Raw genomic sequence first — 144,179 nt, 5'->3', positions numbered from 1 at the left:
CCTTGACTACATGGACACGCAGTCACCTATGATCGCACACAAAAATGTGTCCCCCAAAATAATATTTCCCTACCTACCCTATTTTCAAATGCCATGTAATCGGAAGCAGAACAATTCTTTTGGCCTTAGATAAAATAGTCCTCAAAATGTTATTCTTATAAAAATTTGGAGGAAATATTAGTACTGAGGCTAAGCAGGAGGTGGTATTTGTATTAATATTGGGCTTTTGCTTTTCGGTAAAACAATTTTCCAAGGTTCCTGCGGACTGGAATTTTGTTTTTTTCAATTTCCAGACCTGGAAAAGTCATAGAAACTTGTAAAAATGACAAAGGTCTTGGAAAAGCCACTGAATTATGTGAGGACAAGTTTATTTAATTTTTCTTAACTTTTTATACTCATAATTTGTATCAGAATCCTGACTATTATACCCGACAGAAACAAATTTCGCTGATACAAGCATTTTCATACTTTGGTCATGGAAATGTCATGGAAAAGGTGTGGGAATGCTGATATTCCTTTTCATAGATTCTTACAAGAACTTTCATCTCTACGACAGTTACACAGTTCTTGATTTGATTTTCAAGAAGAGTGAATCAAATGCGTATTAATGAACTTACGATTTTATAAATAAACTTTACACATACATTGTAATTTTATGTTAACATTGTTATTTATAAGCTTACTTTATCACTTATTCATGTAATTAGTCTTCTGTTGAATAAAGGAACAGGATTTTACCCTGTGACCTTCAGACAAATTGCACATATCCAGTGTTGTAGGACTCAAGTCCATGACTCGAACTTGAGTCGGACTCGAGTCACATTTTTCGTGACTCGGACTCGACTCGAGTCACATTGGAAAATGACTCGGACTCAGACTCGACCATGATGACTCGGACTCGAGCTTGGTGACTCATGACTCGAGTCCGTACTTTCATTAAAAGAAAAATCACAATGTTACGTATCTGTGCAACGAACGTAGCATTCTTTTTTACTCCATAGACAAAACCGTAAAAAAAAATGTGATTAGTTTGGTGAACAACTAAGAACAAGTGACTCGAGACTCGGACTCGAGGCTTGTGACTCGGGACTCGGACTCGACGTTGGTGATTCGACTACAACACTGCACATATCCAAAAGCACACTCAGAAAAATAATTTAAAAACTGAAAAAGAATAAAAACCACTGTATTTCCTGATTGGCACTTACTGATGTCGCCCGTGTTGACGGTCACTTTCAGTTCATGACAGATATTCTCACATTCCGGTAACGGGAGAAGGGTCCAGGTCTTCTTGCCGGAAAGCTGGGCTTGCCAGGATGGTTTGGCTACATTGTCTAACTGTCGGTAACAACATGATACATTCAACATCAGTTACTCTTCAAGCTTTTTTTTTTCTGCAAGGAATCTTCCGCAAAGTCTATCACTGTGCACGAACCAAAACAATGGTACATTCTTTGTACATGTATATGGGTTGTTCTATAAATTAGGGGTCCAAAGTGGTCAGATATTTTTTGTTTCTCAACTTTGCTGTCTAGTTTTCTTATCCTTTTATTTAAAGCTATAGTCCATCATTTGTAATTTGTGCATTTTGTTCGTTTGAAGCAACAAAAGAGTTCAAAATCTAATGAAGAATACTGAACAACTAACCTGATGAAGTTTCAGCTAAGCTTCAGCTGTACATTCCGAGAAAAACAGCATTCTAAGATCTCAATTTCAAATCAAAAGTTACTGAATCATGTTTTGAATTGCAGCTATACGCGACGTCGCGCACTGATCCGACGAATTCTAACAACAGCACGCGCGTGTGCGTCGTTCCAATACTTGTGCGCGCTGCGCTGAATAACAAAACGAACTACTAATTTAAATTTTCCTACGGTGCTTCTTAAGAATCACTGTTGGAAATGCCTTCTTTCGTTGATTACTTCAAAATGACAGCTTCCCAGAAAGAATAATTTCACAGGGAGTTTAGTTCCCTTACTATCTTTCAACCAAGTATGTTTTTCAACAATAATTACGCCAGTTACTTTTCGGATGGCTGCAAATGATGGACTATAGCTTTAATGGACAGAATGTTTTAAATACCAAGGAAAAGTAGATTATGTGACCATGAAAGACTTTTTACACACATTGGTTTCACATTTAACTGGGACACAGGGGACACCAAATGTTACGCGTAAAACCATAATATTGGGGAGCGCCATATCACATCTTCACACATTTATTTCCTTAAAAATTGTATCTCGTGTTGAAATTGAGTTAGTACCGGTGCATCCATCATGTTGACCTTAAATATGGCATAATTAACCTTTTAAGGTGGCAAACATTTTAATATTTTTAGACTGTACTTTTTTGTCCCACTTTTTATCAAAAAATATGAGAATTTTCGGCTTATTTTTAACCAAAACAGGAACTAAATGGGATCAAGATAACAGATTAGTAGGTTTTATCAATGCAACTTTTATTGGAGTTTGTTACACATGAAGTATCATTAACTACACGGAAACAAAGGAATGTCCACATAGCGTTATGTAAAACCAAACATGCCTGTGTGGGTGTTTGTGTATGTGTAGCCTGGTTTTTGTTTGGACTGGCGGAAACATAGCTGAACACACATTCCTTGGTTATGTAAACATCACACACAAATCTTTTAATGCTGTAGTCCATCATATGCGGCCATCCGAATAGTAACTGGCATAATTATTGTTGAAAAACATACTTGGTTGAAAGATAGTAAGGGGACTAAACTCCCTGTGAAATTATTCTTTCTGGCAAGCTGTCATTTAGAAGTAATCAACGAAAGAAGGCTTTTCCAATGGTTCGTCTTAAGACGCACCGTAGGAAAATTTAAATTAGTAGTTCGTTTTGTTATTCGGGGAAGCGCGCGCAAGCATTGGCACGACGCACACGCGCGCACGGTGGCTATAATTCGTCGGATCAGTGCGCCACATCGCGTATAGCTATAGCTGCAATCGGCTCAGTGAGAACGCGTCTCGGACGCTGAATTCAGGCCCAATTCAAAACATGATCCAGGAACTTTTGATTTGAAATTGAGATCCTAGAATGCTATTTTTCTCGGAATATACAGCTGAAGCTGAGCTGAAACTTCATCAGGTTAGTTGTTCGGTATCCTTCATTAGATTTTGAACACTTTTGTTGCTTCAAACGAACAAAATGCACAAATTACAAATGATGGACTATATCTTTAAAGTTGACCAAAACTCAGCTGGAATTTCGGACAATCCCTACCAGTACCTGGACACGGTCACTAGTGCTTCTTTAATATAGAGCTGCAAAGCAGACAATTTTGTAAAACAAATGTTATGTTCTAAATATAAATTTAAAAAACCTGTTTGCTTTAGGCCAATCAACATTGATTTTAGGTTTCTATCACCGCCCACCTCGATTTTCACTCCCGCCCCGATTTTTTTATATTTTATATTTTTTTCTGAAAGTGTGTTTTTCCTCAAAAAAGTGTATTTTCCAGACAAAGTTCTCACCAAAGGCGAACACATTTTACAGTTGAAATCACAACTAGCACGAACAGCCCGACTTTTTGGGGTCGCAAAAGTGGACCCCGAAAGTCATTCTCGCATGAAACAACACAAAAACGCCCAATTTTTAAAGGATGGTTGTGTGGATGTTTATATCTTACTGTTGAATGTTCTTTCCGATTAACATCATTTCGTTCAAAATACGTTTGTAGCCCAATTGGGCACTTTCCAGGACCTAGTGTCCCTTTAATATTAAGTAGTTTTCATGTTTGTTGTGTCTTTTAGGTTTATCTGACGTTGTCCCCTCAATTCACTTTGAATGTGAAGAAGTGGAATTTATAAAATATAAATTCCTCTCCCGACTGATTTTTTTTCAATCTTGAGTGATGAAAACCTAAAAATCAGTGTTGATTGACCTTACTCAGACCTATCCTACTAGCCCCATAAATGTGGCCAATTTACTGGACTTACCTCCGTAAATAAAGGCCACACTTCCACCATGTACAAAAACATGTAGAACATTTTGATTTTCACATTTAGGCTTAGTTTGTAGTTTATTTTTGCTTTAGAAGCAAACCCACCCTCTTTATAGGCTAATCAGAAAGTGCTGCCTTTTTCAGATGTCTAATTTTTGTGAAATTTCATGTTGAAATTTTGATACACAAACGTGTGCAAACGAATCTGGAAATTTCACGAAAAATAGACATCTGAAAAAGGCAGCACTTTCTGATTAGCCTATAAAGAGGGCGAGTATGCTTCTAAAGCAAAAAAAACCTACAAACTAAGCCTAAATGTGAAAATCAAAATTTGACAAAGTTCGACATGTTTTTTGTACATGGTGGAAGTGTGGCCTATGTTTACGGAGGGAGTCCAGTATTAAAATTGGCCACATTTATAAGGCTAAGACCTACATGAATTCCGGCTCCTTTTCCCGGTCCTCCCATGAATATCCAATCCAGAGCACTGGACTCGGAGCTCTCTGGCAGAAAGTACGGTCTCTCATAATGCCGACGAAGCTCTTCGGCCACAAGTGGATCACAATTGCTCCTATTACGAATATAAACATTTGCGGGATAAATACAAAAGAAGTATGGCAAGAAACATTCAGTCCTTCTGATTTGAGGCGTGTGATCACACCCCCACACCATCGCACAAAAATAAACGCTTCCCGAGAAGTGTGAATAATTGCATGCCTGAATTTCCCCGGACCACAGATCACACACCTAGAAAACCACACGCCTAGAAAAAACACACACCTAGAAAAATCCAGGTGTGCCTTTTTCCACACGCCTGTGATTTTCAAATCAGAAGGATTGCTACATTATCTGCAGTGAAGAAAATGTCATGCCAAATGTTCACATGAGCTATGAGGTGGGTGCAACTCCTACAGTACATGAAACACTGTATATAACAGGGGTGTGAAATCTCAGCTTTAAAGCTGATTTCAGCTCTTGTTTTTTGTTTTGGATTTCAGCTTTTTTCCCTCACTTCCTGTGTACAAAAGTATAGGAGATTTCCAAAGTTCAGCTTTTTCAGCTGTTTTCAGCTATTTTTATCAGTGGTCACACACACCCCTGATATAATAAAACACTTTTACTTTAAAACCAATTTTTAGCACTAGTTTTGCAGGCTGTCACAGGTTTTTTCCTAACTACTTTCCTTTAATTGAGGACATATTGTTCTGTTACTTCTAGTATTAGTTATAGTCTCAATGAAAACATATCACATTTGTGCACAAACACTTAAAAAAATAAAGATTTTTTTAACTTCTAAATTTGTTTGATTTGGGAATTTTCTTTCATAGATTAATTTGGGTATATCGTAAAAGGATCAACGGAGAATGTGGAAAAAATGTTGCAACCTGACGTCACTTTTTTCTTCATATATCATCTCAATGAAGGTCAGTCATTGCAAAAACGATGATAAGACATGAATCTGGGACTGAGAAACATTTCCAATTTTGTTAGGAAATACTTTAAAAAAAATTCTTGACTCTCCATAGACTTTGTACACAACCGCTGAAGTGGCGTCAGGTTGCAACATTTTCCCCCATGTATAATTTTTTTTTTAAATTGGACTGAGATTTTGAGAATAATGAGAAAACTTGCAAAAAAATTGTCAGAGATATACAAAAAAAATTGATGTCTAAACAGCATGCTCTTTCCCTAGAGTACTTTCAAGGTTTTCACTTGTGCAACTTACCAACCAAAATACCACTTTTTCTCGCCGTCGTTGAGAGCCGCTCTCTCGGGCGACATTTGGAAGGCGTCCTCAAGCGAGATAAACTCCGTGTTGTACGGAAAGAACTGACACTCCTCCTCCACGGCCCGCAAAGCATCGGGATGACTGCCGTACAGCTCCTTGAAGTAATCGAAACTGAACGTCTCCATAGCAGTCCATGTAATCGTAGCCCCTGTCACGAGAGCCGGACGGATGTTGTAAGCGTGTTTTGCCACAAACTCGGCGGGCGTGATGCTCTCGTACACCGGTACCGCGGTCAGGTTGCGGCACAGTTCGCACGAGGCCAATGGCCTGCCCATCTCGGACAGGACAAAGCTGCTGCTGATCAGGCATGGGTCTTCCACGAAGTAAGACCAGATTTCCTGGCGAAAATAGACAATCGAAAATCCCAGTACGATCGGTAAGAACAAAGTCAGCACCAGCGACCGAACTTTAGCTTTGCTGATCAGGCTGCCTTTGCCCGCTGTTCCACGCCTGGGAAGTTTTGACTTGGACTTCGTCAACAGGTCGACAAGTTCTGCACTGGATAGGCCACTCCTGTGAGATTTATCTCTAAGTTTCCTGACTTCTTCGGTAAGTTTTCGGCACAGTTCTTCTCTGTTTATTCCCTTAGATGCATCATGTTTGCCGTTGGAACTCATTTTGAACAATTTAATGAGCAGCAATTAACTTGAAAACTTACAACGTAGCCCACCGCAAACCCGGAAATAATATCATCAAAATAAAACTGCGTTAGGCGCTAGCTGTGCACGCGCACCGCATGTACAAGTGTGGGTGCGTGTAGCGTTATGTGTAAAGCGTTTTCAAAGTTTCGGCTTTGATCCAACTTCGGATTCATGAGTTTTAGGGCACTGGATGCTATAACTCAGGTCTACGTTCTGGTTCTAGCCATGTCTGAGTATATGGAGATCAATGGTTCTAGCACATCGAGTTCCATAATCCGAGTCCAAAGTATAGTACACAATGTTTTTAGTTATACGACTTGGGACAGAACCGCACCGCAGTTTAAACCAAGCCCGTGTTTCAAAATATCACTAGATCGACTACGCAGACTTGAAGGGCGCCCGCACACGATAGCCAAATCCAGTCTTTGGGTGCTTGTGATGCTCGGGTTTGGGTTTTTGACATCGGCTATTTCAGGGATACAGTACGAACCGAAGTCCTTATTACACCCTCGGTTTTGAAATCTGGCTGGAAATTATTTGGGGGATTTTCAAGAATTTCTTAATATGTGTTCCATGCAAAATCTTAATTATCCACCATTGGAAATATTCTACATGGCATAAAATGTCAGGCTCTGGTTTTGTTTCCTGTATGACTGATATTTATGTCATTACTAAAAAAAACCAAAATGTCCCAACTTCCTTTCCTGAATGTCATAAAATATGGCGAACTCTGGTGCTTGCTTTAGCCTTTTTGTCCCTAAATTGAACTCAACACAGCAACTCGTCAACAACCCTTAAAATCTCCTAGATTAGGCATGGATTTTGTTGATTGAACATCTTCAAAGCAAGCTAAAACAATTACAGCTGGTGAAAGGTTTCTTTGTGAAATACTTTAACTGCTTAAACTGATGCAATTTGCATTGAGCTAAACACATAACACAAGTAATGAAAGACACAGACACAACGATTTAAGCCTTTTGCCAATATCTTCCGTTTATTCATGGTTTCGCTCACAATGTGAACCTTCAAGAAACCAGGAGGAATGGGTATATAAATGTCCAACCTCCAAAAAAACAAGAGATCCAAGTTGTACATTTTTTTTCTAAAACCACTCAAGTTTTGCAACAACCATTTCTGGTAAAATTATTTGATCCCTTATCGAAAGGAAGTCTAACATGACTGTTTTTTCATTGCTTGAGCCTTTTGGGAAAATAGTAGTTCGATCGTAAGAGATTCACATAACAATGATGATGATGATGATGGTTTTGTATCTTTTGACAGGTGCCCTAGTTCTTGTATCCTCGGCTGGCACGCTTGCCACGAGCTCTCTCAAACTTCCTGCCCTTGGCACGTACGTAGGGCCTGCGAAAAGAAAAAATATGAATATATTAGATTTTTCAAAACAATAAATGAGCGCTTTACTTATCAGTCATCATCGGAAACAAACTTACGTTATGTCCCCGACAGAGCTTTTAAAAACTCGGTGAATAAACCTGCAAACGTACTTTTCAACTCTTTTAACCCTTACCCAACTGGACCCTCCAACGCATGCCATTATGTGCCTTAAGAAAATCTCCTATGTTGTTTGCATGGCCCTCCAATATCTGCCATGTCATTTCAAGGGTAACTGGACAGGCACTCCAATACATGCCACAGAGAACAATGAGAGTCCTCTGATAACAAAGTGAGTGCCCCCAGCTGGTCAGTATCAGGCACCCTCCAGGGCCTCCAACTCCTGCCAATTGGAGCCTTCACTGTTAAGACAAACTATCTGCCAATAAACTGCAGCTGGAGGGCATTGGCATAACCAACTGACATGCAGTTAACTACCCTCAGAGAGTAAGGGTTAAGAGTCTTTAGGAGTTTACAGACTCCTAAAGGAGTTTTGTATCATTCATCTAATAAATTAATTAGAAATCAGGGTTACTTAATTGGCTCTGTCACGGACAATACACTTCCTTCAATAACGCTGGAATTGCCCTTCAGTATTTTCAACTGGAAAAAGGATGACTTTTCCTTTTCAGATTAACGATTATATAATATTGGATTGCTTTGAGGTGGATACAAGAATATATTGCACGAGCGAGTGCAATTTACTTTTGTATCCCCCGAAAACAGCCATCCAATATTATTATTGTTATTTATATCAGGCTGACTTGATTCGCACGAAATACATTTCAATACACTGTCTCCATTTCTTGTATTTTGTCAAACTTTTTTAAGCTGCCATTGTGATTATTGACATTACTGTGCGTATATCTGGACTGCTGCGCGGGCGTCCGTGTTCGCAAAATATCGCGTGCTATGCTGTGTTGACTTGTTGGCAACTGTGAGTTTCAAAGTTCGTGCGGGAACCAGAAAAAATGCCTAGATGAGGGCGCGCCGGACAATATCAAAAATAATATTGTATGCAATCCGGGTACTTTTAATGATAATATTGCTATCATCCGGGTAAGTTTTACAAAAGCATACAATACGCTGAAATCTTTTTACCGCTGGAAGCCTGATATAAATAATAATAGAGAATATACAAATGGATCTAGAAAGTTTTCATTCTGAGTAAATTTATCTGCTGTGTTATCGCATCTTATATCATTGCAACAAGGTCATAACTCGATTCTGCAACAAGGTCGTATCTCGCATATCGCGACGTCCATTGACTTTGTGTGTACATCCAAGTCATTTTAAGCAAGATACGACCTTTTGACATTGAAAACTCGCGTTTCACGCACACTACGTCACACGCCATTTTAAGAGATACGACCTTGTTGCACGGACAGGACGAAATCATCAAATTTTGGTGAGCTTCGCACAGTTCAAACACTTGACCGGCTTATTTATTTCAAAATGTAATATTTTCTGAGGGGTCAAGCAAAGCAATGTATTAGAATTACTGCACGGGCCAAAATCTACATTGGACAGATAAGACCAAAAAAAGGTCTTCAGTTTCTGGTATGGAGCTTGCCCCAAAAGTGGTGCGGCGACACAGCCTTTTTTTTCTCTTTTTTTTGACTTTTTTTCTTCAAATGTCGGCTGATGACTGCAAATGGTGCCTGACTAAATTGAGTGCAAAAAGTATTGGAGCCCAGAAGGGCCACATAAAGCTTATGCTCCATCGTAACCCCATCTAAAAACACGTTAAAAGTGTGCAGCAGCAGGATTCCAGTCAAACCAGTGAGTTTGGCGGTTTTGAGACATCATCTTACATTGAATTTTTTTTTTTTTATTTTGCCGACGCCCATGTCCACAGCGACGCACGCGCATACCAGAAACCGGAGACTTTGGGGGGGGGGGGGCCTAATGAAAGACGACTTACTTGGTGTGTGAGTGGGGAGTTCCTGGTGCTTTGCCAAAGTGTCTGTACACTTCCCTTGACTTGCGTGGTCCTGTAAGATCGAGTACAGAGTGGATTAGAATTGCTGATGAGTTTCAATTGCTCCTATCACTGAATTCATTCGTCAGGTTGAGACAACACATTTATTACTTTGCATTATTTTACAAGGGCAGCAACTCCAATGGTGCTGAACCTTAACTCCCTACTAGGAACCATACCCATCCTGGCAAATTCCAACACCATATGGGAACCTGCACACGCATATTTCTGACTTTGATTCTGGAGGTGTGCCAACCCAATGTAAAAGACTGTCAGTTTATGGGTACGCACCCATCCTGACAGATCCTAACAAAACCCCGTTTGGGTTTGACGGGCTGAGTTCTGTTAGGGTTAAAGATGCGTTCCTGTAGCTATTTTCCTAGAAATATAAAAGTTATTCACTTTTGAAGGAGACATCTAACGAAACAAAATCCACCGACATTTAGTTTTTATTTTATTATTTCTTCACAAAAATCACATCATTGGCTGCCAGACAATTCAGCTCTTGCAGGGCAGGTTCTTTGTGTGCAAAATGAAATTTGTTTTACAGAGGGTTGCAGACGAACCGTAGTTTTTTCATAAAAACAAATTGAAAATTGAACATCATTGGGAGAATTCTTTTAGAGCATGGGGTGTGCATCTTTAACAGATCTCCATAGGGGCAATTTTGGAGGATTCAGGAAGGTTTTATAAGATGAAATTTGCATCGGGTGCTAACCCACCTCAATCCTCCAAAATCCTATTAGCAGTTTCGGAGGAGTTTTGGAGAATTTTTGAGGATTGAGGATGAATGGTGTTGAAGCACATGAGAATTTTGGAGGATTGAGGATGAATGGTGTTTGAAGATGAGGATTTTGGAGGATTGAGGATGAATGGTGTTTGAAAAGGAGGATTTGGAGGATTGAGGACAAATACATCTTTTTAGGCAGGACTGCCTGACGATTTTGAAGGATTGAGACGCTGGGTATCCTTCATTTGAACATAAGTGGAGGATTTTGCAGGATTGAGGCTGGTTCCAAGCAAAAAGGGCCTAGGGGTTAGGGTTAAGTTTGCCCTTCACCGACGTATAAACACTGTATACCCAGTGTGTAACCTCTCAAGCGAAAGACAAAGTGAAGGTCCAGATACGGTTGCCCTTAACCTACCTTGCAAGAGGACTGTGTTCTGGCCTTTGGGTGCCTTGAGAGCAAGCTGGTCCAGGGTGATAATCTCACCACCGGCCTTGATGATCCTGGCCCTAGCACGGGCTGTCACATGCAGAGCACACAGCTACAAACAAAAACAAAACGAACAAAAAAACATTAATAATAACAGGCATTTACTTTCACGCCGTAACAGGGTATCAAAGCGCTTTACAATTAGTATTACCCCTGTTTCAAAGGGGAAACACTCTTGAAACCTTCTCAACTCCCTGGGGAGCATACATGGCCGGTAGGCAGCCACTTTCATGCTCTTACGAGTAATCAACCTCTCACAGTCACCAACACTATCCTCATAGGTACCCATCTACTCCTGGGTGGAGAGTAGCAATGAGCGACAAAGTGCCTTGCTCAAGGGCACACGCACCATAACCCCGGGCTGGACTCGAACCCACAACCTGCAGAATTATCCGCAGACCACGAATTCAATGCTCCAGATCACTAGGCCACAGCACTCCACTGTAACAATGTATTTTCAGTGTTTGGTTTTGCCCGGCACTAATGCATTCGGGCAATTCCACGGTTACTCACGTTACATTTTTTATGTACTTTTGAGTTTCCTTGGGCTGAACTACCTTACTGAAAAGGTTTAATAACTGTTATCCCCATGGTAGATAGAGTAGACCTAGACCTACCTAAGCACCAAAGATGACATCCAGAAAAATGTGTTATGTATGATAAACAAGACGCACAAAATCGGTTACTCACGTTACATTTTTGTAACGTGAGTAACCGATTTTGTGTTGAATGATTGCCTGGTTTGAACTGCAATGCACCACTAAACAAGTTGAAAATTGTTGTTGGGCAACAGAAGAAAAGTGAAATTCCATAAAATTCACATTAAAATTGGAAGTCAAATAAGTGCAGGCACACTGTGTTTTCCACACAATGGATCTCTCGTGAGTGATCATGAAGCGCCATGTACTCTTTGTGGGGTTTGGAAACTCCAAACCACACAAGACTTTGTACAGTGTTTTTCAATTTGAAATGGCATTCATGAGAAGTAAAAAAACGAGGAAATCAGCGGATCCCAGGAAAAGTTGTACGCTTGTCGCTCATGCATATCCAAGCAAAACCAAGGTATCGCCCTTTAAGATGGCTACAACGCAAGTTAATCCATGGGTGTTTGGGCAGTTGGTGAGCAGCCTGTACATACGCTACGGGACGAGGAAGTGGATAGCTTTTTGACGGTTTGTGACAGTTCTATCAGTAGGAGGGTTCAAGCTTATTCAATTGAACCCTAACCGCCCTGAATCCTTCAAAATGCTCTTTGCCAAAGTGGAGGAATTTGGAGGATGAGGTTACACGGGAAAAGTTCGTAGGATGCACTCTGTCAAGGTCTTGGGCCGGGCCTCGTGTTGTTTTTGCTCAGCCATGCATTAATATAGGCCTGGATTATGCTTCAAATCCTCCGTACTGCTCCAGGATGTCACTGGCCAAGCCTCAACATATTGACAGTCACTGCCCCAGGATTTTGCAGGATTCAGGCAGTGGTCACCCCTCCATGGACCACATTCAAGAACTAATGGAGGAATTTGCAGGACTGAGGCTATATGCTATTTTTCCATGAGGCCAATTGGAGGATTTTGCAGGATTGAGGCTACATCCTAGAAAAAAAGTCCTAGGAAATTAGGGTTAATGGACCCACCTTGACCTTCGGCACAGTGAAGATACGAAGATCATCGGTCACTGTTCCGATCACAACTGCCGTCTTGTCTTCACGGCCTCCCAGTTTCATCTTACGAACCTGTACATCAATTAAATATGTGCCAGGTACATGTCAATGAGAAACCAATATTTCATCATAGATATTAGTTCATTAACCCCAACGTACCTGAATCCATCAAAATCCACACCCCTATTTCGGAGGATTTCGGCGGATTCAGGATTCCTCCATATTGAAAAAGATGGGGGATTTAGATGGATTCAGGACAGTAAGCCTAGCGGGACTGCAGGATTTTGATGGATTCAGGATACTTCCATATTGAGCAGTTGGGGGACTTTGATGGATTCAGGATCTCAACAGATTTATAACTGGCTAACTGGTGGATGTTGATAGACTCACTGGCCACCAACATTTTTTTTTTCATGGCAAAAATGAAGGATTTAGGCGGATTCAGGATAGTTTCTAGTAAAAAATACCAAAGGGGTTAGGGTTAAGAGGAAACTTTCTCTGAGTTAAAGCCACTAAATTACTATCCAGTGGTAGTGAAAGCACATGACTGATGAATAAATCGCTGATCGTAGTCTAGTGGTCAAGTGGGTTTATTTACAAATTGGTTTTGGAGAATTTTCAGGATAAAGAGCCGGATTTGTATTAATTACTTAACATGGAGCTTGAGGGCCACTGAAAGTTCAAGTACTAAATGCACGCCCTTGAATTGTTGGCGCAGTGGTAGATTTTGGAAGATTCAGGCAGGTTCTAGGCAACAATATAGAAGCCCTGGCACTGAAGAAAGTCAGAGAAACTGTGCATCCTCAATCCATCGATTGGCAGGGGAACTACTTTGATGGATTTTGACTGGCTTAGGCCTACAGTTGGAGTAGTGAGGATTAACCCTAACGTACCTGAATCCATCAAAATCCACACCCCTGTTTCGGGGGATTTCGGCGGATTCAGGATACCTCCATATTGCACAAACTGGGGGATTTCGATGGATTCAGGATTGTAAGCCTAGTGGAACTGCAGGATTTTGATGGATTCAGGATACCTCTTTATTGAGCTGTTGGGGGACTTTGGCGGATTCAAGATCTCAACAGATTTACTCCTGCCTAAACTGGTGGACTCTGATGGACTCACTGGCCACCCAAAAAAAATGTTGCATGGCAAAATTGATGGATTTTGGCAGATTCAGGATACTTTCTAGTAAAAGAGCCCAAGGGGTTGGGGTTAATGTCACTTTCATACATACCAGCCTTGCCAGGGACAAGGGCTGACGATTGGCTCTGCTCATGAACAGCCGTCGAAGCACCACTTTATTGAACTTGGAGTTGGTGCGGCGAGCCAGGAATCGGTACAACTGGAAAAACAAAGAGTGTAAGATGGTCACTGAACGACTGACCAGGTAAAAAAAACAACATAAAACACATCATTATCGTTTTATAACATCTTACATAATTCCCTAACCCACCTCAATCCTCCAAAATCCTCATGGTGGTTTTGGAGGATTTTTTCAGATGTCTATTTTTCGTGAAATTTCCAGATTCGTTTTCACACGTTTGCGTATCAACATTTCAACATGAAATTTCACGAAAATTAGACATCTGAAAAAGGCAGCACTTTCTGATTAGCCTATAAAGAGGGTGAGTATGCTTCTAAAGCAAAAATAAACCACCGGTATAAACTAAGCCTAAATGTGAAAATCAAAATTTGACAAAGTTTGACATGTTTTTGTACATGGTGGAAATGTGGCCTTTATTTACGGAGGAAGTCCAGTAAATTTGGCCACATTTATGGGGCTCCAATTTGATTTTAAAACATCCATCACAGAGGGTGGGCTTCTGATCGGGCACTGGATGAGATCCAGTCTGGATCTGAGGAGGCGCGGAGCCGTGGCGTCGCGGAGCCTTGGAGCCCAGGAGTTACGGAGTCGCGGATCCTTGGATGTGGGAATGCCAATGCGCGGACGAGGGTGGGCCTGTGATTGGGCACTGGATCTGTGGAGGTGCAGAGCCGTGGAGCTGTCATGGCTGTGGAGCTGCAGAGTCACCGAGTCGCTGATCTCCAGATGTGGGATGGGAATGCCTTCGATATTGGTAGAGGGCGCAATTCTTGGAGGTAGGTGAGTAGGTCAACTACGCCTCCACACGGCTCCACATGTCCACGCAGCCAAATCGGCGCAGCCAAATCGGCGCGGATATAGACATGATAGAGTGGAGTGGCCCTGTCATGCCTGTATTCTACAGTTGTGCCTAGTAATATTTGTTTTCCCAAAATATAATATACATGTTTAGTGTAGGCCATTAGCATTACATTTAATATTACATTTTTAGTAAAATATTCACTAGTCACTACACACCTTCACAAGAAGTCCGAGATAAATATCCCGACTCTTCGGTTCGGTTCTACGAACCCGCCGTTGTTTGGAGTGGTCCAAATCTATACCCTTTACGCAAAAAAACACACAAAGCAAAACAAGAGAATATATTACTTAATCATCGTACACATTTTTATTAGTTAAATATTGGGGATGGAGAAGATTTTCTACGATCTTTCTGTCGTCTCTTTCACCTTCAACATACCATTTTGATGATCGGCTGCAAAAAGGCCGATGGTGGGAGTGCATTGTGGGTAAAGCACTATAATCCATCCTTTTGTGGGATGTGCTGCAAATTTTACTAAACGTCACATAGTCGTTTTTAGTCCGTTTTTGCCACTGGGGTTGAAAAACGCACGTGCGTTAGTTGGGAATTTAGTTATAGCCACTCGGCACAATAAAAGACTCACACACAAATGAAAGAAGTTTAAATTATGAAACTTAAATACGTTAATACTGCATGTACATGTATGTAAGTCTCAGTCGAGTTCAAAAAATTCCTGAGCTCATGTTGACGAGAATCTCACCAGTAAAAATCATTAATTGATGGTATAGCGACAAAAATATCAAACAGATGTTGGCAAAATGAATCGTTAGAAATGTACCTTCCAAGTAGAAATTTATTCACTTGATATAATTAGTTTGTTTTGACTCAATGTTGACTTGGTGTTGTTCATCATCAAAATGATACAAACTGCTCACTTTAAAACGACCGGTTCGAGTAATATCTCATGCTGGTTATCGCTATCATTCCGTTCCATTAGTTCCAAATCTATGTCTTTACAATTCAATGAGCTGTATTATTTCAATCAGGGCAGTTTGATGAATAATGCATTTCCACTGTTTGTTATTACCTCTTTACATGCACTCTGACCATCATTTGCATATAAGAACCACTGGGAAAATCTATTTAATAACAGAATCGTCGTCAAAAATAGTGTTATTCAACGTCCCACTTTATATTGGAACAGTTTACAATATTCTCAAAAAATCATCACCCTCTTTATCTATACATGTATTTGTTAAAAACCCGGAAGCTCAATTCCTCAATTCTTACTCATATCATTAAGTTATAACATGTGAACTGACTTTTTGTGTCGTAATTCACGATTATGGAGACTGTGTATAACATCTGTTTTGTGTATAACAGCTGTTTTGTTCCCTGTTAACAGGAAACAAAAGATTGTAGAAGTCTCCACAGGGCATGGCAATTAGGGGAATACGTCTCCACAAGGTTACCAGGGTTACCACGAAATAGATACATGTATATGGATTTTACTGAACAAAAAAAGTTATATGAAATAGATATATGGATTTTAATCAAAAACTAGGACTTTCCAAGGTGTGTTTATCCGTCGCAAATTGAAATATTTAAAGGAATATTAGGGCCTAAGTCCAAATTCAAGCCCAGGAAACTAATTTTGGTGAAGATAGGAGCATTTTGAAACTATATTTTCACATTCTAAAGTTTTATAACACGAGAACAAATCAGGCGCGGTTCTAGAGCCAATATTTTTGTTTGGGGGGGGGGGGGGGGCTAGCAGGGTGGATCCAGAATTTTTTTTTAGGCAGGTGTGCTGAAATATAGACCAGTTATTTTCTCCGGATTCTTAGGCCTCCGAAAATCAAAAGGTGGGGTGGGGGGGGGGGGCGGGGGGCTCGTGCCATATTTTTAATGGGGAGCGCTGATAAAATCCTACAATCAGCCACACTATATTAACTAAAAGTGCACAGATGCACCCGGCCTTCTCACGACTATTTATTTAGGGGGAGACTATTTGCATGTACGCCACATTCTTACATTTTGCTATAGTGCATTTTTTTTAATGGAAATTTTTTTTTTTGGGGGGGGGGGGCTAGACAAAATTTTGGGGGGACTAAAGCCCCCCTAGCCCCCCCCCCCCCCCCCCCCCCTAGAACCTTCACTGGAACAAAGAAATGACTCTACAGGGATACATTGTCAGTAAACAAATGTCAATGTGTATTCATTTCGGTTACTCAAGTGTACAAAAAGAATTTCGCTTCCCCTTAGACCTAAATGTTGTCGCAAATTTTGCTCCTTTGGCATTTAAGATCGGGACTTTTTTATCTACAAATGTTTTTTTTTACACAAAACATTGGTAATGACGGCAACATTGAAATAAATGTTCTAAATGATGACATTGTGCATTGATCATCTATACTACAATCATACTACAATCACGAAAATGATTCGGGGGCGCTGCCATTTTCCCGACCGGTCTCCCGTCCCCATCGCGCCCGTTGGCCGCGGGGGATGCGGAACGGGGCCCGGCTATTTCCACCCTATTTCCCATAATTCCCTTCCCCATTGAGCCGGCCGCGCCGGCCATCTTGCGTACGGGCCGGATAATTGACGTGCCACGTCGTATACGTTCGTTATGAGCATGCAGCGTATGGGCCGGATAAGCAGCATGCAGCGTATGGGCCGGATAAGCATGCACCGCATGCAACTTGCTCCACATTTCTTCAGCACAACGTTGTTGACATGGTTGCTCCAGTTTTCTCTTTGAACGGTAAGTCTCATTTATGATATGTATTGTTGTTTGTGAAAAGTGGTATTCTTTCGAACGCCACTGGCAATGAGAAGCATTGTTGTTTGTGAAAAGTGGAGTTTGTGAGTGTCCAATGATGGCGTAGTCTGGTGGTACGGGGAGGGTAGTACGGGGAGGGTTGTACGGGGAGGGTTTTACCATGAGGGGGGAGGCCTCGGACATGTTTGGCCGCGGCCGTGGGTTTACTTAGCTAGGCTTCATGTGGCCAATTTACTGCATGACCTTCGTAACTACAGGCCTCACTTGGAACATGTACCCGAACATGTTTGTAGAAGTTTGTCAACTTTTGATTTCACAACTGGGCTTTGTTTGTAGTTTATTTTTGGATTTTGCTTTAGTTTTTTTTAGGCCTAGGCCTACTACTAGCTAGAAAAAAAATGCTCCATTTGTATGTAGGCCATGAAATGTACATTCATTCCATACAAATGATGCAAACTAAATCTTTGTGGTAATCTTGGAACACGGCAGATCATACTAACAACTTCCTTTAAAGAAATGACTTTCATACTCATAGGCAAAACAAAATTAATTTACTGCAAATTAAAGACCAATAACCAACTTAATAAAAAAAAAGTCAAATCAAAATTAAAGACATGATCAAGTTCAAACCTCGGGCCAAAACCAAAAAAATACAGGCAAAGACTAAAACCTGAAACCAACACAGTATGAATAGTGGATCTTAGAGAATACACTGGCAGAAAATCAAATGACTCGACAACGGACATGAACCCAAGCAGGATAAAGAGGAAACTAATACATTGATGACTGTTCAGTGTCTCTGCTGTTCTGCTGGGATAAAATCATATGTGGGGGGGGGGGGGGGGGGGGGGGGTTCACAAAACTACAACATATAAGACATGTTTCGTTGTTTGGCATGTTTGGTTAGTACTTCAGTAGTGCATTCCGCATAAAGGGGTATTGCAACACCTCTCTAATTTATTTGTAGCTATTGTTAGCCGATGTATTTTTTTTCAAGTTTTCTTCACCTTAGTCGTTATTCTTTTCTTTCTAACTCCTTTACAAAGGACTCCCGATGACACCCACATCACATGACCAGCTCCAACCATGCTCCAAGCTTGCTTCAGTGCATGCTTCAACCAGTTCCCAAAGCAAGAATCTCAACCCAGTCTCAAGACGAAGACGTGACACACCTATTCTTTCCAGTTCAACTGCAAGATTCCTGCTTTTTCTCTTTACCCATTCAAAACACATTTTCCTTCTAGCCATAATTTTATTTTTAGAAGTCATGAAATAGTGCAAAAAAATTCACTCTTTTCTGCTGTTTTATGTCCATCCTTCTTTAAAATCATATCCTTGGCTTAGTTGTACCCAAGAATAATGATGGAATGATTACCCGATAATTACTGGCCAAGCAGACTGTGTCGATCCTGGCAAACTTATTTGATAACAAAACAATGTCTTTGATTACCAAATTACATAATCACTCTTTAAATTTCACAACAAAATATTCAGACTCGCATACCCCTCCATTTCTCATGAGTTTTCACCAACACTCATTAAAAATATGTTGTCCTGTAACTTACAATGCCACTGTCATTATTTATGATTACAGCTTTTAACACAAAAAACTGCAATTGCACAATAACCTTTGGCCGTCTTGCTTGAAAGTCTTTCATGGAATGTTTGTGCCTATGGTAAACAAGCCTGGACCGACGTCCCTTGAGAAAATTGCTCCGAAAACTGACTACAATTATATCCCCTGAGTTTTGTCGAAGTACTACCCTGTACAGTAATGAATGCAAATACATTATTACTAAAAAAAATCGTGTATACCTGATTTCATTTTCACAGTTTTGTAATCAATACATTTAACATGTGGTGATTGACATAATTATGAAGTGCTCCAATATGTCCTTTCTTTTAGTTTTACTCTCTTTTGCAAATAAACGTGTTACAATACTTTGCTGTACAACCCCATCACCATAATAAAAACACCAACTGCTATAATGACATTAACTTCTACCTAATACATAATTAGAAACACCCCCTTCACCATAACAAATATAAATTGTTGCCCACTTCCCCGGAAATATAAGTGACCATTCACAGGTGAAACATAAATAGGCATGGGCGTCGCGAGGGGGGGGGGGCACTTCACCCCCCCCCCCCCCCACCTAAAAGCAAAAAAAAAAAAAAAAGAGGCGCCAAGTCATAGTGGTGTGAATTTAATGGGTTGGGGGGGGCAAAATGTCCCTACCCCCCCCCCTCTAAAACTGATAAATCGAGAATGTGTTGAGAAAAACAGGCATTTTGGGGGCAAAAATATGTTTTGCCCCCCTCTAGAAAAAATCCTGGCGACGCCCACACAATATCCAACCCCCACCCCCACTGGCTGCCCCCTCCTCTCCTCTGTAGTGAGAACGATGGATACGACGTTGTATAGGCCAAGATCAAACCGCGTTTCATCTAAATTACCTAATTGTACAGTTGGTGTTTACGTCCTTAATGGTTTGGCACCTTGAAAAATCAATGTTCAAATTGACTGGACAATATTCTAGCACAACATTATTTATGAGCTTTATATAATGAGACATCGCATGAGACAATCGGTGGGCAATAAATACTTAATTTCATTCAACTGTTGACAGCAAGACCTTCCTAATCGGCGGGCAATTTAAAACAACATTTAAACGGTATGAATCCCAGCACAAACATAAACCTCCACAATATCAGCGATTTCAATATCACCATCTCCCCTCTATAACAAAAACCATTTCTCCCCATCCCTGGAAATATTTCTCCCCATCCCCGGAAATATTGGTGACATCGTTGACGGGTTTCCAACTTGATGGGCGTTCCAACTAGCACCCTTCACCCTAACTAGCCCTTTCCCCTATATTGAAAATATGTCCTGGACCCTCGCACAATCTCCGCAAGAAACGTTATGTGCGCGCACGTTGCTAAACGCAAATACAACTTAGGCGACACTGATGGCAAGTCCAAATAGGCTCGCGTGCAGCAGAGAGTCTGATTCTTTATTTGACCTAACAGTTGTTTGGAGTTATTAGAGTTTAAATAATCGAGATTTCATTGTATACAGTATTACGAAACAGTCAAATCCACCCATCTAGCGGGTGCCGCGCGAAGCGCGGCATCCCGCTAGTCACAATGATTTTCAACCACAATGGATGTTCATGTAGGTTGTTCCTTCCAGTTCCATCGATTGAGCACCCTTTCCATAAACGGCGCCACCAACGGCAGCATCGCAACACATCCCAAGATGACAAAGGCAGTGTCGTAGCTCCCAGTCCGGTCAAACATCCAACCTTAAATTAAAAAAAAAAAAGACGAGGCATAAGTTTTACAGTAAATGGTTATAGTTCTCAAATTCAAAAGCCAAAAACGGTACATGAAATGACGATACGTCTCGAGAAAAGTCGGCATTCACTTTTGCTTGGTAGGCCAGTAAGGCCACTATATAAATGCGATATTAAGGAACTTATATCAAACCGTTATGGCCGTGTAGCGGCAATATTTCCAAATCACGAAAAAGATTGAGAAAGAAAGATAAAGACTTTTCGATATTATTATTCGGATAGTACCGGTTATTTTCCAGTCATGGTTTCGCGACTTTCAATTTGATGCTGCCGATACACACTAGATTTCTTGGTGTCAACATTTGTCTTACCTGGGAAAAATCCTAACGTTTGTTGAAAGGCGGTCGCGACAAGATCCATCAAACTGAAAGCTGAAAGCAAGTCTTCAGCTCCAAGCAATTCGCGGGTGTAAATGTCGATTAGTGACGACAAAGCCCCGTTGAAGCCATTGAAAATAAAGGCATTGGCCACCATCAGCCAGTAGGAGTTCATCCAGGGCAGTACTAGTAAAGCAACCGAGTTTACGATGATCATCACTGACATGCTCAACCGCAACTTGAGCAGACCTCGGTCGACAATGACACCGACCATGATTTTTAAAACAAGGTTTCCGATCCCTCCAGCCATGGTGAACGTCACGGCCTCGTAGCCGGAGAAACCTTTAGCCTCCGTGTAAGCAACGAAGTAGATCAGCCACAGACTGCTTACAAAGAAAGCGCAGCCGTACACGAGCGACACAATCCAGAACTCGACGCGCCAACACATTTGGCATCCTAGTAGGAGATTCCTGTGCGCCCAGATGGCACCCTTTACGTTGCTGAGTTTGAATGCGTTCTTAGTGTCGTGGCTTGCTTTATCAGGAGGTGACTTCTCTTCTTCGCTGGAGATGATTGGTAAGTATTCGTCCTGTGCCTGTGTAGGTGCTATTGGCGATGAAGTGAGTAGGAGGCCACATACGCCAAGGTGAAGGTACAAAGCCCCAAGCAGCACTAAGGCGCCTCTCCATTCGTAGGTGTCAAGTAGCAGTAGAGTTATCGGCGCAATGAGGATCATAGCCACTGCGTGTCCTGAGGTCCCGATACCGTTAGCGCTGGTGTAGTTGGTGGTGAAATAACGTCCCATCGCGGCCCTTGCCAAAACATTGACAATACTTAGACCAGGACCTGCAAATCAAAATACATGTAGGCCTAATTAGAAATTACAATTATAGTCTCGGCGCTTTATTGTTTTCTGAGAGATTGGGACACGGATAAGACCTGTGCGCTCGTGCATCAAGTTAAAGGGGAATCAGGTTGGCGCAGTGGTTCTTCCCTCGTGCACCTTCAACGTTTATACGGCCCATGCACCTTCGAATCCCGCGTAGGTCCACACGGAGGGCTGTATTGGAGTCTGTTTGAATGCGTTAATTCCAAAATGCGCTGGCGCCGAGCAACGCGTGTTCTTGCAACGGGAGACTTTGCTCCTGATTGTTTAGCATACCAGTGATTAAAGATGTGAGCATCATCTGAATAGCAGTGTTGGAGAAAGAAGAGAGAATCATAGACGTTCCAACCAGAAAACCACTGACTGTCACCACAGCACGAGTGCCAAACTTGTCCTCCAGCGGCACCGAAAGGGGAGCTGCATATACAGTGAAAACAAAACACGATTTCAAGTTTTCTACCAATTTCACGTGTCTACAAAGATACTGACCGGCCGGAGCGGGAGTTTAAACAATAGCCAGGCAGATTGGTGCAACATAATGACAGAATTGCTCATTTGATGATAAAGACACGTTGTTATCATTAAAATGATAAAGATAAGTTGGCACACAGTGAAAACATGCCCTATAGAAACCTTTTAGCTATAGGGCCATCGCAGATTTGTACCTTGAAAAGGTAACGGAATATAATAACAAGCAATTTTCAAATTTTTCAAAATGGCTGCCATATATATATATATTTTTTCAAAGGACAAATCTGCGATGGCCCTATGCCATGCTTAGCATCATCCGTATGCTACTACAAGTGCGAGTGCACAATAAGCTTTTGCCGTTTTTGCATGAAAGTCTTGAATAAAATCTATCAAAATGATCCCTGCCAGAGCTTAAAAATGCGACGCCCAAAAAATGCGACGCCGATGGCATATAGCCTATATGGAACAACATACTTCAGATGTAGGGCTACATAATACCTAAATTATAGCGATTTGTGATAAATACCACGTGGTTTTAACATAACTGCACATATTTTGCCTATATTTACTTACTTTTCATAAGCATCTTTCCGAATTGTTACAAACATTTTTTGTTAAGTATTTAATTGATTGTGTTTGCTTTTATTTGAAAATTAAAATTTGGTAGTTACATTTTTGGGGACACTTATGGGGCTTATTTTGGTCAATTTTTAGGGAACAGACAAAATGCAAAATGAACGCTCATGCGCTCAGATCGAAACAAAATCGCTGTTCCGAAAACCGTCAGCAAGAGTGCATTTTATGACCACGGCATGGCATTTGGTCAATTAGTCCATTATTTATGCATGATCAATTTTCGGGGACAGAGACCGATCGACCGACCGGCCACCAAGTGACAAAGAAGCTCATGCCAGACCTGAAAACTGTAACCATCGAAAATTGCCATTTTGGGTGACTGCATGTAAACATAAGTCTGAGAGGGGATATATCATTTGGTAAAGGAGTTGGTACGGGGCCGCCCGATAGTCCGAAGGTTCGGTAGTCCGAATGCACAAAATTTCCATAAGAGGGGGTTCGTTAGTCCGAAATTGAAATAAGGTTCGTTAATCCGAGCATTTGATGTAATAGTCCGAAGGTTCATTAATCCGAAGGTTCGTTAGTCCGAAGGTTCATTTGTCCGAAGGTTCGGTAGTCCGAATTTAGAATAAGGTTAATAAGTCCGAAGGTTCAATAGTTCGAAACGAAAAGACGGTTCAATAGTCCGATTCCGAATTGACAACAAGGTTCGATAGTCCGAAAAGACTATAAGGTCCGATTGTTCGAATCGACAATAAGGTCCGATAGTCCGAATCGGCAATAAAGTCGGATGGTCCGAAACAACAGAAAGGTCCGACAGTCCGAAGTGTCAGACTGACGAACCGTATTGCCCACTCGGACTATCGAACCTTATTCTCAATTCGGACTATCGAACCTTATTGTCACTGAATTCGGACTATCGAATCCTACCGTACATTCGGACTATCGAACCTTATCATCTATTCGGACTATTGAACCTTATTGTCAATTTGGACTATCGAACCCTACCGTAAATTCGGACTAGCGAACCTTATCGTCCATTCGGCCGGACTAACGAACCTTATTGTCGATTCGGACTTTCGAACCCTATCGTCTATTCGGACTATAGGACTGTATATTTCGAGGAAAAACAACATTCCAGGATCTCGATTTCAAATCAAAAGTTGCTGAATCACGTTTTGAATTGTGGGCCTGAATTCAGCGTCCGAGACACGTTCTCACTGAGCCGATTGCAGCTACTCGGGTGGGACTCGAACCCACGACCACCTGCCTTCTAGTGCAGACGTCTTACCACTCGACCACCGAGTTAACGGCATCGGTTGGCTGGTTCGAATCTGATGTACATAGCAGCGGGTACCGCATTAACTATTCATAAAATTGAATTTTGCGTCGGGGTGATGTAAATCAAATTAGGTTTTGCCCTTCACCGACGTATAAACAATGTATAATTATACTCAGTGTGTTACCTCCCGAGTGAAAGAACTAGAAGGCAGGAGGTCGTGGGTTCGAGTCCCCGGCACCCGAGTGATTTTCCGGGCAAAAGTTGCCGTGTGCAAAAACTTGACGCCCTGTGATGTGGGTCATTTGCATAATAAATTCCAGCATGGAGAACACGTGAAAAGTCTAGAACCTGAACGACTGTTTTGCTGAACACGCAGTATCTGTTTATTGGCTTGTTTTGTAATGGATCGACAATGTACATTTGATCGCCGACATCGACGCGTGGCACACGTAGACCTACGTACGCGGTCGATCACGAGTAAAGTCCAATAATGGCGGATCGTGCAGCAGAGCCAGAGGCTCCGTTGGTGGTCGCATTCAGCCAAACAAATGTCGCTGTTGAGTAATTTGTAACCGAGAGTTAGTCACCTGTAAGAGATACTCTACATTAAGTATTTTAGCCAAGAAGAACCCACTATTTTCACCCCCCGTCCCCCCCCCCAAAAAAAAACTACACCTGCCAGTTGTCACTCTAGGATTTTTGTGTGTGTGGACACAAGGATTATACTATAGTACGGAAGCAGTAAAGGGACATAATACAAACCCAAAAAAAATGAATAACAAGTCATAGTGATGACTTATATCTTATAATAATGACTTAGTGTTAGGTCATGATTATGATAAATATCTCATAATTTCGACTCAGTAATTGTTAAATCATAATTTGACTTATATCTCATATTTATGACTTATTATTAAGTCATAGTTATGATTTATATCTTACTAATGACATATATTAAGTCATAATTATGAGTTATGACCTATATCTGATAATTACGACTTAGTATTAAGTCGTAAGTATGACTTAGGATATCTCATAATTATGACTTCTATATGAGTCATTATTATAAGATATAAATCAGAACTATGACTTAAAAATAAGTCATAAATATAAGATATAAGTCATAATTATATAATAAATAATAATAGTTTGCAAACAATTATTTGTAAATAAATATGTTGCCCAAAAAACTATATAGAAATAATTAAAATTTGCAAAGAAATATTTATAAATAATAATGATGTTGCAAATAAAGTATACATTAATAATTAAAGTTTGCAAAAAAATTATATATAAATAATAAGGTTGCAAATAAAAGACCTTAAAATAAAAAATGAAAATAAAATAAACCTTATTGTCGATTCGGACTTTCGAACCCTATCGTCTATTCGAACTATCGAACCTTCGGATAAATTAACCTTATTCTATTTTCGGACTAATGGGCCCTTCGGACTATCGAACCTTCAGACTATCGAACCTTCGGACTATTGAACCTTATCATCTATTCGGACTATCGAACTTTATTGTCAATTCGGACTATCGAACCCTACCGTATATTCGGACAAGCGAACCTTCGGATTAATTTTAATTAATCCGAAGGTTCGCTTGTCCTTATTCTATTTTCGGACTAATAGGCCCTTCGGACTATTAAACCTTCGGACTATTGAACCTTCGGACTATTGAACCTTCGGACTATCGGGCTGTAACCGTTGTACGACGTTAATTCAAGAGGTCTCATGCAGGCTCAAATCCGACGACCAGTCAATTTTGTCAGTCAACTTAATGTAGATCGAAAAAGAGCGTTGTCGGTTTCCAGTTGTGTGATCGATAAACTGTCAATTTCCAGCTCACAGCTTTCATGCGAGTAGTTGGGGTGATAGTATTGTAGTCGAGGACTCGAGGTACTGGTGCAGTACCATCATAACACCATCACAAGTGAATCAGTACCAAGTCATATCATATTCAAATAAAATGTGATGATTTTGTGGCAAAGGCATTTATCACCTGTTATCTGTGACTGGATTTGTGATCTAGGCCTACTTGTTACCGGACCGTGATGTATTTGTGATCTATCACGAGTACGTCGACTAAATTTTTTGAAATTGGTTTAATTTCGCAAAGCCTACCTGTGAAACTAGCCGCGCCATTGAAAGTGGCAATCAACCATCCAATCATCCACGTCTCGGCTGTGAATTGCTCCTTGAGCGTCGGCAACATCATCCCTAAACCTTTGAGGAGCCCCGCCCACAACAACCAGTCGACGTGCAAACGCAAACCGAGGACAGCGTGCCAGCACCGGTAACTGCAGCGCTCGGCGTCGCCCATAACGAAATGCGATATACATATGTACATGTATAAGGTTTGTAAAGTGTATAATATGGGCATACATCGTGTACGTGTAGCCTATACAAAACTAGCAATGGGCAACCGACCGTGGAACAACATGGCCTGAAAATTGAAAGTGCTCACCCTAGCATGATCCTAGCAAAGATCGAAATTGAACAACTATAGAAAAGTGTTTGTCCGGTGGGGAAATGCAGAGGCGTAGCATTCAAGGTCATATCTTGTTTTCTCTTCTTTTTTTTGGGGGGGGGGGAGGGAAGGGGGGGTTAAAAAATTTCGTAAAAAAGGGCACTCGTACATCCGTGCTGAAATGTAGACAGTTTTTTCTCCGGATACTTGGCCTCCGTAAATTAAAGGGGGGGGGGTAACCTCGTCCCTAGTGCTTACATTATTTCCAACCGCGTTTACAGGTTGTGATGGGCGCGTACTGTTCGACACCCTGGGGACGAGGTTGGGGGGGGGGGGTCTGTTTAAACCCGACGATCATGGACACTATCGCACAATAGGAGGCGCTTTTCAGGACGGCAAAATTGCCGACGGTCGGGCGAAATTCCAGAAGGGGCAATCGTAACAGACCGCTGATAAAAAGGGCACTTGTTTAAAACCCCCAAAAGGCACTTGTTTAGCAAAACAAGGGGAACTTTCTACAAATATTGGGGGTGGGGATGGTGGTGGTAAATGCCGGTGAAGAAAAGTGGGCACTTCTTTTTTTTATTTTTTACCCCTGATAGTTCAAAAACGTACGTACTACATGCGATAGGCGGGAATTGAGCAGTTGAATGCTTCAAAAGATGAGCTAATCGGTACTAATGAAGACTTAAACAAATTTAATACTATGCAAATTATCTCCTTTAAACGGATGGATTATGTCCATCCGTTCAGAAATTGTCACATGGCTGCGCGATCGCGTCATCACGCGATCTGACGTTCGCGCTCGCATCGGTTGATCGCGCAAGTATCGATCAATCGCGCAGGGCGGACTTTGCGCCATCTTCGGATCGCGCGGCGTAAACAATAATTATTATTGCGTAAGAATGTCGATCGTGCTGGAAAAGGTTTGCGCGATCGCGCAGGAATCGATTGCATACTGAGTTTTCAGTTGTTTTGCGCGATTTGTTCGATAGTGCAGGAACGGTGTACGTGCTCAGTCAGTGTTATATCTAACGTGCTTTAAAGGTATTGGCCATCATTTGTAATTTGGGCATACAAGGGTGCTGAACAACCAACCTATGAAGTTTCAACTCAGCTTTAGCTGTATATTTCGAAAAAAAACAACATTCCAGTATCTCGATTTCAAATCAAAAGTTGCTGAATCACGTTTTGAATTGGGCCTGAATTCAGCGTCCGAGACACGTTCTCACTGAGGCGATTGCAGCTATATACTCGGGTGGGACTCGAACCCACGACCTCCTGCCTTCTAGTGCAGACGTCTTACCACTCGACCATCGAGTTAACGGCATCGGTTGGCTGGTTCGAATCTGATTTACATAGCAGCGGGTACAGCATTAACTATTCATAATATGGAATTTTGCGTCGGGGCGATGTAAATCAAATTAGGTTTTGCCCTTCACCGACGTATATAAACACTGTATATGCTTAGTGTGTTACCTCCCGAGTGAAAGTTGCAATAGAAGGCAGGAGGTCGTGGGTTTGAGTCCCACCCGAGTGATTTTTTCCCAACTTTTACTCGGGAGGTAACACACTGAGTATACAGTGTTTATTCGTCGGTGAAGGGCAAAACCTAATTTGATTTACATCAGCCCGACGCAAAATTCCATATTATGAATAGTTAATGCGGTCCCCGCTGCTATGTACATCAGATTCGAACCAGCCAACCGATCCCGTTAACTCGGTGGCCGATTGGTAAGACGTCTGCCCTAGAAGGCAGGAGGTCGTGGGTTTGAATCCCACCCGAGTGAGTTTTCCCAACTTTCACTAAGGAGGTAACACACTGAGTATACAGTGTTTATACGTCGGTGGAGGGCAAAACCTAATTTGATTCAACCAAGTATGTTTTTCAACAATAATTAAGCCAGTAACTTTTGGATAGCTGCATAATTGTGATGGACTCTGGCTTTAACGCCTCTGTCTGTGTGTCATGAGTCGATCTCAATGTCCAAACTCTGTCAACTAGAGGTCTCTAATATAATTGAACGTCATGTACAATTTTGTATCTTTTGTTACATCCTTCCTCCAATAAGAAGAACAAATATTTTGTTTGTTCATATTTCTCCAGGTTTTGCATTATATATCTCCATTGGGTCAAGGGACGCTGCGTCCTGGGAACTGCCCAAATAGTCTGGTCCCTGTCCCCATTATACTTCGGACTTCACATATCGGGACAGCTAGCTAGCTTGTTTCTTGCTCATTTCCTGTTTATTTGCAGTTTTCCTGCTCAATTCTTGCTCTCTTTTTTTTTTGCACATTTGCTTATTTCTTGCTCTTTTCTTGCTCATTTGCTACTTCCTTGCTAATTTCTACAATAGCAAGAAATGAGCAAAGAAGGAGCAAATGAGCAAGAAATGAGCAAGAAATTGACAAGAAATGAGTAAGAAAAGAGCAAGAAATGAACCAAAAATGAGCAAGAAAAGATCAAGAAAGAGCAAATGAGCAAGAAACTTAAAGAGCAAGAAATAAGCAAGAAAAGAGCAAATGATCGAGAAAAGAGCAAGAAATGAGCAAATGAGCAAGAAAAGAGCAAGAAAATAGCAAATGAGCAAGTAAAGGGCAAGAAATGAGCAAAAATGAGCAAGAAAAGTACAAGAAAAGAGCAAATGAGCAAGAAAAGAGCAAGAAATGAGCAAGTGAGCAAGAAATGAACAAGAAAAGAGTACAAAATGAGCGAGAAAAAAAACAAGAAATGAGCAAATGAGCAAGAAACATGCAAGAAATGAGCAAGAAAAGAGTAAATGAGCAAGAAAAGAGCAAAAAATGAAAAGAAAGAGCAAACCATGAGGAAATCATGAGCAGCAGCATATATAGTAACGATTTCAACTGTTTCTTACCAATCGGAGACTAACCGTCAAAGACTCAACATGAATGTTATTTCTGCAGTCAAACCTCATGCTTGTCTGGCACTGTGACAAGAGCTTTGGGCGGAGATATAACCTTAGGAGGCATGCAGAAAATGTACGTGCTGAAGAGGAATCCATAGTGGAGGAAGTTGATGAGGATAATTCTGAACCAGATTGTAAAAAGCGTAGATTTGAAGATTCGGAAAACTGTGAAACTAAATCTACGCAGGATGAAGACGAAGATTTCGTGGAGGATTATTCGGAATCTGCAACGGAGGTAAAAGATGGCAAATTATTGGATTAAGATGGGTCATTTTGCAGATACGGAAATAGAAAACTGTGAAACTGAATCTACGCAGACTGAAGATGAACATTTTGAGGAAGATTATTCGGAATCAGAAACGGTGGTTTAAACTGAACTGACATCACACTAACGAACACTAACTTTGATATATCGGACGTTAGGAGTCTGGGCTCCGTAGATAATGGGTGATACTCAGAGTAGAGCAAGTGACGGGAATTGAAAATTTACTAAATAACGATTTTCAACGAAAAATAATCATTTATGAATGGGAATATAAGAGTATAGCGACTCGGTCTTAACGGCCGTTTAAAATCTTGCAGGGTCGTGGCCGTGATGACTTGCAGGTCACAGGTCACGACAAATCTATCCAATCAGAGCTTAAATTCATTAGCCGATCCCAGCGTCCTGTTTGCAGGGCGGGGGTACGAGCAAACCCAATATATGGCTATAGATGACGACCGTTCTAACATTATGCTTTACAAGTCAAGAATATTGTACACATTCAGCATAATGAATTTATTCAAATCAAAGAGTGCGGCAGCATTTTTTTCTCTTTTGAAAAACTCTGGCGTTTGGGGTTTTATTCTTTCTGTCTTTTCTTGATTAACAGAAAATACAAACATTGGAAACAAACTTTTAAAAAGAATTAACGTAATTGAAGAAAATTAGACAATATGAGAAAACGGCCACTTAACTTTGACAGCAGCACTAATTGTATTAACTGGACAAATGAAGGGAGCCATCCAGTGAAAGATTTACATGTGTGTTCAACTAATGAAAATAGGCTAAAAGTAGTTGTAAACTAGTTGAAATTTCCATTTCTTAAAAGTGCAGATTAAGAGTTTGAATTTTCATTGCAATTATGTATATTCAATATCATGTTGAAAAACAGTTTGAAACCAATTAAGGAGAGAATTTGGGCATGCAATTTACATCAATAATGATAAAATTTAGTATACACACAAATACATATAGTTAAAGCACATAATTCATTGCACGCTAAGGCCAAAAAAAATACTCGGTCTCTGGTCAGACCAAAGTTCCGGAATTGATGCGGCGACGCGGCTTTTTTTTTTTTTTTTTTTTTTTTTTTCTTCTTTTGTTTTTCTTCCCAAGCTTGGATTGTACAGACAAGGTTGGGTACTATTTTGCCTTTTTTTGGTGTCCTCATGTACATTGGTGTCCTGCATAATTTGCCTTAGTGCCCTCAATCATTTGCCTTGGTGCAATTTTCCATTCCTTGGTGCTCTTTGGTAAAAAAATCGAGGAGGTGCGGCAATAGAGGGCGCTGTTGGAGCTACCGCGGAACATTTTGGAGAAAAAAAGAGATTGACGCGCATGGTTAAAATCGACGCGCGCGCTGACCAAAGACCGACTATCAGTTTTTTTTTGGCCTAACCAGTCTATCAAGGTTAAAGTCTCCACTTTTTAATGTTTTAAAGCTCCCGTGTGCCTTTAAAAAGATTAAAAGATCAATACTTGTACATTGTACATTCATCTCAGTGGTTTTGAACAACAATGGATAATTCATGTACCAAGTTGTGCCCTCCATCGATTGAGCACCGTTTCCATAAACGGCGCCACCAACGGCAGCATCGCAACACATCCCAAGATGACAAAGGCAGTGTCGTAGCTCCCATTCCGGTCAAATATCCAACCTTAAATTAAAAAAAAGCCAGGTAAATGTGCAATAAATGGGACAGTTACGGTCCTCAACTTCAATAGCAACACGGTACATGAAAATGATGTAACGTCTCGAGAAAAGTCGGAATTCATTTTTGTTTGGTACTATAGGCTAGAGCCTTTATTGTGGACACGCAACACTACAGAACTTATCTCAAAGGCTGCATGCCTGCATGACATCTGTAGCTATGATATATTTCTCTTCAAAGATTGTCAAAGGAAGAGAAAGACTGACATTTCTTCTTATTTTTGATTTAAAAGGTTTTTGATTTCTGCGGTGCAATGAAGAAGGACGTGTGGGTGAAAATCAATCGACTTTTCGATCATTTTCTTTGGATAGTATACATGTCATGTAAATCCCAATTAAAAAGAACGATGGCGATGACTAGAGCACTGCTAGTCGAAACGTTGAGACCAAAGACAAGTTCTTTTAGAACTTGAAGCAGGACTGTTCTTATCAGAACAAAAACTACTTATCAAAAGTTGATAATAAGCAGGACAAGTTCTTTTCAGAACTAAATATCTTCTAAGCAGTAGTTATTACCACATGGTGTTACCGCAAACCGAAACGATACCGATACTCCACCATGCAAAGCCTAAAATCTTATAAAGAACTTGTTTCGCGGCTTTATTTATGCAGCCGATAGACATTAGATTTGATTTCTTAGTGCTGGAATGTTCCTACCTGGGAAAAATCCGAATGCCAGTTGAAAGGTGGTCGCGACAAGATCCATCCAACTGAAAGCTGAAACCAGGTCTTCAGCTCCAAGCAATTCGCGGGTGTAAATGTCGATAAGGGATGACAAAGCCCCGTTGAAGCCATTGAAAATGAAGGCATTGGCCACCATCAGCCAGTAGGAGTTCATCCAGGGCAGTACTAGTAAAGCAACCGAATTTACGATGATCATCACTGACATGCTCAACCGCAACTTGAGCAGACCTCGGTCGACAATGACACCGACTACGACCTTGAATACAAGGTTTCCGATCCCTCCAACCGTGGTGAACGTCACGGCCTCGTAGCCGGAGAAACCTTTCGCCTCCGCGTAAGCAACGAAGTAGATCAGCCACAGACTGCTTACAAAGAAAGCGCAGCCGTACACGAGCGACACAATCCAGAACTCGACGCGGCAACAAACTGCGCATCCTAAGAGATTCCTTTGCGCCCAGATGGCACCCCTGAAGTTGCTGAGTCGGGAAACGTTCTTAGTGTCGTGGCTCGCTTCGTCAGGTGGTGACTTCTCTTCTTCGCTGGAGATGATTGGTAAATACCTGTCCGGCGCCTGTGTAGGTGCTATTGGCGGTGATCTGAGCAGGAGGCCACATACGCCAAGGTGCAGGCTCAAAGCCCCAATCAGCACTAAGGCGCCTCTCCATCCGTAGGTGTCGAGTAGCAGTTGAGTTAGCGGCGCCATGAGGATCATACCCACTGCGTGTCCTGAGGTCCCGATGCCGTTAGCGGTGGCGTAGTTGGTGGTGAAATAACGTCCCGTCGCTGCTCTTGTCAGAACATTCACTATACTTAGACCAGGACCTGTGTTTCAAAATACCAAAATAAACCTTCAAAATTGAAAGCATTGCGTCAGGCGTAAAACGCGTCGACTGCATTCCTAATTAAGTCTCCCAATGTAGTGTGATACTTAAATTACACAAAATACCAGGGGCTACGATCGTGCAATTAGGCAACCAACATGGCGCCGCAAGATCCTTGGCGTAATAATGACTCTCGTGTGCCATCTAAGCCTGCTCACGGGGCAAACTGTACGCACCGTCAATCAAAAACCTTTGCGCTTCAAAGTCGTTAATAACCGGTTATTTCTGTGGCAGTGCTTACCAGCGAGTAAAGATGTGAGCATCATCTGAATAGCACTGTTGGAGAAAGAAGAGAGAATCATAGACGTTCCAACCAGAAAACCACTGACTGTCACCACAGCACGAGTGCCAAACTTGCCCTCCAGCGGCACCGAAAGGGGAGCTGCATAAAGTGAAAACAAAACACGATTTGAAAGTTTTCAACCAACAACATGTAATACGCGTCAACAAAGAGACTGACTGGAGCGGAAATTAAAAAGAATGTAACCATCGAAACATTGCCACTGTGGGTGTCTGATATAAAGACAGGATAGCTCGGTTGGTACACGAGTTGGGTACGACGTATATTCAAGAGGTCTGAGGCTCAAATCCGACGACCAGTCATTATTATTATTATAACTAGTGCAGGGCCAGTCGAAAATGTGCGTGTTTGGAAGGGGCAGTTGAGAACTGCGGCTCGTGCAAATAACGCACATTATTCAATGGTGTGAACGCACACTCGCAAGTTAAACGCACAAAATGTCGTCACCCCCGGCACTGATATTTACCCCTACTGGACAATATGGTATCGCCCTACAACTGTAGGGCGTAGTTGTAGGGCGATACCATATTCTATTCGAGTTGCTCAGTCGACCGCCTACATACAGTACAGTGATGGTTGCTCAGTTGACTACAAAATGCATGTGCCCGTGCATGCCACTCACGTATTTTATGTACGTACGAAGACATGGTGTGCAGTGCTATCCTATCGCCCTACAATGTGCCCGTCCTTTTTCCATTGTTGCGTCATATTAAGCACGCGCGCTCTTGCCCAAACATGACGTAAACAATAAAAAAGAACATCATTGCGCGGAGTTCCAGGCTATATTCTGGCGCGCTAGGCTTCAGAAAGTACTGCTTTTTCGACAACCGCTGGTCCAAACAACTTCAAACTTGGCACTGCACATTCTGTTGTCCCGAGCAATACACCCGCCGATTTTCAACTTCATACGGTGCCCGGTTCTGGAGATAATCGGCGGACAGACAGACAGACAGACAGACAGACAGACAGACAGAGATTCCTGGAATTATAGTATAGACTAGTGCAGGGCCAGTCGAAAATGTGCGTGTTCGGAAGGGGCAGTTGAGAACTGCAAGCTCGTGCAAACAACGCACATTATTCAATGGTGTGAACGCACACTCGCAAGTTAAACGCACAAAATGTCGTCACCCCGCTGGCACTGATATTTACCCCTACTGGACAAAATTATAGTATAGAATTATAGTATAGACTAGTGCAGGGCCAGTCGAATAAGGATTATTATAATACGTGTAATGGTACCATTAAGGAGACACGTTATCGTAATTTCTTCGCACGATGGGAGACATCGGTCATTAGGGGGACATTTTCATGTCTCCCTAATGTCACAGCGCCCCTTTATAGGCAACATTGTACCGTCGCAATTAGATATATTTGTTGGTCTAATTAGTAAACATACCGAAATTCGTGCGAAAAGGACAAGGGAATTTTAGGTTCGGGCACGTATAAGTTTGAAAATTTTGTGCACAAGTCTATGGGGATGTCCCCCAAATGTCAAATCCAGGGTAATAATTATTGATTTTATTATTATTAATCATCATTTCTGATGATGAAACCAAGGATTTTTCGAAAGCGCCCTATAGGCACTGTAGCTCGCAAGCCTGAAGAAACCTGTGGAGAGAGGACAATGCGAAAAAAATTACAGTTTTACAGGTGGGAGGAAAAGCCCAAAAGAATATTCTGTCACTTTAAACCTAAACTGACGAGGAACAAATTATAAATACGTTGTCTATCTCGCTCTTTGTGTTTCTTTAACCTAGTCATGTAGAGATACCTTTTTTTTATCGCGAGAGGGGCACTGTTGATGGCCAGCTCAGTGACTATTATTTTTAGCGGCCAATTTTTCACCTCGAGAGGGGCACAATTTTTTTTATTGCGAGAGGGGTATTTATGCTTTCGAGGGGTCTAATTTTCCATCTCAAGAAGGTGCACACTCTTGATAATGCGAGAGGGGGGACTTGTGTTTGTGAGGGGCAGTTTTGCATTACAAGAGAGGAGACAGTTTTGTTTGTAGCGCGATCATGCTACAAACAAAATTGTGGTCGTAAGCACGGAATTCTGTGGATATAGCGGAGTCAAGAAATTGTGCCCTGCATACTAACCCCGGTGGCTGGCCACGCAGCACTACTCGGCCGCACCCATTTAAAAAAAAATTGTCAAGCAAAATGTGTCAAGTGCATAGCATACATCGTGTACTCAGCCGATATAAAACTAGTACTAATGGGCAACCGACCGTGACACAGATACGCAGAAGAGCCTGCAAATAATTTGCTTGTCCGTACCATACACAATACAAATTGAAAAACAAGTGGTGACGGCGATTCAACATGCAGCACATGACATTTAGTAAAGCTCTATGATACTTGACCGTCTGCGTAATTTTTTTTTTCCTTGGAGGGTTAGGGGCAAAGTCATGACTGATTCAGGTTTTCCTTTGAATCATTGCAAGACTTAGGTTCTCGTTCTATTTTGCCCTTAATTTAAAATTATCTCAGTGGTAAATTTGGAGAAGAAAAATAGCTGATGAAAATGAGCAGCGACGACGTGGATTCGAACCAGGGATCTTTGTATCCATAGGCTCATCTCGCTATCCACTAGGCTACTGTGTGGTAGCTCGACGACAACCGTTCTTTAAAATGCTTTAATGTATTGTAACTAGTTGAGTAACTAAGGGGCCATTCAGAATTTTCAATGTTTTAAAATTTCGACTTTTTTTCCAAATTATTTTGACCCACCCACCCACCCCTAATTTCGATTAATAAAAAACTGAACATGACTGTACATGTACATGCACTTGCATGTACATGTACTTGAACACCATGTACATCACGTATGTTTCAGCCCCATAGACCGTGCGTGCATTTAGTTGTCTTCTCACGCATGCGCAATGGTTTCCTCCGCGCCGTCGGCTTGCAAACTGCGGTAGCAGACGACGCACTGAACGATTGTGTGGTTTTCATGTCTTAAAATGTATCATCCTCAAACGTACTTAAAAGATGATTCAAACCAAAAATTATCAGTAGACCAAGTGAACAAGGATATAAATTGTCTCTACAGTGTGGTAACGGCGCTAAAAACCTTTTCAACTATTTAAAAAAAACGATAATTATGGACAAAAAACGTACAAAATGAAAAGGAAAAACATCGTTCGATTTTGAGTTTGGTTTACACATTTTGACAATTTGCCGGGTTTACCTTAGATCAGCCGTAGTACTATCGGAAATGATGATAGATTATTATCATTTTACAGGTGTTTTGATGTAAGAAGGAAACATGTAGCTTATAAAAATCGTCATTTTTCGAGTAAACCCATTTTGTGCACAAATACACTGGTCCCAGTACCCTCTGACCCTCTGTGATCGTACTTAACTGCATCTCAGGGCCGGGAACCAGTCAGTTGTAAATCGTTTCAGTTAAATGAATACATTTATTTGCCAACGCGTCGTAAGATTACAAACGGAGCGCCGCGGCGCGTGGCGCGTGGCTAGCCATGTTTACGGGCCAGATTCCCGTAGGGTCTGTGTACAGGTACGTGCACACTAACGTTACATTCAACGAAAAAACGTATAACGTGAGACCTTACTTTTCTCATTGAAACGGTTTCCGACTTAAATGATATTTATACATCGCACTTTCCGTGGCATCTTTTACCATTTTTCAGTGAAGACAAGTTTACAATTACTCGGCAAAACTGAAAAATTATCCCCTAAACTGTCGCCTGTTTTGAATTTGTGACCCAATATTTTCGTACTACACGACACGGAAAAACAAAAAATGCATCAAATACTCTCTCTTTTTTGCGCTAAGGTTTGCAAAAGTGACTTTGATTGCCTTAAATTCCTGTCCACGTGGAAAGAAAAATTTATCAAAGTTCTTCGACCGTTGTTGACCGATACTTCAGTGGTTCAAACTGCGACCGCAGGCATCCATGTTTGCTGATTATCAGTATTTCATATTTTGAGTGCGCATGCGCGCAAACTAAATGAGCGGCTGAAACATACGTGACATGTGTGTCTAGTTCAGTGACGGCGTGAAGTTGTTGGTCATCCTCTTTTATGTGATAAAATATGTGATACCTCACCAAAAAGTATCTTTTAACGAAATTCAATCAGAATATTTATCCATTTTGTTTGTTAAAATGTTTAATTGTTGTTTTACTTGTTGGTGTCCCTGCCACACTGTACGATGGTGTAGCCGTGCGTTACGCACGTGGATTGATTACTTTCGTTTTGACGGGGACTTTACTGAATAGAGTCTGGTGACTGTACATAGAAGTTTCTTTGAATAAAAGTCGAATCGTTCATTCGTGTGCACTTGTGCAAAGCAGGGGCAGTGGTTTAAGGATATCCAGTCGATTTGCAGAAAGTGTGCAAGAACGCGACTTGAATGCTTTTATGTGTCCACAATACAACGACGCTTTTTAGTTATTTCACTGTGTGACACAGTGAAAAATGTTGAAATCATAGGCCTAATGGCGTCAGCGATACTTGCTGGGGAGCTCTTGCGTACGACTTTCTGTACTTTGGTACTGTTTTTTCCAGGACAATTGTGTGTACGGTAACCCGACGTACCAAGATTTTTAAAGACGAAATTGCCGACCTCAAAATTGTTAGTGCCATATTTGGCAACTATATGTGCGTTATTAGTTTAATTAAACAAATGAACAGGTTAATTAAACATAGTACCATTGAAGGTACCTAAAAGTAAACATAACAGCATAGAAGACCGACAGACGAACATAAAATGTTACAAAATAAACATATTTGTCTGGATAATTTTTTTAGGGCGTTACCGGCAAGTTAACACAAACTTGGTGTCAAATAGATCATGAATACTTTTCTTTGACTTTTCATACAAGTTTACATAAACTTTAACTGTATGACCTGCAGTGGCGTAGCCGGGGGGGGGGGGGGGCGCCATCCCCCCCCCCCCATGAAACCTTGTCGCCCACCCCCAGTCGCCTCCCCCACTGAGATTTTGAGTTTCGAAAAAAATTATCATTGATCTACATGACGCCTCCCCCCCCCCCCCCATGAAATGTTCAAGCCCCCCCCCCCCCCCTGAACAATTCCTGGCTATGCCACTGACAGTACATACAGGGGACGAAGTTGGAAAAGAAACACGCATCGCGATATCGGAACGTTTGCGCGTAGTTCAGGCAAGTCAAAAGATCTATCTTTCTTTGTTTTTTTATCTTTTTTTTCCATGGAAAGTGAATTTCGATTTTCAATTATTTAGCTTGACCCACCCACCCACAATTTGGAAAAAAGATCGAAATTTTTAAACACTGAAAATTCTGAATGGCCCCTAACAACAATGCTGTTGATGTCATTGTCCGTTCTCATGGATAAACATGAATTATTCATGACATTGCCCCTAACCCTCCTAGGAATAAAAATTACGCTAACCGTCTAGAGCGCAGAAGGGAATGTTTTTATGCACCATAGAGCGAGATTAAATTTTAATTTAGCTCTATGATATGCGCATCTATGTTCAGCGTAGCGCTCGAACGATTACTTTCTTTAAAGCTACAGTCCATCATTTGCAGCTATCCAAAAAGTAACTGGCGTAATTACTGTTGAGAAGCTTACTTGGTTTAAAGATATAGCAATGTGACTAAACTCCCTGTGAAATCATTCTTCTTCTTCTTCCTTACAAGTGCAGACTTCATGGCTGAAGAAAATCGCACTGCCAGAAACACCGGGGCGAACCCCTTCTCTTAGCGATAAGTGTACTGGTTCTTTAACGTGCATTAGATATTATACAACACACGGGACCTACGGCTTTACGTCCCATCCGAAGGACGAAGCAATAATGGTTAAATGCCTTGCTTAAGGGCACAAGTGTCCGTGCCCGGGCTCGAACCCACGTCACTGTTGCCTCTGAAACACTAGAACATGAGTCCAGTGTTCTTAACCGCTAGGCCATGACTTCTCTCTGGCAAGCTGTCATTTTGAAGAAAACAATGAAAGAAGGCCTACGCATCGTTGGAAATTTCCATTAGTAGTTCGTTTTTTAATTCGGAGAATCATGTATTGTTATCTCCATTTGTTGTTCCATATTATTCTGGAAAAAGAATTGTATCATTAAATGTGACATCGTTTGTAAATATTCTTGTTGCAAGGCTGCTTTCTTACATTAAGTAAATTCCTTCATTTAAATTTTATCAAAGTTGAATTCCGGTATCCGAGTCTTACGACGTAGGATCCGGGACCCGCGTAGGGGCCCCGGAATACTTAGGATTCTGGATGCACGGTGATGAAATCTGAGGTAGTTAGGCAGCCAGAGGGGTTGACCATGCTTTGTTGGATTTAAACTGCTCTTGTGACGTCACTTTATTTAGTAAAGTGTTGATTATATTTAAGAATGTACAATGAACTGTAAATTCTTAAAAAGAATGCGCAGTCAACTAGAGATAAGTTGTGAATCTACAGGCTTTGTTGTGAATACACTGCAAAATCTGGAGTGTTAGATCTACACCATTGGTATCTGTATAGGACCATCTTGTGTTACATTTTACTGGTGTTGTCCTATATAGATACCGAATGGTGTTAAATTAACACTACAGTTTTTGGAGTGTAGCCTCTGCAAACAATTCCTTGCATAAATGGGTTTAATTGGGAAAGTAACGGTTTGTAAAATGTTCAAGTTTGGGGTATTTTCAAAATAAGGCTCCTGACTTTAATAACAACACAAATTGTCGCTTTAGATGTAAGGAATCTTTTTACAGTACATGTAAAATAGCAGTGTATCTTCCTGCTGGCCATGACCAAAAACAGAAAATACAAAGAACTTTGAGAAAAATACGGAAATATGCCTTGCATACGCTTAAGCTACAAGTATACCTCCCCGAAAAATGCTTAATTTACAGAGTAATTCCACAAAGATTTCGTCAGTTTTTCAACAGTGTACATCTTTGATGTCGCCTGTCAGCATTTCGGTTATTTCTTGAATTGTGTCTACACAATTGGATGTTCTCTTTGCATTTTTCAATTTGCCGCTCTGATATTGTAATTTGTGTCGATGACGATTATGGATTCACAGTAAAATAGTATAAAATACTCTCCCTTTTTAGTTTTATTTTAATTTTGTTTTTAATTTCCTGTATTCTTAATTCTTATTTGTTTACTTACATGTATTATTTATTATTTTCTTGTTTAAACTGACAGTTATATTTTATTGTTTGTCTTTGCTTTTTTTATTTCTAAAATTTAGAATGAAAAGGGGACGAAAAGTTTGCCTCTTTCCTCATAGCAGATATTAAATACGAACGCAGGTTAAGTTTGGAATCCGATCTGTCCAAGTTCTATTTCAACCTTGAGAGGACATGCATTATAAGTCGACTACAATTTTTGAAATTTATTTGGCATACACCTTTACAAAGCCTACCTGTGAAACTAGCCGCGCCATTGATAGTGGCAATCAACCATCCAATCATCCACGTCTCGGCTGTGAATTGCTCCTTGAGCGTCGGCAACATCACCCCTAGCCCTTTCAGGAGCCCGGCCCACAGCAACCAGTTGACGTGCAAGCAGAGGACTGCATACCAGCCCCGGTGAATGGCCCCGCAGCACTCGGTGGCACCCATGATGAACTTGCCCGATATGGTTTGCAAAGTGCATGATATAGGCGCTAGCCTATATACATCCTGTATGTGTAGCCTCAACCGATATTAAAGTTAGTGATGGGCAACTGACCGTGACAAATACGTATAAAATAGCATCATCTCATAAATTACTGAACACCTGTCGCTCAAATAACGACTGATCAGTACAGAAATTCCTTAGCAATCCAGCCATTCTCTTTATTCGGCCCAAAACAGTGACAATTGTGTACGAATTTATGCAATTTATGACAAATGATACCGAAAACAGTTGCACTTTTGTATACGTGCAAGTTGTGGTTCACACTCACCTTGCACGTACACCGTGCAAGTTGTGGTTCACGCCACCTTGCACGTACACAAAAGTGCAACTTTCTTTTCGGTACCATTTGCCATAATTGGTTGAGTGGTATAGCAAAAACCAAATTGAACAATAAGTGGTGACGAAGGTTCAATAATTTCTAGAGGTCAAAGACATGTCTATTGTTACGGCATGACCTCGTCTAATTTCTAAATGCGGTGGATATTGACAGTGTGTTGTGCATGCAAACCCGACCCGAATCACTGACATGTCTTCTTCCGTAATATTTTAATATTACAATCATACTGAGAAACACAACGTTCAAAATGCAACGTTTTTGGGTGCATGAATTTCACTGCTCTGTCATAGCGTCTAAGTACGTAATCGGATTAGCTTTGCCTAACAACGGCATGACGCTTTGTTTTAGCAACCATTATGGCTGGACGGGTCGGTTCGTCTATCATTTCAGTCGGGACGGATCGGTTCGGTTAAGCCATTTTGGAAAAAACTGAAACGGTGTGGAAATTCACACGGCGCAATATTTATTGCAGTCACTGGTCTATACGGTTCGTTAGTGTGACGTCAATTCAGTTTAAACCACGCCCACTGGCTATTACGTAGCATTGGAACCATTGGAACCAGAAGCTAACGCAACCTGAGTGTTTATCCAATGGGCGCTAGTAATCAATGGATCTGTTACACGGTACCCTGTGGAGACATGTGTGTACAATAGGGAACAAACATTGTATACGTCTCCACGGAGCAATTTCTATATGTAACCGAGCTGGAAAGGTTACGCAGAAATTTGAAAGTGACACTGGGTATATATTCCACTATAAATTGATCAAAATTTTATTACTACAAAAAAACGACAGTCATTCTTCAGCAGTCTGTAATAACAGAAAACAGAAGAATAGAAATTAATTTATTTACAAATATACAATGACTATGAATCCAATATTCAATTATCTAATTATTTGAAATAACCATCTCTCCTTATCCTTGGTTATCTTTTATCTCGAGAAATTGCTTTACTGGTTCTATAAACCTCAATTTCCATTGATTTGTTCCATAGAAATGTTTTTGCTGCGAATTTACAAGTACATTTCTTAGAGAGGCATAAAAATATTAAAGGCATAAAAATTTAATCAAGGAGAAATAATCTCCATAAGCACTTGCTATGCAATAATTTTACAACACATTAATCTCCAAATCTCCAAATCTCTAAATCTCCAATTTCCAATTTCCAATGCACATTTCAAGCAATAATGTTTTACACACGTACCCAAATATTATGGATGCTGGATATGGGATACACTGGTCTACTCGAGAAGGCTTCTCTATTTGTGACCACTCAGGAACCACAGAACCACAAGCAGTAGCTGTAATAAAATTACTGTACATATTAAGTAATCTCATAAATACTAATAAATGTTTCGATGAAGGAATATTAAATAATCATCAGTGCCATCAAAAAGTTTCATCTCCACAGTACATGTGTACACATCCGTAGTTATTCTATATTGATGAATTTACAATGCATTTTATACCGTACATCTATATCTTAACATTTGTTTGTTTAAACAGTAATGCTCATAAAAAGAGTATTCAATATTCTGTATTCGTACATCCATCTATATGTCTCATGGTTTTATTTCAGGCTAGAACATTCTCTTATTTCTCTTTCCATCCACGCTATCCAAATTTGAGTTCAATAAAGTGCATTGACCCTATTATTCAACATACAAGAAACATGTATTAAGGATCGAAGTATGTGCAAGTATACAGTCAATATTACAAGGTTCGGTATCGAAAATTCAAGTCATATTATGCACAACAATCTTCATACAGACTTGGCTTTCAACCTGGGATATTTATTTTATGGCATAAAAATGTTTCATACAGACTTGGCTTCCAACCTCGAGTATTCATGGCATAAAAATGTGTCGTAAAGTGCTATTTAAGATAACATCAAAATTTACGAAGTTGAAACACTTACCGGAGCAGTTGTGGCCTGTGTACCTATGCCTCGGGATGTTTGGGCAAACTACACGATATGCATGTACATGATATGTGTATGCACATGCGGCGTGCTAACCATGGCAAAACCACGTGAGAAACACAGCAAAATATAGACAAGCTGGCTCGCAATAAGGTGTGGCTGGCAGCAGCAACGACAAGCAGTCAAGTGACCTACCCATGCTTGCTTACTCTCCAAGAAAACTAGCGAAAAATTCACGGAATGTGCGTCCGAAGCCCTATGCTTTTGAAACACTGCACGGAATAAAAGGCTTTTTCGCACTGCATGTCATATGCAAATTGTTACGCAACTCGGTATGCTCTATTCAACGGAAAACACAAGAGGGCGCTCGCAATGCTTCGACAACTTTCGCATCGCTGTTTATGCTAAAAATATAAGACATCGACAAAGAAATATTTTACAGACGGGACCTGGCAGCATAATTACAGGAATTTAAGTCTGGCCGGTCACATATAGCTGAATACGTCTCCACAAGGTTATCACGAAATAGAAGTATGGATTTTACTCAAAAACTAGGAATTTCCAAGGTGTGCTGATTTGTCGCAAATTGAAGTATTTTATGTAAGGAATATTAAGTCCGAATTTCAGCCCAGGAAATTAATTCTGGTTAATATATAGGACCATTTTAAAAGTGCACTTTCAAACTCGAAAACTTTAGTACACGAGAACAAAGAAATGACGTTTTCGAGTTAACCAACGAACCGGATAGTGGCAAGTGTATTATGTTGAGTCAGTCTTTAATGATATGTCAAGGAATGTTGGAGTTTTTGTTACCCGCTTTTGTTACCAGTTTGTGCCATATTTTCAGCCATATAGCAGTGCCAGTGCTCGGGTGAGTATGGAAGTTTGACAACATTCCAAACTCCTTGAGAGTGGCTTATAGTTTGCACCTTTAGCTAAGCTACTTTGTACAGTCTCAAAGGAGTTTGTGACGTTTCAAAATCATGACGTCATCGTACTGGACGTTATTGTGGGGAGAATTTGTAAATAAGCAGGAAGTTAAGCGTCATTAATACCCACACTTAAATATTCATTATAATTTCCATATTTTCAAAGGTTATTTTCACTGTATGACGAACGTCTATCCTATCTAAAATAAATCAATATTGAGTTTGAACTTTTTAACTATGACGTCATCAGTGTAAAAAAAAGTACACTGAAACCCAAAAGGAGCTTTTTTTGTTCAAATTAAAACAATGGAAACGGATGAAATATTCACAACTTAACTGGCCAATACAATAGTTCTAACTCAACAAACGATGTAGCTCTAGTTATATTTCCAGTGTTATTTTGTTTGAAACAGGGAATGGCAAATATAAAAGACTAGAGGACCAAATTCATCTTTATGATCGGTAGATGGCAAGTTTGGGGCGAGTCGAGGATATTATCGGTCTAGTTTTATGAGGAAAAACTTGCAGAAGGTAAAGCATGAATAGCTTTTTTAATAAAATGAAAATACATTGCAATTGGCGTAAAGCATGACTAGTTTCAATGAAAGCCGGTCCCACTCCTATTAGGTTGGGGACATTGTGTGTGTAACCGCAGCATGAACCTCGCTATTTGTATACAGAATGCTAGCAACGTCAATAAAACTTTAAAATGAAAAAAAAATCTTCAGGGGAAAGGTATTATGAACATTTCCCCCTATTGAAAGATCGAATGAAAAAGTGGGTACAATTTCTGGCAAGCATAAACAACTTTGCCAAGTATAAACACATTTATGTAGCTTTTTTTAATAAAAACGAAAATGCACTGTCTAGTGTCCCTCTTAAATGGACACTAGGTCCTGGAACAGCCCAATTTGGGCTACAAAACGCGATTTGCACGAAATGATTTTAATCGGAAATAACATTTAAAAGTAGGATATAAACATCCACACAACTATCCTTTCAAAACTGTGCGTTTTTGTGTACTTCCTGTATTATACGTGCGAGAACGAATTTCGGGGTCCACTTTTGCGACCCCATAAATTCGAGCTGTTTGGATGCTAGTTGTGATTTCATTCGTGAAGTGTTCGACTTTTGCGGACATTGAAAGAACCACTATTTTTGCATTGGTGATTGGTAGTAGAGTCATTTTCCTGGAATCCGTGACCATGTTGCGGATACCTTTTTTTCTCAATGGATTTGACAAATACGACGAATTTGAAGAAAAAATAGCTCCTATACACCTCCCAAAAATGACGGAAAGCTTTTTATAGCACGTTTTTTTTAATGGCCGCCGACGCCATATTGAAATACATAAAAAGTGATATCTCGGGGACCAGATGAGTCATATTGATAAATGAGGTGTCGATTCCCACTATTTCTGGCATGACAAATCTGCTAAAATGGTATTCATTATGTTTCGGGACCATTGTGACCTCAAAATTCAAAATGGCGACTGGTAGCCATTTTGAAAAATACTAAAGGATTACATCTCTGGATTCAGAGGAGCAAAACAGACATTTAAGATGTTATTTTCAGACCATTTTCACCCTCATGGTTATGTACATTCTTAAAGTTGCCCGTCAGCAGGCACGTCGCATCGCCGCCCAGAATCAGATCAATGTTGATAGGGGTGATCGGAGGGCTCCGCAGAGAGTATCCGACACTGATGACTTTGAAGAAAGCAAAGATAACTGTCGCCATCACGTGGAGCCTGGCATTGGCATTCTCCATAATTGTATTTGGCATCCTTTTACCGCGTGCCATATCTCCGGTGGAACCTCGTACCTGCGTTCTCAAGTCATACAACTTGAAAGTTTATAATGGGATCATTGTGGTCATATTTGCAATCTCCCTTATAACAATTTTCATCCTCTACATGTACATTCTTAAAGTTGCCCGTCAGCAGGCACGTCGCACCGCCGCCCAGAATCAGATCAATGTTGATAGGGGTGATCGGAGGGCTCCGCAGAGAGTCAGCACAAAGTCGGCTACCACGGTGTTCATCATAACCATGACAGTCTGCTTATGCTGGACCCCGTTAATCCTCCAAAGAGCGACTTACTCAATCGTTGGAGAACTGCTGTTCTTTATGTTTTACTCAATTTCACACTTGTTCTTTATCACCAACAGTTGGCTGAATGTGGTCATTTACTATCTGAGGAACAGGGAGCTTCGGCAAGCCCTGCACGAGTTGCTAGCTTCATGCTTTCGCCAGCGATTCTGAAAGAAAAAAACCTCGTATCACTTTTTTCTTACTTAACCGCAGGATGCACCAAAGCACGAAAACTTATCTATACGGTATAACTGAACACAGTCATGGGTTGACCATTGGACGACACATCCTTGTTGATAACATTATTGCCTGAACAGCTGGAACTTTGGCTAATGGGACCAACGATGTGCTAATGTGATGATAACTTTATTTTAAAGCTATTGTCAATCATTTGCAGCCATTCGTCGGATCAGTGGGCGACGTCGCGTATAGCTGTAATTCAAAACAATTTAAAACATGATTCAGCAAATTTTGATTTGAAATTGAGATCCTAGAATGCTGTTTTTCTCGGAATATACAGCTGAAGCTGAGCTGAAACTTCATCAGGTTAGTTGTTCAGTATCCTTCATTAGATGTTGAACACTTTTGTTGCTTCAAACGAACAAAATGCACAAATTACAAATGATGGACTATAAGTCTTTTAATTTTCCTACGGTGCGTCTTATGACGCACTGTTGGAAAGGCCTTCTTTCGTTGATTACTTCAAAATGACAGCTTGCCAGAAAGAATAATTTCACAGGGAGTTAAGTCCCCTTACTATCTTTCAACCAAGTATGTTTTTCAACAATAATTACGCAAGTTACTTTTTCGGATGGCTGCAAATGATTGACTATACCTCTAAATTAGTAGTTCGTTTTGTTATTCGTCAAAGCGCGCGCAAGCATTGGCACGACGACGCACACGTCCACGCATCCTCGGTTGCTATAATTCGTCGGATCAGTGCGCGACATCGCGTATAGCTGCAATTCAAAACAATTCAAAACATGATTCAGCAACTTTTGATTTGAAATTGAGATCCTAGAATGCTGTTTTTCTCGGAAAATACAGCTGAAGCTGAGCTGAACCTTCATCAGGTTAATTTTTCAGTATCCTTCAATAGATTTTGAACACTTTTGTTGCTTCAAACGAACAAAATGCACAAATTACAAATGATGAACTATATCTTTAACACACACACACGGTCGTTTTTTGCTATGCTTCCGAGGATTGGCTTTGTGTTTTCCTTTGTTCCCTGATCTAAACTTTTCCCATAGACTAAGCACACAAACCTGCGTTCGAGGACAATAGGCACCGTCGTTCGAGGATGAATGGCCCCTTTGTGCTCCTTTTGTTGTCTGTCCTCGAGCGTAATGCAGTGCAGGAAAACACACACCCACACACCCACACCCACCCCACATACATAATATAGCGAAATGTAAGAGATGCGCTGTCGCGTGAAACAGAGAGGGCGCGTGTAATAAGAAACATAATTATTTGTACATGTAACACCATCCGAAAGTGGTGGGAATTACGTTTTTAAAAGATATTTTTGGGGTAACAAAATACTTGACTCGCGAGTCACGAGTCAGCGTCAAGTCTGAGTCATGATGGTGCAGTCCGAGTCTATAAGAGCGAGTCTCTTGCTGATGTGACTCGAGTTGAGTCCGAGTCACTGAAATTGTAACTTGAGTCCGAGTTTTGGACTCGAGTCCTACAACAATAACAGTGATTGTAACTATATGACAATAATTGTAGATCAGCTAAAATTTTATGTATTTGTCAACAATATAAGATTTGAACGAATGTAGATATTTAAGTGTAAAGCTTTTTATCAAGTTTTTCGAAAAGATTTTGTGAAATTGAATTTGCTTTCTGTAGGCCTAATCATGGCATAGCTTAAGAAAAAGTGTTAAACTGTGGAGTTGGAATGTTATTGCTTTTCGTTTGAGATTTTCTTCGATTAAATTACAATGTATCGCTAATGTTCAAGCATTTGTTTTACTCGTATACCTGATATTGATAAACGTTTAACCTTTAAACTTTTGACGAAACATTGCAGAAAGGATAGAAAACATCAGAAAGCATCCTTACAACAATATACAAAATTATGTCATACATGTTATCCCTTTTCCAACATTATAATTGTTTTAAATATGGAGATGGAAACACATGGTTCTTAACTTTGAAGTACACATCCGAAACTTAATCAGAGTAAGAGTAAACCAATGAAATGAATTCCCCTTATAATGTTTAAAAACTTTGCCAAAAAAAGTCAGGGTAAGTGGCCAGAAGTCAACTGAGATTGTACCACAGAGCATCTAGAATCAAAACTCCCGCACCCACGCCCTCGCATAAGTCCTGGACGAACAAAATAATGCTCATACGCTGTAATTTCACGGAATACGGAACACGGTGACCGTTTTAGCCGATTTTCGGCTAACTTTGACAGATTTTTTTGTTAAATAATGTGTTTGACAGAAAATTTGACAGAGGGGATTTTTTTGGCAGATGTTTGGCAGAATTCTGCACAACAAATTTTAAAAAAAAGAGTATATTTCGTTAAAAACGCTTCAATCTTTTCAAACAAACCCTTGATCATGGGCAGGTTGGCTGGTCTAGGTGCTGAGGTTCACTGGGAACCGGACTGCTGTCCGATGACGCAACCACGTTTTGCCTGAAATTTACGCAATTTCATAACATCTTTATGTTACTGTAGATTTGTATAAAGTAATTTCAACCTTAATTAAGGCAATACTACGACATCTACATATGATTTTAAGTGTCTATAGTGTATTTCGAGTAATTCTGGGGAGTTTGGCAGATTTTTGATGAATCTGACAGATTTTTTGGATTGCATTTAGCAGAATTTGGCCGTGACTTTACGGTCACACTGGTATGGAACGACGTTATAATGCGCACATGAAAACGGATGGAGGCACATAATTACATTATTAAGCATCAGTAATAATTTGCATGTAACTCGCACTTGTGAATATTTAAACAGCTTTCGCCGAATTCATCCATCTCATTATCATCTGTTGCCATGACAAACCGTACACAAAGGGCTTTGAAAATGTTAGCAGGATTTGGCCCCCATTTGTTAAAATTCCTGGCTACGCTAGACTTGGAGCCGGTTTAACACTGGCTCCGCGTACGCAATATTGTTGCATCGCGCGTAGTCTGGTTCCCAGACCAAATGATGCTGACTATTTCTGATAAAATTACCGACTTGGCGAAACGTTTTGAATTTTGTACACAACATAATTCTGCGTGTATTTTGAATCGCTAGCGAATTCTGTGTGAGCACCCTGATTGGTTCACATTCCAGAGTGTATTCGAGACCGCCACGGAAGATCATTCTCATTACACCGGGTTTGTACTTTGTGTTGCGTATCATTAACAAAATTCATTATAGGGCATACATGACTCATAAATCAAGTATATCACAATGATACATTTTATTTACACAATTGACCAAGCTGAGTGTATTGGTCGTTAAAACGTCGCCAGATCTGCAAACATGTCCCTGCCGTATTGAGAAGAACTCCCCATAATGAAAGAGTCCTCATTTGCATAGCGGTGCGCGATTGGATCTCACTGCAAAAATGCACTGCAAATGTATTGCGCTTTGTAAATGTATATTCGATGGAGAACATTCAGCATCGACGTTTGACTGTTAATAGTATTGAAGTCTTAGTAAATGAATTCTCTATTAAACACAGCCAATTACTTACGTAGTTTCGTTTACGTTTCGACTAGTTTCACTAGTCATCCTCAGAACGAAGCACCACCAGTCGGTTGGTGGCGCTGTTTCCTGCTGCGGCCACTATAGATGGTGGTCTGGCCGCTTGTGTCCTCCCCCGGGGTGGTACTTGGGGTATGAGGGGGGTGCCACATGTGTGACAGTTCATACCCTCCCTCATCTCTGTTAAGAGTTGATCGTCGTCTCCTTATCCATAGACTTTCCCGTATCCAACGTCTAAATTTGTCGCCCTCCCTGTGCAAGATTTCCCTACAAAGCAATAGTGGTACTACCATATGTAAAGGGTGTGTCAGAGAGGATACAAAGGTCTATGAAGAAACATGGAGTGGAATGTCCGGTCAAGCCACATCGCACGCTCAGACAACTCCTAGTTCATCCAAAAGACAAGATTGAAAAAGAACAAAAATGTGGCGTGGTATAAGAAATTCCATGCCAATCATGCCAACTATCCTACATCGGGGAAACGGGAAGAAAATTTGGCACACGGTTCGAAGAACATTAGACCGAAGTAAAAAAAAAACTAACATCCGGAACCATGCCGAGGGCAAGAAAAACATCAACAGTAGGGAAAGAGACAAAATCGGCCATAACAGAACACGCTAGAGACAATTGGGCAGGTAGTGAAACCGCTTAGAGTCTGGGTGCTGATAATTACCCTCGCCTCCGGCTCGGGTAATTATCAGCACCCAGACTCTAAGCGGTCTTTAAACAGAGTGATAAAAACCGCCGGAGCACACATTTATTCCCTTATTTAAACACCTTTCGCAATATTCATTCATCGACTGTCATCTGTTGCTATGGCAGCGGATGAACAACTTACCGTCAATATTAAATTATTAAACGCACAAAGGGGTTTTAAAAGGTTGGCAGGATTTAGGCCAAAAAAAAAAGTCTCCGGTTTCTGGTATGGAGCTTGTCCAAAAAGTGGTGCGGCGACGCGGCTTTTTTTTTTTTTTTACCTGACTTTTTTGCTTCAAATGTCGGCTGATGACTGCAAATGGTGCCCGACTAAACTTAGTGCAAATATATGGGAGTCCAGAGAGGCCACATAAAGCTTATTCTCGATCATAACCCCATCTAAAAACACGTTGAAATTGCGCATGAGCAGAATTCCAGTCAAACCAGTGAGTTTGGCGGTTTTGAGACATCATCTGTCATTGAAAAAAAACCTTTTTCATTTTGTCGACGCGCATGGCTACGGCGACGCGCGCGCATACCAGAAACCGGAGACTTTTTGTTTTTGGCCTTAGCCCCTTTGTTTAAAATTACTGGCTACGCCTGTGAGACCAAGGCAGTGAAAACCAACGATAATTGCAGCCGTGAATACGATTTGAAGTGAAAAGCAAATCACAAAACCTGTGCAAGCCAGTAGACCTATGCGATCCCCTGACAACACTGACAAAGTGTAATCTCTGGGAAATCTATTGTTTTACGACCGCGGAACCATCCAACATGAATCCACAATCTGTTAATTTAACCGAATTGCTGAATGAGGAGCCAAAACCTCAACTGGACCCGTACGAGGTTTCCTTCGGCGTGTTGACAGCTCTGACATTCGTTTTGATTCTGACTCTCAACCCGATATGCCTTGTGGTGCTTCATCGCGCCAGCGGCATCCAAGAAACGACCAAGGTGTTCATGGCTTCACTCACCGTGTCTGATATCTGCATCGGGCTGTTCTTGGTGCTCCCGGGGCTAACACAAGATTTCAACGGGGAATGGGTGTTGGGTTCTTTCCTGTGCACCGCCTGGGGTGTTTCATTACCATCTTTTGGTGCACTGAGTATCTTTTCACCTGTTCTCCTGACAGTGGATCGCTTTGTTGCTATTGTCTACTCGCTGCGCTATCCGACACTGATGACTTTGAAGAAAGCAAAGATAATTGTCGCCATCACGTGGAGCCTGGCATTGGCATTCTCCATAATTGTATATGGCATCCTTTTACCGAGTGCCATATCTCCGGTGGAACCTCGTACCTGCGTCAGTCTCAAGTCATCAGCCTACGATTTTTTTAATGGTACCATTGTGGTCATAATTGCAATTTCCCTTATAACAATTGTCATCCTCTACATGTACATTCTTAAAGTTGCCCGTCAGCAGGCACGTCGCATCGCCGCCCAGAATCAGATCAATGTTGATAGGGGTGATCGGAGGGCTCCGCAGAGAGTCAGCACAAAGTCGGCTACCACGGTGTTCATCATAACCATGACGGTCTGCATATGCTGGACCCCATTAATCCTCCACAAAGCGACTTACTCAATCGTTGAAGAACTGCAGTCCTTTAAGTTTTACTTAATTACAAACTTGATCTTTTACACCAACAGTTGGCTGAATGTGGTCATTTACTATCTGAGGAACAGGGAGCTTCGGCAAGCCCTGCACGAGTTGCTAGCTTCATGCTTTCGCCAGCGATTCTAAAAGAAAAAAAACTCGTATCACTTTTGCACCAAAGCACGAAAACTTATCTAAACGGTATAACTGAACACAGTCATGGGTTGACCATTGGACGACACATCCTTGTTGATAACATTATTGCCTGAACAGCTGGAACTTTGGCTAATGGGACCAACGATGGGCTAATGTGATGGGTTTTTTTTCAACTAGAGATTCAGTAAATGTAAGAACGCTTTGTAAATGTAAATTCGATGGAGAACATTCAGCATCGACGTTTGACTGTTAACAGTATTGTAGTCCAGTCATTTGAGTAGAGTCCTAGTTTCGAGCTACTTTCAAGTTCGAGTCGGAGTCACGAGTCATTTGCCGAGGTGCATCGACATGCGTTGGGTGACGTTCATTAAAGCTATAGTCCATCATTTGCAGCCATCCGAAAAGTAACTGGCGTAATTATTGTTGAAAAACATACTCGGTTGAAAGATAGTAAGGGGACTAAACTCCATGTGAAATTATTCTTTCTGGCAAGCTGTCATTTTGAAGTAATCAACGAAAGAAGGCCTTTCCAATGGTGCGTCATAAGACGCACCGTAGGAAAATTTAAAGACTTATAGTCCATCATTTGTAATTTGTGCATTTTGTTCTTTTTAAGCAACAAAAGTGTTCAAAATCTAATGAAGGATAGTGAACAACTAACCTGATGAAGTTTCAGCTTAGCTTCAGCTGTATATTCCGAGAAAAACAGCATTCTAGGATCTCAATTTCAAATCAAAATTTGCTGAATCATGTTTTGGATTGTTTTGAATTGCAGCTTTACGCGACGTCGCGCACTGATCCGACGAATTATAGCAACCGCGCGCGCCTGTGCGTCGTGCCAATGCTTGCGCGCGCTGCGCCGAATAACAAAACGAACTACTAATTTAAATTTTCCTACGGTGCGTCTTAAGATAAGACGCACCGTTGGAAAGGCCTTCTTTCGTTGATTACTTCAAAATGATAGCTTGCCAGAAAGATTAATTTCACAGGGAGTTTAGTCCAATTACTATCTTTCAACCAAGTATGTTTTTCAACAATAATACGCCAGTTACTTTTTCCGGGATGGCTGCAAATAATGGACTATAGCTTTAAATTAGTAGTTCGTTTTGTTATTCGGCAAAGCGCGCGCAAGCATTGGCACGATGCACACGTCCACGCACCCTCGGTTGCTATAATTCGTCGGATCAGTGCGCGACATCGCGTATAGCTGCAATTCAAAACAATTCAAAACATGATTCAGCAACTTTTGATTTGAAATTGAAATCCTAGAACGCTGTTTTTCTCGTAATTTACAGCTGAAGCTGAGCTGAAACTTCATCAGGTTAGTTTTCCAGTATCCTTCTTTAGATTTTGAACGCTTTTGTTGCTTCAAACGAACAAAATGCACAAAATTACAAATGATGGACTATATCTTTAAAGCCCGAGTCCATCATTTGCAGCTATCCAAAAAATTAACTGGCGTAATTATTGTTGAAAAACATACTGGTTGAAAGATAGTAAGGGGACTAAACTCCCTGTGAAATAATTCTTTCTGCCAAGCTCTCATTTTGAAGAATTCAATGAAAGAAGGCATTTCCAACGCAGCACCGTAGGAAAATTTTAAATTAGTTGTTCGTTTTGTTATTCGGCGCAGCGCGCACAAGCATTGGAACGACGTACAGGCGCGTGTAAATACCGGCAATCGTGGACCCCCCATTGTCCCTAATCCTCTTTCCTTTGTTTGTACTCTAACTTTTTAGCGACAGCTCTCATTGGTTTTGTACACGATTTGAGATCTTTTAGCGACATCTCTCTTTCGTTTTGTACACGATTTGAGATCGTGGACTTTCGGTCAATCGTGGACGTATTGTTTGCGCCCCAATTTTTTTTGTCCTACGTCCACGATTGCCGGTGTTTACATACTCACACATACATAATATAGCGATATGTAAGTGATGCGCTGTCGCGTGAAACAGAGAGGATGCGTGTAATAAGAAACATAAGTATTTGTACATGTAACACCATCCGAGAGTGGTGGGAATTACGTTTTTAAAAAGATCTTTTTGGGGTAACAAAATACGTGACTCGCGAGTCACGAGTCAGCGTCAAGTCTGAGTCATGACAAGGGCGGATCCAGGGGGGCGGGGGGCCATGCCCCCCCCCAAAAAAAACGAAACCAATTTATTTTATTTTTTTATGTGACATCGCAATAAAGGCAGGCAATGAGCACACCACCATCTTTTCCTCAAAAAAACATTGGTTAAAGTGATCAGAAATTGCCTCAGATCGCACCACAGAGCATCTAGAATTAAAAAAAATTTCGGGGCCCTTAAGCGGGCCCCGAACCCCACGCCGTAATTTTTTTGGCCCCCCCCCCCAAAAAAAATTGTGTTCTTGATCCGCCCTTGAGTCATGATGGTGCAGTCCGAGTCTATAAGAGCGAGTCTCTTGCTGATGTGACTCGAGTCGAGTCCGAGTCACTGAAATTGTAACTTGAGTCCGAGTCTTGGACTTGAGTCCTACAACAATAACAGTGATTGTAACTATATGACAATAATTGTAGATCAGCTAAAATTGTATGTATTTGTCAACAATATAAGATTTGAACGAATGTAGATATTTTAGTGTAATAAAAGCTTTTTATCAGGTTTTTCGAAAAGATTTTGTGAAATTGAATTTGCTTTCTGTATGCCTAATCATGGCATAACTAAAAAAAAAAAGTGTTAAACTGTGGAGTTGAAAAGTTATTGCTTTTCGTTTTAAATTTTCTTCGATTAAATTACATGGTGTATCGCTAATGTTCAAGCATTTGTTTTACTCGCATACCTGATATTGATAAACGTTTAACCTTTAAACTGTTGACGAAACATTGCAGAAGGGATAGTAAACATCAGAAAGCATCCTTACTACAATATACAAAATTATGTCGTACATGTAATCCCTTTTCCAACATATAATTGTTTTAAGTATGGGGATAGAAACACATGTTCTCAACTTTGAAGTACACATCCGAAACTTAATAAGAGTAAGAGTAAACCAATGAAATGAATTCCCCTGATAATGTTTAAAAACTTTGCCCAAAAAAGTCAGGGTAAGTGGCCAGAAGTCAATTGAGATTGTGCCACAGAGCATCTAGAATAAAAAATCCCGCACCCACGCCCTCGCATAAGTCCTGGACGAACAAAATAATGCTCATGGCACTGTAATTTCACCCCGACTAGAACACTGATTACATTTAAATACGGAACACGGTGACCGTTTTAGCCGATCTCCGGCTAACTTTGACAGATTTTTTTGTTAAAAAATGAGTTTGACAGAAAATTTGACAGAGTGGATTTTTTTGGCAGATTTCTGGCAGAATTCTGCACAACACATTTGAAAAAAGGTATATTTCGTTAAAAAAGCTTCAAACTTTTCAAACAAACCCTTGCATCATGGGCAGGTTGGCTGGTCTAGGTGCTGAGGTTCACTGGGAACCGGACTGCTGTCCGATGACGCAACCACGTTTTGCCTGAAATTTACGCAATTTCATAACATCTTTATGTTACTGTAGATTTTTATAAAGTAATTTCAACTTTAATTAAGGCAATACTACGACATCTACATATGATTTTAAGTGTCTATAGTGTATTTCGAGTAATTCTGGGGAGTTTGGCAGATTTTTGATGAATCTGACAGATTTTTTGGATTGCATTTAGCAGAATTTGGCCGTGACTTTACGGTCACACTGGTATGGAACGACGTTATAATGCGCACATGAAAACGGATGGAGGCACATAATTACATTATTAAGCATCAGTAATAATTTGCATGTAACTCGCACTTGTGAATATTTAAACAGCTTTCGCCGAATTCATCCATCTCATTATCATCTGTTGCCATGACAAGATGAACAACGTCTGTCAATATTAAATTATTAAACGCACAAACCGTACACAAAGGGCTTTGAAAATGTTAGCAGGATTTGGCCCCCATTTGTTTAAAATTCCTGGCTACGCTAGACTTGGAGCCGGTTTAACACTGGCTCCGCGTACGCAATATTGTTGCATCGCGCGTAGTCTGGTTCCCAGACCAAATGATGCTGACTATTTCTGATAAAATTACCGACTTGGCGAAACGTTTTGAATTTTTTACACAACATAATTCTGCGTGTATTTTGAATCGCTAGCGAATTCTGTGTGAGCACTCTGATTGGTTCACATTCCAGAGTGTATTCGAGGCCGCCACGGAAGATCATTCTCATTACACCGGGTTTGTACTTTGTGTTGTGTATCATTAACAAAATTCATTATAGGGCATACATGACTCATAAATCAAGTATATCACAATGATACATTTTATTTACACAATTGACCAAGCTGAGTGTATTGGTCGTTAAAACGTCGCCAGATATGCAAACATGTCCCTGCCGTATTGAGAAGAACTCCCCATAATGAAAGAGTCCTCATTTGCATAGCGGTGCGCGATTGGATCTCACCGCAAAAATGCACTGCATATGTATTGCGCTTTGTAAATGTATATTCGATGGAGAACATTCAGCATCGACGTTTGACTGTTAATAGTATTGAAGTCTTAGTAAATGAATTCTCTATTAAACACAGCCAATTACTTACGTAGTTTCGTTTACGTTTCGACTCAACCTCGTCCCCAGGGAGTCGAGCAGTACGCGCCCACCACTACCTGCTCTCTCACCCTGGTATTGGATCATTTGCATGTGCAAGATTTTTGCACACGTATGCAAATGAGGAACAGTCTGATGCCAGGATATGCGTTACACATTAGCGTTTGTTTTTGTATGGGGTGTCTGGGGTAAAAACAGAGTCAATTCGTAGCAGCGCGAGCACGGCGTGAGTTACGAAAACACGATTTTTGAAATCAAACTGTTACGATCTTATCGAGACAACATGCAGTATCACATTTCATATTAATAAGAACAAATTGGAAAGGAAATGAGTATTTTCGAGAAGGCGTGGACGAATGATCGCGAAAACACGTACTGCACGTTGTGAATATATAGCACCAAGTACACGATAAAAATCCATTACTAGCCAATTGCGGTATCCAATCAGGATACAGGAAGAAAGTTTCCTATCCAGGGTTTACTATTGGAAACGCGGTTGGAAATAAAGTAAGCACTGGGGACGAGGTTGGTTTCGACTAGTTTCACTAGTCATCCTCAGAACGAAGCACCACCAGTCGGTTGGTGGCGCTGTTTCCTGCTGCGGCCACTATAGATGGTGGTCTGGCCGCTTGTGTCCTCCCCCGGGGTGGAACTTGGGGTATGAGGGGGTCCCACATGTGTGACAGTTCATACCCTCCCTCATCTCTGTTAAGAGTTGATCGTCGTCTCCTTATCCATAGACTTTCCCGTATCCAACGTCTAAATTTGTCGCCCTCCCTGTGCAAGATTTCACTACAAAGCAATAGTGGTACTACCATATGTAAAGGGTGTGTCAGAGAGGATACAAAGGTCTATGAAGAAACATGGAGTGGAATGTCCTGTCCAGCCACATCGCACGCTCAGACAACCGTCTCCTAGTACATCGAAAAGACAAGATTGAAAAAGAACAAAAAATGTGGCGTGTATAAGAAATTCCATGCCAATCATGCCAACTATCCTACATCGGGGAAACGGGAAGTAAAGTTGGCACACAGTTCGAAAAACATAAGACCGAAGTAAAAAAACTAACATCCGGAACCATGACGAGGGCGAGAAAAACATCAACAGTAGGGAAAGAGACAAAATCGGCCATAACAGAACACGCTAGAGACAACAATCATGTGATGAGTTGGGCAGGTAGTGAAACCGCTTAGAGTCTGGGATAAACAGAGTGATAAAAACCGCCGGAGCATACATTTATTCCTTTATTTAAACACCTTTTGCAATATGCATTCATCGACTGTCATCTGTTGCTATGGCAGCGGATGAACAACTTACCGTCAATATTAAATTATTAAACGCACAAAGGGGTTTGAAAAGGTTGGCAGGACTCAGCCCCTTTGTTTAAAATTACTGGCTACGCCTGTGAGACCAAGGCAGTGAAAACAAACGATACTTGCAGCCGTGAATACGATTTGCAGTGAAAAGCAAATCACAAAACCTGTGCAAGCCAGTAGACCTATGCGATGAGATACACTGACAACACTGACAAAGTGTAATCTCTGGGAAATCTATTGTTGTACGACCGCGGAACCATCCAACATGAATCCACAATCTGTTAATTTAACCGAGTTATTGGATGAGGAGCCAACACCTCAACTGGACCCGTACGAGGTTTCCTTCGGCGTGTTGACAGCTCTGACATTCGTTTTGATTCTGACTCTCAACCCGATATGCCTTGTGGTGCTTCATCGCGCCAGCGGCATCCAAGAAACGACCAAGGTGTTCATGGCTTCACTCACCGTGTCTGATATCTGCGTTGGGCTGTTGTTGGTGCTCCCGGGGCTAACACAACTTTTCAATGGGGAATGGGTGTTGGGTTCTTTCCTGTGCACCGCCTGGGGTGTTTTATTTCCGCTTCCTGTTGAACTGGGTGTCCTTTCGCTTGTTCTCCTGACAGTGGATCGCTTTGTTGCTATCGTCTACTCGCTGCGCTATCCGACACTGATGACTTTGAAGAAAGCAAAGATAATTGTCGCCATCACGTGGAGCCTGGCATTGGCATTCTCCATAATTGTATTCGGCATCCTTTTACCGAGTGCCATATCTACGGTGGAACCTCGTATCTGCGTCAGTCTCAAGTCATCAGCCTACAAAGTTTATAATTGGATCATTCTGGTCATAACACCAATTGCCCTTATAACAATTTTCATCCTCTACATGTACATTCTTAAAGTTGCCCGTCAGCAGGCACGTCGCATCGCCGCCCAGAATCAGATCAATGTTGATAGGGGTGATCGGAGGGCTCCGCAGAGAGTCAGTACAAAGTCGGCTACCACGGTGTTCATCATAACCATGACAGTCTGCTTATGCTGGACCCCGTCTATCCTCTTTATTGCGACTTACTCAATCGTTGGAGAACTGCGGTTCTTTAAGTTTCACTTAATTACAAACTTGATCTTTTACACCAACAGTTGGCTGAATGTGGTCATTTACTATCTGAGGAACAGGGAGCTTCGGCAAGCCCTGCACGAGTTGCTAGCTTCATGCTTTCGCCGGCAATTCTAAAAGAAAAAACCTCGTATCACTTTTTCTTACTTAACCGCAGGATGCACTAAAGCACGAAAACTTATCTAAACGGTATAACTGAACACAGTCATGGGTTGACCATTGGACGACGCATCCTTGTTGATAACATTATTGCCTGAACAGCTGGAACTTTGGGTAATGGGACCAACGATGGGCTAATGTGATGATACAAACTTCTTTTTTTTTCAACTAGAGATTCAGTAAAAGTAAGAACGCTTTGTAAATGTAAATTCGATGGAGAACATTCAGCATCGACGTTTGACTGTTAACAGTATTATAGTCGAGTCATTTGAGTCGAGTCCTAGTTTCGAGCTACTTTCAAGTTCGAGTCGGAGTCACGAGTCATTTGCCGATGTGCATCGACATGCGTTGGGCAACGTTCATTAAAGCTATAGTCCATCATTTGCAGCCATCCGAAAAGTAACTGGCGTAATTATTGTTGAAAAACATACTTGGTTGAAAGATAGTAAGGGGACTAAACTCCCTGTGAAATTATTCTTTCTGGCAAGCTGTCATTTTGAAGTAATCAACGAAAGAAGGCCTTTCCAATGGTGCGTCATAAGACGCACCGTAGGAAAATTTAAGGACTTTTAGTCCATCATTTGTAATTTGTGCATTTTGTTCGTTTGAAGCAACAAAAGTGTTCAAAATCAAATGAAGGATACTGAACAACTAACCTAATGAAGTTTCAGCTCAGCTTCAGCTGTATATTCCGAGAAAAACACCATTCTAGGATCTCAATTTCAAATCAAAATTTGCTGAATCATGTTTTGAATCGTTTTGAATTGCAGCTATACGCGACGTCGTGCACTGATCCGACGAATTTTAGCAACCGCGCGCGTCCGTCGTGCAAATGCTTGCGCGCGCTGCGCCGAATAACAAACCGAACTACTAATTTAAATTTTCCGACGGTGCGTCTTAAAGCTATAGTCCATCATTTGTAATTAGTGCATTTTGTTCGTTTGAAGCAACAAAAGTGTTTAAAATCTAATGAAGGATACTGAACCACTAACCTGATGAAGTTTCAGCTCAGCTTCAGCTGTATATTCTGAGAAAAACAGCATTCTTGGATATCAATTTCAAATCAAAATTTGCTGAATCATGTTTTGAATTGTTTTGAATTGCAGCTATACGCGACGTCGCGCACTGATCCGACGAATTATAGCAACCGCGCGCGCGCCTGCGTCGTGCCAATGCTTGCGCACGCTGCGCCGAATAACAAAACGAACCACTAATTTAAATTTTCCTTAAGTCTTAAGACGCACCGTTGGAAAGGCCTTCTTTCGTTGATTACTTCAAAATGATAGCTTGCCAGAAAGATTAATTTCACAGGGAGTTTAGTCCACTTACTATCTTTCAACCAAGTATATTTTTTCAACAATAATACGCCAGTTACTTTTTCGGATGGCTGCAAATGATGTATCTTTAAATTAGTAGTTCGTTTTGTTATTCGGCAAAGCGCGCGCAAGCATTGGCACGACGCACACGTCCACACACCCTCGGTTGCTATAATTCGTCGGATCAGTGCGCGACATCGCGTATAGCTGCAATTCAAAACAATTCAAAACATGATTCAGCAACTTTTGATTTGAAATTGAGATCCTAGAATGCTGTTTTTCTCGGAATATACAGCTGAAGCTGAGCAGAAACTTCATCAGGTTAGTTTTCCAGTATCCTTCTTTAGATTTTGAACGCTTTTTTTGCTTCAAACGAACAAAATGCACAAAATTACAAATGATGGACTATATCTTTAAAGCCCGAGTCCATCATTTGCAGCTATCCAAAAAATTAACTGGCGTAATTATTGTTGAAAAACATACTGGTTGAAAGATAGTAAGGGGACTAAACTCCCGTAGGAAAATTTTAAATTAGTTGTTCGTTTTGTTATTCGGCGCAGCGCGCACAAGCATTGGAACGACGTACAGGCGCGTGTAAATACCGGCAATCGTGGACCCCCCATTGTCCCTAATCCTCTTTCCTTTGTTTGTACTCTAACTTTTTAGCGACAGCTCTCATTGGTTTTGTACACGATTTGAGATCTTTTAGCGACATCTCTCTTTCGTTTTGTACACGATTTGAGATCGTGGACTTTCGGTCAATCGTGGACGTATTGTTTGCGCCCCAATTTTTTTGTCCTACGTCCACGATTGCCGGTGTTTACATACTCACACATACATAATATAGCGATATGTAAGTGATGCGCTGTCGCGTGAAACAGAGAGGGCGCGTGTAATAAGAAACATAAGTATTTGTTCATGTAACACCATCCGAAAGTGGTGGGAATTACGTTTTTAAAAAGATCTTTTTTGGGTAACAAAATACGTGACTCGCGAGTCACGAGTCGGCGTCACGTCTGAGTCATGACAAGGGCGGATCCAGGGGGGGGGGGCCATGGCCCCCCCCCCCAAAAAAACGAAACCAATTTATTTTATTTTTTTATGTGACATCGCAATAAAGGCAGGCAATGAGCACACCACCATCTTTTCCTCAAAAAAACATTGGTTAAAGTGATCAGGAATTGCCTCAGATCGCACCACAGAGCATCTAGAATCCAAAAAAATTTCGGGGCTCTTAAGCGGGCCCCGAACCCCACGCCGTAATTTTTTTGACCCACTTTTTGGGGGGACCAAATTTTTTTGGCCCCCCCCCCCAAAAAAATTGTGTTCTTGATCCGCCCTTGAGTCATGATGGTGCAGTCCGAGTCTATAAGAGCGAGTCTCTTGCTGATGTGACTCGAGTCGAGTCCCGCGAGTCACTGAAATTGTAACTTGAGTCCAGTCTTGGACTTGAGTCCTACAACAATAACAGTGATTGTAACTATATGACAATAATTGTAGATCAGCTAAAATTGTATGTATTTGTCAACAATATAAGATTTGAACGAATGTAGATATTTTAGTGTAAAGCTTTTTATCAAGTTTTTCGAAAAGATTTTGTGAAATTGAATTTGCTTTCTGTATGCCTAATCATGGCATAGCTAAAAAAAAAAAAAGTGTTAAACTGTGGAGGACAATGTATCGCTAATGTTCAAGCATCTGTTTTACTCGTATATCTGATATTGATAAACGTTTAACCTTTAAACCTTTGACGAAAAATTGCAGACGGGGACAAATTACATTGTTACCATTGGCGTACGTACTACATGGAAAGGCAATCACTAGTGCGCCCCATGCATGCCGCATGTGTGGGGCCATGATCGGGAATTGTCACTCAAATTTTGCCCGAGGGGTGGGGATATTGTCACTTCAAAAGTGACAATACCCACGTCTTGCGTGGGACAGCCCGAGGTGGGGGTGGGGGGGGGGGGTGGTGGAAACAATATCATCACCCACCAAATGAGTTCTGCCACCTGATGCCTTCGGGAAGAAGGATGAGATCGATCAGTGCAAAAACGACCGTTTTAGAAATAGCTAGGTTTATACCATCGGCCGTGGAGGTTAACAATGGAAAAATTCTAATTCATAATAGTTGGCCTAATGTAATATTTTTTATTGTACTAATTTATGTGTTTAAGCTAATTGTTTTAATTATATTGTTGTTGTTTTTTTAATTTAGTCATTTTATGCGAGTCCATCATTACAAAATCCTGTGATTGTTTTGACAACTGGCTGAATAAATCAATCTTTGTTTTACTCTTGCAAAATCCTTCTCTGGCCTGAACGATCGACCAATCGCCCGGAATCGAATCGCCCATGGCCCAAAATACCGGTCCCAAAATGTGCCTGCATAGCATGCTGCGCGAACGCTAGATTTCGAAAAAAATATACATTGCCATACAACCATAATCACTGCGCGATCGACCAATCGCGAGATGAATACACTTTGCGCTGCGCGATCAGCTGATGGCGCGTTTTCTGCCCTGCGCGCGCAATCGACTAATGCTTGCAGAGCTAGAGCGCGACAGATCTCGTTTTAGCACAGCGCCATCGTCTGATCGCTCGGATCCACTGATCGCGCCCATAATCAAGATGGCGAGCCAGTCGCAACAGCATGTGGTTGAAAATGTCTTAAAACAAGCTGAACTTCAAGAGAAAAGATTCAAGACAACCGAAGTTGATAAAGCTCTAGATGTTGATCTTGATCTGGGGAATCTTCTGGCTGTCGATCCGAACCCGTTAAGTTTAAAGGAATTTAAGTAAGTACGTAACTTATAATGCACGTGCACACGTGCATGCATGATGCATACCGCTAGACCATGCCAATGACCCGTTTTTTAAACTAAGGCAGTGTATATTTTGCTGTAGGCCCATAAATGTGGCCAGTTTACTGGACTGCCTCCGTAAACATAGGCCACACGTCCACATGTACAAAAATCGTGTCGACTTTGCCAAATTTTGATTTTCACATTTAGGCTTAGTTTGTAGGATTTTTTTGCTTTAGAACTAGAAGCATACTCACCCACTTTATAGGCTAGTCAGAAAGTGCTGCCTTTTTCAGCATGTGTTCAGATGACTAATTTTTGTGAAATTTCATGTTGAAATTTTGATACGCAAACGTGTAAAAATGAATCTGGAAATTTCACGAAAAATATACATCTGAAAAAGGCAGCACTTTCTGACTAGCCTATAAAGTGGGTGAGTATGCTTCTAAAGCAAAAAAATCCTACAAACACTGACAAACTAAGCCTAAATGTGAAAATCAAAATTTGGCAAAGTCGACACGATTTTTGTACATGTGGACGTGTGGCCTATGTTTACGGAGGCAGTCCAGTAAATAGGCCACATTTATGGGGCTAATTTTGCCGGAGACGGCAAACCTTTAGTAAACGTTAGTTTGCCGGATATGCACTGAACATGCGCAGTTACTGTTTTTTGTACTTAAACATTTTCCGGTGACAATTTTAGGGAAAAATTCTGCCAACCGGACACCACTTACCGGAAAAATTCTGCTAACCGGACACCACTTTTTTCAATTAATTTTCTAGCGCCAAAAGTTACCTCTTTTATGGTTATTCCCTCCACTTTCCCTCCTCTACTCTCACCCCCTCCTTTCCTTAATTTCTATTTATCAATCAGTCGCTCACTTCATCGAGATTCGAACCTCGGACGCTTGCTTGATACACGAGTCTCTTAACAGCTAGGCCGCGCACGATCGCTGTTGCAATGATCAATCTTTGGACGTATTTGAAGTATCCATTGAAATAAACTAAATATTCATGAGAAAATAAATATTCATAATGACGTATTGCACTATCATTGGCCGGCTCATGCGACGTCTCATGCGACGTCATGGTTATCGATGTCATGCGTATAATGTACTGCTGTTCCAGACACTTCAATCAGTTTTGACCGGCTGCTTCAACTCAGATCTGCACTACATGTACATGTGCATGCAAAATGTGCTCCAAAAACACATTTTTACCAATTTTTTTTCGCATGTCCACTCGGAAAAATTCTGCCAACCGGACACCACTTACCTGCCGCCAAACATCCAAATTTTCACCTTACCTTGTGATTTCAACTAAGAGGAATCCAGGAAAGAGTGGACATGCGAAAAAAAATTAATTGAAAAAAGTGGTGTCCGGTTAGCAGAATTTTTCCAAATGTAATACTCTGCAAAAAAATGTTTAAACATGTTAAAATAATAAAAGAAGAATATTCTTATTTATTTGGGGATGAGAAAAAAAAACTTTAAAAATGTGGTGCGGTCGAATTCGAACTAGCCTTTGCTTAACCACTTGGAGCAACTATAGAATGCAGGGCCACGCCGGAGCAAGGTTTTTTATTTTGCTTGGAGGCGTGGATGGATATAGGAGTAATAGATATGCAAACCTGCAAAAAGTGCTAAGTACAGCGAATGCACTTGTCTTCTAAGCTTCTCATGAAGGATCGGAAGGGAGGGCATGCTTGTAAATGTGTTGGGGGCACGGTACGGATCGGAGTGGCGGAGGCATGGAGTCGCAGAGTTGCAGAGACGCGGGACACTGGAGTGGCGGAGGCGCAGAGTCGCTGAGTCGCAGAGACTCGCGCCGATAGAGGGCGCAATTCTCGGCGGAATTTTTTTGAGAACGAAGCATCCGTATCCATTTTAAATGGGCTCGCAAATTAGGAAGGGAGGAGGGCGACGGGGCACTGTCTGGAGTGGCGGAGGCGCGGAGTCGGGGAGTCGCAGAGTCTAGTCGCGGAGAGGCGGGGCACTGGAATGGCGGAGGCGCAGAGTCGCAGAGACGCGCACCGATAGAGGGCGCAATTCTCGGAGATATCAACTGCGGCTCCACGACTCCACGATCGATTTTCGGAGGTACATGTAGGTCGACTGCGGCTCCATGCCTCCACGCAGCCGTACGGAGGCGCGGATGTAGAGTAAAGTGGCCCTACATTCTATAGTTGTACCAACCACTTCACCAAACGTGCTACACAACTTTTGGTGGGAATTTAATACATCTTATAATTCAGCCCTATCTTAAAGAGTACAGCGCCCTCTGTTGATATGGATTGCCGCCGGCAAACCTTTAGTAAACGTTAGTTTGCCGTCATTACCTCCGGCAAAATATCCACTATCTTTTTTAAATATTGTTTGTGTAAATCTGATGAAGAAACTCTAACTTAGGAGTACGACAATTTGTACTAGTTTTTGCAAACTTTGAACATGTTAAAACTTGACAAAAGTAAAAAGTTAAAGGTGGATGTTTCATCTGTTATAGGAACTCGGACCCTAAACTCCACAGCCACCCCTTGGTTTCAGCAATGACCACTAACGGATATTTAAATGCAACTTTAATTCTACATTGGACCTCCTTGTAAACCTGATTCGAAAAAAATTTGGAGCAAGAAAATATTTATTTATTTTTTAACATTTCAGTCATGGAATATAGATTTGTACAAAAAATTCAGAGATGGTAGCCAGATATGGATTGGTCTGCCCCCCCCCATCCCTCTTTGTGATTCTCCTTCCAACCCTGCATGTTCGGGTGGCCCCTATATGTTTGTTTCTTGTTCCTCTGTCCTTTACCTCTGAAGAAGGCCTGGCTAAGGCTGAAATGTAATGCCACTTTATTTTTGTTTAATGTCAATAACGTTGAATATACTATAGAAGATTGATGAACCATATTTGCCTGATCTATCTTCTGTTAATCTGCCCGCCGTCATCATCGTCATTAGCCTATTTGAGAATATGGCCGACACAATAGAATGGCGCTGTCACAAACTGAATGTGGTGGGCGAGATGTAGTTTTAGGATTCATGGCTCAGTGCGCACGCCTCTGTGTTTTGTACCGTGCCATCGTATCGCCTGCATTGGCTACTTTGCTGGGCAATTTACTTGAATATTTTAGTGATTAACAAGTACGACATATTGCCAATATATTAATAGTTTATTGTGATGGCCGTAAACAGCATATAGCGATTAATGGAACACAATTCTTCTCGACTCATGCAAATGCAATTGACATTTAGGAAGGAGACGAGGCAGGCAATTAGACTGTATTTTTGTGTTACCATGGCAGTAGCTCAATTTGTGTTTATCACAGATGAAAAGATGAATACATGGCGAGTCAAAAAGAAAGTGAACGTATGATAAAAAAAAAAATGGCACGCTCCATTTTGTAGAAAAATATAATTGGGATAAAGAACATGTTATTTAGTAGTAACTGTGAACATTTCACGTAATTTGCATACTCTATTCCCAAGTCGTGTCTATTTTAATAAAGAGATCACAAAATTCAGCTGTCCACCACTAATACCAATTTAACGGTCTACGAATTGATGAATATCCATTAATAAATATAATGAAAAAAAAACATTTTCCCGCCTCCACGAATAAAGGAAAAATTGAAAAGGAAAATAGAAAAAAATCACCAATATTTCTAGGGAAAAAAAGAGTTGAATTGTTCCCCATATTCAAAATACAAAATCTGACGGTAAAAATAATGTTTCAGTCTTGATTCATAAGATTTAAATCTCAGTTGTATTTGGAATCAATGAGGATGGCTATAAAGTGCTTGTTTCAACATATCATCCCACAATAAAAACGAGAAATAAGAAGAGGAGCAATGGTTATTGGACTATGCCTCACTCACTAGAAAGTGAAGAGAGACATACATGTCCATTAGCATCACACTGCAGTCACATTTGCCCTAAACTGATTCTTTACTTAACCCTAAAAGGGCCGGGGGCGGAGTCCGCCCCCCTCACTTTTTGGCTGTTCTCGACTCGAGACCAGCCAAAATATCGAGACCAAAGGGGACCGAGTCCAAGACCGAGACCACAGCTCCCGAGACCAGCAAAAAGTGGTCTCGAGACCGAGACCGAGACCGGTCTCGAGACCGGTCTCGAGACCTACAACACTGATGCATGCACGACGAATACATGGTGCCAGCGCCTTGGATCACATTAACACCCTGTATCGAGCGTCCGGCGCAACTCCAGTCCTAACTATAGTTGGGCCGACCCAACTGCCGCACTATAGTTGGAACAGTCCCAACTATAGTTGGGACCGATGCGATGGTTGGGGCGTAACAGCGTTACCGTTCTAGCCGAATTTCGGCTACATTTGACAGAATATTTGCATACAAAGATGAGTTGTACAGAAAATCCAGCAGATTTTTTTTTCGGCAGAATTATGAAGATGAAGGAAAATGAAAACATTAGAGAAATATGGCACATTTGGTTTGAAAAACCTTCATTTATTGAACGATCCTTGAAACAAATCATTGCACACTGATTCAAGGACCAGCAGTTATACTGGGTGATTTGGCAGACCTTCAAAGTGGATTTAGCAGAATTTTACATGGTGTTACGGTCATCCTGCCATGTAAGACGGTTAGTCGGGTACCCACTGGTACGACTCTTACTGTTTTGCGCATGCTGAACTCGGAGTACCAGAGTGTCATGCCTGTCTTTAATTTTCTGATCATTTTGAAAACGTTCGTTGTGACAAAGTTGTGCCGTACTTTACATAACATATCTTGGCAATGACAGATCCAACACTCGCGTGAATTCACAGGAAGCCTAACAAGTAAGTGATTTACGTATGGGCAAAATTATACGTGGTTATATGTAGCGGATCAAAAGATTTCGCTAGTATCTACCCGAGGGAGGCGCGTGGCGTTGTATACAACGCCACGTTCACGGGTCTAGTGCATGACTAGCCCGACTGCATCTGGCCGTACAGTCGGAAGCTCTGTAGCCCGACTGCATCTGGCCTTACAGTAGGGCATACTACCGCAAGCTCTGTACCGCCAGATGCAGTCGGGTTAGTGCATGGCGTGGAGCGCGATAGCCCCACTTCCACTACATCATACTCATGGTCCATGCGGTTTATTATGGCGATCGTGTATCTACGGGCCCGGTTCCTATAGGAAACAAACTCCACTTTTAAATTATTTGACCAACCAAACTAGTTGGCGACATTAAGAACATAATGTAGACAAAGGGCAGGGTTTGGAATTTTCGAGGGAAATTTGGGGGTAAAATGACGATGACATTGACAACGACAAAACAAAATGTTGTGGCCTCCTTTAAAGGGGGAGGCCAGTAATGTGGCCACAGAATGGGGCTAGGGAAACCCCAGCTCTAATACTCATGACATCGGAAATGGCAAATATCCGATGTCAGGACATTGGAATGGCAAACATCCGATGTAATGAGCATTACAGCTGAATTGTCCCAAGCTAATAACAATGGTTTCAGAGCTACAGTGTTTGAGATGCCAGAGTTTTTACTCACCAACATCGATTTTTGACCCAGTGAACGAGGCACAATTCACCTGATGCGAAGTGTGTCGCTGACCGCCTGCACACAGCGACCATGGTGATATGGATATCGTTGGCACATTCTCTCAACGGTCAAGTCGGTACAAGTAGAGTTGAGCAATGGTGGAGTTGTGTGACATCCACATTCCTGCTCATGGTTAAATTAATAAATTAATTAAACAAATTTTGTCGATTAATTTCAGGCAAAACAGAGAATCCTTTCTGACGTCGTTAACAAGAGATAACACACAACTCCTGTTCAATGAGATATGGAAGGTGAGTAGCCATTGGCCAGTTTGTGAGTGCTGAATTTTCGAGGCTGGGTCCTGTGTGTTTGTTTGTGCGTATCTCTAAAACCCGACCAGTGCCTTTTAGCACTATCACTTTTTGGGTTACCGTAACGCTATGGGTTTTCAAATGCGGCATTGAACGATGAGTAATGTGCATCCAGAATTTCACTTACTGAAAACCCAAGTCTGGAATTCGGGAATTTGTCCTGCTTTTTAGCAAGTACATGTAGCTTTCATACTGAATATCGAGTGGAAAAACAGTCTAGATTTCAAAATTCACAACCTTTCAGGAAATTTAGCACATGTATACCACTGTGTGGCTCTCAATACGGAGAAAGTCCGGTATTTGAGACATGTATGGGTCTAGCCAAGGACAAGCTTAAGCACACTGCAGGTCAAGAAGTTCACACTGAAGACGTTAAATGTATTGATCTGATTGGAGGTTGGATTCTTAACTAAATATTTTCCCGTCTTTTATCAGCTTCCCGTGGAGAGATCAGATGATGTAATCATAGCAAAGGTAATAAATATCAATTTACATGTAATAATAATAATAATAATATTGGCTATTTATAAAGCGCACGTATCCACCAGGACTGGTGCTCAAGGCGCTACATCATTATTACCCCTGCTCATGGGGCACATGAAACATTCCAAATACCATCTCAGCTCCCTGGGGAGTATACAGCTCGATGCAGCCTGTTAGGCGCAAGGTAGCTAATTCAATCACAATAACCATCTCTGCCCTCACAGGTACCCATTTACTCCTGAGTGGAGAGAAGCAATGAGTGACAAAGTGCCTTGCCCAAGTGCACACGCACCATGACCCCGCCAGGACTCGAACCCACAACCTGCAGCTTTACCCGCAGACCACAAATCAGTGCCCTAAACCACGAGGCCACAGCACTCCATGTATGCCCATTGAATAAATTCAGGTTCATTGTGTATTCAGACTTAGACACCAAGTACTAAAAAGCATGCAAAACAGCACCACAGATATGGGTATAAGGCAACCTTTACTCACTTACTAGCCAACAAAATTCTCAAAAAATATCTTCATTCCTAACCAATCAGACTGCTTCGTCCAAATCTGGTGACTAGTTCTGTAAGTTGTGTTTTGGGGATATTTTTTTTAGCAGTAGTAGATATTTTTTTCTATGCTGTCAATTCGTAATAAATACACAAATTCGTAATAGATACAAATAAATAATATTTAAGTTGAATAATGTACAATTATAGTACATAGAAGTATGCTTTTTTGGAAATGTTATCGGCTTTATACACAGCAATACATACATTTGTACAAGTCATTCAAACTGGTAATTGGAGTTGACAAACACGCACATTGGGGTCAAGGATGCACAAACCATCCCCGCACGTAAGTGCCATATTGCATGCAGCACGTTACATGTACGGATATACAGCCTTTCTAGAAAAAAAATGGTACAATCAGAAAAAAAATTGGTTAAATATGAAATTTCAAAATAAGTCATTCTTACTTGGCATAATATTAAAGAACAAAGACTGGGCTTTCCAATAGTGTTTGTTTGATCTTATTTGCTTTTGTCAATTCAGAGATATAATCAATTTAGTGCGATAAACCAAAATCGATTTTGTGCCACTTTTATGCATGGGCAGAGTTGTTTCGAGTACTGTGCCATGCTGTCTTGAAGCTCACAAAAGATTGCAACTTGGCAAAAGAAACAAGCTCGATTTTTGTGTTCCGCAGTAAACTGGAGTTATCTCTGGATTGACAAAAGCAAATGAGATGAAACAAAAAGTATTGGAAAGCCTGGTCTTTTTCCTTTAATGTGATGCTCAAAACGACTTACTTATGTTGAGATTTAATATTGAAAAAAAAAATATCGTTTTTGATTGTACCATTTTTTTTTAGACAGGCTGTACATACATGTATGCGGTATCTGTCAATATTGTGGCGCCATGCATGGCAGGCGAACAGAACCTGGCCACATACTGACTTTATTTCATACGTAAGGTGTGTAATGCGCAGTCGTTTTGCAAGTTGAATTGTTCTCAAAAATGTGTATTATCATAAAATTTCTTTTTCAAATTGGATACACTTTAGAGTAAAAAGTCAAAGAAACTTCCATGTATTTAACAACAATTTTAAATTCCTTTTCTCCAGATGCCGGAACCAACAACAATTTTGCCTAGAGAAAAGCATGTAAGTTGCCTTTACGCCTCAGCAACAAACCTCAAAATGGTCTGCATATTCTCAATTACTGCTGTAATTGTTCAGAAGCAAATTCAACTGAACAAAACGTCAGATACATTTTGTTCGATTGCCATGGATTTTATGGGCTTGTTTTAGGTAAATTAATGCAGGTATTTCATGCTAAAGTAAAATGTAAATAAATTGCTTAAAGAGGTTGTGGAATGCTCGAAAACATTTCCGTCATTTTTGGGGTATATGTAGCCTAAGGTGTGATGAAATAAAAACCACTATTGTTTCTGTCATGAAATGAGTACAAAGGGGTACTTTTGAGAGCTATTTTTCAGGTCCTGTTTCGACCCGAACGTGCAATTTGTGTAAAAGTCGTCGTTGCGGGCAGCAAACAAAACACAGTAAATCATGACGTAATAAACAGGATTCGTTTATGCTACTCTGCATCGGGAGTCCTGTTTATTACGTCACGATTTACTGTGTTTTGTTTGCGGCCCGCAACGACGACTTTTACACAAATTGCACGTTCGGGTCGAAACAGGCATGACAGGACTTGAAAAACAGCTCTCAAAAGTACCTTTTGTACTCATTTTATGACAGAAACAATAGTCGTTTTTATTTCATCACACCTTAGGCTACATATACCCGAAAAGTGACGGAAATGTCTTCGAGCATTCCACAACCTCTTTAAGTTTCAAACAAGCTGTTTCCTTTTTGAGTGATTTCCGTTTGCTATTGCCTGGTTTGCAGCATTGCTAATGTTGCTGGCATCGTGACTTTGGGCCGGATCCCTGGCTACATGGAATATACGGGTTGATGGCTTCTGACCAGTGCCCCTTGAACAAAGACATTGACAAAATGGGGGACAAGCGCCAACTAAGAGCTAGATACCGGTAGCTTAGGCCTATAGTTGACCAATGGTTAACTAACGTTTGCCCGAACTCTGTCTAGTCAACGGTGGTTGACTACGCTAGTCGACTATTTGGCACCAGCCTACTGGGGTTGGTTGCTTCGCTGGTAACCAATAGCCGCGCGCATCCATAACGCTAGCAGAGAGCCAGGATCCAGAAGTTTTGCGATGACATTTTGACCAGCGTTTGACTAGAGACGTTTGCACGTTGCTATCAGTGCGCAGGCGTAAGGTACGTCACAAATCAACCACTAGTCGACTAATGGTCCTTGCCCATAGCTGCCAACTGTTACTAATTTTTCGTAATTATTACGAATTGTTTGTTAAATTACGAAAATACGATTTGCCACTAAAACATTACGAATTTCCCATTTTCTACCTAATGAAAAAAAAAATACTTGTAAAGTATCGTTTTTGACCGAAAACTTCTGGCGAAATGTCGCGATAATGGATGGACTGGTGACAAGTCTAATAAGAATGCAGTCAAGCACCTGATAGACATCAATGCAGTGTGCGCAGTGGAGTACTTGAGGACCAGACTAAAACTATTTTTCAATGGTGTGTCATTTGTGTGCATCTCGTGGATGTGTGGTTGTGTGTACTGTATGTGAGTACTTTTCAGTGACGATCGTGAGCACATTTGGTCGCTTTTTGCCGGGTTGAGACCCATCAGTGCGACAATTTAATCATGGAATTTAATAAGAGTATGGTTGGAATAATTGGTATTACAGTTTGAGTTTGTCACAACGTCCAGAAAAGATAAATCAGCATGCGTTTGCAAGGTATGTTGGCGGGATATTTCTATTGCATACGGTCATGACGGTGGCCCTAAATCAATGTGTGTAAAAACATTGATACGAACTCGAAACTCCACATCGATAGCATGCATCTCCAAAAAAATATGCGCATATTTTATTATTGTTATTATTTATTTGACTCCAACAAACAAATACAGACATTAAAAAAAATTAATTAAAAAAAAAAAAAAAAAAAAAAAAAAAAAAAAATTTTAAATTATCTTTTGGCCTACATTACATTATTATTCACAAGAAGAAGGGTATGCACATGTATGTGTACATGAAAACCATGTACCTGTACTCGATGTTGGTAAAGCTTTTGATAAAACGAGCAGTTGAAAATGACCGCGCGGGTTGATTACTAATTGGGATTTTGAAATGTTGGCAGCTATGCTTGCCCGAACTTGGCCATGGTTGGTAGAGAGCCGGAACAACAATCCGGAGGTCGCAGGTTCAAACCTCGCTCCACTCAATTTCTTTGTTCAACTATAAATAAAATAAATTGAATTTCTTAACATTGTCTCATTGTAGTATAGTTTAAGATTTGATATGTTCTCTTATCAGGTACCAAAAGATAAGCCCATGACAAGATGGGAACAGTATTCAAAAGTGAAGGGGATTCAGAAGAGGAAAAAGAGCCGCAAAGTCTGGGATGAGGAACAGAAGGTTAGTGCTTGCTGGACTCTTTGCAGGAACAGTTCGTGGGGTTGTGTGTTGTGGTGGGTAGGCATTACATTCACTGTGTGGACTTCCGAACAAAAGAGGTCCACATAAACCAGGTAGCAGCGACGTTGTGTGGACTTGGGCAAGTCCACACAGTGTTCCCCATTTCTGGATAACAGGTTTAAAGCATTTTGGGGTTAGGTTTATCTGTGGCGAAATGAAGAGAAACACTAAAGGGAATCATAGGGGAAAAAATGGGTTGAAAGTGTTTTCATAGTGAGAGTAAGATGAGTTTTTTCAGAGCTTTTTCTTAACTACACGAAAACAAGGGAATGTCCACACTTGGTATGTAATGTAAACTTGTGTGTGCATTTACGGGTAGTACGGGAACCGGGTACCCTATTGAAGTAAAGCACGGGTACCCGGATACCTGTGAAAGAAACCCAACCCCAAAATTCAAATTCCGGAAGTTGTCGGAAGGGCATTGCAGCTTTACAGTCTAAACTGCAACTTTCGTGTGCGGCATCTGTCTCGCATTAAAATGCATATAAACTTAATCGGTTTTATCGGATGAATATACTTCAATCTGCTCATGACCCTACATTTATGGAATGACCTTTTGGCATATACTGGGCTCTGAATTTTGTACATTGTTGTTACTTTTCCTTTTCTCTATCTTGGCAGAAATGGGTACCTCGCTGGGGTTACGGCAGCAAGAATGACGAGAGTAGAGATTGGATGATGGAGATTCCAGACAATGCAGGTAATGTGAGTCACAGAGTCACAGAGACAATATGACTTGCAAATCATCAAAGAATTTCTAATTCAACAACTGTTCATATGTATATAGAGGGGCCTCGTAGCCGAGCGGTTAGAGCGTGGAGCTACGGAGTGGAAGGTTGGCGGTTCGAATCCCATTCGAACCAAAAACTGGACAATTCTCTCTCTGACGACCCAACAGTAAAATGGGTACCTGATTCGTTCAGGGAAGGTAAGACGGCGAGAGGAGAGGACTGGGCACCGCCACTCATATGCCCCGCCCAAGACACAGTGGACCTCTAACATCCCACTGCCCCTACGGCCAGTAATGGCTATGGGATCTTTACCTTTTTTTTTACCATATGTATATAAACTTATACATCACTGCATAAATTACTCAAAGATCTGAAGGGCGCTCACCCATGTCTTTCACACTCCCGTGACTTTGCTGAGTTCTCAGATGATCCAACTTGACGATGTTGGTTCTCGGTTGGTTCCCCGCCTAGTGATCTGCTGGGTCCCATGCCGGATCCAACTTGGCCAGGACTTCACGTCCTGTGTCAATAACCGTGTTCCTGCTATCGATATGCTCGGTGACTGGCACGTACAGATTGAACGTCAGGGTGTTATGGGGAAGGGAACCAGGTCGGTTCCCCTAGCGAAATGTGAAATGGGAGTTGTGGAAAGACTCAAAGTTGGTGACTTATGCATTGATTAATTTATTTATATCTGGTAATGAAACCAAGGATTCCTCAAAAGTGCCCTAGGCACTGTAGCCCGAAAGCCTGACGAAACCTGTAGAGAGGAGACAATGAGAAGAAATTACAGTTTTAGAGGTGGGAGGAAAAGCCCAGAAGAATATTCTAGGGAAAACCCACGGAATCAGGTAGGGACTGAAAACCCAATCCACATACTGGCCTAGGCTGGATTCGAACCCGGATCACAGCGGTGGAAGGCGAGTAAAGTACCGCTACGCCAACCTGACTCCCTGATTGATGGTTGGTTGAAATGGGAGTGTAGTGGGTCCATACGAACAATTATCCTTTTCCAAATTCCTTCTCAGAAACATAATTGTGAATGGAATGACATAAAATGGAGTTAAAGAAATGGGTAGTACTGACATTTTTGCGTGGACTTACAGATCCTTATGAGGACCAGTTTGCTAAGAAGAGGAAGGAGAAACGGGAGAGGGTTGCTAAGAATGAGTTCCAACGACTGCGGAATGTTGCCAGAGCACAGAGACTCAAAAGTAAGTAGGCTCCTCAACTCAACGAGGGCAGTACACTGTGAATAGTTAAAACAAGACTTAGTAGCTTTGAAACTTTGGAAACGGATTTAGCTTATTAAAAGTGCACCATTTTGTTTTTGTGGTTTTTGTTAAAAGGAGAATACACCAGAAAGTGTGGATTCGTAATTTGCGCTTCGTGAATTCGTAAATGAAGAATCTACACTTGCGAGTGTATTCTTGGACTTTAACCATTGCGTCGAAAGGAGTATTGTCATTAACAGTTCAGTGAGTGGAGATGAAAAGACTTGCGTAGCTCGTGTCGAGTCGTGGCCATTAGGGTAATTTACAAGGGAGTTCTTTGAGGCTCTTATACGTAATCAAGCATTGTGGCGTGTTTAGCATGTGTATCGCCGCACACGTGCAAGCAAGTCATTTTATGTATAGGCTCCTTACGTCAACATGGATAGTTCAGACGATGTCTTTTAGACTCAAAGTAGTTTTTGCAGTGACGGCGGAGAATCCGACAGTGAAGATGCGTTGGTAACTTTCGGAAGGGAAGTTTTCATGCAGACGGTCCTATTAATGCTCATTATGGAGAACAATTGTCAGACAAAGTGTGGATTCGTAATTCCAATCCACACTTTACTAACGAATCGTCGTTCCGAATCCACACTTTTTGACCAGTGTAACAGATTCGTAGTTCAGAATCCTCACTTTTAACAATAGTGTGATGTCATAGCAATGGTTTAATTGATGAAAATGAAGCCCTATTACTTTCTGTGTGATCCTTGACAACCATTTCGAGGGTTTGCGATATTGATAATGTCACAAATATTGTGACAAGTGACAGATTCAAATCAAGCTTTGGTAAATTTTCTATTGATTTTGGAGAGCTGACAGTGTTTCTTGAAATTGGCTGCAGGAGTTATAGTTTGGAATCCAAAACCTTGGGTTTTTTTTTCAGCTAACATTAAAGGGAATATACATCATTTGCTTTCGCTGTAATTTTCAGAAATGGATGGAATTGGGGGGTTGGAAATGTATAGCAAATATAGTTACACTGACTTTTTGAGGTTTTGGTTTCGAAAATGCTATAAAAACCAAGAAAAACAATCATTTTCCTGTAGTCTGGTTCCCTGACTCCATTTAAGAAGAAACAGAGCAGTTTACATATATTGGGGAATTGTAAGGTCAGGGAACTAGTCTAGCTGGCTTGTACCCGTTCATAGGTGTGTAATCGATTGCAAACAAGTGCGATGGTCAATTGGGGCCAGTATTTGAAAAAAGCCAGTTTTTTCCAATGCTGGTCGGCCGACCAGCATTGGAAATTGATACAAAAATACCACTTTTCTTGAAAATGACAGTATACCAGGTGCCATGATTTTACAGGATGCTTTACACTGTCATTCACTAACAGTCCAGCAAGGTATTTCAAAATGATTTGGTAGTTTTATTTTTTGATGTTTGCAAATGTTGTATTCTCCCTTTAATATGATATGGGTTGAATGTGCTTCTCAATCTTGCTGTTTTTCAGTCCCTGGTCACGGCGTCAAACCAAAGGCACTGTCTAATAAACCAGAAGTCAACATGGCCATCCATGCCGCTAAACAATCCACAGCGTCCATCGGAAAGTTTGAACGTAAACTGGTAAGTTGCCTGGGATTGACACATTCGTTCATTCCTTCTGGTATATTAGTTACTTAAAGGCACATATGGACATTAGCAATTACCCGGAAACGTACGTACTGATTTGACGAGAAAATCCGCTGAAAATATAGATTTATGAGGCAAAAATTCATTAAAAGACACTATAAAAAAATGGGAACATAGGGTTAAAAAATACATCCGATGAGGACATGAAAATATTGGTTTAACATTTGAAAAACTAAGCATTTAAAAAATACGTTATGAAAGTGATGACCCTTAAAAATCTGTTAAAAAAGTTACTTCGGGAAAACAATGTATTTTGTCACTGAATAATCTTTGAATTGATACACTTAAGGATAAAAAAAGTGAAAGTTTTGCCGTAAAGGCCACATAAAGAGTTGTGTTGCCTGATGTAAACAATCTTTACGTAAATTCCCTTTGAGTTTTGAGGCTCTTCATAAAAAAAGCTGATCCACTGGGTTTTTTTTTTCTAGTTGTTTGAACTTTTCATTTCTTTTCACAGCCCAAGGAACCAATCACAAAGCAAATGGGCAAAAGAAGAAAGGTAAGTGAAAATCACAATTTCTTCCTGGATTTTAGAGATTTCTCTTTTTGCCATGGTCACCATCCTCATCTTCATCCGTATTCAAGGAGCGGTTGCCATGCTCCTTTTCAGAAGATGCTGCTCCTGTTCTCCCACAGTCCTTGCCCTGGATGTTATGGCAACTAACTTCATCTCTGTCCATTCTTGCTTTGTCTCTCTGGTTATTTTAGCGCCGTAGCTTGACAGCTGACCCTTCCAGTATTTTGTTCTTGTTATGGAACTACAATCCTGGCCAAAATGGTTGGGACACGTCACAATATGCACACCCTCCTCCGGTCCCCTGCTCCCTGGTCAACACCCTCCCTCTCCACATCTAATGCAGGGTACATACATTCAGACAATTCCGGCCAAAATGGTTGGGGCACGTCCACACAATGAACATACCTTCCCCTGGTCCCCCGCTCCCTGGTCCACACCCTCCCTCTCCACATCTAATGCGGGGTACATACATTCAGACAATCCCGGCCAAAATGGTTGGGGCACGTCCACACAATGAGCATACCCTCCCCCGGTCCCCCGCTCCCCGGTCCACTCCCTCCCTCTCCACATCCAATCCAGGGTACATACATTCAGACAATTCCGGCTAAAATGGTTGGGAAACATCCACACAATGAGCATACCGTCCCTGGTCCCCGCTCCCCTGGTCCCCGATCCCCTGCTCAATGTTGTCATCTCGCGCTTGAGCACACACCGTGCAATGAGAGACAACATTGGCCGGGGGCCAGGGGTGGGGCCCAGCGAGTTTTGGTCGGGATTGTAGCTTTCAGGAAGTGGGAGTTGATATGAAAGGGGGGAGTTTGAGTGAAGGCGTGCTGAAGGCACGCCGGCTATGGGGGTCCGGCTTGAAATCTACCTTGCTATCTCCTGCATTCTAAAGCAATTCGAGAATAGGTTTAGGAACTTTAGCATTCCATAAATTGCTTGCCCCATTGTACTAGTATCATAACATTAATTAGTCAGCGGCTGAAAGGTGTTCAACCCCCCAAACCCCCCTTTTAGATCAGCTACTGTGTACGGAGTCATGTTGTCATTGTTTCCATTGACTGGTTGGCTCCGATTCTCTGTGCTTCAGAATTTTCTGCCTGCAGAGTTTTTTCATGCAGAGTGTGTTTGTATTCACAGTTTGATCCCCTGTGCGGTGATATTAAGAAAGAACACAGCCGAGAGTTGGCCATTCTGGATAGTATGAACAGAAAGAAGCCGAAAATGGACGTGACTAGGGTGAGTATAGGACTGTCAGTTGGCACTTTGTCAAGACTCTACAATTTTCCAAAGTTAATCAACGCGGAGACCTCTCAAGGACGAGGATGCCCGCAAAATATTTAGAAACCATGAAAATTAGTAAATATTTATGTAGGTCCCTCCTGCTAGGAAAAACAAAGTACTTGTTTATTCTGCTCAACACTGTTCTGTAATATTTAAGACATTTTTACAAAGGGTTTTGAGAGTTTGGCCGTGGTTCAGCAACACACAGGTTGCAGCAATAGGTTTATTGTGTCTATCTGTACAAGTGGTGTGCAATAACAACTTTGGAGATGGGATAATCACAACTGTGTTAGAAATGGATTAAAAGCAGAATTCTATATTTTTGAGTATTAAAAGGACCCCACAAACTTTGAGGCAATATCAGCAAGTACAGTAAACTCCGGCTAAACCGGCTCTCTCGGGACCCGAGAATTTGTGATGACTTATGCGAATGCCGTTATCTGCTGTAAGTCGTCATTTTGCTGACTAACATAATGGTCTTTTGCACACATGATTCATTGCACTACTTGGCTTCGATTTACCCTGGAATATCTCCTTAATGCTTGAGTTGAATCCAGCAAATTAATCCTTGAATTGTATCATCACGTTTGGGGTATTGATAGTGGAGACCACGATACATATGTACATGCACAGTAACGAATTAAATGTGTGCATGGTCTGGTATATACCACGCACGCATTGACTGCAGCAGTAGTCATTCAATAAGACGACCCCCAAAGTGGACAGAGCGCATGCGTACAGCCTAGAGGGAGTACTGGTATTGATATGCTCACGATGCATATGCGATGTATGCAGTAGGACACCCTTTTTCAGCACCGATGCATGCAGCGATCACGGGCCGTGCGAAACCACTTTTCACTCGACACTTTGCCAACTGCAGTACAGGAAGTCGATGCCAATGCGCGATTTGTTCAATGCCAACTTACACAAAGGATTTTGTAATGCTTTTTATGGAAAGGGGACCGTGAGTAACACGACGACTTGAGCGAAATGGCGACTTATAAAAGCCAACTTAGAAATAAAAAATTCAATGGAAATGCATTACGGACAATCGGAACTTTCGTCAGACGGCCGACTTGAGCAATTTGACGAGTTGTACGATGTCGGTTTAGCCGGAGTTTACTGTATTTTAAAACAAAAATTGCGTGATTCTTTGTGTTTGGAAATGTTGGCTTTCTTTTCAAGCCCTTGCAAAACTTTGATAATCATTTAATGGTTGTCCCAAATTGTTTTGTTTCACAGGCCGTCAACAAGGAGATACAGGAAACCCAGGCATCACAGCAGGCAGACAAGGGAGATAGAAGAAAGGGAAAATCAGGGAAGAAGACCAAAATATCCAAGAAGGCACTGCCTAAGACAACTAAGAGAAAGAAAGGAGGCAACTCGAAGAAAACAAGGAGACATTAATGAGACATTTTCGCTGAGCATTTAAGATGCTTTAATGCTTTGGAGTCTTGTTTTTCAAAAATCAGGTGTATACGTGGCACCTCTTTGCTTGATCTTAACCCTTCAGGATACTTTGTTTAGAAACCCTGCTCACAGCAACATCATGCAACATTTGACAAAGTGAGAATCCTGCTTAACAGGTGTAACAAGATCAATCAGGTTAAAATTTCTCAAGGCCAAAGTGCCTCAATGTCTGTGGTTGCCAACGGGGTACAACAGTGGCACTGTTCAATAGGCCTTTTCACACTAGACAAATGTCGAGGTTGACAAGGGGTTGACGTAGGGGTTGAGAACATGGAGCATTTCACACTTGAAAATGTTCAACCCATGTTCAACCCATGTTCAACCCATCACCAACCCTGCGCCAACCCTGAGATTGATTTCGCCCTGGGTCGAACTCCTCCCTGCCCCAGACTTTGGTTGAGATTTTCAACCCCGTTTGAACATCTCGTAAGGGTTCAAAACAGTAGTAACCGAACAAAATAAGCTGGGTTTGCACTACACAAGTGTGAAACGATGCGGGGTTGTAATTCAAAAACTTAACCGGGGGTGGCACTGGGTTCACCCAGGGTCGAGTTCAACCCGGGTTGAGAGACTCTAGTGTGAAAAGGCCTAATGGGACTAGCTCCCATTGTTTCAGAATTGGCACTTTATGCATCGGTGTTGATGGCTCAATGCTGCAAGGTCCCACAGATTTATACACCTGTTGCATTGTGTTGCCTCTGGCAGGGTTACGATTAACTGGAATTGATACCCCTCTTGAAAGATCTTAACCTCTCTACTACACCCTTCCAAATACCTCAGTATTCAAGCCTTAAGAAAATAACCTGTGTTTGCTACATGGACATTACTCCAAGGAATGCTAAGCTTATACCAAGATAAGCAAATTGGCAATCTCAATTTCTTCATTTTTTGTAATGTTTTTTTGCAAGTTGGCTTTTGCATCCTCTAATGCATTTTTTTTTATGTGGAAAGTATTTGCACAACCGACTGGCCAGCCAACATGACGTTGAAAGAGCTTGTAGACCATGAGACATGTATCTCTCTGCTGCATAACAAAATTTGATCTAAAACACATGGATTGTACTCTTTTTTTTATTCATTGTACACAGCAATAATTATGAGTAATAAAACTGAATCCATGTACATGAACATGTAACCAGTTGTAGTCTTCCCAATTACATGTACTTCTGGGTTTTTTTATCACCCAAACACAAGGCCATGAACCATGCAAGGTGTAAGCTAAAAACTATAAAGAACAGAAATGAACGGAAGAAATTACACTGCGAGAAGACACCTTCACCTTTTTTCCTTTTGCATTCAAGCGTTCACTTCCCATTTTCCTGGATTATTTCAGAGTTGTCTAGGATGGTGCTTTTTGGGTTTTTTTTTCCTCTGTTGATATTTAAGGCCCGGTGCTTTTGGTTGGTCCTAAAGAAATTCATGGCTTCTGGTTCTTAAACCACAGTAAGTCCCCGATTGGCTTTTCATGGTCCTCGTTTTTCCATCTCGTATCGTCCTCCACGTCAGCGCACTTCTCGGTCACCATACGCAGCTGGCCCTCCGTCTCGTACTCCCGATACTTCTTGAACTCCCACAAGAGGTTATGGATGGGGTTGTTGTAGTCGTAGGGAACATCTTCGTAGTAGTGATGGGGCATATGGAAACCTCTCGCGTCCTTGTTGTAGGGATAAAATCCGTAGAGCGTGACGCTCTTACATAACGACTTGGCCAGGTAATATGCCATGAAGCCAGACGTAGCAAGGCGCTTCATGCCCACAAACCTACACAAAGGACAAAATGAATTCTTGAAGGTCTAGTTTATTACCCCCCCCCTGCTGTTTAAAGGTCACTTCCCCTGGTATGCTTTTAACACACCAATGGTCACTTGACCAATTAAGACCCAAGTAACAGCATGGCTCAGAATGCATGTTTGCATAGGAGGGTTAATCAAAGATATACGATTCAAGAGCCACATTGGTTTTAGGCATAATCCTGTTGAATCACTCGTAACCAGGTTTTGAAGAATTTTGTAGCATTGAGGAAGGTAGGACTTGGACCAATGTTGTAGTCGAGACCTGGAAGTCCAAGGCCGAGACCTGAGCCCAATTTCATGGCGCTGCTAACCCCAGAATTCTGCGCTTACGATCACCATTTTTTGCCAACCGCGCTTGCTGAAAAATTTTGTGCTAAAGCTGTAAGCACAGAATCCTTAGTTACGGGATGTTGGCATGCACAGAAGCCAAAATTCCTTGCTAAGGCGTGAAATACGCTTACCGTAAGCACGGAATGTTCTGCTATAGTAAGCAGGGCTTTTTCGCTAACTGTAAGCAGAGCTGAAAAATTGGGCCCTGGAGGTCTGAGACCGAGACCAACAACACTGACTGAGACACTACTACTTAGCATCAGAACTGATCCCATTAGGAGTCTCACATTGGTTTCCTTAACTGTCATGGATTTTGGAGCGATAGAAAGGTTCATAGCAGTAATGCCTCCGGAGTATTTGGGTTAAGGTATTTATTGAAATTCCCTTTGATGTGGATATCTAAAACTGATTAAATGGCAGCATGCATTACTTCTGCAGAATTGTATATAGTGATCCCTAACCCTGCTGAATCCAACAGGATCCAACTATGTCACATACCCGATGGAGCCTGTTGGATTGAGCAGTTAACCCCTTGTGTACATTCCTCATGCAAAATGCTTGATTCAGCAGGCAACTGAACCAAATTATAATGCCATGTTGGACTCCGTTGGATTCAGCAGACAACTGAAAATGAGGCACAGTGGATTGAGCAGGAAAGTCCGGTTGGACTCTGTTGGATTTAGCAGGGTAGACCTGAGGAAGTACTAGGGGGTTAGGGTTCTAATCTTTAAGTATCAAACCTTTGCATTTTAAGAATTGATGACATTTAGTGTAAGTTGCAAGTCTGTGACGTACTTCTCTGGATGCAGCGGTCTCCAGTTGAAGCCAATTTGGATAGGCAACTGGTAGGTCGTCTTCAGTATCTCCACTGACTGCTGAAGTCGCTTCCTGGTCTCTCTAGGACCCATGGACTTCCCGTACCACAGCACGGAGTCGTTCAGGAACAAGACCCTGTTCACGTACATGTCATAGAACTCCTCCCCGAGTTTCCGCTGGGTGAGATTGCTGTGCAGGTAGACGAGGGTCTCAAAGTTGAGGAGGGTCAGGTTGGTCTTGAAACCCACGTCGTCTTCGTAGCCTCTCAAGGGTGGAAGGTTGACCCGAATCACGTAGTCGTACGAGTTGATTTCCCTCCCACAGCTACTGTGAAGAAGGACTCCACTGTTGCCAATGATGGCGCAGTTGTTCTGTGCTGGGAGGGTGGTGAACTGAGAAAAGTGGTCTTCCATGGAGCAAGACTCTGAGTCAAATTGTCCCGACAGGTGATCGGCGGCGTACTTGTAGACGCCGACGTTTGGGCGAAAGTTTTGGAGAAAATCCATATCCTTTGGACTGACATCTTTCCGGTAAACGAGTATGGTCAGACGGGAACTGAAGCATTTCTCTCTGGAGAAAGAAAAATGCGTTAACGACATGTGTTTCATCACTCTCATCGTCATGCTGAAATTAAGACAAAACCAGGAAAATATTCTTGACTGTCACTTACATGTATACATGTACTCACTGAAAGAAACATATTTCTCGAGAAACTTCAGCATTTCGAACAAGCTCCCTATCCTAGGACTTGCACAGATTTACAAAGCATTTTTTTAAAAGAATGTCAAGACATTCAAACTATTTTCAAAAGTTTGTTCAAGTGTGCATGAGGAAATGAGCAGTGAAAGCCATATTTGTTCCATAGTACAGTATCATCATCGACATCCTTCCTAGCAAAAATGGTAGATTTTTGGACTGGTGTGAAAATCTGTGAGCAAACATCAAAACGGTACGGATGCATAAGTTTAGGGATTTTCACTTTGTGTCCGGGGTGGAAAATTATTAACTGAATGTAAAAATACAAAGTTGGAGTCAAATCTTCTCAAGTTGGCACAAGTCACTCACAAGTAATCGAGTCTCCGAGTCCCAAGTCGAGTGACAAGCTACTCAAATGAGCTGTGCTGAAGACATTCCTTTTTCATACATGTAGATCACATCGAATTTAAGTTGGACATTTAGGCCTAGTTGTGGTTTGCCCAGGATGGACTTGCGATATGCGATGGACTTGACTACATACATGACATGAAATGTATATGGGTCAGCAATTAATAGTTTTACACTGCATGCTGGGTCATATTGCATGCCTAATACAATTTTACAATAGTGAAGAACCTGCTACATATTCCAAACCGCCTTTGATATTTTTGAATGTTATAAGGAACAACTTCATGTTGGGACCGAAAAGCCTTACCCAAGACAGAACTGGTAACAGTCGATTGCAGTGTCGATTCCCACAGTCATGACATACACGACAATCATGACGGCACACAGCAGAAATATCTGCTTGAATTTCTTGAGTTGAAAACGCATCGTGGGTTCGCTCATGGTTCCTGTTGTAGTGGAGATGAACACAGGTAAATGAGCATCCGGGAAATTGTGTTGGGCTGCTGTCTTACATGGTACGGATAGGCCTACTAAGATACATCCAACATGCAGCGGTAAACAAGATACTTTACAAGTGCTCTATTCATTACAAAAAAACATAGATATAATTTCGACTTGCCAAAATAACATTTAAACCAAATGCCATTGGATGTGGCGGTTTGCAAAAAAGTAAATAAATAAATATGGGGAAGCAGGATGCTAGCAAGGATTACCACTGTGATAAGGCAGAAGGTGGAACAACACTTGAGGAATAGCCCGTCATAAAATACACCAGACCATGGAACACAAAACGGTATATGGATAAGGCCAAAAAATAATAGTTTTGCTTCCGGTTTCCTTACACCTACCCTATTCTGACAGCCTCTACCCTAATTTTTTTTTATTGGAAATGAAAAAAAACCCCACCAAAACCATCACTTTATACCTTTTAGCCTTGACTACACGCAGACGCCTCCATATGATCATACACACACAAAATAGCCCAAAAAAAATTCCCTACCTACCCTATTTCAGATGCCATGTAATCGGAAGCAGAAGTATTTTTTTTTAGCCTAATGATGAGAGGAGGCAGCCAATCTGCAGACATACAGAACGTGTACATACACCGACCCAAACTGTAAGCAGTTGAGAGCAAGAGAATAACGCTTATGCCTATGCTCTCTGTGTCTTACCTTGATGCTTCACAGATGTGGATGTCTAGCCGGTCATCATCATTGGAGCATCAGTGCGAATAAAACATTCACAGTGACTGTTTCGGTTATGTGGATTGTGTGCATAGAGCAGTATACCAAGCGCAGTTCAGAAACACCCGCCTTATGGCACTGCACTACGCATTTACCGCGGATTATAATGTTTACGAAGTTTATTAATGATTAACTTTGATCAAAGTGCAGGGTGAACGGTGTTGGATCTTCGTGATATCACAAACCGGTGTGTGGATTATGTTTACACATGCATAGACCACGTATGACTGTTAGTGCAGGTGTTGTGGCCTATTCGATGTGGACAGAAAAAGTCTACACCAAAATAAACTCGGGAAAATTTTTTGCTTTGATATTTACCTTTTGATGAGATCAGGTGTTTTGCCATAGAATGTGGTCACTGAGTTTAATCAATTATGATCCCTCGACTGTTTAATTGCCAGCTAAAGTTGGATCTGACCCTGCTGTAGATTTGATCTTTTGTATGAAAACAAGTACATTGTAGTTGGGAGCAATAAAGGAGATGTAATCTTCAAGTTCAAAAAGAAAAAACTTAAAGAAAAAAAATAGAGAAGTTGTCCAAGGAATCTGGGTCCTTTCCGTCTAATAAAACAACTTGACCCATTATTATGTAGGCCTACAAACTACTTTGTCTTGTTTTTACGACGGGGACACGACACGGGCTTCGCTGCGCGAATTATAAGGTCGAGTAGCTACATAATGCAGAATATGAGCAGTTCAGCATCTAGGTTGAGGTTTGGAATGGGGTACGTGCGTCTTCGGCACAAATCTCCATAGCTAACACGACCCCCTTCTTCCCCTACTGAAGACCTGTATCTGACATTGGTCATTCGGCAATAATTGAACTATGCACCAGATAAATCATGAGGTGTCTCCCAGTCAATGATGATTGTCATCGAAATGTAAACGCAATAACAAAGGGCGGGCATATAATCTCTATGAACTTTGTTATCCTAGTCTAAAAGTTCATGGCAAATCGCAATACAGACCTGTTCAATGTCATGTATTGCTCGTACTAGTTTTATTTGTAGGCCTAGTGATAGTCTTTCTGTTTGGTTTCTGTGAACCCCAAGTCGACCAGTACATTCCAACAAACATGTTTAATATTTAATCAAGTTTGCTTTATGCAAGTTGGTTGTTTGGTGTCTTTGACGAAATATTCCGAGCAAAAGACACTGGAAGTTGTTATGCTGATATAACAGTGATTACATCTTCGGCGCATTAATCGCGGTCCGTCGACTTGGACATCAAACCAAAATGCCTGTCAATATTGGCAACCTAGCCAAGGAATACTGTTCCTTAGACAGCTGGAGGAAACGACTGCCCATCACTCTATGGCTACCACGGTACAAGCCCGCTTTCGTCATCCGTGACGTCATTGCAGGACTCACCGTTGCAATCACCGTGATTCCGCAGGGTATGGCATACGCTAGCATTGCCAAACTCAGCATTGAGGTAAGTGCTTCATTTGTTGTTCAGTTTTAGTCATTCAGTGTTGAGGTTTTAATAATGTTTCATTCTCCGAGAGTCTGTTATTTTTTGGAGTATCGTAGAGTTATAATCAATAAGTCATGTGGCAAGCTATTCAAATGAACTCTTAGAAGGCATTTCATCCCTGTTTTAAAGTCTTTTACTTAATGATTTGATTGCGATTGACATGTGATTTGGCTTGCCGGACTGACTTCTGATTGATATGATTTTAACTGGTTGTTGACTACGATTCAAAATCTTTTTTTCTTAAGGCATTCTTTCATAACCTCCGGCTTCTTGAAGATGCTTCAATACTTCTATACTTGTGGACTTGTTTTAATCACAAATTGAAAGTGTAAATTTAAATTTCTTCTTAATTGAGCTCCAAGAAATGACACACTTCATTCTTTGCTTTTCTGATAGTATGGTCTATACTCGTCCTTCATGTGTTGCTTTGTCTATGTGCTGCTGGGTACAACCAGGGATATGGCTATCGGACCCACGTCAGTGATGTCTCTACTCGTCTCGTCCTACGGGCAAGTCTCGGCCGTCAACCCGGATCACAACGACCACGTCTACGCCGTTATTCTAGCATTCTTCGTGGGGATAGTGCAATTTTCAATCGGGCTGTTCCATTTAGGTATAAGTCCATGTAACCAGTACCAGTTTTATAAAACTAGAATTTATAACACCAGACTTTATACTCATCCTAAGCCTATTAATTTATACCAATCCCCATATAGGGCCTATAGCTTACACTGCTACTTTGTACACCCAACTTCATTTAAAAAAAGGCGATGCCGGCAGGGTGACCGAAAGGTCATTGCCAAATTCTGTTAAATGCACGTCAAAAATCTGTCAGATTTATCAAAAATCGCCTAAATTCCCCAGAATTACTCGAAATACACTATAAACACTTAAAATCACATGCAGATGTTGTAGTATTGCCTCAATTAAGGTTCAAATTACATTATAAACAATGTGTAGTCACATAAAGATGTTATGAAATTATTACGTAAACTTCAGGCAATTCGCGGTTGCGTCACGACGAAGTCCTACACCAGCCAATCTGTCCCGTTATACAAGGGTTTGTTTGAAAAGTTGAAGCATTTTTAAACAAATGAACACATTTTTTTTAAATTTGCTGTTTTTCTGTCAAATAACCAGTTTTGCAGAATTCTGCCAGAAATCTGCCAAAAAAATCCATTTTGTCAAATTTTCTGTCAAACTCGTTCTTTTTTTTTTAATCTGTCAAAGTTAGCCGAAAATCGGCTAAAACGGTCACCCTGGATGCCGGGTACCACGTCATTAATCTCTAACGCCAGAGTACCCTCTTGCTGTTTAGAAGCCACTTCCATGACGACAAAATATTAGAAAACCTAAACGTGTGATGCGAAGGCTTGTGCAAAAATCCCATCGGCACGGACCTGTTTGTGTCCAAAATGTTTGACCAATTACCTGTGTTGTATCATCTCAGTGCCCTTCTGTCTCCACAGGTTCCTTAACTTCCTTCATCTCTTCGGCCGTGGTCAGTAGTTTCACGTCCGCATCCGCCATCATAGTTATCGTTGACCAGCTTCGAGTTATACTGGGATTGACATTCGAGTCGAGCAGTTTCATCCAGAATTTCATCGAGACCCTTGTGAATATCCCCAAAACTAGGTATATTATTAAATTCACACTCTATTTGATGTGTTACCTTTTTTTCATACCGTTTGTGTTCAAAAGGCATGTCACTGTGAACTACATTGGCGGATCTACGGGGCGGGGTTACGAGATCTTCCCCCTTCTCTTGGGCCGCAAACAAATAGGAAAATCATGCATCTAATGAACCCTCCTTGCTCCAAAGCAGGATCCTCCCATGTATTCTCCAAGTTTCTTTCCAAGCATAGACCTTTATCGTGATGCTGCCACCATTTCAGTCATGTTCCTTGTATCCAACAACAGTACTGAATGATAATGTTTTTGTGAAAAAGGGAATCAGACTATTTTTCCCTCCAGCCTCGCTTTGGCCGCAACATGATAACGGTCTATACTGCCTCACTCTGGAACTCCTTGCCAAGGTACTGCTTATAAGTTTGTTACAACGTAAAGCGAAATATTATCAAGTTCCTTCGTTCTCTTTAAATATCTTGATTCTATATTTCTTGCTTGCAGTCAGCCACTCACCACCTTGATAGGTAGCGGCGTTATGATGATTTTTTTTTTGGCCTCGAGAAAACTGCACTAGCTGTAATTGGGGTCAGATATATTTGGGGTCAGATAAATCGCTCCCTTTTTGGTCGTGTCATAAATTGGAATGCAAACGGCAAAATTAAGTCACAATTCCCTCCTTCATTTTTACGTTGATCATGCATGTAAAGGACAAGAGTATCTCAAATGTGAAAAATTAATCACTGTCCGTATTCAAAACTCACTCTCTTTATACTCAATCATGCATCTGCCAATTAATGTTGTCCCACGTAGGGAGAATGATGTGGCTTCTCAGCAGAAGATAGGAAAAACCATTAATAAAAAAAAATGTGATAAGTAGACAGATTAATTCATGTGACTGTATTATTCTTGTCTTATTCCAGACCTTGGGATCTGCTTCTTGGCTCTGTCTGCATGATAGTTCTGCTCTTGTTACAGGTATAAGCCAAAGTTAAACGACATATTTGCATTCGAGTCACCAAACATCGAGTCCGAGTCCCAGTCCCAGTCCGAGTCTGAGTCGTGGTCATCGTGACTCGAGTTTGAGTCCGACTCACGAGTCATACAAGTCTGTTAAACGATTGCAACAAATACAAAGTGCGCTTTGGCACACCATGTTAATATTTGACTGGTTCATGAATTCATCAGTATTTCATAGTCCTTGGGTTTATGTTTTAACATCTTAGATTTGTTGACCATATTTCATGATGTTTGTTACATCAGACCAGACTGGTTTTTTTTGCATCCATAGGTTGCGAATTATTTATCAGGAATAATTGTGGGATAATCAACATTTAAAATTTGATGTTTCCATTTTATAACTGTACAAATATGAGGTACGATTGTCATTATGATTTGCCATAAAAATCAATTTTGTTATTCTGTTTTTACTAGATTAAGGTAGTATGTAATTAATCTTAGCCATACGACTTTAAACTGCCAGACAGCCAAGTCCGATGGGAAGCGTGATATTTGTCATATGTCATTGCTAAATACCAATCTATAGGCAAAATATTAGTTTGACAATGACATAAATATCCAATAAGACTATCACGAGGATATTATCATATGACAACCTGGACCATAGTAGAATATTTGTCATTAAACCAGCACGATAGTGAAAGAAACATTACATACCTTTCTGAATTTATCATTTTTAATGATAAAAAGCGATTTATTCATTCTCTAAATTTCAGGCCCTGAAGGATCAGATTTTACGATGGGAAAAGGATGAAACTTACGAGCCCCATAGATTGCAGCGATATATATGGAACCTGCTCTGGCTGGTCGGAATTGGTATAACTTATAGTTCAAAAATATAAAAAAAAAAAAAAAAAAAAAAAAAAAAAGCAAACAAACATTTTTAAAGAGTTTATCGATTGGATCCCCTTCAGTTAGTACTGGCTATCGTAGAAACTTACTTCTGTATATTTGGAGACGGCGTGGAGCATGCATTTAATGATAAATCACTTCAGTGAGCCACGACAAAAATTGCAAGTGACAAAAATTAAAGAATGCTGCAATTATTATGTAAGAAGTACGATTCAGCAAGTATTGATTGCGGTATCGAACCGTCCCAGCAAGATTCGAACCGTCCCGGCCCCGACAAGATTCGAACCGTCCCGACAAGCTCAGCGGTGGTAGAGTGGAATTTGCAGTAAGCTGGGGGTGATGGGTTCAAGGCCCACCCGAGTGAGCGTACTTTGTTTTTCTAGCAAGCCTTAATTCGAACAGCATGGGTTCAGACGAATCCGGGCACGTGATCAGGACACACTCACGAGGCCCCCTTCAATGGAGAAACCATTGTGCACGCTATTGTACAAAGCAACTGCCCCATAATGGATTATCTGAATAATAGCTAGCACAATGCATTCGCCATTAAAGGGGGCCATCGTGATAGAATTGCTAGCGTGCTCGGATTGATCTATACAATGCCTTAGATACATTGTATTGCATTTCCTTGAAAAGCAAAACCCAGAATTGAACATCATCCATTTTTGTGTGTCTCTAGCTCGATATGCTATCATCATCCTGTTCTCCGGAGTGACTGCGTGGATTCTGGAGGAGACGGGGAAGTCCGATTACATCACACTGACCGGACCGATCACCGATGGTCTACCACCGTTCGCAGTGCCTGCATTCAACACACCAGACTGGTTTGAGGTACATGTATAAAGTTTTTTTAAATGTGTTTTTAAGCTCTTCTTTGTCTTGTTTCGGCTTTCACGTTTCACTTTCTTCGGTAAAAAAATCTGTACTTGTTATACAAATAGGACCTATAGCTGTAAAATGACTGTACAACGGTACAACGACCATACCTTCGAGATTGAAGATAAAACTGAGTACCGTACGTCGTTTTCAAGCAAAACTTTCGTGTGATGGAGGGTAATTTATGCAAGTGGGTGAAACATAATAACAACTCACACGAATTACCAAAAAATGAAATATATAAATGTTAGAAATTTAATGAAGCTGAACCTTCATTAAAATACCTTCGTAAATTTAGCCGATTCTCACAGCTCCGTAAGCGGCACTTTCCGTCAATGAAAAAAGAATCAGGATCGTTATCATGAACGAACTCAACGAAACAAATGGTTTCATCATTCATGTTATTGAATAAAAGATATGACTATAACTCTAACATTTGATGAACAATTCATCTTCAATGTCATAAAAGAAAGAAAAAATACACTGGTATAAATCACTGTATATTAAACCATTATATATTACCTGGCAATGGTTTTCATATAGGTACTGAATACCGCTATTATTTTGGTACCCATCATTGGCTTTGTGGAATCCATTGCAACTGCAAGGTCCTTTGGTAAGTGCTACACAAGTAAAGAACCTAGTTTGCATGGCATGTTTTTATAGATAACACTTGTCAATTAATGTACTCTTGATAGCGCAGGCATACAAATGACGATTTGGCAAAAATTTTAATGGTCACTGTTACGGTTAAAAACGCTTATAACAAAGATACTAATTGAGAATGTATGGATTTTGAAGATTCAACTATACCAATCTGATGGGCATGCTATCACTTCTGTCACAAAGGCCCCCTTCAATGGCGAAAACGTTGTGCTAGCTATTGTTCAGATAATCCGTCTCGGGGCAGTTGCTTTGTACAATGGCATTCATAATGGTTTCTCCATTGAAGGGGGCCTCGCGAGTGTACAGCGATCACGTGCCCAAATTCGTCTATTGACTCGGGTTAACGGGTTTTCTTTTTTACGTAATTCGACATTAAAAGAAACTGCTCAATCCCGTTGCCAAATTTAATAATCTGACAAAATCGTGTATGATTATCACAGGGAGAAAGAACAATTACCAGATTGATGCAAACCAGGAGTTTATAGCAAGTGGTAAGAGCATCTTCATTGTTTGCATTCTTCAGTGACAGAAATTAAATCTTCGCTGGTACCGATAGAAAATGACAAATAACCTCACCATGCACTGTTTTCGCCATGAGGTAGACACAGTATATCCCTATCATTTTGGACCAGGGAGTGGAACCATTACAATATTCTCTTCAATATTAGCTCACACATGATAAGATGAAGTTTCAGCAAAACAGTTCAAATGTCTGTACAATTTGTTTGAATGTTCAAAGAATACAATACGTTCTGTATCTTTGACCATTCAAACATTGACGGTCACCCTTACGCCTTGCGATGCTAAGTTTTATACAACACCAAGTAAACTTTGATATTGGATTAAAAAAAAACTTTCAAAAGGCACATGCTTGTAAAATATCTCATATGAACCACCTGACATGTTCACCAAAGGGTTAAAATGTATAAAGCGTATCTCGGCGAAGCACAGCAATCAACTCACGGTAAATTTGATAATGTGATTTCACCTCTGTCTTGTCTTGCAGGATTGGCTAATTTGGCGGGATCTTTTGTCTCTGCCTACCCGGTTGCTGGCAGTTTCTCAAGGTCGGTTCTTAATACTTCTTTTGGCTTGATTTGCTATTGACATAGAAGATTCCATTTCGAAATTACAAAGGTATTGTACATTACATGTTAACTCTATTTGAAGAATTCATTCACAGCAAACTTTTGTGTTATATTAGTTGTCCTTGACCATAATTGTTTTTTTCTTGGTCTTGAAAGATCTGCAATTATGGCGCAGTGTGGTGCACGGACGCCGTTAGCTAACCTGGTCACAGGTTCCATAGTTCTGCTAGCCATAGCCTTCCTCACGCCGGCCTTCTACTACATTCCCAAGGCTGCTCTGGCTGCTGTCATCATCAGTGCATTGCTCAAGCTCGTCGACCCGGCCGCTGTCAAGACATTTTGGAAAGTCAGAAGTGAGATTTTTATGACTTAAATACAATTAAAACAGCTTTCTTGCCATGTTACTATGACTTTCCACCTCCTTTGTAGCAGTAAAATGGAGAAACTTCAACATTTTAGCTTTAATGAAAATGTCCATATTTATGAGCCAAAGGGTGATGTCGTTCAAGGCAGAACAGTATATATAGCTTTGTGTAGACATATCAAACTTTTCTTCATTTTCTTGGAGTAATTTCCACTTTTTACTTGTTTATCTAGCTTGTTTGGACTTTTTTGTGGGTTATTTTGAAGGACTAATTTTTGTACTGTTCATATAGTGCACTTTTGACAAGGAGTACCTTGTGTGACAAAAGCAAATTAGCGCCCTCTTATTGTATATTGATGAAAGGACTTGCTATATTTGAAATATTACCACTTTCTTGTCGCTTCGCATGAAAACAAGTATAAGATCTTGTATGTTTTGTTGCAACACATGTAGTAATGTGCATGAAAACAAGACGAGCTGAATTTCCACTGCATGTTTCCTTTAACGTTAAAATGTCCGTGAAAAGTTTACGGTTAACAAACTCGAGTATTAGGCCTATGGGTTAGTGAAGTGACAATAGTGAGATGTTTGACTCTGAAAGAAACGCGTGGCATAGGCCTACGTGTATTGAGAAAAAGAATTTAACGGGTCATATGAAATTGCCAAAAACTCCACTTGAGTATAGTTTTGGGCGATTTCACATGATCCACTAACTTCAGATTTGAAGTTGTAGGCTGATGCATTACTGTCTAGTTGTTTATGCAGAGCCTCAACTGCAAGGTATCTTAGGTTTAATTAACCGAAAAGTGTTTGCTTGCTTTTCTACGGCATTAAATCAATTATATTATAAATGCATGTGCATGGAGTCGATTTGGATTCAATCAAATGAAAATGGCTTATTTAAATCAAAAATGCCAAACGCAACTGAAGTGAAAATTATTTACACTTTAAAATTATCAAAAATATTAAATACAAAACTAATATAAGAACCGAGCAGAATAATTACAGAAAAGAAGTCCAAGAGTTCAGTGTTTTATCACTGACAATCTGCATTTCAATTATTCTATAACACCACATCGTTAATAAAAAAAAAAATTGTTTGTTTGCAGAATTGGATTTAATTCCTTACACTTTCACGTTCATCGGCAGTCTAGTGCTTGGACTCCAGTATGGCGTAGTCATCGGTGTAGCCTTGGACCTGGTAATCCTGATATATCCCGTGGCCAGACCAAATATAGAGTTCGTCAAACCATCTTTGCTGACAGCAGGCATTGAATGCTCATCATCAAAGGTATACATCACCAGATATTTCAGTTTCTTCCAGAGTAGTCACTGATTTTTGTGACTCGAGTCGAGTCGAGTCATGATTTTAAAGAAGTGACTCGAGTCGAGTCGAGTTATCAGGTCAAGAAGGTCGAGTCGAGTCAAATGTTTAGCTCAAGTCAATTCGAATCACGAATACTATAACAAATAAAGACAAGAGAGAAAGTCAATTTTGTATCACCAGCAGTTAACCAGAAATGAAACCTCGATGTATATAGGCTATCTGGTTTGGCTTCGGGTCCAGATTTTTTTTCGCTGATAGCTGACAACATCAATACCCAATTCCATTATACAAAACTGTTTCTGATTATTTAAAATTTGGCATTGTATCTATTTTTAATTTTTAAAGGAGGGCATAAATTTAGCCGGCGTTCGAATCCAAGAGCTTTATAAGAAATCGCCCAAAGCCAATGATGAAACAACGAATTGGAAAATGTTTTTTAAAATCCGGTTCCTGCACGAATAGTATTTTGTGCGTTCCAGAACCACGAGGTGGGAGTCTGTGACACGTTGTATGTTTGTACATGACACGCGGCCGCTGTACCGTATGGGAAGGGGGGGGGGGGCTGATGAGGTGTTGAAGTTGACAGAAGTTTTAAAAAAATGAACCAAATTTTCTAAATTGCTTGACGTCATAAATGAAATGTTATTATTGGTAGACAGAAGGGAGTGGTATACCCAAACTGCCCGTAGTCCCAACTCAAAAGAAATGGATCCAACTTCAATCTTTTTTGACCTGCGGAAGTCGTAAAATAATAGCGAATATATACATAAATCCCTATGATGAAAAACAAAAAACGTGGACAGTACATCATTTTGTTCTTCATATTCAGAGCGACAATCCCGCGATGGTCGTCCGTGTACAGGGCAGCATGCGATACCCGTCCTCCCGATACATCGTGGACAGTATTACGAAACAGTGTTTGCATGGCGACTTCTGCAGGCCTGTTATATTAGACTTCACATTCGCCAAGGAGATGGATACCACGGCAATTGAGGTATGAAAATCCATATTCAAGGTCCATGTATTATCAAGCATTTTAAGAGCCATATTTTCCCCCAAGGATTTATTTCATTTTGAAAGTGGGCATAGGGGCGCCTACCAAGGCTCTTTTTGGTGTGTCAGTATATGCTCGACAAAAAAAATGTGCAGTAATTTTTAGAAGCAATCGGTCAAAATTGGTTCGTGGGTTGGTCGATAGCAGGCCTATCCTAAGCTATCAAATTCGGAGTCGTATATCGAAGGTGGGGTGAAAGAATGTTACTAGTAGAACGTGATATCGATCGCTGTCGCGATTTCAGTTTGTCCCACATAATCAGAAAGTAGGCCTACATGACGTCGTCGATTTGATTGTCATCTATTTGCAGGATCTTTACGACATTCTTGATGCATTCAAGAAAGAAAACGTCAGAATAGTAATGGCCTGTGTGAAGGTGAGTACCAGAAAAATCATACAATAAACTCCCTTCAATATAATTGAATCACTTGTTCACCTTAATTACTCAACATATTTACTTCATTTCCCGAAAACCAAATGAGCATCATGTCTGAGAAATAAAGATGATCACTGTGGCATTGTATAATTCCACTAACAGGATAATATCAAATGTCAGTTGGTTGCTGCGGAGATACCAGGGTTGACTGTCTTTACATCAATTGAAGACGCAAGACTGGGACTGCAAGAAATGGAGACAGGTACGTAAATCTAATGTACGTTGTGAATGATCCTATGACAAAAATAGGGCCTACATGTCCGAATTGGTTAGTGCCATAGAATTATATTGACTTTATGATCATATTTTTTGTGTGAACAACGACATTGCTTGCCAACCCCAACCATTTGGGCGGTAGGCTGCTGATTTTAGAGCTCCTTTACAGAAATGCCGATCTTAATTGCCTGTCTTCTCAATTTGGTAAGGTGTTGCTTTAAAGTGTGGTAGGGCCTACATGTATACTGATTTTTTTCAAAGGCAAAATTTGTCCGAGGTTACAGGAAAATTCACGAGAAGAATTCTCCGGCAAATCTACAATTTTTTTTCTGTTTTTCCATTTGCAAATCTAACCGATTAATATCCATGAAATGTCACCACTGTCTTCTTTCTTTTTCGTTTATTCTATCAGAAAGCAGTGGGTAAAGAAAACACTGCGTCCACATATTACCAGCTCCTAATGGCGTTGATCATGCATGACATTTGTAAAATGGAGTGGACATTCTACAACTCGCCAAGCATGCAAACACCAGAACAAAATGACATTCAGTGCTTCTTTTGTCATTACATGTCGTTATCAATAGTTCCTGATGATGCATGTTTTTAAACTAAATTTCTTTTTAAAGACGTGGGGTAAAATCTGCATCCATTTAGGCCTATACCAAAAATCAACTATTCTGGGAAATGTTGGAGGCTAAAACCTGCATGCGATTGTAGTAACCAAATATGTCGGTTTGGGGCAAAAGACAAGAGGTAATCTAGTGTGGTGTTCTTTCTCAGTTTTTTTTTTGGGGGGGGGGAAATCATTTTGCTCAGTCTTTGAAAAAACTTTAAAAAGGTAATACTTGCTATGGAGAATTTAAACAAAAAATTGGAGACAGAATATTTGGGGTACTCAGTTAGGTTAAAAGGGCACGGCTATCAATTTGCTCTTTTTCCCAGTAAGGGGGAAAGTAAACAGCAAAAATGGCAAACTGAATATAGATCTTACTTTGTTTATAAAAGAAAGAAATAGAGCTTCCCTCGTCGCTATACAAAGCACAACAAATCCAGTGCTGAAAGCGTCATTTTGCTTAAGTTATAATGTTGTCTAATACTAGTAAACATTCTTGCCTTTATGATGTTTATAATGAAAAGACATTTACGATAGGTGGTGACTTTTTGTTTAAAGAATGTAGTATCCAGACGCCACTTCTTCGGTTGTGTACAAAGTCTATGGAGAGTGGAGTGCATTTTCAAAGTATTTTCTGCCAAAATACGGAATGTTTCTCAGTCCCAAATTCATGTCTTTTCACTGAATTTGCAATGACTGACCTTCATTGAGATAATATATGATGAAAAAGTCGCGTCAGGATGCAACATTCTTTCCAAATGCAGCTTTTGCTGTAATTCTCAGAAATGGATGGATTTTGGGTTTTGTATTTTATAGCAACTATTGTTACAATGACCTGTTTAAATTTTTGTGTTCATCGATTGCTGAAAAAACCAAGAAAAAAATGTTCTTGTAGTCTGGCTCCCTGACTCTTCTTCGGACAAAACAGAGCAATTTATAGACATCGGGGAATTGTCGGGTCAGGTAACCAGATTAGCTGGCTTGCACCCATTCACGGATGTGTAACCCGAAGGCAAACAAACTATAGACTAAATTTGGTAAATTGGGGGCAGTATTTAAAAACAAAAGTCTTTTTTCCCCCAACGATGGTCGGCCGACCATCATTGGAAAATTGATACAAAAATTCCACTTTTCTCGAAATTGATATCCCAGTCACACCAGGTGGCATGATTTCACAGGAAGCTTTGAGACTAATAACAGTCAAGTAAGGTATTTCATAATAATTTGGTAGTTTTTTTCTTTGATGTTTGCAAATGTTGTACATATGTTCATTACCTTTAATGTCATAGACACAATTTTTGAAACCAGAATATTTGGAAAGGATGCACGAGTACCGTAACATTTTACTGTAACAGATCAGAGGCATCAAAAGCCAAAAATGTTACAAAATATGTTTTATTGGAAATATTTCAACTAATACTGAGTGTAAAACATACATCAAATTTAATTTATTTGTCAAGTACTTAAAAAATTGATGTAAATGGTAGTGTCATAATAGTAAATGAACATATCATGTTATCTAAAAGATAAGAAAATGAACAGTTGAATAAATAGTAAGATATGCTGACATATTATCGATGCATTGTTTAAATTCGTGATTTCATGCAGTTCATTAACATAAGTAGATTACAAGGTCTCCACCAGAGTTTTTCGCAGCTTTTAAAGTGCAAAATCTCATTGAAAATTGTTGAAATTTGTTCCCATTTCAACTTCTCTGTTAGAAATTCTCCATGGAAATAGTTGTAAATCTTATGATAACCATAAATCTCTTGATATGGACTTAAAATAATTCAAAAACTACAGAGTAATAGTAAAAATACAGTAACTAAGTTAGATTACGGCAATGATCTCACATTACTAGCCTACGATACAAAAACGAATGACCCAATTGTTTTCTTGGTATAAAAGCACATTCCATCTTTAAGTAGAATGATTAAATCTTGGGAAATTTCCACTTAAGCCTACTCAAAACGTGTGTCAAGGGATTTTATAAATTTCTCATTCAAATATTGAAATACTGAAATATAATTGTATTGGCCCAAACCTTTTACTAAGTGAAGTACAGTGACGTAGCAATTTCAGTTTTATTGGGGGAGGTAGACGTGAAAAAGGGCACTCGCCCATCCGTGCTAATAGGTAGACTGGGTTTTTTGATTGGTCACCCACCCAGCACAATAGAAAACATTTGCGCAACATTCTAAAAAAAGGCCACTCATGAAAAAAGGGCACTGTTTACAAAATCGGGGGGGGGGGGGGGGGTTGAGTAAATACCACCCTTAACCACCCCCCCCCCCCCCTCCACCCACCAAATTAAAGGGAAACTAAAGTTGCAATTCCTGTACACTAATTTTACTCTTTTCTATAAATAAATTTTTAACTTGTGTATTTTTATTCCAAGCAAAAAGCCTCCTTTTTCTTCTCTTTTTTGGATGTTTGCAACCCTCTGAAAAAAAGCCTTTTGTTTTGGGCACAAACAGATCCACTTTGCGAGCAGACTGGTTTCGGTCCAGGTCCGTACATTATCTATGCTGATTGTGGGTTGGGAAGCGGCCTACCCCGTGAGAACGTACTTATTGTCTGGCAGCCAATAAATTCTGAATTGTAAAGTAATATTTCAGCAACTAAACATGGGCAGATTTGATTTGGTCAATGTCTCATTCAAAAAATGGAATATATTTTCGGGATGAAATACGAAAATAGCATGGAGAACGTAACTTTTAATATTAATATTGGCTATGTGTACAATACCAAACCACGAATATTTTTCCTTCAGCATACTTAAGAATGAATGTATCTGTAACTGTCCATGTAGTTCCAATGATACTATTACTTATCCTGTGGGCACCAATGGAACACGGACTAATGTAGTGCGTCTGTGTCCCACATACCACGAGGCTGAATACCACTCGGCCGTATGTTGAACACTATAGTTTTTTACATTTTCCGTGTTCCACGAGTGCGATTGTGATGACAATTTATCTTTAAGCAAACTTAAGCGCAGTAAAGTTGGAACTCACATGCTTTACATGAACATTTTAGCGGTTTAGGGCATGCAGTGAGAATGTCGCTAGCATCTTGAAATACATGTAGCGCAATTCGCAGGGTGCGATATAGACCCTGCGATACAGTATATAATAACACCGTTGTTGCCATGGATTGACCAATTAGGATCGAGGAAACAAGTTTGCTTGAAGATAAATATGTATACCACTTTGACATATGTATAGCAACTGTTACAAAAACATGCCTTCATCTAAAAAAAAAACCTTTAAGACTGGCAACACAAAGAAAGCTCCAACAGTACGATTACTTCTGAAAGTCAAAAGGTTAATAAATGCAAATAACTACAGTTCTCAGCCAACTGAATTGCACAGTTTTTATGGCACTTTTACTTTTTGTACATTGGAACAGCACTTAAAAGTAATAACATTGCCTCACTTGAATTCACGTTATTCTCATGAATTTGCAAGATTATGTCTTGGAATAAGTAGCAATAGGCAATGCAGACAGGATGAGTTTGCAAGAATGTCGGAAGACGACTTCATTTATCATTCATAACTTACAGGAAGATACGCACACACTTGTTGATGGACGTAAACTTCTCAAAGTTCCTCAGCCTGATTTAAAACAAACAAAAAAAGTATTCAAGTAAATCTAAAAAATAAAGCGAAGTCAAAATGTAGAAGATGCTGGATCTACAGAAAACACGAAAACACAAACAAGGCCCCGATTTTATGAATAGGTCTCTCTCAAACGACGTCACTTCCTACTGATTGCCACGTGCATCAGCATTTTGGGCGTCAAATTTTCGTGATGTGCATTGGCCGCACCGTATTTCGAAGAAACCATGCGCGAGTGTTTAGAACATTTTGCAATTGTAATTCTGAAATAGTGCTTTCTATCGTATCGACAATCTCACAGCGCTTTATAATTATTCCCCCGTTCATCAGGCTAAGAGAACATGCAGCAGCCGCGTCTCTCTCTCGGTCCTCTACCCTCACAGGTACCCATTTATACTCCTGGGTGGAGAGAGGCAATTCAGGCCTTTCACAATGTAGTGCGCCACCAAGAGTTTGTCACGGAGTGTTCAATTTTCCCAGTGCATTGTGGGAGATGGTCGGCAAATTAGCAGCGCGGGCTATTTGAAATTATTAGTTTGTCCGGTCAGTAGTTTTGTAAACATATGATTCGCATATCTGTTTGCCCTATTTTTTTCATTTTATCAATATGGTGTTTTTTGTAAGGCGGCAGAATGCTATGCCCCAATCAATAACAACTTAGCTCAAGTTGTCTACTGACACTCGTTCAAATGGGCCATGTTTTGTCGACCGTAAACTTGAACAATTGACTCTCAGTGGCAGGCTCTTGGTGGTGCACTGCATTGTGAAACGCCCGAATTGTAGTTAAGTGTCTTGCCCAAGGGCACAAACAACCATGTTACTTCAATAAATTTCCATCAAAGAGACGGAAAGAGAGGTGCACATTTCCTGACAGGTTTTTCATACTCATAGAAAGCATTCGCAAGCTCTTTCTGCATTTACTATTGGAAATCATTTGTTAACATTAGAAACATTTGCGCAACACACCTCGAAACTACAACTTTGGACAGGCACACATTTTTTTGTCAGTCATCAAGGATTAAAAACTAACTTTCTTCCAAGCTTCTGAGGGCATCCTGTACCGTGCTGTGAATAGACATGCCATCTAAATCAGCCTTTTGAAGTAAAGCCTTCACATTGGGCTGCAAGATGAAAAAACACAAACGTTAACATGAATATTCCGACTAATATTGTAAGTGAAGCAATGACAACCAACACTATGGAGTGAAAAGGGAATGTCCACAATCTCCCTGTGTATGACAATGTCTGAAATGTACTCATTAGTGCCCTATCCAAAATTTGGAAATTATTATAGTCGGGCAGATTGGTGCACAATTTGATGGAATTGTTCATTTGATGATAAAAGCATGAAATTTGGCACACAGTCAGAGTATGTCATGGGAAAGATATCTGGCAATAGGGCCATCGCAGATTTGTCCTTTGAAAAAAATATCATAAAATAACGTTTTGAAAATTTTGAAAATTGCTTGCTATTCTATGGTGTTTTTTTCAAAGGACAAATCTGCGATGGCCCTATAGCCAGATATCTTTCCCGTGACATATTCTGACTGCGTGCCAAATTTCATGCTTTTATCATCAAACTGAACAATCTTATCACCAATCTGCTATTATATAGTGCATTTCAGACATTTTGTCCAAAAACAAAGTGACGGCAGACATTTTTGGGGTCATCTATCTTTAGAACGTCTCCATACTAGCATTAGCTGAACATAAGTCATGACTTGAATTAAAAGTCCATTAGTAAGGGAATAAATGTGTGCTAGGGAGGTGTTAAACACTATGTTTAAGACTGGTTGGAGTCTGGAATGCTGATATTTACCCGAGGCGAACCCCTTCATAATACCTTTTTCGGTCATAAAATCAAAACTGTTCGGTCCAAAAGTCAAAACACACCTCTAGCTAAATAATGGAGTGTCCAGCTCGTGAGCAAGACGTAAACAACTCCTTTCATGGAGATTGGCGCACGCGTACTGCACGATGACGCGCAGATGCAGCTGTGGAGAGTGCGTCGTGAATTTACGACTATAAAATATTGACTCACTGGTAGTATTGCGCATGCCTATATGTGAGGATTGTGAACGTTCAACCAATAAAATTTCATTAAAATCCAAATTTCATGTGACACTGAAAAAGTGTTTAAGACCAACCAGCCGGTCTTATCATCCCTTTAAGACTGGCCACGTGACAGACTCTCAACTAATAGGAATGGGTAAACTGTATTAGGTATCTATGAATATTAGATTAGCCCTTTGACATACAGTGAAACTAACAGCCAGAAGTGGAAATGGTCATAGAGGTCACAGACAGCCAGCATTTTCAACCCTCAGTTCATGCATGATTTTTTTGTAGAAACATGCAAATGACTCACCTTTGTACACGCAAATAAAAGCTCAGCGTTGGCTTTCTTGAAGTCATTCAAGGCATCGTTTAACCCCTGGAAACAAATCAACAAACAGTAATAACCATAATACCTCTAATGCTTGAAGGACCACTTTGGTGTCATTTTGCCTGCAATGTGTGGGTGGGCTAGTCTATGTAATAGACCATGGCGAAAGGTCTATTATGCCTGAACAGATTCGCTGATAATTAGGCAAGACCCTGCCTCTTGACCTCCTAGATTGTGACCAATCAGCGGGCACTTTCTATATCAGGTCTTCGGTCATTCACCCGTTGCGCCTCATAGACAATTGGATATAAAAACATGTGTCACGCGCTCTGTATCATGTTACACAAAATTGCGCGCGGCTGCTGTTGTATTACAAAACACCGCATTCAAATTGACCAATCAAACCATTTAGTCCTGATTTAGGAATGTTATGACGTCATGATTTAGTAAAGTCAACTCCGATTGGCTGGCGCGTGGCTTGCATATATCTGCATGTCTAGACATATCAGACGTTATACACGACTTGCCTCCGTGGATAATGGGTGATACTCAGACTATGAGTGGGCAGGCCATCGATTAGTCCATAAGTATGGGTATATGTACAGACATCGACAGTTGAGTATTCGGCATAAATCATGCTCACGCATAAACTCTGCTCATGTGAAAGACACTATGTCTTTGTACACATTCAGAAGTCATGCGTACTTCACACTATATGCATGCGAACCAGTAGGCACACGCAGTGCTATAGGGAGATCAGTGGGCGTGTCCTGTTCACAAGGCTCATGAAAGTGGTAAAAAAGCACCCTCTCTTGTCCGCGCACAGGGCCAATACATACTTGGTTTACTTTTCTTAAGATGGAATTCGGGCGATTAACAATGCAGTGCGCCATCAAGAGTTTGCCATGGAGAGTTAACTTTTCAAGTTTACGGTCGACAAAACATGGCCCGATTGAATGAGTGTCAGTAGACAACTTGAGCTAATTTGCTATAGATTGGGGCGTAGCGTTCTGTCGCCTTGTCAACAATCACCATATTGATAACAAGAAAAAAAAAGGGGAAACATATTCTCGAATTGTACGCTTACAACACTACTGACTGGAAAAACGAACAGTTTCCAATGTCCCGCGCTGCGAATTTGTTGACTATTTCCCACAATGCAATGGGAAAAATGAACTCTCCGTGGCAAACTCTTGGTGGCGCACTGCATTGTGAATCGCCCGAATTTACATCAGAGTGATGCAAATTCCATATTGGGTGTTGACCTTTACCAACGTATTTTACAAACACTGTATATATACAGTGTGTTGTCCCTAGTGATTGTTTGAAAAGATACGCAGGTAAATCATACAATGCATTTGTAAAGGGTAAAAACCCAATATTGAAAATACTTGGTTTAACAGCACATTTTGCGCAAGGAAAAATGTTAACTGGCTGTACGTACCTCCACAATGGTGTAATCGAGTCCCGACACACAGCTGAAATCCACTATAACTGGCCGTGTATAATCCTTCTCATGGAGTTGTTCATTAAGGACATCCACTATGTACTCTGTAGATGGGTAGTATACACTGTTGGCAAGCTGGACCACTACTGCCGCTGTGGACCGCACCTTGGATGTACCAAAGGTCAAAAGTATCATTGGTATTTCATTTTTTTCAATTTTTGCAATCTTGAATCTATACTACAAACCAAAATGTAAAATTAGGGTGAATTAAAGGGAATATACAACATTTGCAAACATTGAAAAATAAAACTACCAAGTTTTTACGAAATACCTCACTAGGATGTTGGTAAATGACAGTCTCAAGCATCTTGTAAAATTATGGCACCTGGTGTGAAGTCATTTTCAAGAAAATGGTATTTTTGTATACATTTCCAACGGTGGTCGGCCGACCAGCGTTGGAAAAACCTAACTATTTTTCAACTACTGCTCCAAATTTACACTTTTTTTAGTCCAAATTTTGTTTGCTATTGGTTACATGTTCATGAACGGGTGCAGGCCAGCTAGACTGGTTCCCTTGCCTTACAATTTTCCATCATCTATAAATTGATCCATTTTATATTCTGTGGAGTCAGGGAACCAGACTACTTGAACAATTTTGTTTTTCTTGGTTTTTCCACCCTTTTCGAACACAAAACTTCAAAAATGTCAGTGTAACAATATTTGATCTATTATACTAACCCCTCAAATAGTTCATTTCTGAAAATTACAGCAAAAGCCAATGATGTACATTCCCTTTAAGGGTGACTATGGATTCAATACAAGGGATCTTTACCTGAACATGTGTTTCCACATCTACAGGTCTTGCCATCTGCCCAGATGATAATGGCTCCAACACCTTGATGCCAGGCCTAGCTATGTAGTACATCATAATCAGCAGATCCACGGCTATTCCGATAGCAGTGCCATAGGCTACACCCACAAACAGGGATGATATACACGTGGCAGCAAAGGCTAGAAGCTCTATTTCTGCAACACAAAAACACCACATGAAAAGTATTAACCTTCCTGCTATTGAAAGAGTCACAGACAGTCAGAATTTCAATCCACCTCCCCTGCTATACTTTTAACACGGGCGAGTCACGAGCAGTCAGATCATATGTCAAGCAAGCACTGTGGCACGTCAAACTCAGTCAACAGACCATGAACAGGCAGGCAAGTTGTGGTCACACCTGGTTTATCAATCAACCGGGGTCAGAGCACAGCTGTATCAAGTTACATAAACAGTCCCAGCCAGTCAATCCTGCTTTATGTAGGCTGGGAATTGTTAACTGTTGAAAACAGTCACTTGATTGCTTTTGACTGAAAGGACTCCTTGGCACAGAATGTATGTTTGCATAGTAGGGTTAAATGGTTTAAAGATGCATTCCCTGTGCTATTTGAGAGTTTCATTCGAAAATAAGATTCCTTTTCTAAATTACTAATTTTCTAGCAATACAAAAATTAGACCCTTTTGAATAGACATCGACCGAATAAAAATTGGCCTATGCTCAACTATCAAATTATTACTTTACAATATCGAATTACTGGCTGACAAGACAATAATATGGTTCTTGCAGATGTCCACAAAAAGGGGAAAAGGAGGTTTTTAAGTTGGAACAACACAACTTACTTCTCAATTTCCAAAGAGCCAACACAATCTTGTAATTGACCATCTTCAACACCGCCACGATGATAACGGACGCCAGGGCTGACTTGGGAATGTAGTAGAAGGCAGGAGTCAGAAAGCTCAGAGCCAAAATGACCACCGCTCCGGTCACCACGCCTGCTGCTGGCGATTTCACTCCACTCTGAGAATTGATGGCCGTCCTGCCAACAATGAACAATTCATTTCATGATGTAGTTGTTTAAAGACAGTATTGAGTACCGAAGTGAGTACGTCACACACACAAAATGTGTGTGAAAGACATTAGCGCGTGATTCAGCCCGTGAACCAACACGCGCACGTACTCCATTCGTTTGCACTACACTTTCCTGGTTCTAAATGACGTCACACTTTGTTACTCCATAGTGTACATTGGGGGGAGTGTGGCCTCGTGGCTAGGGTTCGTGACTCATGATCAGAGGGTCAGGGGTTCAAGTCCAGCTGCTGGCCATATGTTGTGTCCTTGGGCAAGCCACTTCACCCCCTTTTGCCTCTCTCCACCTATTAGAATGAGTACCGGCATTAGCTGAAAGTAACCTGCGATGGACTAGCATCCCATCCAGGGGGAATAGAAATATTATTTGTCTCCTTGCCATTATGTTGTGTTCTTAGGCAAGCCACTTCACCCCTACTTGCCTCTCTCCACCCAGGAGTGTAAATGGGTACTGGCATTAGCTGGGGAATAACATGTGATGGACTGGCATCCTATCTAGGGGGAGTAGAAATATTCTCAGTCGTTTCATACCAAGGAAACCAGACATAAATGATGAACGACGGGCTAATGGGCCACATTGGCTTGGGACAGACTTTACCCTACAGTGCACATCTGAGATATTCATGTTTACTTTTAGCAATAAAACTAATATCTTAGAAATAGCTTGTATTCAGAGTCTGAACTCTGTGCAACTTCCTATGATCCAAAAAGTATATGAAATATCTTTGATCTGAATAAATGTCTCGAATTCACTCCTTCATACCCTAATGCCTATTCACTGGAAAACCTTAAAATTGGGCAGCCAAAGGTGTCCGTATTTACATTTATGAAGCAATGTGTAGAAAAATTACCTGGAGAAGCTTCCTGTGACAGGGTAGGCCGACAGAAAAGATCCTGCCAAATTGCAACACCCTGAACATAGGCAAAACAAGAACGGAAATCTAAAATGTTCAATAAATGTTGATTACGTGTAATAAATGTTTACAGTGTAGGTGTATGATATACAGCATGAAGACAGCAAGACAAAGACAAAACAGATTCATTTGTTGTCTTTAAATGTGCATTTTTGGTGAGAACGGTCCTCAAACGTCCAAGTATATGGGAGAGTGTTATGATGTCGGAACAAAGGGAGACACAATGCCTTGTCCTCGGACCTAATGGTTAAGCATGACTGTGCTGTTTGTAGTTGAGTACTTTGCCAAGAGTACGAGTATGAATACGAATACCAATAAAAGTAATCGAGCATGGGTACAAGTACGAGAACTTTGTCATGAAACACCATGCCTTGTCCTCAGACCTAAAGGTTAAGCAAGACTGTGTAGTTCGTAGTCGAGTACATTTTCATGAACACGAGCATGAGTACTTTGCCAAGAGTACGAGTATAGTACGAATACCAATAAAAGTACTCAAGCATGGATACAAGTACAAGAACTTTGTCATGAAACACAATGCCTTGTCCTCAGTCCTAATGGTTAAGCAGGACTGTGCAGTCCGTAGTTGAGTACATTTTCATGAACACGAGTATGAGTATGAGTACTTTGCCAAGAGGACGAGTATGAGTAGGAATCTAATAACAGTACTCGAGCATGAGTACAAGTACAAGAACTTTGTCATGAAACACAATGCCTTGTCCTCAGACCTAATGGTTAAGCATGGCTGTGCAGTGCGTAGTTGATACATTTTCATTAATAGGAGTATGAGTATGAGTACGTTTCCAAGAGTACGAGTATGAGTGTACTAATACCAATAAATGTACTCAAGTACAAGTACTTTGTCATAAATACGAGTATGAGTATATGAGTTCAGGTAACTTTTTTTTGAGAGTACGAGTACAAGTACGGGTACATTTTCATAAGTACGAGTGCGAGTACCAAAAAAATGTACCTGAGTATGAGTACGGGTACGAGTACTACAAAACTGCGACCATGTGTTCTTCGTTATTTGCACTACTAAAGTAGCTCTCATGCCAGCCAACAAATGTTGGGATGTTAACCAATCAATACCATGTGTTTGAAAATATTACTCACCTAATGCAATAAGTTCTTGATTGGGTTCCACTTTGTAATCATTCTGTCGAGCTGCAACCAATGAAATGAATGACTGTGAAGACTAGACGTGTATGTATTTATCACAAGGGGAGAATGCTAAGTTAACCCTAACTCCCTAGCATCTGTTACTAGGAACTGGACCAAGCCCATTAAAATCCATCAATCACTGTGCATCTAATACAAAACTGTACATGACATAATGGAATCCACCACTGATGCACTGGTTGACATTCATGGACTTGCTACACATGGCTTTTAGCACAATAGCAGTACAGGAAGCTAGGCAAAATCAATCGGATACCCCTAGCACTGCTTCAGGCTATTAGGCCCAAGTCCATCATACCCCATCAACATTTAGTCACGCCAGGCCTTCTGAACCAAGTCCCCAAAAATCCACCAAAATGGGGGATGGATTTTGATGGAGTTGGGGTGGTTAGGGTTAAGTAGGCGGCAAAAACATACAGTAAACTGTGGGAAATCTATGGTAATACCACAGGAAAACTTTTCTTTTGAGTGATACAAAGGTTGTTTTGAAAAGAACTAGTGGATGCATACTTTACATTTTAATCAGTTTGCTTAATTTTTTTTTTCAATAGTTAGGTTCAAAAAAAAGGTACAGGGATTTAAAAGCTCTGACACTTTTGCAAGAAATCTAACAAGAAATGCACAAGTCGCTGGTACGTTATCGGAAATTCAAAAAAGCAAAGAAATCCTGTATGAGTAAGAGGACTTACATCCTGACATAAAGAGCTAGTAAATGCAGACGTTTGTTTTCCTTACCAAATGATTTGCCGATTGCAATAGCTTCCAGGAATCCTATCAGAGGTATCATTGCTAATCCCAGCTCAAGTACCTGAAATAAGAACAACAGCCATTTTGTTTTTGTACTCATCATTTTGTTTTGTTAAATCTTGGAACTTCATAACTTAATAATAACATAATATTAAAAAATATATAAGTACAAGTGTGCATAAGTACAAGTGTACATATATAAATGCGCCTCATCCATCTTAATGAGATGCTCAAGGCGCAGTGAAAAAAAAAACAGTTAAATGCCAATCTGTCTTAAAAAGGGTTCCAAATCTAAATCGCACCAAACATTTCACAAAAATTTTAACCCTAACTCCCTAGCGTCTTTTTCTAAGAACTGGACCGAGTTTATCAAAATCCATCAATCCATAAGCTTCCAATACAAAACTGTACATGACACTATGGAATCCACCACTGAGGCACTGGTTGACATTCATGGACTTGCTACACGTGGCTTTTAGCACAATAGCAGTACAGGAAGCTAGGCAAAATCAATCGGATACCTCTTGCAACTGCTTCAGGCTATTAGGCCCAAGTCCATCATACTCCATCAATATTTAGTCATGCCAGGCCTTCTGGACCAAGTCCCCCAAATCAACCAAAACAGGGGGGTGGATTTTGATGGAGTTGGGGCGGCTCGGGTTAATAAAATACATGTACCCTTGATTTCGTTGGGCACAATTGTTAATACAATGCAACATTGGGTTGTAATATACTTGGTCTAAAAATTGTCAACGGGAAAGAAAACGGAATTCTCCCCCCCCCCCCAAAAAAAAAGGGGGAAAAAAAAAAAACAGCCACCAAAAGAAACAAACAAAAAACACAACAAAACCACAAAAACAAGATACAAATATTTTCATTAAATACATACACTAAACAAGTCTGGCTTTGAAAAATCTGGGACTTGAAATGGCGGCAGTCCCTGCCGGACTGGTCCAGTGACTGTCACTTTATCAGCTAGTCCTTGCGTTTGTAACGTCCAAGCTATCAGGGCCGTTACGACTACTACGACGGCATTGCGGCCTAAAATAAATGAATGGAACACACACAACTCAGGATTAGCCGCCTTGATCCAATTCGGGCGATTCACAATGCAGTGCGCCACCAAGAGTTATGATGGAGCGTCCATTTTTTCAAGTAAGTTACTGTTGACAAAACATAGGCCATTTGAATGAGTGTCAGTAGACAACTTGAGCTAAATATGTTATATATTGGGGCATAGCATTTTGCCGCCTAATACCAAAAAACACCATGTTGATAAAAAGAAAAGAAAAGGGCAAACAGATACTGGAATCATACGCTTACGAAACTACTGACCGGAAAAACTAACAATTTCAACTGCGAATTTGTCGACCATCTCCCACAATGCACTAGGAAAAATGAACTCTCCGTGGCAAACTCTTGGTGGCGCACTGCATTATGAATCCACCCAAATTGAAGACTGGGTTTGATATTTTTTCTCTCCAATGCAACCAGTCCAAATTACTCACAAGTGTGGCCATGATTTACTGTGGAAGTAGAAGGTACTATCAACAAGATGAACCAAATCCCACCTTGGGAAATTTGGCAGCCAGATCCAAGAAATTCAAAGCACGCTACACCTCGTGAGTGAGCATTAGCTTGATAACAGTGTGCTTTAGGTTTGCTAGTAATTTCTCAGATCCTGCTAGATCTAGATTCTTGGTAAAAAGCAGACAGGGCTCTGGAGTGCTCTGAAACGTGCAAAACTAAATCAGGCCCACTTTACTCACAGTTTAGCTAGCAAATTTCTCCAAAAATTCCACTGGAGCCAAGAAAATGTCCTCAGTATTTCGCCAACCAAATATGCAGACTGAATTCAATTTTTAAAGGAGACTTTCCTTCAATATTTCGCACATGAGAGGGAAGTCAAGTGATTTCAACATGAGGCTAAAGACTAGACTGGTGCATGTCCAACCATGGCCCAACTTTTTGAAAAGACTGACCTCTTCAGTCAGTGTCTATAGTCTGGTGGCTTGACTATGGAGAAATGTGTAGTAAATTGCGACTAGTTCCCGCTTCATGCCACATGTTTCTTTAATTGTTTTGGCATGGTTGATTGATGCTGTACTGAAGCTGTGTTGGACTGGTTGTTTCAGGTGCCAGTCTATTTTCTTGTTTTGCATGTTTTCAATACCTTAAGTTTTGGGACTCTCATACACAGTATTGAGAGTCCCAAATTTTCGGACTAGGTAAAATGGTACGTGTACATGTAGTTAAGTCAATCACATGTCAATCAAAACTCGAATTCCAAGTCAGTCACAAGTCAAATCAGAAACTTCTGAGAAACCATGAAAACAAATGAAAAAAATAAGATTTTTATCATCTTATTTTAGGTGTTATTGGATCAGGTTGTGTGTAATTCATCTCTAAGTCAGGGGCCCCAGTGGAAATAAGCCTCTCTATAATTGGCTTTTTGGGGCTATCACAGACGAAATCTACTTTTTACAGCAATACACGTTGTGCAATATGTGCAATACACATTGTTGATTTTATCTCAAAAAAAAAATTGAAAAATAACATTGAAATTTAATTTCTTTGTTAATATCTTCTCACTTGACTTGAGACTGGATGACTTTGAAATTGGCCTGCAATCCACTTGCGATGGGCTTGTCACCAAATCTGAATCATGTTCATTCACCACAGAAACGAACCATTTCTGTTGTCAGATGTTGTGTTAAATTATAATATTGATTTCCGTATTGCGCATATACATGCTCATGGCATGGTACATCATAATTATTACCCCTGCTCATCAGGCCAACGAAAACATTCCAAAGACCATCTCAGCTCACTGCCTGAGATGGTCAGCATACAGCTCAGTTTATAACTCGGACTTCACGTTTGGACTTATGTTTTGTCTGCAACTAATATCCCAGTGGTCTGGACTTGAGATATTACAGTTTCATTAAAGCCCGAGTCCATCATTTGCAGCTATCCAAAAAAGTAACGGGCGTAATTATTGTTGAAAAACATACTAGTTGAAAGATAGTAAGGGGACTAAACTCCCTGTGAAATTATCCTTTCTGGCAAGCTCTCATTTTGAAGAAATCAACGAAAGAAGGCATTTCCAACGGTGCTTCTTAAGAAGCACCGTAGGAAAATTTAAATTAGTTGTTTGTTTTGTTATTCGGCGCAGCGCGCACAAGCATTGGAACGACGCACAGGCGCGCGCGGTTGCTATAATTCGTTGGATCAGTGCGCAACATCGCGTAAAGCTGCAATTCAAAACAATTCGAAACATGATTTAGCAACTATTGATTTTAAATTGAGATCCTAGAATGCTGTTTTTCTCGGAATATGAAGCTGAAGCTGAGCTAAAACTTCATCAAGTAAGTTGTTCAGTATCCTTCATTAGATTTTGAACACTTTTGTTGCTTCAAACGAACAAAATGCACTAATTACAAATGATGGACTATAGCTTTAAAGGGAATGTGCAACATTTGCTTTTGCTGCAATTTTCAAAAATAAATGGATTTGGAGAAATAGTATGTTATAGAAAATATTGTTAAACTGACTTGTTTCACGTTTTGGGCTTGTAGATGCTGGAAAAAAACAAGAAAACCTATCATGTTCTTGTAGTCTGGTTCCCTGACCCCACTTAAGATGAAACGAAGCAATTGATACACTTTGGGGAATTGTAAGGTCAGAGAATCAGTCTTGCAAGCTTGTACCCCTTCACAGGTGTGTAATTAATTGCAAAGAAAAGTCAGAATAACTAAATATGAAAAATTAGGAACAGTTGTTGAAAAAAGCCAGTTTTCTCCTATGCTGGTCGGCCGACCAGCGTTGGAAAAATACATTTTTTCGTGAAAATGTCAGAACACCAGGAGCCACGATTTTAAAGGATGCTTTAGAATGTCAGTCCCTAACAATCCAGTAAGGTATTTCGTGATAAATTGATCATTTCGTTTTTTTGATATTTGCAAATGTTGTATCTTTCCTTTAACCTACCTGTAGCTATAAGCCAGAGGAATTTCCATGTGCAGAGCTGGCCTCTAGAGGGAGTGTAAGATTCGTCTTTCTCCCAACTCATCTCGCGATGCTTCAACAACTGGAACACAAAATGTGGAATGAATTGATACTTAACAACAAAATTTCCAAAACAAAATGTGACCCTCCAGCACAACTTCAGTCGGAAGTCGCACAGGCAAACATTTTCGAAAGTCGGATTTAGGTACTAAAAACTAGAATAATGAATATATATATATATATCACTTTTAATAAAGTTAATTTGTAAAATTTACTAAGGAGTTCATTTGGGAAACTCCTTGTTTTGGGAAACTTCTTGGGCAATTTTTTCGGGGGGTTTTTTTTTGGTTAACTTTGAGAGGCCAGAAAAATGGGAATGAAAATACCTATATATCTGTCAGATTTTGTCCGATTCCCATATTCTATAAATCATTGGAAAGCTTATTCAAAGTCCTTTCCAATGAGCCCCAAATCCCAGTTTGCAAAAATTGGTCCTTGTGACTGGTCTTGTGCTGGTGGGTCACAATACACATACCGACCAATACATGTACAAATACAGTAAGTACAATAAGGAGACACAGCTAATGTTGCCGATCTTCTAAACCCCATAGTAGTTCCTCAGGACTACCCTGCTAAATCCAACAGAGTCCAACCGGAGTTTCCTGCTCAATCCACTGGACCTTATTTTCAGTTGCCTGTTGGATCCACCATTTTGCATGAGGAATGTACACAAGGGGTTTACTGCTCAATCCAACAGGCTCCATCGGGTATATGACATAGTTGGATTCTGTTGGATTCAGCAGGGTTAGGGTTAATGCCCCATTATTTCGGGACAATTTTGAACCTCGCTTCCAGTCAAGTGAGTATTGAGTGTGCCAGTGCATACCTGCCACCAGTGTGCTACCAACTCATCAGAAAATGTCTAATAGTTTTCTGAAACTGTTTTCCTCGCCTGAGTGAATGCAATTTTCCCATTTTTTCCATACATATGCTCATGAACACCATAGTAGAATCCTGCAGTTTTGGATACCTTGTTAAAGGGAAGATACAACATTTGCAAACATCAAACACGAAATGATCACATAATCACGAAATACCTTACTGGATTATTAGGGAATGACAGTCTTAAGCATTCTGTCAAATCGTAGCTCCTGGTGCGCTGACATTTTCAAGAAAATTTGTATTTTACCAACGCCGACCGACCAGCGTTGGATAAAATTGGTGTTTTTTTTCCGAAAACTGCTCCCAATTTTTTTAATTTAGTTATTCTGCTTTTTCTTTGTAATTGTTGATTACAAACCTGTGAAGGAGTACAAGCCTGTTAGACTACTTCCCTGACCTTACAATTCCCCAAAGTCTAGAATTTACTCCGTTTCATCTTAAGTGGGATCAGGGAACCAGACTACAAGAACATGATTGGGTTTCTTGGTTTCTTGGTTTCTCCAGCATCTAACGAGCCCAAAGAGTGAAACAAGTCATTTTAACAATATTTGCTATAGCATACTAATCCTCCAAATCCATTATTTTTTAAACTTGCAGCAAAAGCAAATGTTGTACATTCCCTTTAATTCTTCTTAAAAGGAGCCTGTAACGAAAACAAAGACTTTCTCACAAGAAAAAAATAAAATTATTATTACACAAGGAAGTCATTAAGAAATCGATTAAAAAAACTCACCTGTAAAGCTAGAAGAATAACAATGCTGCATATACCGATCACAACATCCCATGGACTGAAAGAAAGAAAACAGAACTGGTTTATTAAAGTACAAACTAAAAAAAATAGGTAGTGCAGTTATTGCACACAAAAAATCTGATGGCTTAAAGGGAATGTACATCATTGGCTTTTGCTGTAATTTTCAGAAATGAACTATTTGAGGGGTTAGTATAATAGATCAAAATATTGTTACACTGACATGTTTGAAGTTTTTGTGTTCAAAAATGCTGGAAAAACCAAGAAAATCAAAAATGTTCAAGTAGTCTGGTTCCTTGACTCCACTAAAGATAAAATGGATCAATTTATAGATGCCGGAAAATTGTAAGGTAAGGGAACCAGTCTAGCTGGCCTGCACCTGTTCATGAACATGTAACCAATAGCAAACAAAATTTGGACTGAAAAAAGTGTAAAGTTGGAGCAGTAGTTGAAAAATAGTTAGGTTTTTCCAACAGTGGTCGGCCGACCACCGTTGGAAATGTATACAAAAATACCATTTTCTTGAAAATGACTTCACACCAGGTGCCATAATTTTACAGGATGCTTTAGACTGTCATTAACCAACATCCTAGTGCGGTATTTCATAAAAACCTGGTAGTTTTATTTATTGATGTTTTCAAATATTGTATATTCCCTTTAAGAGGAGAGATTTGAAGATTCCTGAAATAAACCATTATTAGCAGTAACAGGGATGGCCCAAGTGACACGTTTTGTAGGTATACTAGAAAGTAAGTTATGCATGGATCCCAAAACCTGTACATGCAAAAATTTTAATTTGATGTTGAACGAAAGGTAAACTTGAACCTACTTTGTTTCTTTGATGTGCTGAAATGTCATAATAAGATCGTCCAGAAATGTCTCGGAGCTGAAGTGTATACCGAGTATGTGTTTGACCTGTCCGAATGCAATAGTGATTGCAGATATGGAGGTGAATCCTGCTATAACGCCGGCCGAGATGAAACCAGTCAGGGCACCTGATGGAAAAAGGTATAAAACAGTGTTCCCACAGAAATCTTTAAATAAAATTCCATGACCTTTTTCATGACTTTACCATGCCTTTTCCAGGGGCGGATCTAGCTTTTAGGAAATGGGGGGTGTTTGATGTCAAGGCAGGGGTTTGAGCGAAGGTGGAAAATTTTGAAATGTACGAGGCTTTCTCCTGCATTCTAAAGCCCCCCAAAAAAAGTCTCCAGTTTCTGGTATGCGCGCGCGTCGCCGTAGCCATGCACGTCTGCAAAATGAAAAAAAAAAATTGTCAATGAAAGATGATGTCTCAAAACCGCCAAACTCGCTGGTTTGACTGGAATTCTGCTGCTGCACAATTTTAACGTTTTTTAGATTGGGTTATGGTCGAGAATAAGCTTTATGTGGCCTCTCTGGACTCCCATACATTTGCACTAAGTTTAGTCGGGCACCATTTGCAGTCATCAGCTGACATTTGAAGCAAAAAAAATCAGGTAAAAAAAAAAAAAAAAAGCTGCGTCGCCGCACCACTTTTTGGGCAAGCTCCATACCAGAAACCGGAGACTTTTTTGTTTGGCCTAAGGCAATTTGAGAATAAATTGAAGACCTTTTGCATTCCATCTATTATTTTGTTGCCCCATTCTATTAATATCATAACACTGGTCAGCAGCTGAACAGGGGGAGGGGGGGTCTACTGTTTCCAGGACGAATTACAGGCTTTCTATGACCAATTCATATTTGTTTGGCAACTTAGGAGCATATTAGCATTACATTAGCCAGCCATCTCGCTGAGGCAAGGGACGCCACTCCCTTTCAGCCTTCCAGTTCGACACAAGACCACTGAGCACCACAAAGGAAAATGAATATAAACATGAGTACAATATTCTCATCTGAATAACTGCATGTAGTGACTTGACTTTAAACTTGACAACTTAAAGATTGAATATTGATTTATTTGAATTCACCTCATGGTGTCTTTTAAGTTTTGGCTTTCCTTGGCTTGCGACCCTTAGATTTGCTAGATCCACCCTTGGGGCTTCAACTTACCCAAGTGGAGAAAGCCCAACATGAACTGCACCACACCGGCAAAGAAAGCCAAGAGGACCGCATAGGCAGGATCATGCAGCAACGGATTCTTGGGGTCAGTCTTGCCAAACGTTGCAACAAGAAGCGACATGATGGCAGTGGGTCCGACACTTATATCTTTGCTGGTGCCAAGAAAGCAATAGACAAAGCATCCCATGTAGGCCGAGTAAAGACCATACTGCGAGAAAGGGAACAGTCATCTACAATAAATTCAGAATATACTTCAGAAAGAACAAGTCACACCCCCTCCCCCCCCCCCCCCCACCCTAAAAAAAAACACCCAAATTGTTTGTTGTGTTTCACTGTGCATCAATTGGTTTTGTACGTGATCGTGGGTGAATGGCACTCTCAGCTACATCATGGTCATGAACCACACCATATATCAGACAACGGCAATTGTACAGTTTTGGGCCCCGTTCCTATAAGAGAAGGAAAATCCACTTTTAGATTTTTTAAACTTATCCAACTTGTTAGCAAATTTTAAATCAACAGGAAATAATTGATAGAGGTCTCTGTTTTTAGTTTCTGAGAATTTTTTTGGGGGGGGAAAACGCTGACGGAGATGACAAAATGCTACATGAAAAAGAATGGCCATCATTGCAATACACCATAAGGAGCGACAAAAAAAACAACATGTTTAGCATCCCTGCCCGCTTCCTTATTTGAGACCGCCCCCTTTTTTCTTTTCTTTTTCTAAACCGAAAAATTTATAAATTTTAAACAGTAACATCATTTTGAACTCTTTAACTGTTGGCATCTATTCTAGCACATATAAAGCTGGTATGCCATTTCCTGAGTCCAAGTGGCGGCCATTTTAAAACAAAAGCTGGTGGCAATCTTTTAAAAATAGCCCAGTCGGGCAGCCATTTTGGAGGGGAAAAAAAAGGATCTCCTTCCTTTTTTTCTTTTGAAAAGGCAGGACGCTAAACATTTTTAGGGGGCATTTATACAGGGTGAGTATAAAAAAACCGAAACCCATATGTCGGGTCTATTGTTTTATTGAAGTTCTGCATGTAGCACTTTCAAAATCTAGGATATGAAAGCCCAATTCATAAGCTTTCTTTTAGTACAAAAATCATTCAAATCGCTCATGTACTTTTCAAGTTACGGTATTTTAAACTCAAGCACCGTTTTAAGGTTCTGTCCACGGATCACAAAAAAAGGTGTGCGTTCTTTCAGCGAAACAAAAACAATTTTACACACATCCCTATGTGATTTGTTTTCGTTTTGCTGAAAGAACACTGAACCAAAAACAATGGTCCCAAAATTTGGGACCAAAAATAATCCCCTTTTTCAATCAACGGTCACCAACCTGAATAGGAAGCTTGGCAATACTAGCGTAGGCCAGACCCTGAGGTAAGACAGTTAGAGCCACCGTCAGTCCAGCTATGAAGTCATGCAACAAGAACGGCAGACGATACCTCGGTAGCCATATGCTGATAGGAAACCGCTTTTGCCAACTCAGTTTGCTGCAGTAGCTCTGAACGGCACCTCGCACGTTGACACCTTCCATTTCTGCAGGACAAATCTACAATCTGTGGCCGAGAGTAAAGTAGAGAAGGAAAGAATGAAGTATCCTGCCTGCACTTTCAGAATTACAAAATGTTCAGCTTACCTTGCTTCTAGAGTATGATAATATAATATTTACACCTGATGAGAAATATTGCCACAATATTGGAGTGCCGCGCTTACAATAGTTTGAACTTGTTGAAGGTCTTCGACTTCTACTTCTAGTAGTAGTGGCATGATTAAAGAAACATACAAATTACAAAATAATACAAGGTGATACCACATGACCTCTTATTATTTGGCAAACTCAGTGCAGTCTTCCATATCACAACACTAAAGACATGTTAGCCCCATAAATGTGGCCAATTTACTGGACTACCTCCGTAAATAAAGGCCACACTTGGAACATGTACAAAAACATGTAGAACTTTGTCAAATTTTGATTTTCACATTTAGGTTTAGTTTGTAGTTTATTTTTGCTTTAGAAGCATACTCACCCTCTTTATACGCTAATCAGAAAGTGCTGCCTTTTTCAGATGTCTATTTTTTGTGAAATTTCCAGATTCGTTTGCCTACGTTTGCATATCAAAACATGAAATTTCACGAAACCAAACTTCTGAAAAAGGCAACACTTTCTGATCAGCCTATAAAGAGGGTGAGTATGCTTCTAAAGCAAAAATAAACTACAAACTAAGCCTAAATGTGAAAATCAAAATTTGACAAAGTTCTACATGTTTGTGTACATGTTCCAAGTGTGGCCTTTATTTACGGAGTTAGTCCAGTAAATTGGCCACATTTATGGGGCAAGAGACATGTGTGAGTGAGAGGTCGAGAGAAAAAATTCTAGGAAACACTGTTGCAACCTGACGCCACTTTTTTCTTCATTTTTCATTTCAATGAAGGTCATTCATAGCAAATATGATGTTAAGACATGAATCTGGGACTAGGAAATATTTCCAATTTTGTTAGGATACTTAGAAATGTTCTTGACGCTCCATGAAGTGGCGTCAGGTTGCACCTTTTTTCCCAAATTCTCCCACAGTCCCAGTGTTCTCAATGATATTGATAACCTTCATTTTCAGAATTTCTCCTTTTTTCAATTTGTTGGGGGTTGCGGAAACATCTGATAGGCACATTAAGGGAAAGAATGTTGCAACGTGATGCTACAGCGGTGTGTACAAAGTCTATGGAGAGCAAGAATTGTTTTTAAAGTATTTCCTAACAAAAATGGAAATGTTTCTCAGTCACAGATTCATGTCTTATCGTCATTTTTGCAAGACATATGAAGAAAAAAAGAAGCGTCGGGTTGCAACATTCTTTCCTCATTATGAACATGATGAATGAGTTTTTTTTTAAGAAGTGGCTATCGTTACGGCAGTCGTTGTTTAGCGCCCTCTACGATACTTTTTTGATACGCACGCAGGTATATAATTATTTGTTTCCACACGATTTAGCGATCAGTGTGACAGCTCAGTCGATAGAGGGTAGGATTTTGCACCGCGAGGTTGCGGGTTCGAATCTCAGTTTTGCACTCGAATTTTTTTCCTTTTCTAACCTGAGGCTTTAGAGGATTTTTTTTAAAAGGGAAATAAAGTCCGAATTTCATAACGTTCAAATTCACTTTTTTCCTTCTATTTTTCTAATTTGATATTTTCTTGTCATGTTTTTATAAAAGTTGCAGTCTACCGTAACAATAGAAAATGGGAAATGCGTTACGGCTGCCGTAACAATAGCCACTGCGGTTTTTTTTATAACATTATGATTAACAGGCCTTAAATAAGTACAAAATATTGATTTTACCTCCCACCGGTCAGCTGCATAAACGTCGAACTTGCTACCCTGTTTCTTTTGCGAGTCTTGTCTATAGCTCCATCGACATGGAGCTACAATTTATAAACAAAAAAAGCGGAGGGAATCAATGTGCAAGCTGGCATAATGGCAATTTACAATACATGGGTAAAACAAGGGAAAAGACCACAACATGAATTCGCGTCTGCAGCAAACATCAGTCATCAATGATCAAACATGGCAAAACTTACCGGTGCACAGTACCTGAGCAATTCAGCACGTGATTGAAATCACGTGACAAAATCGTTGATTGAGTTACAGATTCTCACTGGAGGGCGCTATGTCGATGGTCAGGATCTTTGGTCAGCATCTTGTTGATTAAAAGGCGCGTGCATGCAGCAGACGTACGTAGAGAGGAGACTGCACTGGCCCTACCATTGATCTCCATATACACAGACCCCGCGACTTTTACGGACAACAGATTAAAAGAAGTACAAATGTCTTCATGAAAAAAAATTAAATAATTGGGGGAGGATACCCACAACTTTCACCGATATTCAAGACAAAAATAAAGACATCTTTAATGAATTTCACTTTCTGCACATTTTTGGGGGTTTTACCGATAACAGTTTGGCGAGAATTACTTCAAATCACGCTAGCGCTCCTCCGCAAAACTGTTCAAGCGCACAGAAGCGCACAGACGCAAAACCATTCAAGTTTAAACCGCACCTAAATAACTTCCAATGTACTTTACGTTGGTCCCCATAAAAATCTCTGGAATTAATAACGGACTTACAGGCTACTGCGTCCATCAAAGAATCTTCGCTCCAACCTCAAAACATCATCTAAAAAACATCCATGTACATGTGGTTACTACCAAATCTTATGGCCAACGGACATACTGATCGACCCATCCTTGGCACTTTTTAAGACACTTGTTTGCTACCAGATAGAGACATTATGTTTGTATAATGCATGCGCTAAGTACTGTTTATGTATATAGGCCTTACACAAACTTTCGCCCTCTTTTAATACTAAAGAAGACTATATATTTCCCCCCGTTTAAATTTGATGCATGTTTATCTCCATCATTGTATGTAGGCCCCCTATATCATGAATTTAAATTAACATTATTTTGATTAAGGATGTCACTATGCACGATTGGATGTCCGATTGCATGCAGGAGTATGAAACAAGTAGTTTCTTGTACAACTCAAGTTATTCCGGGCCTGAAAATGCAATGCGAATTGCATGAATGATTTCTTGAATTTCACAAAACAATTAAATACGCCACTAAAAAGACCCCTGCACTAATAACATGTACATTGCTCGTCTGCTCATGTTTTTTTTTTACCTGCTCCTTCGTCCAATCAAATTGGCTAGATTGGCAAGAAGACGTCACCATGACCAATGAGAGACAGGCTACGCGAGCCACGCGTGCTACGTCATGGATACCGCCTCAAATACCTTCCCGTCTTAGAAAAAACGGGCATTATTAATGAAATGCAAGCCACCATTGCAACGTGAAACTTGTACGCGGGCTTACCATGGAGTCTTTGGACGAATTTGGACGCTTGGAGTCCGGCAAGTCGACCGAAAATCCGGGCCTCGTGTGTACGGGGGCAACTGCAGCATGGGCACGCACGCTGGTGTTGTGGCGCCGTCGTTATCAATAACGAAAAACTGACTTTAACTTTGCTGTAGGCCTACAGAACTTGTCGTAAGACTAATTTTACTTAACTGAACTGGACTTCGCAACCGCATTCATTTGAACGCTCATTTTGTGCTGAACTGAACTGAATGCACACATGACAATTTTGTGAACTCATACTTTGTCGAATGATCTGAATGACGGTTTTGGAAAATACTCAAGTCAAGCTTTAGTGGAGTTCGCCGGGGGTAAGTCCAACGTTATTATGGAACTACAGAGGTGGGTGAAAATTTATATTCTCCTCCGGCCAAACAGAACCAAAAGAAGGCAAAACCTCCTTGCGTCGCATATACGAGGTTGTGTTGGGTATTGTTGATTATTGTACCATAAAAATCTGTCATTTTCCCGTTTAAATATCACCTTTTTTAATATGCTTAGATGTCAGCAAAAAAAATACTAATAGTAATGCGTGAGTCCACATGTCGTCCATTTTGCTCTCATGTCTTTAGGCTTTTGCATTGCTGGACATTGTACGTTGAAATACCTTTGCTGTAGGTGAACGCCCTTTTGATTTAGATTAATTTGCATATAAATAACTGCCAACATGTTTACATATACCGTACCGGTTTTTTTGGCTCTTAACGCGACATGCCTTTTTTGTGCCTTACGTATTTTACACATGGTTTGAATAGAGCTTGCGGTATACGAGTAGGCCACGCGTGGCTGTCGCAGTGGGCGTGGTCATACGCTCCTGTGTGATTCTTATTGGTTGAAAGGCCGCGCGCGCGGTATCCGGCCAGGTGCACTGTTATTGATAAACTTTCAAAGACATTCCAACGAGGGAATTTTAGTGATTTGCTCAAAGGTTGGAGTAAACAGGTTCAGATATTCATTAAGAGTGGAAGGTTCCTTGGAATTTAGTTACCTTGCTGTTATAATTGTATTAAAGTGACTGGTTTAAAGAATTAGGCCTTTATGAGAACAAAATGGTTTAAAGCTATTATTTAACGATGATTATATAGTAATGAAAAAACCGGAACACAATGAAATCGAGGAGGAAGCAACGGCGCCAATGGATCTTTATGTCAGAATTTATCTAATGCAATTATATCAGTTGGATAAATGTAGTGCGGCATTCCAATGGGCCAACATACATTTTATGGACTTTGGACATTGTATCCACTAATTTCAAAATTATTTTTCAAACTGCTGTGACCTTTACACCATTAAGTTTAGAGTTTATACTATAAGTTCAAGAAGACAAAACAAATTTATTTAGAGCTGATTTTGTTTTATTATGATTGTATAAATTAAGATTTTAAAAAAAAACGACGGAAGCTCATAATAATTGAAGAATACCTGCTGTTGAGGACAACGATAGCTAACGATAATTCGACGTTTGAGGAGGACACTAATCCCAAAATAATTATGATTGTATTAAATGAATGATTTTGACATTTTAAGGTTAAGGTGAAGGATTAAGGCGTGGTGGGGTGCATGGGGTATAGGCACATGGCGCGCACAGTGCAGAACACACCAGCAGGAGCGTTAGATTTAATCATCATTGCCTAGCATGGCCATAGAGTAAAAAAAAAAACATGAATTAGTAAAATATTTTGAATACCATTTTTGTTTAAATAAAGAATAAACTTCCCAAAGTCAGGTCAAATGGAAAAATTAGTGGCTATTTAATGCCTTAACGATAATAATATATATAAGTTATTTGATACAATTTTTGGTCAAAATTTGTAATGTACATTCCAAGGGTTGAAGTTTATCAATATACAAATCGGGTTTAGGGTTTGAAATCAGTGGGCATGGAGACCAGAGCTCTTGAATGGCACATGAGTTGATGAGAATCTTTATATATTTCACAGGAGGACATCTTTGAAGTACGTTGTCGCCATGTTATCTTGTATATAGGCATTATTATGATATCGTCTTCCCGAGATAATGTTTGATCACGGGTTGGTGATATCTTTTAGGTGAGATGTAGTCTTCCCGAGATTAAAATATTTTTCGGGTTGATGATATCTTGTAGGTGAGATATCGTCTTCCCGAGATGAAAATATATTTCGGGTTGATGATATCTTTTAGGTGAGATGTCGTCTTCCCGAGAAAGAATGCATTTCTCGGGTTGACGATATCTTGTAGGTGAGACATCGTCTTCCCGAGATAAAAATATATTTCGGGTTGATGATATCTTGTAGGTGAGATATCTTCTTCCCGAGAAAAAAATCTATTTTTCGGGTTGATGATATCTTGTAGGTGAGATATCGTCTTCCCGAGATAAAACATTTCTCGGGTTGATGATATCTTGTAGGTGAGATATCTTCTTCCCGAGAAAAAAAAATCTATTTTTCGGGTTGATGATATCTTGTAGGTGAGATATCGTCTTCATGAGATAAAAATATATTTCGGGTTGATGATATCTTGTAGGTCAGATATCGTCTACCCGGGATAAAAACATTTCTCGGGTTGATGATATCTTGTAGGTTAGATATCGTCTTCCCGAGATATTTCATCACGGGTTGGTGATATCTTTAAAGATGTAGTCTTTCCGAGATAAAAACATTTCTCGGGTTGATGATATCTTGTAGGTCAGATATCGTCTACCCGGGATAAAAGCATTTCTCGGGTTGATGATATCTTGTAGGTTAGATATCGTCTTCCCGAGATATTTCATCACGGGTTGGTGATATCTTTAAAGATGTAGTCTTTCCGAGAAAGAAAATATTTCTCTGAGTGACTATATCTTTTAGGGTGAGATGTTACTTTCCCGAGAAAGTAAAACATTTCTCGGGTTAATGATATCTTGTAGGCAAGATATCGTCTTCTGGAGAAAGAAAATGTTTCTCTTGTTGACGATATATTGACATTTATTTATATTTGCAGATACCAAATCAGTTTATTATTTAATAAAAAACAAACGATAAATGGCTGTCTTCCAAGATAAAAGAAAATGATCTCATCAACTCATTGCTACTAGGAAGCTCTGTTAAAATATAATTATTGTAAAAATAAGGATCTTTTACTGAATAAAAAAACCATAAATATACCGCTTGTCAAATAACAAATTGACTTTAAAAAAATAGATGAAACAATAAACCCGATCTTTTAAGGTTTACTTTTCTTGGGGTTTTTTTCCGAGGATAATCGATAAAAACGATTGGGACAAAATGTGGCAAAATGAAATATAAATCAAAAAGTGGATAGAGAATTATCAATTAAATTCGGATAATAAAGATTTGGAGTTTAGGGAGCTTGAGCATACTGCGAAAAGCGAGCAAAAAGCAGTTGTAAGACAATTATAGGAACATTCTTGGGAGGGAGGGAAAATGACAATAATTGTAAATTCTGATAATGGCTTCTCCAGTGACAATAGTAACGCCAGTTGGATAATAAAAAATATTTTAGTTTTAAAAGTTTGGCATTTCACTTGCTGGGTGCTACTCCTGAGAAACATGACACCATTGATGGGTGCTACTATTGAGAAACACCACACCCTTGATGGGTGCTACTATTGAGAAAGACGACACCCTTGATGGGTGCTTGAGAAAGACGACACCCTTGATGGGTGCTACTAGTGAGAAAGATGACACACTTGATGGGTGCTACTATTGAGAAACACCACACCCTTGATGGGTGCTACTATTGAGAAAGACGACACCCTTGATGGGTGCTTGAGAAAGACGACACCCTTGATGGGTGCTACTAGTGAGAAAGATGACACACTTGATGGGTGCTACTATTGAGAAAGACGACACCCTTGATGGGTGCTATTATAACACGACACCCTTGATGGGTGCTACTATTGAGAAACACGACACCCTTACGACACCCTTGATAGGTGCCAACAAATTAATTCAACAGAATTATTAATGTATATATTAATGGTGTAAAGTTGTCCATTATGCATTCCTAAAACATCTCCCAAAATAATCCTGTAAATTTTTATGCGTTGAGTAGTGCCTATTGGAATACCGCCATCTATATAGGTCAATGTACTACATAATATTGAGTAAGACGATACCCTTGATGGGTGCTACTATTGAGAAACACACCCTTGATGGGTGCTACTATTGAGAAACACGACACCCTTGATGGGTGCTACTATTGAGTAAGACGACACCCTTGATGGGTGCTTCTATTGCCAGTAAGACGACACCCTTGATGGGTGCTTCTATTGAGTAAGACGACACCCTTGATGGGTGCTACTATTGAGTAAGACGATACTCTTCATGGGTGCTACTATTGAGTAAGACGACACCCTTGATGGGTGCTACTATTGAGTAAGACGACACCCTTGATGGGTACTTCTATTGAGTAAGACGACACCCTTGATGGGTGAAACACGACACCCTTGATGGGTGCTACTATTGAGGAACACGAAACCCTTGGCGGGAGCGACTATGTTGAGAAAGACGACACCCTTGATGGGTGCTATTGAGAAAGACGACACCCTTGATGGGTGCTACAATTGAGAAAGACGACACCCTTGATGGGTGCTACAATTGAGAAAGACGACACCCTTGATGGGTGTTACTATTGAGCAAGATGACGCCCTTGATGGGTGCTACATGGCCAAGAAATTAATTCAACAGAATTATTAATGTATAAATTTGTAAAACCAGCAAGTTTTGTATTGAAGATAATAATTCAAATTTTCCAAGGAACCTTTCCGAACGGTTAATAAAACACAACCTAACCAAGCAACAGATGGGGAAAGTAATGAAAATCTGCCGCTTGGATATACAAAATTAATTGGATTTTTTTCCCCTAAGTACATACATTTTCCGGTGTCAGTAATGTACGATTTCCGTAGAATATTGATGTATTTGAATCGCCGGCAGCGCGCTCTGCGTTGATTGAAATGGAAATGACATTTAAATTAAAACGTGAAAATCCTAAAGGGTGAACTAAAAATTCACTGACGCGAAATTTAAGGATCAGAACCGTACAATCGGAAAACATTCAAATGATAAATTGAAGAAAATGGCTGTCAAACATTCGTCCGATATGTGAAGGGAAAAAATAAGCCGACAGATCACGGCCTACGGATTAAAACACGAATTTAAGCGATGGTTTACTGCCAAAGATATACTTGGAATCAACCGGCTGGCGAAGTATAGAAGAAACGGAAATACACGAAAGCTATACCCTTGAAATAACCGGAACGGCAAACTTAATATTAATGAACGGTGTTAAGCGATGTCATGGATTGTGTACATCTTGTTACATTTTTGTGTTGAAAAAATTGGAAATGATGGTTTTGGGAAACCCTTATTTTGTGTTAAATATTTATTTCACAACCCCACCCCACCCCAATCCCCAACGGGGCCCCACAAACAATAGTCTTAAAAAGCAGATAACAATGTGTATTGTTTTGAGCAGCAGATGGGTATTTTATTTTGGATCGCGAATCCATGATTTTCATAAGGTGTGTAATTTGTATTCACTGTTAATTTATTGCCTCGGGTGTAAATTATTATTAATTTGAGTTACGTCATTTCTTCTCAATATTTGCAATTAACGTATACTTAAGCAAAGTACGATGTTCGTGTTCGTGTCCCAGTGCGAACAAAGTTCGTGTTTGAAGTTCGAGTGCGAACAAAGTTACACGAGATCGAGTGCAAGAAAATTTGGACGAGTACGAGTAGGTGTTTGGGGTTGAGTACGAACAGTTACACGGGTATACGAGTTCGTGTTCGAGCTCAGAAGTGCGAATAAAGTTCGCGTTCGATCGAGTGCAAACAAAGTTACACGAGTACGAATTCGAGTACGAAAAATATATGGACCAGTACGAGAACGTGTTCATGGTTGAGTAAGAGTACGAACAAGTTACACGGGTACGAGTCTTCGTTGAAATTCGAAGACGACAAAAATGTTTTCTCCATTTTATTGTATTCGAATAAGAACTTTAAAACGATCGAATTCGTGTTCGAGTTCGAGTGCGAACAAAGTTCGTGTTTAAGCTCCAGTGCGAACAAAGTTACACGAGCACGAGTAAGAGTTCGTACCACCACCTTCTAACTTCAAGATTTTTGTGTGTGAAATATGGTGGGGCCATGTGTAGTATAAACTTATTTCGCCGTTTTGTGTTTCTTTTCAGAACCACTTGAATTTTTGTTGTCGTAGTTGTATGCTCAACACCTTCTGCTGGTCAGTTTTTGACTTGTTGACACATGTTGAGATTTTCCGTATGTAACAATGTCTTAAGTATGTTAGGGCCGTGTGTATAAATCAAACTATGAAATTTTAGTCATGTCCATACTGGGTTTTTTTCGTCGTTCTGCATTGATAATCATTGGGGGGGGAATAGGGTCACGTGTACACAACCTTATATTGCCGTTTTTTAGAGATTTCAGCCAAACCTTAATAATATGTCGTGTTTTCTTCTGTACCAATGTGATAGATTTTGTTACATAATTCTAAGGCCATGTGAACAAATCTTGCTTTGTCTTTGCAGAAATCCGATTAAATTCATTATGCAAAATTATTGTAGGGCCATGTGATGTGCAGATTCCTCCGTAATATGTAGGAATTTGTCAAATTGCCGGACGTGTATTTTCATGCATGAAAACTATATACTTGTCCCTTCATCCGCCTTGTGTATCATTGTGTAAAATACTTCGAGCAATGCGTTAACTTCCCATAGCTATTTCAAAGCTGGATCTAAGTTTTCTTGTATGCTCTGTGTATCCCTCAAACCTGTTGATTGTGATTCACTGAATGAAATATTCCCTAGGGACATGTTTACTGTTTAAGTCAACTATTTGGCTGCATTAATTTCCTCAATTGCAACGCAATGCCCATCCCTCTTACAACATCGATATTAAGTGTGCAACAAAGTGGTAAATATTGTAAGGGACGTGTGTGGATCTTACAGCTTACCTCAAACATGTATTGTGAAACTGAACGTTAAGCACAGTAATGGTTTATCCACAATAATTCCGCGAAATGATTTAGTCGCTGATCCTTTTGTGTCGACAGTAATGTCCTATTGACATAGATTATTGTCTGTGATTTGTTCTCGAGTCCAATCCGCAAGGATCGGCAACACCTGTGTTGTGTTAGGGCCATGTTGACAATGTAATCATGCGGGGTGATGACACCTGTTATAGGGCCATGGTGACAATGTTGCAGCTGATTACAGCGTCGTCCGAGTCTTAAGAGTAAAACAAAATGGATTCACTGATTGTTTTTGTATTTAAGTCCCACAAAACCAATGCAGGTTTTGATCGACATTAACCGTTCATTTCCGATAGGTCCGATCCGCAAAGATCGGCAAAGCTATTGTGTTAGGGCCATGGTGACAATGTTGCAGCTGATGACACCAAGTGTCGTCTGTTTCAAAATGGATTCTGTCGTCTGTCTCGTCTGAGTGTAAAGAGTAAAACAAAATGGATTCACTGATTTGTCGTTTTTTTTAAGGTCCTACAAAACCAATAGGGCTTTAATCGATAAGTCCCATCCGCAAAAACCTTGGCATCGCCTATCGAGTTATAGGGCCATGGTGACAATGTTGCAGCTGATTACAGCGTCGTCCGAGTCTTAAGAGTAAAACAAAATGGATTCACTGATTGTTTTTGATTTTTTACGTCCCACAAAACCAATACAGGTGTTGATCGACATTGATCTTTCAATTCCGATAAGTCCGATTCGCAAATATCGGCAAAGCCTATTGTGTTAGGGCCATGGTGACAATGTTGCAGCCGATGACACCAAGTGTCGTCTGTTTCTAAAGAGTATAACAAAATAGATGCACTGATTGTTTTTGTTTTTTAAGTCCCACAAAACCAATGCAGTTTTTGATCGACATTAACCGTTCATTTCTGATAAGTCGGATCCGCAAAGATCGGCAAAGCTATTGTGTTAGGGCCATGGTGACAATGTTGCAGCTGATGACGCCAAGTGTCGTCTGTTTCAAAATGGATTCACTGATTTTTTTTTTTTTGCGTCCCACAAAACCAATACAGGTGTTGATCGACATTGATCTTTCAATTACGATAAGTCCGATTCGCAAATATCGGCAAAGCCTATTGTGTTAGGGCCAATGTGACAATGTTGCAGCGGATGACATGAAGTGTCATCTGTTTCTTAACTGTAAAACAAAATGGATTCACTGATTGTTTTTGTTTTTAAATCCCACAAAACCAATACAGGTTTTGATCGACATTAACCGTTTATTTCTGATAAGTCGGATCCGCAAAGATCGGCAAAGCTATTGTGTTAGGGCCACGGTGACAATGTTGCAGCTGATGACACGAACAGTCGTCTGTTTCAAAATGGATTCACTGATTTTTTTGTTTTGTTTTTAAGTCCCACAAAACCAATACCGTACAGGTTTTGATCGACAGTGATCTTTCAATTCCGATAAGTCCGATCCGCAAATATCGGCAAAGCCTATTGTGTTAGGGTCATGGTGACAATGTTGCAGCTGATGACACGAAGTGTCGTCTGTTTCTAAACAGTAAAACAAAATGGATTCACTGATTGTTTTTGCTTTAAAGTCCCACAAAACCAATACAGGTTTTGATCGACCGTGATTGATCTTTCAATTTCGATAAGTCCGATCCGCAAATATCGGCAAAGCCTATTGTGTTAGGGCCATTGTGACAATGTTGCAGCTGATGACACCAAGTGTCGTCTGTTTCTAAAGAGTAAAACAAAATGGATTCACTGATTTTTGTTTTGTTTTTAATTCCCACAAAACCAATACAGGTTTTGATCGACAGTGATCTTTCAATTGCGATAAGTCCGATCCGCAAATATCGGCAACGCCTATTGTGTTAGGGTCATGGTGACAATGTTGCAGCTGAAGACACGAAGTGTCGTCTGTTTCAAATGGATTCCTGATTTTTTTTGTTTTTAAGTCCCACAAAACCAATACAGGTGTTGATCGACATTAATCTTTCAATTCCGATAAGTCCGATTCGCAAATATCGGCAAAGCCTATTGTGTTAGGGTCATGGTGACAGTGTTGCAGCTGATGACACCAAGTATCGTCTGTTTTTAAACAGTAAAACAAAATGGATTCACTGGTTGTTTTTGTTTTTAAGTCCCACAAAACCAATACAGGTTTTGATCGACATTGATCTTTCAAGTCCGATCCGCAAATATCGGCAACGTCTACTTTGTTGGGGCCGGCCGTGATGACAATGTTGCTAGGTCAGTGATGACACCAAGTGTCGTCTGAGATGCTAGAATTAAGCTACACTCTCTATGTAATAAGAGACTTGGCGACCAGTTGGCCGAGTAATGTATTTAGAATATAGTCCTAAACTTGTACCAAAGGTTGTCGGGTAAGAGCCACCAATTGGATTCCTTTTAAAGTCTGCATGTAGGGCAGGGAAGACGGGGATTTCCCTTTTTCTACTACGGTTGCACCCGGACCCATCACTTTGGAAAGGGCCACTAATTAGATTACATCCACCGTCTGTATACAGAAAGTCAGGCGGCCTTAGTTATCTTAATTGGCCAAATTCTAAATTTCCCCTTTTCTGTGCATTTTGTACAGTGGTCGGGTAAGGGCCACTACAGGAGACTTCACCTATAGTTAGACATAATATAGTTAGGCATATGGTTGTATCTTTCATTACAATGTATAGTGGTCAGGTAAGGACCACAAATCCCCTCGTTTCACCACAATAGGGCCTACCTGTCACTGATTTGACAAAGAAATCGCTGTTCATAGTCTTAATTGACCTAGCTCCGCTAGGGACACTTGTCTCCTTTTTCGTAAGTCCATTCTCAGTCCCTTGCAGTTAGATTATGAGGACAAGCCAGCCCGAGTGTTCCTGTCAGATGTGGAGGAACCGGAAGCAGGGAGGAGGAACAACTGATGACCGATGACCCTTGCATGCTGAGCTTTCCATTACAGCTTTCTTGGGTATAAACATTAACGATACTTTCCTCTCGAAAAATGTCTTAGGTTGTCCTAAGTGGTTCTGCTTGTTCTGTCCACGATTACCGATATCATATTTTTAAAAATGAGCTAAATCTTCAAGAATATTAATTTAAATTATTCATTTTAAGAGAATCATCACTTAACACTTTTCACAAATCAACAAATAGAAACAGAGCAAAACGCGCATAATTATCCCATTTTGCTTACATGTCTTACTTTTTATCTTCTGGCAGAGATGAGGGTCTACAACTTGTGCTGTCATTTTGGATGAAATTTTCAATCGATTCCGAATCCCAAGGAACCGGAAGCAGGGAGGAGGACCGACGGAAGGACTGATGACCTGCTTGCAGAGCAAGTCTTCACCAATTCTCGAGGTACTTGAAAAAGGGATTCAGATGTATTTTTTTCTCTTTCAATTTTCGTCTTTGTCTCCGGGCATTGGCACATCAGTTTTTGTTTTTTTAAGTATGACTTATCTACTTTACGTGCATCAATACGATAGTTGGTTGTGCTTCGACTGATTGTAAAAAAAAATAGAATACATTTTATTTTTTTCGTTCAATCTTTGCAGATCCCTCTTGCTTCGTGTAGGCAGCAGAAACGGTGACAACACGTACGGAGTGCAGTTGTTCACTAGGACTGGAATCAACACGAATTTTAGCAACACTCCACTATAAGTTTTACAACCCATGCACCTGAACACCAGCCCGTGCACCTGAACACCAGCCCGTGCACCTGAACACCAGCCCGTGCACCTGAACACCACCCCGTGCACCTGAACACCACCCCGTGCACCTGAACACCACCCCGTGCACCTGAACACCACCCCGTGCACCTGAACACCACCCCGTGCACCGGAACACCACCCCGTGCACCGGAACACCACCCCGTGCACCGGAACACCACCCCGTGCACCGGAACACCACCCCGTGCACCGGAACACCACCCCGTGCACCGGAACACCACCCCGTGCACCGGAACACCACCCCGTGCACCGGAACACCACCCCGTGCACCTGAACACCACCCCGTGCACCTGAACACCACCCCGTGCACCTGAACACCACCCCGTGCACCTGAACACCACCCCGTGCACCTGAACACCACCCCGTGCACCTGAACACCACCCCGTGCACCTGAACACCACCCCGTGCACCTGAACACCACCCCGTGCACCTGAACACCACCCCGTGCACCTGAACACCACCCCGTGCACCTGAACACCACCCCGGCCCGTGCACCTGAACACCACCCCGGCCCGTGCACCTGAACACCACCCCGGCCCGTGCACCTGAACACCACCCCGGCCCGTGCACCTGAACACCACCCCGTGCACCTGAACACCACCCCGTGCACCTGAACACCACCCCGTGCACCTGAACACCACCCCGTGCACCTGAACACCACCCCGTGCACCTGAACACCACCCCGTGCACCTGAACACCACCCCGTGCACCGGAACACCACCCCGTGCACCGGAACACCACCCCGTGCACCGGAACACCACCCCGTGCACCGGAACACCACCCCGTGCACCGGAACACCACCCCGTGCACCGGAACACCACCCCGTGCACCGGAACACCACCCCGTGCACCGGAACACCACCCCGTGCACCGGAACACCACCCCGTGCACCGGAACACCACCCCGTGCACCTGAACACCACCCCGTGCACCTGAACACCACCCCGTGCACCTGAACACCACCCCGTGCACCTGAACACCACCCCGTGCACCTGAACACCACCCCGTGCACCTGAACACCACCCCGTGCACCTGAACACCACCCCGTGCACCTGAACACCACCCCGTGCACCTGAACACCACCCCGTGCACCTGAACACCACCCCGTGCACCTGAACACCACCCCGTGCACCTGAACACCACCCCGGCCCGTGCACCTGAACACCACCCCGGCCCGTGCACCTGAACACCACCCCGGCCCGTGCACCTGAACACCACCCCGGCCCGTGCACCTGAACACCACCCCGGCCCGTGCACCTGAACACCACCCCGTGCACCTGAACACCACCCCGTGCACCTGAACACCACCCCGTGCACCTGAACACCACATCGTGCACCTGAACACCACCCCGTGCACCTGAACACCACCCCGTGCACCTGAACACCACCCCGTGCACCTGAACACCACCCCACCTTAACACCATCCCAACTGAACAACAACCCCATTAAAACAAGGAAGAAATTGAATAACCGATCGATCTTGCGAATTCTCTTTTCTTTGAATCCCTTTTAACGCAAGGTAGCCTAAACACCCGATCGCTGTAGATAAGATTTTAGAAAGATGCATGATTAACCAGTTGGACTATTGGCTGCATACCTTCATAAAACAATATGATCCCTATAGTTGCCATTCAGGATTTAAAGCGTTGAAACCTTTGCTCCGTCTTCAGCTTTGGCATTGTCTCCGACTTCTGAATCACTGAGAGGCAAACCAATCGAAGATAATCAAACAAAAATTTTGGCTTCATGTCAACTAATTATTGAATGTTCCTGAAGCACAAAATGCACCAAATTGTAGCTGGAATTTCAGAAGTGAGGGACCTAAAATATCATTAAGCCGAAGACAAAGCCATAGCCAGTCGTTTCGAAAACACTCTGTGAGCCTTGCGTTCAACCTAAAGCATTGTACACGATTTACAAACAAGCGTTTTCAGAGAATGCTTTCGAAATGTAATAGGTAGTGCATGTACTGTGTATAAAGATCTCAATAAAGCTTTGAATGTGTTAATCATGTAATCCTGCTGTTAACATTACAAAGCTGAATATGTCAAATTCTTTAATTAATAGGTTTAGGAGTCGCAGTTGTAGTGGTCGTTGTCAGTCTGTGGCAATGTTGCAATGTATTTATATAACAGTGATCTGCCATCTTCAATTTGAAATCTTTTTATGTAAGCAGTTGACTTCATCTTATGGATCTCCTTCAGTTAATGAAATAGAACTTGAAAACAGCTCTTGCCAGAATACACAATTGGTGGGTGTCACATCCCAGGGTTTGCCCACCCCATGAAATGGACATTTAGTTATAGTCACCATCCAATGAACACTGACACTCAGAGAAAACTAGGCCTTCACTCTTCTCTTTACAGTATTTATATTTATTTACAGACTTATCATACACACGATTTATATTCCTTATTGAATTCAGATTAAGGGGCAACTTCCAGTATTTAGTACAATCACAAATATTAGTTACAGCATAGAAAAGAAGTGTCCGAGTGTCTCTTGTTGTCTCGTGTCCAGCAAATGCTCTATGCTCGTAGCTTTCCCACTTGGCCAGCGGAGTCCACACGGTCCTCTGGTCCCGCCGCTGCGGTCCGGCCTCACTCCTCTGGTCACGGGGACGCAATCCCAAAACCAAGATTAAAAAGCCAGGAATTGAAGGACTCCTGGCTTATACACTGCTGAATTTTCTGGTTCGTGAACTCTCATTAGTTCAGACTCGGATCAATGAGCTCTCATTAGCTCTGCCGCAGGCTGGCTATGCATTGCCCTATCTCCCTTGGCTTCTAAGTCTCAAAAAACCACTTCGAGTCCGGCCACTACCCTCTACTCGGAATTTCTCTTAGCAAGTCCTTTCTCTTACATTTGCCCACGCTTGTATACCCAAAATGAAATTAGTCCTATGCATACATTAACATGATAAGTTTATTCTGTCCACTCAGGCTTCTCATTGCCTATTTAACATTCACATTGAGTATTACGTGAGCCCCATTGGCCAATAACAAACTAGGTGTGGTTTAATTATTTAAACGTCACAGGCTCAACAAAACATGGTTTGGCTAGCTCACCTATTCCCAGAATGTTGGGTATGAGAGCCTCAATACAAGTACATTGTGTTACCCTCTACATAAAACACATTCCAAATTCCAACTTCCAGTGTACTAGATTCAGGCCACATAAAAGTAAATGTTGTTTCTACAACTCCAATGTACTAGATTCAGGCCACATAAAAATAAACTTGTTTCTACAACCAATAAAGAGTAAATTCGTTTTATTAAAATAAAGTCACTCTGTGACAGTGGGTAAGAAACAATCTTACATCAAATGCCATTTTTTCCCTCAAAATAAATTTGTTAAAGTGGTCAGAAATTGCCTCAGATCGCACCCACAGAGCATCTAGAATAAAAAAAAAATCGAGGCCCTTCGTAATATTTGGACCCACTTTTTGTTAGACCAATTTGTTGGCTCCCCCCCCCCCCAAAAAAAAATGTGTTTTGGATCCGCCCTTGCTCCATATCACCCTCATCTCGTTCCCGGCCCTGCACCCACGTGATTCAAAATTGACGGCTGATGTTGTTGTTGTTGTTGTTTTTTAAATTTTCCAATGATAATTCTACTCACTGAGCAAAATTACTGGCAAGCAGTCTTGCACATTCGAGTATGCCATTGCTAAGGCGGCAACGGCGCAGAACATGGAGCCAGGGGTCCATTTTTATCCACTGTGGGAATCCCCAGCCCTCTCAGGTCCGGAAATAGTAAACTCTGGGCCCTATATCTTGGTAAACATAAAATGAAGTTCTCTGGCCTACTCTCTCTGGCCAGCTGGACACAACACTACCGAATGATCGCTTTCGATCATCGGCCTAGCAGCTGACGTAGCATAATTATGTAAACGGCGGAAACTAGGGCTAGGGTGTATCATTAACCGAAAAGTAAAACAAAGGGCGCCCGACTATTGATCAATGAGGTGCACCCCACCCATCCCCCACCCGCCTGACCCGCGTTTCGAATTTGCTGTGGGCCGGACCGTACCGCACCGGCGTAACTTGCCCAGATTGGGCATAACTACAGTGTTCATGGGTTGTCACGTCACCACCATGTACCGTTAGCTGTGACTTCTTCGTATGATGGCGGCGGGGGCTCGCCCGTTGCAGACGGTGCCTCGGACGGGATAGCAAGGCAGACGTCCTCGTAAGATGGCGGTGGGGGTTCGCATCTAGCACGGTTGCTGACTGGCTCTCGGGGAACTCCTCGAGGCGTGTTGTTGGTCCTCAAGGCTAGCACCGTCGGGAACGGGGCTGACGTCTCGGTGAAAGACGGCGGCGGGTCGCCGACGAAACCGGTGTTCATTTGAGCGCTATGGGAGGTGAGGAGGAGAAAAGAAGCAACTGAGGTTTTTTTTTTCCTAAGCCGGTTGGTGGCAGTACACACAACCTAACGGTAGTCTGGTTCCCTGACCCTATTAGACTTGAAAGAAGGGGTCTGGTAACTAGCGGTGAATCTGGCATACATTACCAGGAATTCCGGGTAATGAACGTGAACTATTATGCATGACTCACGTAGGTCTGGAACCCGCCTCGCCTCATGATATCTAAATCACAACGTTTACGTTTGTGCGCGCCGACCAAGCCTGTTGCAAAGTTACAATAGGTCTGCAGCTGGGCCCAATTTCACGGCGCTGCTAAGCACAAAAATTTGCTGAGCACAAAAAAGTCTGGCTTATGAAAGCAGTTTATCAGCCAAAACTCCATGTGATTTTCAGCTTAGCAAACAACAGCTGAATACTAATCACGAACAATATATATATCACATGGAGTTTTGGCTGGTAGTGGTAACCTAGCTGCTTTTATAAGCCAGACTTTTTGTGTGCTAAGCAAATTTTTGTGCTGAGCAGCGATGTGAAATTGGCCCAGCTGATCACGAGGGTGCAATTTTGGAGGTAATGAGCTTCGACTTTTGGTAAACTTGAAAATATCTTTGGCAAATATCAATAAGGAGTAAAATATTGCTGTTCAATATTTACAACCTAAAGCTGCCTTAATGGAGACACTGGTGATTTTGTGTACATGTACTACCCTTTGAGGATCGTAAACCGGCGTCCAGAGTGAACTGCGATTCAAAAATAAACAATTGCGATGCGCACGTGCAGAGGCGATCCAATCAAAGGCTTTAAATGAGTGCTATTTACCGGTCCTCGTATCTTTTTTTTGGGAGGGGGGGGCAGGAAACAGTCTAACGTTACAAACGGCAGCCATCTCTCTCTTCTCTTCAAATAGTGAAAAAAAATACTCATCACTCTGAAACTACAGGGACCAGTGGTATTATAGAATGAAGTTCATAGACCGAGTTTTAATTTTTTCGAGTTTCCACGAGATTAGGTTGATCGTTTTTGTCAATCAGCTTTCCAGCTTCATAACGCCCTTATAGGGGAGTATGCATAGGTGACCCCGATGGCCCGATGCACCCCCCCCCCCGAATTATTAACACACCAACTTTGTTGGTGCCTTTTAGGGTCCTAAAACACGTTTGGGATGTCAACAGTGAAAACACCGATGCTCTGGAGATATTCAAGATGGCAATATGACCGCCAATTATGGTCAAAATGGAAAAACAGAGGTCGCCGCTCCCTGCATCAGGGATAAGGGAGACTGAAGTCACCGGGGAGATGATTATAGACCATATAATAATAGTAATATAATAATAAAAACACAAATTGCTATAATAGGGCGACACTTTCATATAGTTTCTACACAAACCTCTTTCTGTGCAACCCTTTTTTACCATGAGCTACCCCCGTAGAGGAATCTCAGATTATTTAGGTTTAGAACGACGAGGAATCCATTTCAACCATCGGCGTCATCGAATTTCGTCTCCTAAGGGTCGACAAGATAGTAGGGTGACGCCAATCTGTCGCCTTCTAATGAGGTGTGTTGCCTGTTAGCATGGGCGTCGCCAGGATTTTTTCTAGAGGGGGGCAAAACAATTTTTTGCCCAAAAATGCTTGTATTTCTCAACACATTCTCGATTTATCAGTTTTAGAGGGGGGCAAGGACATTTTGCCCCCCCCCCCAACTCATTAAATTTACACCACTTTGTCTTCGCGCCTCTTTTTCTTTGTTTTTCTTTTTTGTTTTCGCTTTTCCAGGGGGGGAAGTGCCCCCCCCCCTCCTTGCCCCCCCCCCCCCCGCGACGCCCATGCCTGTTAGCAAAAACGCCCATTGGAGAAAATAGATAAGTTAGCGTAACGTTGTCACTTTACCTATTGATTTCTTCAGGAGCAGCTTGATGCAGGTCTGGGAACCGAACGACTGGTTCTTCCGCGTTCCTGTGTCCATCATCATTCCGCTCCTCTGTGTGACTAAAAACAACAATCATGCAGAATAGCAAGACCCCCAGCACAAATAACATGCCAAGGAATGCTTCATAAGCCCAGACCAACCAAATCGGCAGTTGATTCGTAAATGCGAGTGTCACAAACACAACTAAAAAAACAAATGGAGAAATTAACACACACAGCCAGCAAATTTCGCCGGCGGTCGAGCCTTGGTCGGCAGACCCTGTCGAAGGCGCAGTCGTCCCGTCGGTACAAGCTGCAACGGTTCCGTTACTGTCTGCCATCTTTGCAGGTTTAATTTGACGTCGTCATGAACACCCGTGTCATATAAAATTAGGACTCCTTATAAAGAGTGGGATTAGTCTCTTTGTCCATAAACTCCAACTCTGGTATGTGATTTTGACCCTGTTCCAATTCCGTCCACTTAATGAATGCGCGATACAGTAGTCCGTATGGAGGCCGATGGTTACACTGTTCCGGTTCCACTGAATATTTTTTTACCGGTTTCACAATGGTGGTACCGTCTTGCCTCCAACTTGCACCGTTCATGACGTGTTTGAACAGCAAGAAAAAACGACCCTCAGCTTTACACTGCCTTGTGTGGAAAGTACTTGCACCAACCCAACAAAAGTCAATAATACAAGTGTTATCTCCGAAGCCAATCAGTTTGTGAATGTCTATTTTAGTGTGCTAACAGTCAGTTTTCGATATCATATATAATCTCACCCGGAAATATATTGTGGATGGGACACACGAGCTGTACTGTACTGACAGTTGTCGTTTTCACGTTTACGTATCCGTACCGTGCGTGTGGGTGCACACCGGTAAATCCATCCGCCAAGCTCATGACTAAAAGTTATGACCTCAAAATATTCTATATTAGAGAGTTCTGAGCGCCGCAAAATTGGGAAATTGAAGAGATATGGTAATAAACCTCTGGCCCGGACTTGGGGCTTCCAATTCTGAGCATTTTGGATGCTATTGGGCTCAGAAGTGGCGCTATTTTGCCATGTTGTGGAGGGATCGTTTTTCAAGATGGCTACTTTTCCGCTTTGGGGAAAATAGGGGTGCTCTTCTTTGGGTGAGAATATCTCAAAAAGTCAATGGTCAACCCAACAAAAAATGAAAAGAAAACGAAAGATGACATGTTGATCATCATTTTTCTGTGCAGCTTGAATACCTGTGAGAGTTCTGAGTATTTTTAAAGGAATTTTGAAGTATGGGCATTTAGCACTAGTGTCTATGGGAATTTATTTGCACTGTTGCATCCGTATGCATTACGAGCGGGGCGCTGGGCCTTATTATGGGTAAGGGCTGATCCGCTTCACAGAATCTGAAAGGAAACACGCATGGCATTCTGGGTAGCTTATTGTGGCCTTTGCATGCAGCGCTTGCTGCATACCGGACGGGTGCAATGAACTAAATCAAGTGAGAATTTCCACTTCAGCTGATTAGCATTAAAAGTGCTACCACGATTTCTAAAAAGGAGGCCGTTTGGCTTTTAAAAAAATTGGTGGAATTGTGTAAAATGTAGCAGAGGGTCAACTTCCTGGTTCTGGGCTTGCATCTGAGAGCAGATTTAATACAATCACGGTTGGGTCCTATTTGCCTGAGAAAGTGGATGGATGCCATTTGTAAAATGGCTGCATGCAGTCTTGGGAAGGATCACTGTTCGGGAGGTGATTATGTTTTGTTGTGAATATTTAAAAATGTAATTGGCCACCCCACCAGATGAAAAAAGAATTAATTTGTGTTTGAGAAACCCTGCAAGCCGTCTGGGCCCAGTCGACTTGCATGTTATTTGGCCCAAAACTTTGTTGATTTTACACTGTTTTCAATGGGGTTCGAATTGGTTCAGTGCAGAGAAGGAGGCCCTTTTTTTCTCCCTCCAAAATGGCCGCCCGACCAGGTATTTTTCAAGATGGCCGCCACCCTTTTTTTTAAAATGACCACCACTTGGACTGGCGAAATGACATGTCAACTTTATATGGGCTAGATGCAACAGACAAAGAGGCCAAGATGATGTTACTGTTTAAAATTGATCCTTTTTTAGGTTTAAAAACAGAAAAACAAGAGGTGGCCTTCTAAAAGGAAGCGGGCGGGGACGCTAAACATGTTTTTTTTTTATTGGCCTTACAGCGACCCCAATTTTTAAGACAGAAAGCTCTACTACCACTCAAATCAAAGCTCATGATCTCGGGCAGTTTTCGCTTTACAAAAAAGTTTGTATCTAACAAATTGAGTTTTTTTGTCTCAGAATATAGGGCGCAGTCACAGGATTTGGGGGCGTCCTTAAATTAATATAGCCCCCGATAAAACGAAAGTGGATAAACTACTTGGGACCAAACATATTTGTTCTTGTTTACCCATCCTATCAAGACGATAAAAAGTGAAAACAGGTCACGATGGGACAATTTTTGAGAGAGCAGTGGCCCATTCGGACAGGACCTGTAATTTCCCAGAAATAATTAAGAGAAAGCGGATACGAACATGAACAATGTGAGATTTGGTCGTGCATAGCATGCATGCACTGTACCCCGACTCGTTTCCGTGCTAAACGGTACGGGCCTTGAGACACCAGTCTGCTCTAACCGTGGAGCTACGGGTTAGAGCAGTCTGCTCTAACCATGGAGGAATATTCCTCCATGCTCTAACAGACCTATAATACCTTAATTCCGAAACAAATCTAAGAGGACACTTATTTATTTATTTGCAGTCTTACTTAAACAGGGTGGCCTCCTCAGTTAAAAACCTGCTTTCCTTGAGGGCCCTGTACAAAAAAAAATTAATAATTAAAACTATGAACCAGTTAATTATGTAATATTTAATATAAAAAAATACAAAAAAATACAGATGATAAAAATGTAAACATAAATTAACGTTAATTGTTTAAGCAAATAATATAAAGTAATAAAAAGCAATACACAAGATAACAGCGTGCTAAATTAATAACGTATATGCAATAAAAAATAAAACAAAATCCTACAAAATATTACGACAACATGAACATAATAAACATGTACAATCATATCAGAATAGAATGATAAAACACATTTACTAGAAAACCAAAAAAATAAAATGTTCCACAATTCAAAGAAGTAAATTAAAACAAACAAATAAAACGGGACGTCATTAGAATAAACAATTAGGCATATCAGCAAATAAATGAAATAACAAAACATAAAAAGACAGATACAAGCCCATAACAGTGTAAAGTAGACCATAATATGACTTATATAAAACACATCTACTTTAAAACCCAAAAAATAAAATTATAAAACACAACCACTGGAAAACCAAAAAAAGTAAAATGTCCCACAATTCAAAGAAGTAAAGTGAAAAAAAAACACCAGAAATGCATTGCGTGGAGGATGAAATACAGGATGTAAAATTGCTTTTACTGTTATTTTTGTTTTTGTGCTACTTGCCCCTCACTGAGTGAAACAAAAACACTATCACCTGCAAATATGGCGCCATTATCCAGGCAGCAACGGCCTGTATCGTGGGCGCTATAAAATTTTGGCAGCCTTTCAAATAAAGATGCATTGTTTTGCCGTGGAATGTATCACAAAGTTGACAGTTTTGCTGCCTCTCAACCAAAGATACATTGTTTTCCTGTAGAATTTCTGAAAAAGTGCTTTTGTCAAAACAAGATGCATTGTTTTGCCTTGGAATGTGTAAACCACATATGACAAAAAACGCACGGAATAAGAGTGCAACTTTATGTAAATGGTTATAAGTATAAGAAACTGAGCTTTTAACAGTCTAAAAAATTCAGAATTTAAAAAAAATGTAACTGGCACAAATCTGTGGAAAAAAAAAGAAACACAACGGTATTTAAAGCTTAAAAATGGCAAAAGATGGAACTTCAAAGTCTTTTTCTCAAAATGATCATTTTCGAGTTGCATT

The 144,179-nt window shown here is 40.8% G+C and overlaps 9 protein-coding genes and 2 long non-coding RNA genes across 13 annotated transcripts in view; 4 read left to right on the top strand and 7 right to left on the bottom strand.

Annotated features, from left to right (window-relative positions):
- Nucleotides 1-6,476, bottom strand: part of LOC119737419 — a 14,706-nt gene extending 8,230 nt beyond the window's left edge. Inside the window, exons 1-3 of the mRNA XM_038211757.1 lie at nt 5,694-6,476; nt 4,403-4,538; nt 1,209-1,338 (exon numbers count right to left, since the gene is read on the bottom strand). Coding sequence (XP_038067685.1) covers nt 1,209-1,338; nt 4,403-4,538; nt 5,694-6,373 — 946 coding nt within the window. The 5' untranslated portion in view covers nt 6,374-6,476. The remainder of the gene's footprint in view (nt 1-1,208; nt 1,339-4,402; nt 4,539-5,693) is intronic.
- Nucleotides 6,477-7,364: 888 nt separating this feature from the next.
- LOC119737420 (60S ribosomal protein L18-like) lies at nt 7,365-15,314 on the bottom strand. Its single transcript, XM_038211758.1, has 7 exons — nt 15,212-15,314; nt 14,989-15,075; nt 13,882-13,989; nt 12,618-12,716; nt 10,916-11,039; nt 9,714-9,783; nt 7,365-7,759 (listed from the first exon to the last, which is right to left on the bottom strand). Exons 1-7 carry the CDS (start codon nt 15,212-15,214, stop codon nt 7,684-7,686), a joined length of 567 nt encoding a protein of 188 aa, XP_038067686.1. The 5' UTR covers nt 15,215-15,314; the 3' UTR covers nt 7,365-7,683.
- Nucleotides 15,315-20,685: 5,371 nt separating this feature from the next.
- LOC119736864 (monocarboxylate transporter 12-like) lies at nt 20,686-26,774 on the bottom strand. The gene is made up of 4 exons (XM_038210874.1): nt 26,576-26,774; nt 22,397-22,537; nt 21,229-22,080; nt 20,686-20,866 (listed from the first exon to the last, which is right to left on the bottom strand). Exons 1-4 carry the CDS (start codon nt 26,772-26,774, stop codon nt 20,733-20,735), a joined length of 1,326 nt encoding a protein of 441 aa, XP_038066802.1. The 3' UTR covers nt 20,686-20,732.
- A 4,666-nt stretch (nt 26,775-31,440) lies between these two features.
- On the bottom strand, nt 31,441-41,338 carry LOC119738490 (monocarboxylate transporter 12-like). Its single transcript, XM_038213396.1, has 4 exons — nt 41,074-41,338; nt 33,628-33,768; nt 32,479-33,327; nt 31,441-31,768 (listed from the first exon to the last, which is right to left on the bottom strand). Exons 1-4 carry the CDS (start codon nt 41,270-41,272, stop codon nt 31,638-31,640), a joined length of 1,320 nt encoding a protein of 439 aa, XP_038069324.1. The 5' UTR covers nt 41,273-41,338; the 3' UTR covers nt 31,441-31,637.
- A 1,024-nt stretch (nt 41,339-42,362) lies between these two features.
- LOC119738491 lies at nt 42,363-44,077 on the bottom strand. Its single transcript, XR_005272457.1, has 2 exons — nt 42,874-44,077; nt 42,363-42,478 (listed from the first exon to the last, which is right to left on the bottom strand). It is a non-coding gene; the product is annotated as an uncharacterized LOC119738491 (long non-coding RNA).
- A 19,750-nt stretch (nt 44,078-63,827) lies between these two features.
- On the top strand, nt 63,828-82,586 carry LOC119737761 (ribosome biogenesis regulatory protein homolog). The gene is made up of 11 exons (XM_038212336.1): nt 63,828-64,083; nt 69,843-69,915; nt 70,411-70,449; nt 72,076-72,114; nt 74,386-74,487; nt 75,169-75,247; nt 76,385-76,492; nt 78,006-78,118; nt 78,642-78,683; nt 79,845-79,943; nt 81,231-82,586. Exons 1-11 carry the CDS (start codon nt 63,917-63,919, stop codon nt 81,393-81,395), a joined length of 1,026 nt encoding a protein of 341 aa, XP_038068264.1. The 5' UTR covers nt 63,828-63,916; the 3' UTR covers nt 81,396-82,586.
- LOC119737762 (CMP-N-acetylneuraminate-poly-alpha-2,8-sialyltransferase-like) lies at nt 82,401-86,818 on the bottom strand. The gene is made up of 4 exons (XM_038212337.1): nt 86,673-86,818; nt 85,808-85,946; nt 84,376-84,966; nt 82,401-83,218 (listed from the first exon to the last, which is right to left on the bottom strand). Exons 2-4 carry the CDS (start codon nt 85,939-85,941, stop codon nt 82,876-82,878), a joined length of 1,068 nt encoding a protein of 355 aa, XP_038068265.1. The 5' UTR covers nt 85,942-85,946; nt 86,673-86,818; the 3' UTR covers nt 82,401-82,875.
- An 878-nt stretch (nt 86,819-87,696) lies between these two features.
- Nucleotides 87,697-92,561, top strand: LOC119736862 (sodium-independent sulfate anion transporter-like). The gene is made up of 6 exons (XM_038210872.1): nt 87,697-88,178; nt 88,617-88,833; nt 89,690-89,855; nt 90,770-90,824; nt 91,583-91,682; nt 92,398-92,561. The coding sequence occupies exons 1-6, from the start codon at nt 87,981-87,983 to the stop codon at nt 92,559-92,561; spliced, it is 900 nt and encodes a 299-aa protein (XP_038066800.1). The 5' UTR covers nt 87,697-87,980.
- A 1,645-nt stretch (nt 92,562-94,206) lies between these two features.
- LOC119736972 (sodium-independent sulfate anion transporter-like) lies at nt 94,207-98,938 on the top strand. Its single transcript, XM_038211018.1, has 7 exons — nt 94,207-94,327; nt 94,505-94,701; nt 95,822-96,003; nt 96,869-97,033; nt 97,404-97,469; nt 97,632-97,731; nt 98,158-98,938. The coding sequence occupies exons 2-7, from the start codon at nt 94,515-94,517 to the stop codon at nt 98,169-98,171; spliced, it is 714 nt and encodes a 237-aa protein (XP_038066946.1). The 5' UTR covers nt 94,207-94,327; nt 94,505-94,514; the 3' UTR covers nt 98,172-98,938.
- Nucleotides 98,939-100,641: 1,703 nt separating this feature from the next.
- On the bottom strand, nt 100,642-121,902 carry LOC119737935 (sodium-independent sulfate anion transporter-like). 3 transcript variants are annotated; one of them, XM_038212609.1, is made up of 19 exons: nt 121,884-121,902; nt 121,645-121,727; nt 119,648-119,870; nt 118,297-118,513; nt 117,095-117,260; nt 116,251-116,305; nt 114,558-114,657; nt 111,457-111,608; nt 110,556-110,628; nt 109,755-109,805; nt 108,579-108,639; nt 107,481-107,677; nt 106,644-106,837; nt 105,809-105,976; nt 104,347-104,412; nt 103,009-103,099; nt 102,346-102,349; nt 102,254-102,258; nt 100,642-101,975 (listed from the first exon to the last, which is right to left on the bottom strand). In XM_038212609.1, the coding sequence occupies exons 3-19, from the start codon at nt 119,846-119,848 to the stop codon at nt 101,971-101,973; spliced, it is 1,806 nt and encodes a 601-aa protein (XP_038068537.1). In that variant the 5' UTR covers nt 119,849-119,870; nt 121,645-121,727; nt 121,884-121,902; the 3' UTR covers nt 100,642-101,970. The 3 variants fall into 3 exon arrangements, with proteins under 3 accessions (XP_038068537.1, XP_038068538.1, XP_038068539.1); XM_038212610.1 differs by lacking the exon at nt 121,884-121,902 and having other exon boundaries at nt 121,683-121,877; XM_038212611.1 differs by lacking the exons at nt 102,254-102,258; nt 102,346-102,349; nt 121,884-121,902 and having other exon boundaries at nt 121,645-121,877.
- Nucleotides 121,903-132,499: 10,597 nt separating this feature from the next.
- Nucleotides 132,500-133,886, top strand: LOC119737137. The gene is made up of 3 exons (XR_005272340.1): nt 132,500-133,175; nt 133,427-133,567; nt 133,765-133,886. It is a non-coding gene; the product is annotated as an uncharacterized LOC119737137 (long non-coding RNA).
- The last annotated feature ends 10,293 nt before the right edge of the window (nt 133,887-144,179 follow it).

Source organism: Patiria miniata, unplaced genomic scaffold (assembly GCF_015706575.1).
Source record: "Patiria miniata isolate m_02_andy unplaced genomic scaffold, ASM1570657v1 HiC_scaffold_3, whole genome shotgun sequence".
Taxonomy (NCBI): domain Eukaryota; kingdom Metazoa; phylum Echinodermata; class Asteroidea; order Valvatida; family Asterinidae; genus Patiria; species Patiria miniata.
The sequence above is the reverse complement of the archived record's forward strand: the minus strand, read 5'-3'. Positions and strand labels throughout refer to the sequence as shown.

Bases quoted from the DNA above. Each gene is read 5' to 3' on its own strand.
- LOC119737420 (XM_038211758.1), bottom strand. The intron at 13,990-14,988 runs GTGTGTAGTGAC...TTGTTTTTCCAG, and splicing joins ATCTCGGACTTCTTGTGAAG to TTGTACCGATTCCTGGCTCG. The intron at 12,717-13,881 runs GTATGTATGAAA...ATTGATGTACAG, and splicing joins CCTTGTCCCTGGCAAGGCTG to GTTCGTAAGATGAAACTGGG.
- LOC119736864 (XM_038210874.1), bottom strand. From the start codon at position 26,774: ATGGGCGACGCCGAGCGCTGCAGTTACCGGTGCTGGCACGCTGTCCTC. The intron at 22,538-26,575 runs GTAGGCTTTGCG...CTGTATATGCAG, and splicing joins TGGCGCGGCTAGTTTCACAG to CTCCCCTTTCGGTGCCGCTG. The intron at 20,867-21,228 runs GTAAGACAAATG...TTTTAATTTAAG, and splicing joins AACGTTAGGATTTTTCCCAG to GTTGGATGTTTGACCGGACT.
- LOC119738490 (XM_038213396.1), bottom strand. From the start codon at position 41,272: ATGGGTGCCACCGAGTGCTGCGGGGCCATTCACCGGGGCTGGTATGCA. The intron at 33,328-33,627 runs GTAAGCACTGCC...TTTGAAACACAG, and splicing joins GCTCACATCTTTACTCGCTG to GTCCTGGTCTAAGTATAGTG. The intron at 31,769-32,478 runs GTAGGAACATTC...TTTTAATTTAAG, and splicing joins GGCATTCGGATTTTTCCCAG to GTTGGATATTTGACCGGAAT.
- LOC119737761 (XM_038212336.1), top strand. From the start codon at position 63,917: ATGGCGAGCCAGTCGCAACAGCATGTGGTTGAAAATGTCTTAAAACAA. The intron at 69,916-70,410 runs GTGAGTAGCCAT...GTCTTTTATCAG, and splicing joins TGTTCAATGAGATATGGAAG to CTTCCCGTGGAGAGATCAGA. The intron at 78,684-79,844 runs GTAAGTGAAAAT...TTGTATTCACAG, and splicing joins AAATGGGCAAAAGAAGAAAG to TTTGATCCCCTGTGCGGTGA.
- LOC119737762 (XM_038212337.1), bottom strand. From the start codon at position 85,941: ATGAGCGAACCCACGATGCGTTTTCAACTCAAGAAATTCAAGCAGATA. The intron at 84,967-85,807 runs GTAAGGCTTTTC...TTCTTTCTCCAG, and splicing joins TGTTACCAGTTCTGTCTTGG to AGAGAAATGCTTCAGTTCCC. The intron at 83,219-84,375 runs GTACGTCACAGA...TCCTTTGTGTAG, and splicing joins AGACCGCTGCATCCAGAGAA to GTTTGTGGGCATGAAGCGCC.
- LOC119736862 (XM_038210872.1), top strand. From the start codon at position 87,981: ATGCCTGTCAATATTGGCAACCTAGCCAAGGAATACTGTTCCTTAGAC. The intron at 89,856-90,769 runs GTATATTATTAA...GTCTTATTCCAG, and splicing joins GTGAATATCCCCAAAACTAG to ACCTTGGGATCTGCTTCTTG. The intron at 91,683-92,397 runs GTATAACTTATA...GTGTGTCTCTAG, and splicing joins GCTCTGGCTGGTCGGAATTG to CTCGATATGCTATCATCATC.
- LOC119736972 (XM_038211018.1), top strand. From the start codon at position 94,515: ATGGCGCAGTGTGGTGCACGGACGCCGTTAGCTAACCTGGTCACAGGT. The intron at 94,702-95,821 runs GTGAGATTTTTA...GTTTGTTTGCAG, and splicing joins GACATTTTGGAAAGTCAGAA to AATTGGATTTAATTCCTTAC. The intron at 97,034-97,403 runs GTATGAAAATCC...ATCTATTTGCAG, and splicing joins TGGATACCACGGCAATTGAG to GATCTTTACGACATTCTTGA.
- LOC119737935 (XM_038212609.1), bottom strand. From the start codon at position 119,848: ATGGAAGGTGTCAACGTGCGAGGTGCCGTTCAGAGCTACTGCAGCAAA. The intron at 114,658-116,250 runs GTGAGTTTTTTT...TTTGTGTTCCAG, and splicing joins TTATTCTTCTAGCTTTACAG to TTGTTGAAGCATCGCGAGAT. The intron at 106,838-107,480 runs GTAAGTTGTGTT...TTTGTGTTGCAG, and splicing joins GGCTCTTTGGAAATTGAGAA to AAATAGAGCTTCTAGCCTTT.